Source organism: Nicotiana tabacum, chromosome 22, assembly GCF_000715075.1.
Source record: "Nicotiana tabacum cultivar K326 chromosome 22, ASM71507v2, whole genome shotgun sequence".
Classification (NCBI taxonomy): domain Eukaryota; kingdom Viridiplantae; phylum Streptophyta; class Magnoliopsida; order Solanales; family Solanaceae; genus Nicotiana; species Nicotiana tabacum.
This window is the reverse complement of record NC_134101.1, coordinates 99549843-99694021: the sequence shown is the minus strand read 5'-3', so window position 1 is coordinate 99694021 and position 144179 is coordinate 99549843.

Here is a 144179-nt window from a genome sequence, read left to right as displayed (position 1 = left end):
GGATGTATAAAGTGTATTTAAAATAAGTACTATTAAGTAATTAGAGACAATTCCTAATTATGCGGGTCATTAGTTAATTACTGAGTAGCGGGATATTACCTAATTAAATTAATTGATTGTTAGATAAGATCTAAATTCCACATGTCAACAAGCCACTACACCAACTGTATGACTCTTAGTCATAATTCATGACTAAGAGTCAATTTTAAATAGGTGGCAACCTCAATTGTTACACACAAGATGTGAACTTTGGTAAGTCTTAAGAATGTTTGTAGTCTATATTTGTAATCTATAGCTATAGTGTGGTATGCTATTTGTTAAGGTTTGTCGATATTCTTGCAATCAGATAAAGACGAGAATATGAGAATTGAGAATCACACCTTCATTCTTAAGAAACGTCAATAGCTCAAGATTTTCAATAGTAACGTGAGGCTTCTATGACAAATTAAGGATGGTTGTATGCAGCAAGTAACGGATATTAAGCACAATATCCAACGAAATTATACTGTGTAATAGCAACGAGATTTTGTGATTCTAAGGGAGTACGGTTCAATCCTTCTTAAGAATATCATACAGATTGTTCCCTATTTCGATCTCGCCGTTACATGTTTTGTCACAATCAATGTGTGTTGGAGGCATTGTCAAGGGAATCTGTTCGGGTATGTTAAGGTTATCCCTTCTTTCTCTTTAGCATGATCTATGCAACACGAACGAAACAAGCAAATACACAGTTTCCATAAATGACTCCATTCATAGAAATACTAGAGATACTTATGTTCTTGATTCCCCATGTCTCATATGACCCTATCATCTGTTCATGGGTCTCAAAAATATGTAAGTTGGTAAAGTTTATTTCATGATATTAATCAGAGGCATAATGGTCTTATGATGTACCGAGAGATTTTATTAATGTATTTCATATGCATTTCATGTATTAATACATGCACATTGACCCATGACCAGATGGCGTTATATACGCGTATGTATATGTGTATATAGGTATATGGGATATGGGAATGGTTATGGTGTTATACATGCACCACCACCTGATCAGTTGGTATACGTTGATAATTTTGCCCACAGTAGTCGAGATGATATGATGTGATGCCCTCAGAGGCCTGATAAGGTTATGAAATATGTACCTATGCACGATATGACATTCATATGCATATGCATGACATTATAATTATTTCATGAATTATATAGTTATCCAGACTTACAGGTTGAGTCATTTATTCTATATTTCTTCCATGTTCGTTATGTACTTATTTATGTGCCTTACATACTCGGTACATTATTCGTACTGACGTCCCTTTTGCTTGGGGATGCTGCGTTTCATGCCCGCGGGTCCTGATAGACATATCGAGAGCCCTCCAAGTTGGCTATCAGCTCAGCAGAAGATGTTGGTGCGCTCCATTTGCTTCGAAGTTGCTTGTTTGGTTAGTATTGTTTAGATGTGTATTGTTTGGTATGGACGGACTCTGTCCCAACCTTTATGAAAACTATGTATTCTTAGAGGCTTGTAGACAAATGTCATGTACGTAAAAAAATGTATGGCCTTGTCGGCCTATGTTCAGTGTACGAGTGGTTATTTTGGTCTTATAGGCCCGTATGTCTTATGTATAAGTTGGTATCATATGTTGTATTCTACTTATCTTATGGCAACCTTTTGGCTCAGTTATCTATGATAGTATGACATGAAAAGATACATTATGTTGGTACTCGATTGAGTAAGGTACCGAGTGCCCATCACGGCCCATCAGTTTGGGTCGTGACAGTTGACCAATTTTGACTATGTAGTATTAGACCTCATATTTAAGTTTTGATGGTACCGTTAGGTTCGTATGGTGATTTTGGACTCACGCGTATGCCCGGATTTGCACTTCGATATTTCTAGAAGATTTCGGCGCTAAATGGCGAAAGTTGGAAATTTGAAGGTTTGGAAAGTTCATAAGTTTTACCAGGAGATGAGTTTGATGAAATCGGGTTCGAATTGTTGTTATAGGAATTGGAGTAGTTTTGTTATGTCATTTGGTACTTGCATTCTGGGTTGATTTGATATGTTTCGGCACGAGTTTTGGAAGTTGAAAGATTTAAAGTTCATTATGTTCGATTTGAGGTGCGATTCATCGCTTTGATGTTGTTATGCGTAATTTGAGGCCTCGAGTAGGTCTGTTCTATGTTACGGGACTTGTTGGTATATTTTAACGGGGTCGCGAGGGACTCGGGTGAGTTTCGGATTGCTTTCGGACTATTTTCTCTCATTTTTGGATTGCTGATTTTTGCTGATATCTGCAGTGAATCGCGTTCGCGTGGGAGCCATCGCAATCATGAATAAGGATTTTGGAACTGGGCTTTTTATCTCTTCACGTTCGTGAGTTTTAAGTCAGGTTCGCGGTTCTTGTATGGTTTGAGAAACGTGTTCGCATTGGTCAGCCCGCATTCGCATAGAGTTGAGGTATGAAGCTGGGGATGAGGATCTTCTTCTTCACGTTCGCATTGATCTTGTCATGATCACGTAGTGTAGGTGCACATGATCATCACGTTCGAATGTGATGTTTCGCGAATGCGTAGGCTATTTTTGGAGGTTGCTAAGTTTGTTCTTCGCGAGTGCGAAGAATGTCCCGCAATCGCGTAGGGTATTTCTGTCCAGTGATCATAAGTACTCCATTTTTGGGGGGTTTCGACCATTTTTTCATATTTGGAGATATGGAGCTCGGATTAAGACGATTTTTGAAGAGATTTTTGCCATATGGATTGGGGTAAGTATTCTCTACTTGGTTTTGGTTGTATTTCGTGAATCCATCTTCGTTTTTGGTAATTGGATTATGAATTTTAAAGAGAAAATTGAGGGGTTTTGTCTAAAGTTTCATAGATTGAATTCTTGAGTTTTGAACATGAATTCAAAGTCGGATTTGAGTGAAACTAGCATGGTAGGACTCGTAATTGAATGGATTTTCAAATTTTTTTATTTTTGTTAGGTACCGAGGTGCGGGCCCCGATTTGACTTTTTGGTTGATTTTGTCTTTTGATTAAATATTAGACCTTTATCGATTGGGTTTGTTTCCTTTGTCATTATTTGATATTCTTGAGTTGCTTTGGGCTAGTTTTAAGCCGTTCAGAGGTCGGTATGTGCGGGATGGCATTTCTAGAGTATTGTGTGGCTTGCGCGGTATTGAATTAGGCTTGTTCAAGGTAAGTAACACTTCTAAAATTGGTGATGAGGGTATGAACCCCTAAATATACGTGTTATGTATTGGTATTGAGGTGACAAACATGCTAGGTGAGAGGCGTGCGGGCATGCACCGTGTGAATTATGACTCGATTGATTTTGTGGTACTATGTAGTGACTTAAACGTGTTCCTATTCATGAAATTTCTACGTGTTAGAGTAATTGAGCTGTGATCCATATTAGAAATCATGTTTAGGCAATATGCTTATTCTGTTGGGATCCACTGAGGTTATTTCTGTTGTTGAGTTATTTGCTTACTTTGCAATTACATATTCAGTCATACTCATTCATTTGCATATCATTTCTGAGTCTTTGTTGCTATTTATTTATACATCATATCATCATTTTTAGACTGAGTTTTATGACATTATGAGCCCGAGAAACTGGAGAGATTGATGATAGAGTTGGGGCCTGAGGGACGGATTGTAAGTGATATTGATGTGATTGGGTTGCACGCCATAGTAGTTATTATTGATTCATGATGGGATCGGGCTGCATGCTGCAATAGGCTTTATTGGTTCATGCCATGATGGGATTATTGTAACGCTTGGGCTGGATCTACCCCTCCGGAGTCTGCACACTCACAGTAAGCACAGTTGCTATTGATTTTTGGGTTGGATTGGCCCTGTACAGTGCTGAGTACGAGTGCCGAGTGATTGTGAGGGCTGAGTGACCAGGAGGATTGAGTGAATTGATACTTTGAGAGTATCCATATGGTTTATCATTGAGTTGCATTGCATTCAACATGCACACTTGACATACATGCATATAGATGCATTTTTATCATATTGAATGGAATTGCATCATTAATGACTTCATATACACATTAACATGTAGGCATAAAGATGTATTTACCTTATGCCTTTTGTAAAAGATTAGGGTTTTTACTGATATACTTGACAAGCTTGCCTATTTTTCGGAACTGTGAACGAGCCGAGCATTATATCTTTGAGTAACTTCTATGTTATTATGATTTGGTTTTGGCTATTGGTGTTGGACTGTGACCTTTGTTCTAGCTCGTCACAACTTTCAACCTAAGGTTAGGTTTGTTACTTATTGAGTACATGCAGTCGGTTGTACTCATACTACACTTCTGCACCTTGCGTGCTGATGTTTGATGTTGATATTGCTGTGTAAGGCGGGAGCTGGATTTGAAGATGTACCTGCATTCCGATCATAGCTGCCTCTTGACCTTGGTAATTATAGAATTTTAATCTGTTCATGTATATTCCAAACAGATGATGTACTTTATTTTATTCCAACTTTGTAAATTCTAAATCATAGAAGCTCATAATTTATACTATCAGTCCTTGGGAAATATATAAAGGTCCAGTTAATTTATAATTTATTTGTCTCAATAAATCTCATTAAATTAGATCGTTGTTAATTGGATTACTTAGCGGGTTGGGTTAGGTGCCATCACGACTAGTTAGATTTTGGGTTGTGACAAGTTGGTATCATAGCTCTAGGTTCATAGGTTTTACAAGTCATGAGCAAGTGTCTAGTAGATTCTTGCTGGACAAAGAAGAAAGGGCAAGGAAGATCTGTACAAGATAGAAAGTAGATTAGAAAGCGTTAACAAGACTATCAGACCAAGAACAAAACTCTCTCCTTTTGTTTGTTCTCCACCCGGGATTTTCATTCTAATTTATAGACACCCAAGGTTTCTTCTATTGACTTCAGGATTGCTTGGTTTCAGGGGTCTAGATCGTTTGTACAGAAAGACTTTTTGGGTTCTAAGATCCAAAGTCGAGAGAGCACTTGGTGTATAACCTCAGTAGTATCTTCCATGAGAACCCCAACACCTGTTCGGCTTTTTTCCTTTTCCTTCCCTAACTCTTCTAAGAAGAAAGGGATCAGTATGATGATGTACATACCTATCTTCGAGAGACTACATGGAATGTAGGATTTCTTTCTTTATTGTGCGGCATTGATTCATCTTGAAGAGTGTCTCTTTGAATTGTTTCTACTCACGTGTATGTGTATGTGAGCGCTCAGTATCAGCTGTACATTGATGACTTATGGAATTCCATGGATGAGGTACGAGATTTGTTTTTTGTGTTTTGCTGATGAGCCAGTCTGGAGGACTTGAGGCCAAGTTTAGACCGCAACTTAGGCTTTGTAGTTTCAGTTGTGTGAGTATATACTCTTGGACTTCCATGTCTGGTAGTGCCCCTATGAGTGGAATTTGTGGCTCGATGAGTGGTTGAATGGCTATATAATGAATATGATATGACTGCGGGATGTGTTCGGATGGTTTATATGTAACGGAAGAGCTTGCTTGAGATGTAAAAAGGATTATTGGGTGCTTGATTTCTGCCTTGATGTGATATATAGTCTCGAGTGATAAGTGTATTAAAGGATCTTTCGTGTTGTGTAATTGTGGAACGAATTAGAATATCAGGGCTTGTTGATGAGTTCAAACACAGGAAGATTAGGTGATTGCATAGAGTTGTGGCTGTGAAAGGGTATAGAGCGATGTAAGTTTGAGGTTAAACATGTGGGTTATCACATGCGGGGTAATCTACGGATGTGTGAACCTTATGATGTTGTGTGGATGCATTCTTTTCTACCAGTAGGTTATATTTTTGCGATTTGAGTTTGGATAGGTTGTAATAGTTGACCTGGCTATTACGAGGATGACCGCGAGGTTAGCAGATGAATTGAGGCATTATATGGTTGGTGTTACCTGAGCTTAGGAAGGATTTAGTTGAAATTCACGACGGGATTATGGCAGTAATGGGGTATGGTTATTGTGAATCATCATATGTTTTATTCCATAGCTTTGAGCCAAGTAAGGGAGTCTGCTATTGACAAGTTGATTGCATGGTTATGTGTTGTATTTGTTTTGGTCTGAGGCATACTTGTAGATCGGTTATGATTGTAGAGGATAGTTTTGAGGATGACTTAAGCAAGGAAATTTCTGAATGAATGATGTATTACACTTTATGAGTATATGGGAATCATGAAATGACTGAGTTGTTATTCGTGAAGGATGTAGTGCGCTTGGAGTAGGAATTTGGTTGGTTGCATAAAGGCGGGTTTACTTCTTTGGGTATTGTCATGCTAATGGGAACATATCGTACAACCCGTTTAGGCGGTGCAACTGAGATGTGAGCAGATTAGATGACTCTCGAGAAGGTCCTAATGGGTTCAAGATTTAAATGTAGCAATTGAGAATTTTCTAGATTTGTATATGGCTAGAACCTGAGATTTACATTGGATAGTGTCAAGCCTCGCGGTATTTCTATATCATTATGGATTATACATTTCAATATTAGGAAGGTGAAGAAAATGACTTTTGGTTCACAGAAGGTCTTTTTAGAGTGGGTGTCCCGGTTGTGGTACGTTTGAGGTGCTTAAGGGGAACTACATCGGCTTATGGGCCTTAGGGCGGTGTGATTTTATTCTAGGATCTCATGGGGTGAGTTTTGGTTAAGGATCATGGTTTTATGGAAAGAGAAGTGTCACCTTGAGGGTAATTCAGATGGAACTCGGAGAAATGGGACAGCTTGGTACTGGGTTGGATCTATACGGTAATGGATACGATCGGTTCTTCGGGTACTCATGATGTGGTGAGTTTCAATAGGTGTTTTGTGGCAATAATCTTGGGTTTGGCGACCTGTGTGGCTTGGTTGAGTTAGAGATATTCAGTTCAGATGGCTTGGTTATGTTCAAATGGGTTTCGAATAGTTCTTGATGGTTTTTACCATAGTTTGAGATGGATATTTCCTATCGGCATGAGGAGCATGTTGTGTATTGTGATCTTCTCGTGGATGTATTCTTCTTGTGACTCAGAGTTGATTATGAGATTCTCGTACTTTTCATATGATGACATAATAGATGCGGTGTGTTATGTGGGATTGAGATTTGTGTGTGCAAGGTCACGGTTTAGTTTTGAAGGGAAGGTTATAAATTCTTAGGCAACATGGACAGCTTCAGATGACTAGATAAATGATATTACTCTTTAGTGCTTCCTGAGAAAGGTGCGCATTTCAGAAGATGCATTGTGTTTTGACTTACGGATGCTTCGTTGATATTGCGGTACTCGCCTGGTTGATCTACTGCTGGTATTCAAATTCTTTCTATGTACGGAAGAATTATAGAAGCATTCCTCATGGGGTGATCCTGTATGAGAGATGTGTTAGACATTCGAGTGTTGGACTTGGGATCAGCTATGGTGATTCATGTGTTCTATGAATTTGGAGATCGGGAGTTCTTAGAAACATATTGTTTCATGGTTGTGGACCGTGGAGATGTGGCCAGAGCTAGCCAGATGATAGTATTATGGTTATGTCATTATGGACTTTCGGAGGGTTAATTATTTTTTTGTAGATGACCAGGGTTATTTTTTAGGCTCATTGGTAGGTCTAATGAGAATGTATTCTCACCGGGTCAAATTTGTTGACTTAGCACGGTTAGTGTTGAGGGATGAATCAATTGGTTAGAGTGAGCTTGTTCATGTTTTGATATGTTCTACGTGTTCCTCTTCTATACTATGAGGAGTTGTGATTTGTAGGTTATGTGTACACATGGTGCGGTTCTGTTTGTGCCTTATAGAGGACTTCGTGTGATTTGGTGATTTGAGGTGTCGAATGGGTGATTGCGCCTTGCTTATGGTCTTCCCGGGCTGTGGTATATTGTTATGTTTGCTTCTCTGTGGTTATGGTCATGCACTTGCGTACTTGGCATCGAATTGCTTATGGTTGTTGATTTTGAGCATTAGGGACTTGAGGTATTTCATATGGATTGGTGTTTGGATGGGTCACATATTGCAGCTGGGCTATGATAGTATGATCATTTGTGTTAGATTTGTGTGTTTTGGTTCTACGGTGTGATGGGTTCTTTGCATTCCGTTGTGGTGGTACTTGTTGAGCTTGTGGACGGTTCTCTCATTTGGGTCATTTTTCATTTTTGGGTACATTTGAGTTGTTGCTTATTGGTGCACGGATTGCACATTTTGTGATTCTAGGTAGTATTAGGTGGCATGTCAATAGAATAGTTGTTCTTGATGAGCTAAGGTCATTGGACCTAGAATAGATACAATCGAATTGATTACAATGTGTATGGAGGAATAATATCGGAAGTTGGCTTAGGATTTTGCTTTGGTTATGATTGGACGAGAGAAGGCTCCATGACTTGTTTATTTGATAAGTGGTTATGATTTTTTGCATTTTTCCTTCATCATTGGCAATGTACAAAGTTTCAGAACAAGATTTTTGTTGATATGAGGCTTGTTGCCAGTTTCTGGTTGGTTATCGAGTAGCTATTGTGGTCGGAAGTTATTGTTATAAGTGTTTGAGTTATATGGTATATCATGTGATTGTATCTTCGGTTATTGTTATGGATTGGTGCAGCTTGTTCAGTCTTCTACAGTGTGTAGATGCGAAATTCAGGTCTTGTAGGAAATTTTGGGTGTTGTAAGTTGGATTCTAATGTTATGGGCTAAGACTAAAGTAAAATACTTTAATTATGTTGGGTTGTTAGGCTTATATGGATTAGGGTGACATGGGATCACCCTCAGGTATGTGCATGGTAAGGTTACACGGCAGTTTGATGGCTTCAGAACGACTCCAGGTACGTTCAAAGATGAACTTCGAGGACGAACGTATGTTGAAGTGGAGGAGAATGTAATGACTCAACCAGACATTTTGAGCAATCTGCACTTAGCGCAGTAGTTTGATGGCATGACTAGCTCTTTATCATGTATTATGACTTGTGTGAATCGTTGGTTTTGGTTTATAGGTTATTCAGAATCGATTTGGAAGAATGAATTTCATGATTGAAGCTTAAAGTTGGAAGAGTTGACCAAGTTTGACTTTTTAGTATTTAATACGGATTGGAGTTTTGAGAGTTTTGTTAGGTTCGGATGGTGATTTTGGACCCAGGAGTATGCCCAAATTTGCATTTGGATATTTCTAGAAGGTTTTAACACTAATTGGCGAAAGTTGAAAATTTGAAGGTTCGGAAAGTTCATAAGTTTGACTGAGAGTTGACTTTGCTGAACTCAGGTTCAGATTGTAGTTCCAGGAACTGGAGTAGCTTCGTTATATCATTTGGGACTTGCGTGCAAAATTTGAGCTCATTCCGGTTGATTTGATTTTTTTCGACGTGAATTTTTGAAGTTGAAATATTTAAAGTTCATTATGTTCGTTTTGAAGTGTGATTTGTCGTTTCAATGTTGTTACGCATGATTTGAGGCCTCGAGTAGGTCCGTGTTATGTTATGGGACTTATTGGTATATTTGGATGGGGTCCCGAGGGGCTCAGGTGAGTTTCAGATCGCTTTCGGACCATTTCATCTCATTTTCGGATTGTTAATTCTTGTAGATGTCTGCAGTGAACCGTGTTCGTGTGGGAGCCATCGCGATCGCGTATGAGGATTTGGAACTAGGCTTTTTTATTCTTCGTGTTTGCAAGTTTTGAGTCGCGTTCGCGGGGCATGTGGGTCTTGAGAAATGCATTCCCGTTGGTCAGCTCGCGTTCGCGTAGAGTTGAGTTGAGAAGCTGGGGTTGGGGATCTTCTTCTTCGCATTTGCATTGATCTTGTCATGATTGTGTAGTGCAAGTGCATGTGGTCATTGTGTACGCATGTGATGTTTCGTGAACGCGTAAGGTATTTTTGGAGGTTGATGAGTTTATTCTTCGTGGTCCCGAAGAATGTCCTACGATCGCGTAGGGTATTTCCGTCCAGTGATTATAAGTACTCTATTTTGGGGGTTTTGGGACATTTTTGCATATTTGGAGCTATGGAGCTCGGATTGAGACGATTTTTGAAGCGATTTTCACCGTATGAATTGGTGTAAGTATTCTCTACCCGGTTTTTGTTGCATTTCATGAATCTATCTTTGTTTTTGATAGCTGGATTGTGAATTTTAAAGAGAAAATTGAGGGTTTTTGTCAAAAGTTTCAAAGAGTGAATTATCGAGTTTTGAATATCGAATCAGAGTCGGATTTGAGTGAAACTAGACTGGAGATATTGATGACTAATTTGGGGGCTGAGGGACGGATTGTGAGTGATATTGATGGGATTGGGTTGCACGCTACATTAGGCTTTATTGATCCATGCCATGATTGGCTTATTATAGTTCTTGGGCTGGATCTGCCCTTCTAGAGTCTGCACACCCACAGTGAGCGCAGTTGCTATTGATTTTTGGGTTGGATCTGCACCGTACAGTGCTAAGTGAGAGTGTCAAGCACAAGTGTCGAGTGACAGTGAGGGCTGAGTGACGGTGAGGACTGAGTGATTGGTAGGACTGAGTGAATTGATACCCTGAGAGTACGCATATGATTTTATCACTGAGTTGCATTGCATTTGACATGAACACTTGACATACAAGCATAGAGTTGCATTTCCCTCATGCTGTACGGTATTGCGTCATTCATGACTTCACATACACATTAACATGTAGGCATAGAGAGATATTTTCCTCATGCCATTTGAAAATGAAACATTTACCTGTTGAAAGTTTTTGGAAAAATTACAGTTTTACAAACTTACTCATATTTTGGTGATTTCGATAAAAGATTTGGGTTTTCACTGATATACTTGAAAAGCATGCCTATTTTCCGAAAATGTGAACGAGTTGAGCATTATATCTCTGAGTTACTTCTTTTATCACTTTTATTATGTTGTTATGAACTATTGTTGGCTATTGGTGTTGGACCCTGACCTTTGTTCCAGCTCATCACTACTTTCAACCTAAGGTTAGGTTTGTTACTTATTGAGTGCATGGGTCAGTTGTACTCATACAACACTTCTGCACCTTGTGTGCAGATGTTGGATGTTGATGTTGTTGTGTACGGCAAAAGATGGACTTGAACATGTACCTGCATTCTGGTCATAGCTACCTCTTGACCTTGGTAGCTTTATAATTTTAATCTGTTCATGTATATTCCCAATAGATGATGTACTTTATTTCATACCAGCCTTTTAAATTCTAAATCTTAGAAGCTCATGATTTGTACTACAAGTCCTTGGGAAATGTATAAAGGTCCAGTTAGTTTATAATTTATTGTCTCAATAAATCTCATTAAATTCTATAGTTGTTAATTGGCTTACCTAGCGAGTTGGGTTAGGTTCCATCACGACTAGTTGGATTTTGGGTCGTGAGAACTTCTGATTATGACTCAATCCCAAACTTCGATCAAGATTTATTAATTTCCTTAAAGCTAACATTGATTATTTTGCATGGTCGCACTCGGATATGACAGGTATCCCACTAGAGGTGGTCGTGCTTAAGTTACGCTTGGACTAGAGCGTACCTCTGGTAAGGCAATAAAAACACTCGATAGTCGAGGTCAGAAAACAAGTTTGTTAAGGAAGAGGTAACTCGACTATTTGACATTTGTTCAATTCGGGAGGTAAAGTATCCAAAATGGTTAGCTAATGTAGTTGTGGTTCCGAAAACAGATAACAAGTTTCGAATGTGCATAGATTATAAAGACGTGATTAAGGCATGCCCGCAACAACCGAGCACAAATTAATGTGTTTCCTCGATGCCTATTCCAGGTACAATCAAATCAAGATGAACCCAGAGGATCAGTAATAAAATTTGTTCATAACAAACTTCGGCACATGTTATTATAATGTGATCCCCTTCAGGCTTAAAAATGTCGAAGCCACTTATCAGAGGCTCATGAACAAGATGTTCGAAAAACAATATGGTAAAAAAATGGAAGTGTATATAGATGATATTTTGGTAATGTCTTTGAATACATGTGATCATTTAAAGCACCTCCAAGAAACTTTTGATATCTTGAGGAAGCACAACATGAAGCTCAACTCGAAAAAATGCTCGTTCGTGGTTGGCTCCGCTATGTTCTTATGTTTCTTGCTTTCACAAAGGGGGATCGAGGTAAATCCTGATAAGATCAATGCCATAGAGGACATTCTGGACCAACTAACAATTGTAAAACAAATATAGAGGCTAACCGAAAGATTGGCCATTTTAAGCAGGTTAATCTCCCCATCCTCAGAAAAATGTCATCACTTCTTCTCACTTCTGAAGAAGAAGAACAATTTCGAATGGACCCAAGAATGTCACTAGGCCTTGAAAGACCGGAAACGTTATTTATCGAGCCCTCACTGCTATCAAAGTTAGGGGAAGGTGAACAATTGCTAATATACTTAGCGGTCTCGGAGGTAGCGGTAAGTGTTGTTCTAGTCCGGGAGGACGAAGGTACGCAATTTACTCTCTATTATGTTAGCAAAATTTTGTTAGCACCGGAGACTCATTATACGCAACTCGAAAAACTGGTCTCAGCTATCGTAGTCGCCTCTCAAAAGCATGGGCCTTATTTTCAGTGTTAGTCAATAGCGGTTGAAACAACCTTCACTTTGCGAAATATGCTTCACAAACCTGAGTTATAAGTCGGTTGGCCAAGTGGGAAGTCAAAATTAGTGAGCTCGATATTGAATACAACCTTAGGACTGCTATCAAATCACAAGTTTTGGAGCTTCCAATGTAAAAGGTCCAGTTCGGGGTGGTCCTAATCACACTTTCAGGGGAAACCCTAAGGCAGGCCACAAAAACTATTTTGTTAACTAACAATGAAGCCAAGTATGAGGCTTTGGTTGTAGGACTCGATGTGGTAGTAAACCAAGTGTATGAGATTTTTGACACGAAGGAGGAACGCATGCAATAGTACGTTATTAGTTAAAAGATTGCTTGCATGATTCAGAGAGTGGTCGATCATGCACATCCCGAGAGAAGAGAACGTAGAAGCAGATGCATTGGCCAATTTGGGGTCGTACACAAAAATGAAAGAATCTGACTCTGGTACTATCGTTCAACTTATGCATTCGGTACTAGATGTGGACGACTATCGTGAAGTAAAGACAACCAACTTGGCTTGGGACTAGAGGAATGAGTTCATCGATTATCTTCGGCATGGCAAGCTATGCGAAGATCCGAAGGCGTCCCAGGAACTATGTACCAAAGCAGCTTGCTATAGGCTCTTGGGTTGACAATTATATAGGCGGTCATTCCAAAGCTCATTAGACCAATTTTTAGGAGCCTCGAAAGCGGACTACATGATGAGAAAAGTCCATAATAGAATTTGCGAGAACCATTCATGTGCAAATTTGTTGGTGCTAAAGCTTGTTAGGGCAGTATACTACTGGTGCCGAAATGAACACGACGCAAAGATGTTCGTTTCGAAATGCGACAAATGTCTGCGCCATGCAAAATTGGTGTACCAACCGACGGAACTCTTGCATTCGGTACTATCCCCATGTCCATTCATGAAATGGAGGATGGATATAGTTGGGTTGTTGCCACCGGGCCACGAAAAGGTAAGATTCCTTTTAATTTAACCGATTACTTCATGAATTAGCCTGAAGCATGGCCTTACCAAAATTTTGGTGAGCGTGAAGTGATTGAATTCCTATGGGAATACATAATTTGCTAGTTCAGACTGTCGAAGGAGATGGTATGTGATAACAGACCACAGTTCATAGGCTCTAAAGTCACAAAATTTCTTGAACACCTAAAAATCAAAAGGATTACATCCTCACCCTACTATCTGAGTGCTAATGGGCAGGCGGAATCGACCAATAAGTTGACTATTTAAAACCTCAAAAAGAGGTTAGAAGTGGCTAAAGGCAAGTGGCCCGAAGAGTTATCGAGCATGCTATGGGCATACCGTATGATGGTTAAATCAAGCACGTGAGAGACACATTTCTCTCTCGTATACGGCAAAAAAGCTCTGATCCTGGTGGAAGTAGGAGAACCAACCTTACGATTCTCCTTAATATATGAAGAAGCATATAATGAGACATTGTTGGTAAAGCTCAAAATGTTCACTGAATGCAAGGACTTGGAGCACGTGAGGATGGCAGCTAAGAAGCAAAGGATGGAAATATACTATAATCGGAGGGCCAATCTCTGCTACTTTAAAGTAGGAGACTTGGTTTTGAGGAAAGTAACTCAAAACACTCATAAAATCAACGCTGAGAAGCTGGGTCCGAAGTTGGAAGGACCCTACCGGATTTCAGCTGTCACTGGTAAAGGATCATATGAGCTAGAAAATCAAGATGGAGTCAAATTACCCAGCAATTGGAATGTGGCTCACTCAAAAGGTATTACTGTCGATGGATCCTACCTATACTGAAAGTATGTGCTGCAGTTCTTTTCCCTTCACCAGTTTTTGTCCCAATCAAGTATTTTCTGGCAAGGTTGTTAACAAGGCAGCAACGAAAAACGTACTACAGAGGAAATGTCATCAGTAAAGTTAAGACCTTTAAACGACAAAGAATTGAAATATTATACCACTACGGGATGGTTAACTATTATTTGGCTCGTTGGCAAGTTCCTATTGGGAAGTAAAGCTTACCATCGAACCAAAGGTTATTCAACCATTCATAACCAAGAAAACAAGACCTCCAATGTTACAATTCGCATACTTCGCATTCGAACACTAGGGGGATAGCATTGGATACGACAGCAAGGATGCCATGAAAATAGAGACTACGAGACCCAAAAACAACAATGTCTCATCGGGACAGGGGACTGCATGTCCAGCCCCATAGAAACAAGTTGTACAAGCTAGCCACATGTATTGGTAATTTCTTTTCTTCAAAAATCGAATGCTTATGTACTTTTAAATATGCAAAGAATAAAATAAAGTCCTTTTGTTTATATTTTGTTTCTTGTCCAAATAATCATTTCATTTTATCATTTGAAAGCAAGTAGAAAACATCAAATGCTTGTGCCGACACGAGACGTCCTCTTCAAGAGCACCATAAACATAAGAAGGCCCTCTCTTATGAAACCCTCATAGTAAAGGGTTGGTTCAAGAAGAGTTTATGCCTGAAACCCAAAAGCTATCGGACAAAAATACACCCGAAGTCTTATCTAATTCGATGCAAAAAGAATAAACTTTGCGCAATACATAAACGAAAGTCTTCTTTATTTATCAACATACCAAATGGCATAAGTACAAAAGTACAAAGGGAAAACAACAAAAGAAAAAAAGGAAAAATCTAAACATTATCGCCAGAAGAACTTGGGAAGGAGATAGGTCTCTACAACTACCCCCTCCTCTAGGAGAAGTGGGAGGATCAGCCGCTGGTGTGGGACCTGGGACTTCATCATCATTCTCTTCAGGTTTGTCCTTAGTTCCCGAATACTCAGAATCGGTACTCGATGAATCAGTTGTGTAAGGCTTAGCTGGGAGACGTTCTCGAGCTATTAACTCCAGTACTCAGGCCTTGGCGATTTCATCATCAATATCAACGATGCCCGCTTTGGCCTCTTCCAAGGTTTTTCTCCTCATATGATACATAGAATATGTCATTTCAAATACAAGGGAATCTTCTTAGAACTGAAGTTTTGACTTAAGCTTGTCAAGCTCGGCCTGGACCCCATTCTGCTCGGATCTTGTGGCGTCAAGGCTAAGATCAAGATCACAGATTGTAGATATGTGAAGCCAGTTTTTCTCCCTGATCTTCTTAAACCTATATTCCATCTGGGCCCGCTTCTCCTCGGTGGCAGCAGCCTCTTTGGTTTTAGAGCTCAATGCTGACTCCAAGTTATTTACTTGCTGAACGGAGGAAGACTCGCACTTGGCAGCTACAAGAGCAGCATCTTGAAGCTCATCCCATCTAGCCTTAGAATCTTGAAGTTGGGAATGTAGCTTAATAACTTCTTGGTTGTGGGACATCACTTCCTTCTCACTTTGCTGCAACCGGGCCTCAAGCTCGACCGCTTCAGTAGCCTTTGCCTTCAACACTGGAAGGCGCGCAGCTGATCCCATTCGAACATAAGTCCTTATTTATCAAGGATCAATCTCTGAAGGCCCTCAGATGCAAGGAAGGTGGACTACAAAATGTATATCAATGTCAGAAAACTCGTTAAACCTGATAAACAAAGAACAAACAGTAATAGAACAAGGAAGTTACCATTGCCGCATTGCGTATGGAGTTGTTCAACATGCACTTCCCAGAAAGGGAGTGTATCTTCTTCTTATCTTTCTCTGAAGCTAGTGGCTTTAGGTAGTTGGTAAGCTCCACCACCCTGGTCAGCAAATGGCGCCCCTTCGAAACTAAGAGTGACACTCCTCCTTCCTCGAGGATCTAGAGAAGGGGGTGAGTAATTGTGCCCCAAATTCCCATAGTCAAGGAACTAGGGAGGAGAAAGACCCTCCTCTCAGACAGTTGTGGCTGGCAGAGAAGATGCAACGGCTGCTGGTGGCGTAGGAGCAGCTGGTGTAGAGGGGCGTGAGGTTGTTGGTGTCGCGGGTTGAGAAGCGCATGCAACAGGAGCAATGCTAATTATTTGTTGCTCATTAACTGAAGGAGGAAGAGGCCTAGGTCCCAAACTCCATGGACAAGGAATAGCAATAGGGACAGGACAACAGGATTTGGCATTATCTACCAGATCTATCTCACCCCATAGTGCTTGGGACTCTTCATCACTCAGTTCTAAAAACTCTCCTAGTTGAGCATTCAGTTGAGCTGATGAAGATCGTTGTCTCCGTTGAAGGGACTCTTCATCGCTAGCTTCTCATCATCTTCAATGACCACTGCAGCCAAGGTCAGCTCAGGTGTGGCCTTTTTTAGTTTATTAGTTTATCCCAAGTCGAGGAAGAGTGCCACCTTTTTGGTCGCTTGCTCTTTGGCTGGGGACTCCGAGAGGAATTTCCCCCACCGGAAGCAACCCCGAGGGCACCACTCCGAGTAAGAGAATCATGCAACAATCTCGCAGCCTCGACATAATTGGCCTAAACCACGACATCGAGGTAGGTAACAAAGCCTTGCGAGAGTTCTGAATCAAACAAAAAGATTTGGTTAGCAAGTTTACTTATGTACATACTGAGGCGAAAAGTAGAAGGACTCAGTTTACCGTGATTATTGGCCTTCTATCCATATTTTGGGGCCATCTCCTTCTACCGGCGGGTTTCTAGCATAGTAATATCTACAATCTTCAGAACCCATTATTCGAGGTCTTCAACCCTTGGTGGTGTCCACCGAACAGCTAAAACAACGAAAACAAAGAGGTCAATAATGACAAGAAGCAGTATTTTCACGAGTGAAAGAGATTAATAAATCACAAACTTATGTGAACAACTCCATGATTTAGGAGTTGATAGAGTTATGGTCAGGATGATGACCGTAGTAGCAATGATGACAAACCGCTCCATCCATCCATGGTCGTTATCATCATCCACGCTAGTAAGAATGGCGTGGTGGTCATGTTTACTGAAATTTATTACTCCCCCAAGGAAACATTTGGGGTAGTAGCGGTTCATCATATGTGCCATGTTTAGGGTTTTTCCCGTCTCCATACGCAACTGGCATAGACAAGCCACTATTTGCCACATATAAGAGCCTACTTGTGCCAAACAGACCTAGTACTGGTGGCATAACTCCAAGATCACGGAGTCAAGTTTCCCACTCAAAGAAATCGTCCCAAAAGTGAAGGGGTACGTATAGACATACGTAAAATCCTTCTTGGTGAAGGTGACCCGATCTACCAGGTCAGGAGTAATGATGTTAAGGATTGGGCAATTGCATTCCTCCTTCACAGTAGGAATATTGGAAGTGAAAATAGAAGGATACTTGCTAATAGCCCAGTTCGAGGATGCACTTAAGGAAACTTTTCTTGAAAGTCATTAACGGTGCTCAAGTGTTTAGGTATGAGGGTGCTTACCGTGGGAGGATCAACATCGACATCAACCTCTTTATCTTTGCTTCTCTTCAATTTCTTCTGGCTTCCACCGAAGAGTAGACCAGAGTTCTCAAAAAACTCAGTAAAAGAAGTCATAATAATAAGAAGGTGGTTGAGGTTTTGAAGAAAATCGGAAAGAGATGAAAGCAGAAGAAGGTTAAGTGTAGAGAAGATAATGAACTTATGAAAATTTTTGAAGTGAAAGAGGTAAAATGATGAGTATAAGTAATGATATATACGACAAAAATTATGTTCATGATTACCTCGAGAACCGACGAAAATATTGATAAATCGTGGGACAACACGTGTTCTGAGTATTAAATGCGAGGAGGCGTGCATCCTATCCAGTGTCAGAGATTTTTCATAAGGTTTTAGATGATTTTACGCCAAGAAAGATATCTTCACAAACATCCCAGTGGCATAAAGATATGCCATCGGAATGTAGGGGAACTATCTGTATAGGGTAAAATTAGTTTACATTAAATAATTAAATGATAACGTGACACGTGGACCCGAAGGCAAGAAAAAGGCAAGTCAGGCAACAACCAATATCAGACACAACGAATATAATCGACATCAGATGAATTTTGAAAGGAGCACAATTAAAGGGTGGAAATCAAGGGTTTGCCATCGAATAGCATTCAATGAAGAAATATTCTCTAACATTAAATGATCGACTGTTGTAGAGAATATTTGTATTCATGGCCTGTCGTTACATATTCATCAATGACTCTTTTATTATCATTTAAGAGGAGCTTCATCCTAGGATCTTGTTTCCCTGGGTTAGGATATAAATAGCAGGCTTAATAACCATTGTAGGACACGAGATGCTTGGGAAAACTTATGCTACATTTAATTCTCAAGCTAAATAAAATAACTATACTTTCTGTTTTACATCGATCTTATTTCTGTCCTTGGAGGCATTGCTCCCAGTGTCAGGCTTGTCATTTCTTTCGATTCTAATCCATAAGTCTTACTATGAATCTAGTTTATTTACCATTTTGGATCAAATTAGTTTCTTTGTATATAAACCACATAACAAATTTAACTGTACCGTTTTATGGATAAAAATAATACTATCTTTAATCAACAAAAAAAGGAATGAATCCAAAAGAAAACCGCTTATTATAGCATGGACATCCTCAAACGGTGCCAATGAATCTAGACCTATTCAATTCATTCCTAGCCATTTTCGTCTTGTTCATACTTCATTCACTATATTTTTTGCTGATCCATCCATCGCCATCATAAATCATACATCCCAACTAGGAATTTTCTGTTCATTAAACTGTAGCCGCATTCCAGTTACTTCCATATTTTTCGTTTTTTTGCCACAGACACTGTCATCTTTGTACTTATCGGCTAGCGCTTTCACTTCCACGGCTGCTTATTAAATTCTTTAGTTTTTTTGACCTAGAACTTTTAATTGCCTATAATGTTTGAACTGTTATAAAATAAAAGCAATATAGTAAAATGTAAATAAGAAGAGATAGAAAGAAGGGAGAAGTGTTTTCTTCTTTCACTTTGATGTATCTTTCCATTGCAATTACATGGCCTTTTATAGGCATAAAAAGTAAAGATGATGGACATAAAGTAGGAGATTTAATCTTTAAGTTATTCACAACATGGGCATCCAATGTAGCATCCAATGTACAAACTATTCATAACACTCTCCTTAGATGTCCATGTAAGATAATGTGCCTCATTAAGAACTTACAAAAAAAATATTGGGATGTACATAGTTATTTATAATATGCATTGCTTGTTGCCTCATTAAAAACCTTACCAGGAAAACCCAGTGGGACAAAACCTTGGTTAAGGAAAAGAGTGCAGCGTGTAGTTACTCCCCCTGATGAAAAATCACTTAATGTCTCGAAGACGATGCATTCCAATCTTATATATCAGCTTTTCAAATATTGAGATTGGTAATGCCTTAGTGAACAGATCAGCCAAATTATCACTTGAACGAACTTGTTGTACATCTATTTCACCATTCTTCTGAAGATCATGAGTGAAAAAGAATTTCGGTGAAAGGTGTTTTGTTCTATCTCCTTTGATATATCCTCCTTTCAATTGAGCTATGCATGCAGCATTGTCTTCATACAATATTGTTGGAATATTCTCTTTCGAAGAAAGACCACATGTTTGCTGAATGTGGTGAGTTATAGATCTCAACCAAATGCATTCTCGACTTGCTTCGTGAATAGCTATTATCTCTGCATGATTTGAAGAAGTAGCAACCATAGTTAGTTTTGTCGAACGCCATGATATGGTTGTACCTCCACTTGTAAATAAATAGCCTGTATGAGATCGACCTTTGTGTGGATCAGACAAATATCTTGCATCTGCATAACCAATCAATGATGGCTTGGATTCATTTGAATAAAATAAACCCATATCAATGGTCCCTTGGAGGTATCTGAATATATGTTTAATACCATTCCAGTGTCTTTGTGTTGGCGAAGTACTAAATCTTGCCAATAAACTTACTGAGAAAGCTATATCTGGTCGGGAATTATTGGCAAGATACATTAATGCCCCAATTGCATTAAGATATGGTACTTCGGCACCAAGAAGCTCTTCATCATTTTCATGAGGTCGGAATGGATCTTTCTTTATATCAAGTGATCTCACAACCATCGGGGTACTCAATGGATGTGCTTTATCCATATAGAATCGCTTTAAAATCTTTTCGGTGTATGTTGATTGATGGACAAATATTCCATCTTTCATATACTCAATTTGTAGACCAAGACAAAATTTTGTCTTTCCAAGATCTTTCATTTCAAATTCTTTCTTCAAACAGTCTACTATTTTTGGAAGCTCCCCAGGAGTTCCAATGATATTTAAATCATCAACATACACGGCGATTATAACAAATTCAGATCCAGACCTTTTTATAAAGACACAAGGACAAATTGGATCATTCTTGTACCCTTCTTTCAACAGGTATTCACTCAGGCGATTGTACCACATATGACCTGATTGTTTTAATCCGTATAAAGATTTCTGAAGCTTTATTGAACAAGTTTTTCGAAAACTTTTATATGCTTCTGGCACATTAAATCCCTCAGGTACTTTCATAAAAATTTCGTTGTTTAATGATCCATACAAATAGGTTGTAACAACATCCATTAGATGCATATCAAGTTTTTCTTACACTGCCATATTTATGAGATACCTGAAGGTGATAGCATCCACTACAGGAGAATATGTCTCCATATAATCAATTCCAGGCCTTTGGGAAAACCCTTGTGCCACAAGTCGCGCTTTATATCTAACGACTTCATTTTTATCATTTCGTTTTCGCACAAAAACCCATTTATACCCTACTGGCTTTATGCCTTCAGGTGTTCGAACTATGGGTCCGAAGACTTCACGTTTTCCAAGTGAAGTTAACTCTGCCTGGATAGCGTCTTTCCATTTTAGCCAATCATTTCTCTGTCTACATTCATTGATAGATTTTGGTTCAAGATTCTCATCTTGTTGCATTATTTCAACAGCAACATTATAAGCAAAAATGTTATCGATGACAATATTATTTCGGTTCTATCTTTTCCCGGTTGAGACGTAACTTATTGATATCTCTTCATTCTCATTATTTTCAGGTACCTGGACCTCCCCTAAGGTCTTATCATTTGTTATGTCTTGGGGATTTTCTTGAGCCACTACCTCTGTGTTATGTTCACTTTGATCACTTGCTCCTTTTATTCTTCGAGGATTTTTATCTTTAGAACCGATTGGTCTACCACGTTTCAAGCATGTCTTAGACTCATTTGCTTTAATTAATTGTCTTGCCGAGATATCAACTCGAATTGGAGCATTAGCAGCTGGAATATATGACTTAGTCACCCTTGGTAGGTCAGTGAATGCATCTGGAAATTGATTTGCAATATTTTGTAAATGAATAATCTTTTGAACCTCTTGTTCTCATTTATTTGTTCGAGGATCTAAATGAGACAGTGATAATGCATTCCAATCTATCTTCTTTTTCAGCTGCTTATTTTCTCCCCCTAATGTTGGATATACTGATTCATCAAAATGGCAATCAGAAAATCTTGCCGTAAATAAATCTCCAGTCATCGGCTCTAGATATTTTATAATAGAAGGAGATTCATATCCAACATATATCCCTAACCTTCTTTGAGGACCCATCTTTGTGCGTTGTGGTGGAGCAATTGGAACATATATCGCACAACCAAAGATCCTAAGATGGGATATATTTGGCTCCTGACCAAAAGCCAATTGCAATGAGGAGACTTTATGATAACTTGTGGGACTTATCCACACAAGTGTTGTTGCGTGCAAAATAGCATGACCCCATACTGAAATGGGAAGTTTTGTTCTCATAAGCATTGGTCTAGCAATTAATTGGAGGCGTTTGATCAATGATTCTGCTAGACCATTTTGTGTATGAACATGAGCAACCGGATGCTCAATTGTTATCCCAGTTGAAATACAATAATCATTAAAGGCTTGGAATGTAAACTCACCAGCATTATCAAGACGAATTGTCTTAATTGCATAATCTGGAAATTGTGCTCTTAGCTTTATTATTTGAGCCAACAATCTCGCAAATGCCATATTGCGAGTTGATAGTAAGCACACATGTGACCATCTTGTAGATGCATCTACCAAAATCATATAATATTTGAATGGTCCACATAGAGGGTGAATGGGACCACATATATCACCCTGTATACGTTCCAGAAATTCAGGGGATTCCATCCTAACTTTAATAGTTGATGGTCTAATAATTAATTTTCATTCGGAACATGCAACACAAGAGAATTCCTTAAATGGAAGAATCTTCTGATTCTTCATTGCATGTCCATGTGAATTCTCAATTATTTTATGCATCATATTAGAACCAAGATGGCCCAACCGGTCATACCAAATAATAAAATTATCTTGATTAGTAAACTTCTCGTTTACTATGGCATGTGTTTCAATCCTGCTAATACTTGTGTAGTATAAGCCAGAGGAAAGAGCAGGTAACATTTCTAGCACATATTTCTTACCGGACATTATTGTAGTAATATAAAGATATTCAATCTTTTCATCATTTGTAGTCTCAATATGATAGTCGTTTTGGCGAATATATTTGAAACTTAATAAGTTTCTTTGAGATTTACTACAATATAGTGTTTCATCAATAGCCAAATTTGTTCCTCTTGGTAGTAATAAATTGGCTCTTCCAGAACCTTCAATTAATCTTGTACTACCGGATATTGTATTAACATTCGCTTTTTTCATTACCAAATAAGAGAAATATCTCTTATCTTTTAAAATAGTGTGTGTTGTAGCACTATCCAGAAGACATATATCATCTTTATTAATCTTGAGTCCAACTGAAGACTGGGGAATTTTCATATTCTTCATAAAAAAAGACAAATAATACATCATAAGAAATATGAAAGACAAGCAGGAAAAAAAAACATTAAGAAATACATTAAAAATGTAGAAACTAGCAATACATGATGCATTAGGAAAATACACTCAAGAAAAATAAACTAGTTGCAAACATAAAAATAACAACTTTTATGGCTTCATTCCCCAGTAAGATGATTAGTTCTTCAGTCAATATCCTCAAAGAATTCTCCAGCTTTTAAATGAGTAATATTTGTTAGGCCTTCAAAATCATCATCTTTATATGCAAGATATGCCTTAGAATCATATTTGTTTGAGGGACTGCTTCATCATCATTATTTTGAAAGGTCAAGTGTGCCTCCACATTATTTTCTTTTTTTCTGAGGGAGGCTTGATAAAGTTTGACAAAATGTTCTGGCGTACGACAAATGCGTGCCCAGTGACCTCTCATACCACATCGGTGGCACATACTAGTTTTAGCTTTTGAATGATTAATTTGAGAACCCTTATTGTTCTCCAATTTATTTCCACCATAATGACGATAATTGTTTCACCCCCTGCCACGTCCATGTTTACGACCATGTCCACGACCACGGTAATTATTTTATTTTCTTTCAAACTTATCATATGCTGCTACAGCATTCACTTCCGGAAATGGAGTTGACCCAGTGGGATGGGCTTCACAATTTTTCATTAATAGAGTATTATTCTGCTCTGCCACAAGTAGGCATGTGATTAACTCAGAATATTTCTTAAAATCTTTTTCACGATATTGTTGTTGTAGCACCACATTTGAAGCGTGAAAAGTAGAAAATATTTTTTTCAATAAGTCCTCATCTATGATAGTGTCTCCACATAATTTTAATAGAGAACTTGCTTTAAAGATAGTAGAATTATACTCACTTACGGTTTTAAAGTCTTGCAACCTTAAATGTATCCACTCATACCGAGCTTTCGGTAATACCGTAAGTTTTAGGTGGTCATACCGATCCTTCAAATTAATCCATAAGTAAAGTGGATCTTTTACGATTAAATATTCAGTTTTTAACCTTTCATGTAGATGATGACGAAGGAAAATCATAGCCTTCGTTTTATCCTGATTTGATGCTTATTTCCTTGCATAATAGTATTTCCAAGACCTTTAGCGTCAAGGTGAATTTTAGCATCAAGGACCCATGATAAATAGTTCCTTCCGGTGATGTCAAGTGCCACAAATTCAAGTTTTGATAAATTTGACATAATGAAAACTATCATAAAAGATGAATAAGTTAGAGAAATAATTATAATAAGAAACAATTAATGAAAACAAAACGATTAAGGTAAAAGAAATGAAAATAGAGCTATATCATATTAATAATCTACTATTTCATTTTATTCTTGCCATAAAGTAGAAATTACATACTTGTTTCATTTCACTTTATATTATTGATATATATGTGTTAATAGAATCGAACGTGACTAACATTATTTATATGTTCCAATAAATATAAAGTAATTAAACTATAAAATTATTGCTTGTCAATTCATTTCTCACCGTTCTTCAAAATGCCTTAAAGATATGTTTTGATCCAAGGAGTCCATGAATACTATAAGTATGACATTAGTGCATAGCTAGTTTGATGACTTTGAGGTCCTCTAAGAGTTGAGCACGGAAGGAAATAGTTATTTTATCACTGCAATGTACTTAAACTATTTAAGATGCCCAAGCGCACAAGTAATCTGCAAACAGTGAGCATATGATATGTACTGCCATAAATAAAATGATTATAATGATACATACCTTAATAAAATATGGTTCAACTTAGCGGGAGTTAAGAATAAAATTAGAGCTTCGTGCTGATAACGTGTTATAAAACAAATGCAATGCAGTAAAATGTAAATAAGAAGAGATAGAAAGAAGGGAGAAGTGTTTTCTTCTTTCACTTTGGTGTATCTTTTCATAGAAATGACATGGTCTTTTATAGGCATAAAAATTAAAGACGATGGACATAAAGTAGGAGATTTAATCTTTAAGTTATTCACAACATGAACATCCAATGTAACATCCAATATAATATCCAATGTACAAACTATTCATAACATGAACCAATATGCATTTCCATTTTGAATATCAAGAAGTGGATTACTGGTCCCCTCCTTTGCATATGTCTTTGCAAGATTGATTTAACAACAAATAGAAAGAGTAACACACTTTAGCAGCATAAGAACGTGACTTCATCGCTGATTAACTAAGGTATCATCGTATCTCACTGTTGAGATATTCCTTCCTAACCCCAAAAACATCAGTTGCAATATTTTTTTAGGCATGTTACGACAAAAACACGTGTCTATGGTTAAACTCGACTAAACCATGTTAACCATCATAAAAAAGAAGATTTAGTTGTGCACACTTGGCAATTCATTAGTTAGTACTGTAGAGGTCAATAAATTAAATTCCTTGGTCCGTCTTGTTCAAGGGACCGAAACTTTTTTAATGCCTTTTTAGGCAAAAAATACATTTCTACTTCTACAAAAAAAGTTACATAAATAACTAAAATGCAGTATAATACTGTGTTTTACTTTAACGGAAAGTTAGCCGTTAAAGTAAAACGCAGTACTATACTGTGTATTATTAAAAATTATTTTTTTTAAGGAAAACACAGTATAATAATGTGTTTTCCTTAAACGCAGTATTGTACTGTGTTTCCCTATTAATATTGGGTCCACCTATATTTAATTAAAGGGAAACGCAGTACAATACTGCATTTAAGGAAAACGCAGTATTATACTGTGTTTTCCTTTAATAAAATAAAGCCCTTCTTCTTCCCCAAGACAACGACAGGACGTTATCTCCATTAAAAAACACCCCTGCTCCACTGCTGGTCCCCCCCCCCCTCAAATTAAAAAAAAAATTGGGCCCCATCCTCATCCAAAAAGCAAAGAGTGTAGGTCCCGCATACAAGACAAGCTTTGGATTCCTTCTTTCGGGTGCAAAAATTCGATTTGAATCAATTTCAAAAAACTTAAATCGAGGTATTTCGATTTTGTTTATGTCGAAACTCGTATAGTACATGCATATTTGTATTGTTGAATATGTTTCCATGTTAATTTGTGTTATGTTTGTGTTTAAATTTGTATCTTATTTATACCCGGATTGATTTATTAGCTTTGGGACAAAAAATTGTTAAAACTTGATAAATAATTTTTATTGTTAATGTTATATTTTTATTTGCTTAAATAATAAATAAATATTATTTATTTAGTTTGTTGTTCATATTTGTATGTTATGTTTGTTGTTTTTATATGTAATAGTGACCTTTTAGCGTAGTAAAATATAGAGCTTTTTAGCGTAGTAAATTATAGAGTCTTTTAGCGTAGTAAAATATATACCCTTTTAGCATAGTAAAATGTAGAGCCTTTTAGCGTAGAGTCTCTGTAGTTTAAGTATGTAGCAACTGCAAACTCTATCCAATTACACTTTACAAAATTAATTATTTAATTTATAAAAATAATCTTACAAAAGTAAAAAATTAATATATGTTGTCAAATTAACTCAAATATCGAGCTTGGAACTCATAGATAATTACTCAGTCCAATTCAATAATTAATTATTTAATTTATTAAATTAACAAAATTATAAAAATGCTGAAATTGACACGCATAATAATTAAGGATAACTTGGTGCTACCGGGCATCAAATATCGAGCCTGGAACCCATACATAATTATTCAGTCCAATTCAATAATTTTTAATTTAATTCCTTAAACTAACAAAATTCCATCGGTAACTGAAATTGACACGCATAATAATTAAGGATAACTTGGTGCTACTCAAATATCGAGCCTGGAACCCATACATAATTATTCAGTCCAATATTAAAAATAATTAATTATTTAATTTATTAAGCTAACAAAATTCTAAAAATGTTGAAATTGACACACATAATAATTAAGAATAGCTTGGTGCTATCGGGCCTCAAATATCGAGCATGGAACCCATAGATAATTACTCAGTCCAATTTGAAAAATAATTATTTAATTTATTAAACTACCAAAATTCTAAAAATGCTGAAATTGACACGCATAATAATTAAGGATAACTTGGTGCTACCGGGCCTCAGATATCGAGCCTGGAACCCATACATAATTACTCAATCCAATTTTAAAAATAATTATTTAATTCCTTAAACTAACAAAATTCTAAAAATGTTGAAATTGACACGCATAATAATTAAGGATAACTTAGTGCCCTCAAATATCGAGTCTGGAACCCATACATAATTACTCATTCTAATTTTAAAAATAATTATTTAATTTATTAAACTAACACACACAATTAATTTTCTTTAAATTATAGTAGACGACATGACTTTTCGCTTGCGCTTCCTGAACCAGCCGAGGATCAGCTATTAGTGTTGCAGGGCGACCATAGGTCCTCCTTTGTATGGGAGGGACATCTATCGGATCAACCTCTCCACGCTAGGAGACCTGACGATTTGTGGGACTTCATGGTGCAGCATCATTTCCATGCCCGCGTAGTCGCGCGCCTACAGGCTCCGAGCTTCTATACGATTTTTCGGATTGGGCGGATGCAGCTTGATTGGTCTCTCATCACGGCCTTGGTAGAGCGGTGAAGACCGGAGACGCACACTTTTCACTTGCCCACTGGAGAGGCCACCATCATGCTGGAGGATATTAAGGTTTTGTACGGGCTGCGCGTAGATGGACGGGCCGTTGCACTGCCCCAGTACATTAGATCCATGACGCATGGACAGTATTTGGATATGATGGGGCAGTATACTGGTTTCAGACCTCAGGGTGACGTTGTACAGAGAGGGGGCAGTCGCGTTGCTTTGTCAGCCATCAGAGATCATATGGCGTTTTAGCACCACAGACATTACCGGCGAGACGGAGGATCTCCATATTGAGCGGTACACGAGGTTGGCGCTGCTCCGGCTTTTCGAGGATGTCTTGTTCCCGAACACTTCGGGAAGTCTAGTGAGTATGCGCTTTCTCTATCATCTACAACAACTAGATGATTTACCCCTGTACAGCTGGGGTGCTGTTGTTCTCGCATACCTGTATAGAAGCATGTGCCGGACGAGCATGCTTTGCCAAGTGGACATATGTGGTTTTCTACCCCTTCTACAGGTGACAACATTTTCGAATACTCTGTTCATTACTACCAATTCTATATGGTCGAAATGACTCATAAATTTTACGTCACCTTTTATCTTAGGTTTGGGCCTGACAGCAGATCATGCCATTGCAGCCACCTCTACCACCACTTGCACCCGATGAGGCTTATCCGTTTCTCCCTCTAGCTTCTAGGTGGGTTCTCCGGTGTGGGAACTACCGAAGGACCGATGCTCGTCATAATCTCCCCCTTGTCAGGGATGTGTTAGATATGCTGGTGGCCGGACAGGTAAATATGTACCTACACTTACTTGTTATAAATTGAGTTATGTTGCGCATCCTCACTTTTATGTTATTATTTGGTAGTTCATCTGGACGCCATACAACGACGAGTTGCTAGCTCATCTACCCGATTATTGCTCAGTCGATCGACTGCTTTGGAGCACCTCCGTCCCGATGATCTTCTTCGATATGGTTGAGTATCATGCCACAGAGTGTGTGCTTCGCCAGTTTCACCGTCCCCAGCCTATACCGGGGGAGCCTGCATGGGTCTCTACACACTATCAGCGGGATGACCGTGTCAGGGTGGACGATATATTTATGGGATGGCTAGAGCAGCAGGTCCATATTTGGGAGCAGCGAGAGTAACCGTATTCCGCCACCACCTTCATTTACCTAGGAGGCCACTATTCATCTGTATACGTCATGGTACCACCGTCATACCCGACTAATGATCGGAAACCCCATTCATGTACTTGGCAAGCGCTACAGACCATACGTCGAGAGGCACGAGTCACTGGTATGTTTTTGTGGCTTATTAATATCTTATATTTGTGATATAGCATTATTTTTTTAATATCTTAAGTGTTTCACAGGCTATTGGGCATCACCTGGTCTACCAGTTGAGACAGGAGATGCAGCAGCATGCCGACAGTGCTGCACTCGTTGAGTATGGCCGGCGGGTGGCAGATTTGGCTCGTCGGACCCTATTTCAAGCGAGAGATGGCGCAAGATTGGATCACGAGGCTCAGTATGCGGCGCTAGAGGACTACCATCGGGGTAGGACTGTCCCACTAGGCAGGGGTAGGGCACGAGGGAGGGGTGCCCTACGAGGTAGGGGTGCCCCACGGGGTCGCGGGGGACGGCGAGGAGGTGGTCCCTAGCAAGGGGGCGTTGAGGCACCTGTCGACCCACCTGTTGAGGGACATGATGAGTTCTTTGGAGTTTTGGCGCTTGGAGATAATCAACCGGGTTATATACCTCAGGTAGATGAGCCTTCCAGCAGCATGCCGTTGTACAACCTTCAGCTATCTCTGCCAGCATCGCAGGTCACCCCGTCAAGAGCATTGTCGATCACGGGTACATTCAACAGGGATGTAAACTAGTAATTTGCATGCCCATCTACCGCAGCTGAGGATCGGCCGACCCGGGACGTGGATAGCAGGCGTAGGTTGAGTTATGCCTCATCCTCGGCGGTTGATGCGGATCTACCACAGGCGCAGGTATGTTTGTATTACTTTAAAATTTCAATTTGTTTTCTTTTCCTTAATGAGTTGCCATTAATTAATTTTTAACTTTCTTATGAAGGCTTCATCCCAGCCTATCTTTGAGGCCACTACATGCTTTGATGAGGACATCACGGATGCATATACTCAGGAGGCCGACGAGACCACGGTGAGAAAATGTTTTTTGACTTAACACGTACAATACAAATATACTTTTTCACATGCTAAGATTAGTAGTTGTTTTGTAGGTTGCTGACGGCCCGACAGCCTATTCTTCCGATCCTGCCAACTGTGGTGTCGATGCTGCTGCACATCCTCACATAAAGAGGCGGCTTGATGATGATGATCCAGATAGTGTACCCGGGCGACAGGGGATGCGACTCAGGCCACTAGCAGCACTGAAGCACACAGGCTGCGGGACTCATTGATTTACTTATGTTTTTAATTTGTGTAAATAGTGCATTATGTAAATAATGGTAACAATTATCTTTTAACAACAATTTTATTTTAATTGCGTTTGAACAATAATTTTACTTTAACAGTACAACACAAACACAAACCTTGCAAACCTAACACAAAAACAAATAGTACAACTAATGAAAACACTGGACAAAGGAAACATAAAGATACACTACAATGCTCAACACGTACATGCCATTGTTTAGTCACTACCGCCTAGTATTCTCTGCTTCATCCACTCGAGCTTGTTTTCCAACTTTTCTTTGTCTTCTGCCACCTTGAGTTTTGCCTTCAACTCTGCAATTTCTTGCTTGGATTGGCGCTCTCTGTCCCACTGCCCCGTACACATATCATGAAGATGATACAACTTGTCTTTGTAATATTCCTGCTCACATGGTTCATCAATCCATACCTTAAAATTACATGTAGGTACGTCGGGTTGCCTATAAAATATGTTCATACACGCCCAGTAGCGGCGTCCAGCTTCTTCCCAACAATCGTACATCATGCTTTTGATTTCACAGTCTCACTTTGGGCAATAAAGGGGTTGTCGAGACATTTCTTAAAGAGAAACTTTGGTTTTATGGAAATATTTGCTATAGGTTGTTGTTAAGCGCAGAAAATAACTAGAATGCGCTCGTTATTTATAAGCAAGATTTTACATATAACGTAGTATTATACCACGCTTTACATACACGTAAAACGTAGTATTATACCACGCTTTGCATATTAAATTTCTCTGAAACAATATTGTTTTATCACATGGTTTTCAGCTTTTTCAGAACGACATGACAACTCAACAAAGCGTAGTATTATACTGCGCTTTACATATTACATTTTTCTGCAAGGAAACAACTTTTTCACATGCGTTTCTAGCTTTATCCGAATGACAAAATAACTCCATAAAAGGTAGTACATACCACACTTTAAGTATTAAATTTTTCTGCAAGGAAACAACTTTTTTCACATGGTTTTAATCTTTTTCAGAACGACAAGACAACTCCATAAAATGTAGTACTATACAAACGTAGTCTTATACCACGCTTTGCACATAATTTTTTTTAAAATTTTTAGATTGGTGTTCTTTAGTAACACCAATACGTTGAATATTTGAATAATTCTATGAAGAAAATAATACATTATGTAGATAATGGCAACAATTTTAGTTTAACGACACAAGTTATTGTGACAGAATTTGAACATCAATTTTATTTAAACATGACAACACAAACACAAACATGCCAAATCTAACGATACACATAACAAAAACAAACAGTAGAACTAATGAAAATACTTGACAAGGGAAACATAAAGAAACACTAGCTACGCTCAACACGTACAAGCCACTATTTAGTCACGACCGTGTACTACTATTTGCTCCACCCACTGGAGTTGGTCTTCCAGCTTTTTTTTCTCTTCTTCTACCTCATTGATTTTCGCCTTCAACTCATCAATTTCTTGGTTGGTTTGGCGCTCGCATATCGCTTGCCTCGTACAGGTAATATGAAGATCATAAATTCTTTCTTTGTAGTACTCCCGGTTACATGGTTCATCCATCCATACCTCAAATTCACATGTAGGCTTGTCGGGTTGCTCGTCCTCCTTGCCCAGTAGCGGCATCCACCATCTGGCCACGATTTGTACAAACTGCATTTTTCTCCGCAATAGCACCTTGGGACATAAACGGGTTGTTCAGACATTTCTTAAAGAGAAACTTTGGTTATTGTTAAGCGCAGAACATAAGTAGCATGTGCCCGTTATTTATAGTCAATATTTCACACAAAATGTAGTATTATACTGCATTTTAGTTATTGAAGTTAAACGACATGACAACTCAACAAAACGTAGTATTATACCACGCTTTACATATTAAAGTTATTCTGCAACAAAACAGGTTTTTCACATGGTTTTCAGCTTTTTCAGAACAACATGACAACTCAACAAAACGTAGTATTATACCACATTTTACATATTAAAGTTATTCTGCAATTAAACAGCTTTTTCTTCAGTCATTCCAACTTTTTGAGAACGACAATACAATAGATAAAACGTATTATTGTACCACGCTTTACATATTAGATTTATTTTTTAATACGTAATTTTTTTTATTCCACATTCTTGTTCTTCTATACTAACACAAATAAGTTTAATATATGAACAACCATATCAAAACGTCACATTAAAAAATAAGATGTAACAAGATTGTGGAACATAATTTTATTTGATATATATTACAACATAAACAAGTACAAACACATATTAAAAAAAAACAAAACCAAAACAAAAGACTAGGGGTATCCTTGATAGTTGGGTACATTCGATGAACTTGCACCAGGAGCTGGATTACCACCGCCACGCACACCACTTGAAGGACATTTACGACGGTCGTGTCCTGGCTGCGAGCATATGCCACATTTACGTGCATAAACGGTGTTACCAACATCCATTTGGTTCCGTATACGCATTCTCTTTTTCATTTGCAGCTTGCGCAAATAGTCCTTGTTACATACCATCTTAAAAGGTTCTGGCAGCCAATAATGCTTAGCACCTAATGGCTGCAACTGCCTGCTATACGTGTCTACGTATTCAGCAACACTGTATTGCCTATCAATATAGTTGGTTGCCCCATATCCAACTTGTTGAAAGCACTTCAACGCATGTGCGCACGACATGTGGTAGATGGTCCATTTTCCACATGAACAAAACCTCCTGGCTTCATTCACCGTCTGTAGATTATTCCCACGGTGTCCGCGGATAGCGGTCTTAACTTCAAAAACACCCCAGTCATCATCGTACTGTAGAAACGAATGCCACTGTGCTCGCCTTCTGTACCTTTCAAATCTTCTCATGGGTATTGGAATAAATTGAACACCCCTGTCCATCAATGTCGATGCAGCTCCATGCCTTTCAACTAACCTCTCCGCACTATGTTTGAATGTCATGCGGACCATGGCAGTGACAGGCAGTCCACGGGCAGACTTCAACAAGCCGTTGAATGACTCCGACATGTTTGTAGTGAGGGCTCCCCATTGTCTACCGCCATCAGCATGCAACGTCCACATGTGAAGCTCATGTCCCATCAACCTAGTGTAGGCTCGTGGATCTATCTGCCAGATCGCTTGCATGCGCCTGGTGAATTTGCATTGCTGGTGCTCAGTTGCAGCCATCCACATTAAGTCATGCAAGGCCTTGTCAGGATATTTCTTCTGGAAATTGGCCTTCAGATGTCTCACACAGTAACGGTGGTATGCATATGGTTCCTGCCATTCAGGCAAGTGTCGTACAGAACTTAAAATACCACCATGTCGATCGGATATTAGACAAATACCTGAACGCTGTTTGTCAACGTGCTGCTTCAAGTGGTTCAAAAAAAATGTCCACGTCGCTTCGCTTTCGTTGGCACAAATGGCAAAAGCTAGTGGAAATATTTGGTCGTTGGCATCAACTGCAACTGCAATCAAAAGCTTAATATCATACTTTCCATAGACATGAGTACCGTCTATGGAAATAACAAGATGACAATGCACAAAACCATCAATTGCTACTTTAAATGACCAGAACACATAGTTGAAAATATATTCGGGTCTGTCCGGACTACGCTCACGCCTCCATTAAATAACAGTTCTGGGGTTAAAGTGTTGCAGTGCGGCTATGTACCTGGGCAGATTTGAAAAAGACTTATCCCAGTCGCCATAAATAAGTTCAAAGGCACGTTGCGACCGAGATATGCCTTTCTTTTGGTTATAGTACAACCATACTCTTGGTGGACGGCTGTAATACACTCTTTAATCTTGAACACAATGGACACTTCCAAATATGGAATCAAGACAAGAGAAATCAAGTCCACATCTAAGTTGAAGTGATTCTCATTGAATATGTCCATTTCACATCTGTGGGTGCTAATAAATTTACCCACTTTCCACAAACCTGATTTCTTCTTGCTGGCACGCAACATCCAGTGACAACCCATAAAGTCTTTACGACATACAACCTTGTATACCTTCGTAGTTGACTCGCTTACTATCATCTCACGGCACTCTCTTATACTGTAGATTTTTACAGCCCTAATTAGGCGAGCTTTGTCGGGGAAATACATGTCTTTTGTCAGAACAGCTGGTCTAGACTCATCCCACATCGCTGATCGAATTTCATCATCATCCCTTGTGAGGGCATCCACGTTCGACATACTTGGAAAATTATCGAGGTAGGGAATATTACGCTCATGAAATGGCACGTGGGACTCGTACACTCTTGGTCTAGCGGGAGGTGGAGGAACATGCTCCCTCGTCAACTCAGGTTCAACATTCACTTCCTCCTCCTCATCACCCTCATCATGGAAGGGTGTGTCATCTCCAGACTCATCCGCATTGTTGTCATAATCACTATCATCTTCCTGACTCTACGCATCTGCCAACTCACGAGTGAATACATCGTCTATGGGAAACTGTGTGAGGTCAGGAACATCAAGAAGCTCGTTTTCACTTCACAAAAAGAACAAAATGATAAGTTACCCAACCAGATAAATACTTTAGAAATAGATATATCACTTTACTTACAAGTCGTACTGTCTTAACGTTTCATGATGGATATTTTCTTGTTGGTGATAACTCCCGGATGGACCACCGTGGTCCAATACTCCAGAACTACGCATATTCCAACTAGGGGCTGGGTCATAACTTGTAAAATTCATATCCGGACGATACCCCCTATGAAAAATATGAGTGTTAATACAAATCCAATTCAAACATAAAATAAACATCGCTAAAGCATAGAAAAATTGAAGTTTACCAGTCGTCTTGTGGATTATATAAAGTCAAAAAATTATTTTGTGGCAGCTCATTCGCCGGTGGTGACAAGTTTAAATCAAGGCAAACTCTTTCATCGGCAATCTGTCCGGCAAAAACTGCTCCAGAATAACCACCCGATGATTGGGGGGTATCCCTACTATGCACGCCCTCATTATTGGGAACGTCTTCCACCTTGACATACATTTCCAATAATTTTATTACAATAAATTCCTTGTATTCATCCGGAATTCGCAAAAAATCTCTAAGAGTTTCATCATCTTCGATGTTAAACTCATAGTAATAAGCAAACCCCTGCGGAGTCACTAAATATGGAAATCTACCGGCTACTTTAAGGTTAACCGAACGCTTCCTCTGACTCATTTTTTTTACGTAATAACGATACCAATTTATCGTACTCCATTGTAAGCGGCAATTTAACATGACACTGTGGAGGTGAGCTATACCTCAGAGTTATTTTCCAGCACAACCTCACCTCTCCCCCAAATATAATAAAACCCTTATTTTTGGCTCTTCAGATATTGTAAAAAATTATTGATAAGAAGAAGAGAGAAGTATGAACGGAAGTTTGAAGGAAAGTATTGAATAGATTTTCATAAAATTCAAACGCCTTTAAATAAGCTTGAAGTGCAGAATTTTTTTATGTAAAACGCAGTACAATACCACATTTTATGTATTTGAATTATTGGTATGTCAGTTATCCGCAGAACACTTATTGGTGGGCTCAAATTTTTAAGGAAAACATAGTATAATACTGCGTTTTCCTTAAACGCAGTATTGTACTGCGTTTTGCATTAAAAAAAATATTCCCAGCAGGTTCTGCAGAAGTGGGCCCAATATTAATAGGGAAACGCAGTACAATACCGCGTTTAAGAAAAAAACGCAATATTATACTGCGTTTTTCTTAAAAAATTAATTTTTTATTAATACGCAGTATAGTACTGCGTTTTACTTTAACGGCTAACTTTCCATTAAAGTAAAACGCAGTATTATACTGTGTTTTAGTTATTTATGTAACTTTTTTTTAACAGTAGAAATATATTTTTTGCCCAAAAAAAACATTAGAAAAGTTTCGGACTCTCTTTGTTCAAGCTATCTTTTCCCCGAAAAGGTCACCTACTCGAACAATGGCGGTCTCCATCAAGACAGTCAATCAGAACTTGTCAAGACACCAGCCGCAGCCAATGTTTCAACACGTGGAAATGCATCTCATCTTCAATTTCCAAAACTCTCATCTCCATCTCGTTTGAGTCTTTGTCGAATGAATTGAATCATGAACTAGTAGAAAATCTTACTTTGTTGAACTGATAAAGTAGGGTTTTAATTCTTATACTGTACTGATTAATAATGTAAAAAAAAAATTACATTATAAAAAAAAACAACTATTGCTATTATCTCGTTCTTCATTAATTCGTGCGTACTAGCTATATCTAATAAAGAAAAAAAGATAATGATAAAGGGTCCCAAAAAGTTTATTGAACAATCGAATCAAAATTATTCAACTAAGAGATCAAATCCATATGATAAGGCCCTAGCGTAGTGCCAAATCAACACGCTTGAAAATTGTACTACATATTGTATAAATAGTAGAATAAAAATAACTTCCAGTAGTGAGCCCCGCATAAAAATAGAGTAAATATAGATTTGGTTGTGCACCATCATAGTTACGTATGCTCAATCCCTATAATGGCAAAGATTAGAGGGAACATTAGTGTTCAGAGGAATGATAACGTGGCATAGTTAGTTAGGTGTCAGTTACTTGTACAGATTTATTAGTAGTTAATTATCTGTTTGTTATGTGTTAGTTAGAAGTCACTCTGTATAACTAGTAATGTACAGCTCATATGAACAATTTAGTGGAATTACGAATTACGAATTATGGAGGAGAAAGATGAGAATCGCGCTTCAAGCCAAACGACTTCGAAGTCTAGATATCGGGTACTGCGATCAGCTCCAATCTATTCCAGAATCAGCAATTCCTGATGATGTCCATCTCATTGAAGAAGTATTAGGCATGTGCCTAATAAGAGTTTTCTTTGGTTTGGTAGCCAACCTTGTTGACTTGGTTTGGTTGGTAGCCAACCTTGTTGAATTTCTTTGATTTGGTAGCCAACTTTGTTGAATTGTGAAAAGTGTGTGTAAATTGTCAAATATTGTAGGCTTTAGAGGGTGAAGCTTTGGCTATAAAAGGAGAGCTTCAACTCTCATTTCTTCACACCAACAAAGAGAGAAAGAAAGAGTGAGGTTTCACAGACAAGGTATAAGAAAATAGTCTGTGAGGAAAATAGAGAGTGAACGATATTGTAGTGAAGTGGGAATATCAAAAGAGGGTTATTTCTTTTGAGTGTTGTAGTGGTCTTTGGAGTATTTATCTCCGACCTACAAAGTGTAAAATTCCTTACTATAGTGATATCAGTTGCTCCTCTCGGGGTCGTGGTTTTTTCCCTTATTCAGAAGGGTTTTCCACGTAAAAATCTTGGTGTCATTGTTACTCTTTTATTCTTGTTAATTACCGTATCTCGGTGCTACATTATTATTCCGCTTTATTACCGTGAATATTATTTTGGTAAGGGGTTTATTCCCAACAACTGGTATCAGAGCACAGGTTCTGCTCGTTCACTGAAATACTATTCACTGTCGGTAGTACTATACTTGGTGAAAAATAAAAATGTCCGGAGTAAAGTACGAGGTAGCAAAATTCAACGGAGATAACGGTTTCTCAACATGGCAAAGAAGGATGAGAGATCTGCTCATCCAACAAGGATTACACAAGGTTCTAGATGTTGATTCCAAAAAGCCTGATACCATGAAAACTGAGGATTGGGCTGACTTAGATGAAAGAGCTGCTAGTGCAATTAGGTTGCACTTATCAGATGATGTGGTAAATAACATCATTGATGAAGACACTGCACGTGGAATTTGGACAAGGTTGGAAAGCCTATACATGTCCAAAACGCTGACAAATAAATTGTACCTGAAGAAGCAGTTATACGCCCTACACATGAGTGAAGGTACGAATTTTTTGTCACATTTAAATGTGTTTAACGGACTAATCACACAGCTTGCCAACCTCGGAGTGAAAATCGAGGAAGAAGATAAAGCCATCTTGCTATTGAACTCGTTGCCATCTTCGTACGATAATTTGGCAACAACCATCCTGCACGGTAAGACTACTATTGAGTTGAAAGATGTCACATAGGCTCTTCTACTCAATGATAAGATGAGAAAGAAGCCTGAAAATCAAGGACATGCTCTCATCACAGAAGGTAGAGGCAGGAGTTATCAAAGGAGTTCGAACAACTATGGTAGATCCGGAGCTCGTGGGAAGTCAAAGAACCGATCCAAATCAAGAGTCAGAAATTGCTACAACTATAATCAACCAGGTCACTTCAAAATAGATTGCCCAAATCCAAGGAAGGGCAAAGGTGAAACTAGTGGCCAGAAGAATGACGACAACACAGCCGCCATGGTGCAAAATAATGATAATGTTGTCCTCTTTATAAATAAGGAAGAGGAATGCATGCACCTATCAGGTCCAGAGTCGGAATGGGTGGTTGACACAGCGACATCTCACCATGCCACACCGGTAAGAGATCTTTTTTGCAGATATGTAGCAGGTGATTTCGGCACAGTGAGAATGGGTAACACAAGTTACTCAAAGATTGTGGGGATTGGTGACATTTGTATCAAGACAAATGTCGGATGCACATTGGTTCTAAAGGATGTGCGGCATGTACCTGATTTGCGGATGAACTTGATCTCGGGAATTGCTTTAGACCGAGATGGATACGAGAGTTATTTTGCAAATCAAAAGTGGAGACTCACTAAGGGATCGTTTGTGATTGCAAAGGGAGTTGCTCGTGGCACATTGTACAGGACAAATGCAGAAATATGCCAAGGTGAATTGAACGCGGCACAAGATGAGATTTCTGTAGATTTATGGCACAAAAGAATGGGTCATATGAGCGAGAAGGGATTGCAGATTCTTGCCAAGAAATCACTTATTTCTTATGCCAAAGGTACAACTGTAAAACCTTGTGACTACTGTTTATTTGGTAAGCAGCATAGAGTCTCATTTCAGACATCGTCTGAAAGAAAATTGAATATACTTGATTTAGTATATTCTGATGTTTGCGGCCCAATGGAAATTGAATCAATGGGCGGTAACAAATATTTTGTTACTTTTATTGATGATGCTTCACGAAAATTATGGGTTTATATTTTGAAAACCAAAGATCAGGTGTTTTAAGTTTTCCAGAAATTTCATGCTCTAGTAGAAAGGGAGACGGGTCGAAAGCTAAAGCACCTCCGAAGTGACAATGGAGGTGAGTACACTTCAAGGGAATTTGAAGAGTATTGTTCAAGTCATGGGATCATACATGAAAAGACAGTTCCTAGAACCACACAGCACAATGGCGTAGTCGAGAGGATGAACCGCACCATTGTGGAGAAGGTGAGAAGCATGCTCAGAATGGCTAAACTGCCTAAGTCATTCTGGGGTGAAGCAGTTCAGACAGCCTGTTACCTGATCAATAGGAGTCCATCAGTTCCGTTGGCGTTTGAAATCCCAGAGAGAGTTTGGACCAACAAGGAGGTGTCCTACTCGCATCTGAAGGTGTTCGGTTGCAGAGCTTTTGCACATGTACCAAAAGAGAAGAGAACAAAGCTGGATGATAAATTTGTTCCCTGCATATTTATCGGATATGGAGATGAAGAGTTCGGGTACAGACTGTGGGATCCTGTAAAGAAGAAGGTCATCAAAAGCAGAGATGTAGTCTTCCGAGAAAGTGAAGTTGGAACTGCTGCTGATATGTTAGAAAAGGCGAAGAATGGTATAATTCCTAACTTTGTTACTATTCCTTCTACTTCTAACAATCCCACAAGTGCAGAAAGTACAACCGACGAGGTTGCCGAGCAGGTGGAGCAACCTGGTGAGGTTATTGAGTAGGGGGAGCAACTTGATGAATGTGTCGAGGAAGTGGAGCACCCCACTCAGGGAGAAGAACAACCTCAACCTCTGAGGAGATCAGAGAGGCCAAGGGTAGAGTCATGCAGGTACCCTTCCACAGAGTATGTCTTCATCAGTAATGAGGGGGAGCCAGAAAGTCTTAAGGAGGTGTTGTCCCATCCAGAAAAGATCCAGTGGATGAAAGCTATGCAAGAAGAGATGGAATCTCTACAGAAAAATGGCACATACAAGCTGGTTGAACTTCCAAAGGGTAAAAGACCACTCAAATGCAAATGGGTCTTTAAACTCAAGAAAGATGGAAATGGCAAGCTGGTCAGATACAAAGCTCGATTGGTGGTTAAAGGCTTCGAACAAAAGAAAGGTATTGATTTTGATGAAATTTTCTCACCTGTTGTTAAAATGACTTCTATTCGAACAATTTTGAGCTTAGCAGCTAGCCTAGATCTTGAAGTGGAGTAGTTGGATGTGAAAACTGCATTTCTTCATGGAGATTTGGAAGAGGAGATTTATATGGAGCAGCCAGAAGGATTTGAAGTAGCTGGAAAGAAACACATGGTGTGCAAATTGAATAAGAGTCTTTATGGATTGAAGCAGGCACCAAGGCAGTGGTACATGAAGTTTGACTCATTCATGAAAAGTCAAACATACCTAAAGACCTATTCTGATCCATGTGTATACTTCAAAAGATTTTCTGAGAATAACTTTATTATATTGTTGTTGTATGTGGATGACATGTTAATTGTAGGAAAAGACAAGGGGTTGATAGAAAAGTTGAAAGGAGATCTGTCCAAGTCATTTGATATGAAGGACTTGGGCCCAGCACAACAAATTCTAGGGATGAAGATAGTTCGAGAGAGAACAAGTAGAAAGTTGTGGCTATCTCAGGAGAAGTACATTGAACGTGTACTAGAACGCTTCAACATGAAGAATGCTAAGCCAGTCAGCACACCTCTTGCTGGTCATCTAAAGTTGAGTAAGAAGATGTGTCCTACAACAGTGGAGGAGAAAGGGAACATGGCTAAAGTTCCTTATTCTTCAGCAGTCGGAAGCTTGATGTATGCAATGGTATGTACTAGACCTGATATTGCTCACGCAGTTGGTGTTGTCAGCAGGTTTCTTGAAAATCCTGGAAAGGAACATTGGGAAGCAGTCAAGTGGATACTCAGGTACCTGAGAGGTACCACGGGAGATTGTTTGTGCTTTGGAGGATCTGATCCAATCTTGAAAGGCTATACAGATGCTGATATGGCGGGTGACATTGACAACAGAAAATCCATTACTGGATATTTGTTTACATTTTCAGGGGGAGCTATATCATGGCAGTCTAAGTTGCAGAAGTGCGTTGCACTTTCAACAACTGAAGGAGAGTACATTGCCACTATAGAAACTGGCAAGGAGATGATATGGCTCAAGCGATTCCTTCAAGAGCTTGGATTGAATCAGAAGGAGTATGTCGTCTATTGTGACAGTCAAAGTGCAATAGACCTTAGCAAGAACTCTATGTACCATACAAGGACCAAACACATTGATGTGAGATATCATTGGATTCGAGAAATGGTAGATGATGAATCTCTAAAAGTCTTGAAGATTTCTACAAATAAGAATCCCGCAGATATGCTGACCAAGGTGGTACCAAGGAACAAGTTCGAGCTATGCAAAGAACTTGTCGGCATGCACTCAAACTAGAAGACAGTGCTACCTCCTCTGGATGAATGAGATTGGAGGGGGAGATTGATGATGTCCATCTCATTGAAGAAGTATTAGGCATGTTCCTAATAAGAGTTTTCTTTGGTTTGGTAGCCAACCTTGTTGACTTGGTTTGGTTGGTAGCCAACCTTGTTGAATTTCTTTGGTTTGGTAGCCAACTTTGTTGAATTGTGAAAAGTGTGTGTAAATTGTCAAATATTGTAGGCTTTAGAGGGTGAAGATTTGGCTATAAAAGGAGAGCTTCAACTCTCATTTCTTCACACCAACAAAGAGAGAAAGAAAGAGTGAGGTTTCACAGACAAGGTATAAGAAAATAGTCTGTGAGGAAAATAGAGAGTGAGTGATATTGTAGTGAGGTGGGAATATCAAAAGAGGGTTATTTCTTTTGAGTGTTGTAGTGGTCTTTGGAGTATTTATCTCCGACCTACAAAGTGTAAAATTCCTTACTATAGTGATATCAGTTGCTCCTCTCGGAGTCGTAGTTTTTTCCCTTATTCAGAAGGGTTTTCCACGTAAAAATCTTGGTGTCATTGTTACTCTTTTATTCTTGTTAATTACCGTATCTCGGTGCTACATTATTATTCCGCTTTATTACCGTGAATATTATTTTGGTAAGGGGTTTATTCCCAACAGTCCTCTCTTGGATTATGAATATTATATCACCATATTTGTCTAGTGTAATTATTCATGCTTCGAATACACACTTAGTTTGGAAGGATCTTGTCACACCCCAACCTTGGAAGGTGCGACCAATACATGATGCCTAAATGCCCGTACAAACCGACACGTGCTCTTATATCTTTTATTTATAGAATCTGGGCCATTGAGGCCTCCAAGTATTAATCATCAAAATTTAAAATGAGTACAATTGATTATTAAAAAAAACATGGGCGATTTATACATGATTATCACTACCACCACCATAGTCATACCCAACCTTCACATGCAACCGTACACTAACTCTAGCCTTCAAGCCTCTAAGAGTGTCAAAAGAGATATACATACTACAGGACCTAGTCGGGACAGAGGCTTACCATAACCAAAACATTTATGACATCTGCTTTAGTACCTATTGACTTCTGAATAGCAACTTAAAAGGAGTGGAGAGCAACAACCAAATTAGCTGGAAAAATATACCCTCCTGGGGAGGAACGTCACCAAGTCTATCTACACCTGTGAGCATGATCACATTGTCCAAAAGAAAAGGGCATCAGTAAGAATAATGTATTGAGTATGAAAGACTAAGAAAGCATATTAAATTAGGATATAGCATAAGAGATCTTGATTTCAACCTAAATACCAAAGACAAGCCACAGGGGGCAAATAGTGCTATATCCGTGAGTCAAGAAATGTATGCAAGCATTTGTAAACAAAATATAAAACCACTCTTTGAGATCATAAGTTAATTACCATATATATACACACACACACGCGCACACATGTACATCCAACTACTATTTAGGGCATATCATCGCATTTCACTTCATACCCGGCCTTATAGAGGACTCGATCATACTCGGCCTTAGGAGGTCTCGACCATACTCAGCCTCAATAAAAAGCAATGTAGCCTGCCTCAAGAGGACTGGGTAACCTCACCTCACATATCCTCTTACCCGGTTACACAAGGGCTCAGTAATATTTCGTATCTTGCTTCATCGTACCCAACTTATTAGTGGTTGCAAAATAGATATTGTACCTGGCCGACTATAGCGTGACTTGTAAAGTAAAATAGATACTTATATAAATATAAGTACAATGCAGTACCAGCTTCAAGAGATAACAAGTTTAAACTCAGAATAAATCATATTCTCTGACCACAGGATACCACTGGAAACAAATGTGAATTCTGAAAGAAATTGTACCATCGAGATCACACAAAAACATGATAACATCATTGAGAGAACTTAGAACTTAATAGACCCTATAGTACAGGAATTATTTAGAAAGAAGGGGTGACTTACTCTAATTCATGCCAAGAAAGAAGGTTGTCCTACATATCTTGTTGAAGAGCTAACTTTACTTCTGTGGTAGTTATTTGCCTTTAGCGATTTTTCAGAATCAAAGTCATCAGACGATAGTTGTTACAATAACGATTCCATATTTCTTCAAGCTAAATCCACTTTGCCTTAAGTTTGCTTGGAAAATCTAAAGGGATGTTGAGAGTGTTTTGAGAGGGCTTATTTTGATGATATCTTCTCGGATGAAAGAGAAAGAGCCTCATGGCTATTTTATACTGTTACCAGGCATAGGACTTTCCGCCTCTTCCACATGCAAAATGGGCCGCCCTGCCCCGGTTGCAATACCTAGTGAGACACTTTGCACAAGCTCGCTGAAACATGTGACTACCTTCTCGCCTCAACATGTCGCCAACTGATTGGCCGCACAAGAAGCGACACTTACCATGATTTATTTAGGTGTGGGATGTAACATTATCCCCCATTTGGAACATTCATCCTCGAATATTGAATCGCGTCCCATCAGGATAGCCTTATTGTTGTCTCATATAGTGTGGAATAGATGAGGGTACCTAGATTTCATATCTTTTTCAGCTTCCCATGTCATTTATTCCTTATTCTTGTTCCCCCAAAGTCCTTTAACTGAAACCACTTGTCTGGTTCGCATCATATAGACTTGTCGGTCTAAGATGGCCACCGAAATTTCTTTGTAAGATAGGTATTCTGTAACATGGAGATCTTCAATAGGGGGAACACGTGATGGATCACTCAAGCACTTTCGGAGCATAGACACATGGAATACCTGATGCACTACTTCCAATTCCTGAGGTAACTCAAGCTTATAAGCCATTTGACTGACCTTCTATATGATTTGATATGGTCTGATATACCGGGAGGTGAGTTTTCCTCTTTTACCAAATCTCATTATGCCTTTCATCGATGACATCTTCAACAACACCCAGTCTCCCACAACGAATTCCAAATATTATTGTCGGCCATTCGAATAAGATTTCTGCTTGCTTTGGGCGGCCAACAATTAGTTTCGAATTAGCTTAACCTTTTCTATAGCTTGTTGTATCAGCTCTGGCCCCAATTACATTGTTTCACCCACTTTGAACCAGCCAATAGGATATTTGCACTTCCGTCCATGTAGGGCCTCGTCTGGTGCCTTTTGAATACCAACGTGATAGTTGTTGTTAAAAGCAAATTTGATGGGTGGTAGGTAATCTTCCCAATTTCCCTTGAAGTCTAAAATACTGGCTTGTAACATATCCTCGAGTGTTTGAATGGTGCGCTTATCATGGCCATCTGTTTGTGGATGGAATGTTGTGCTAAGATTGATCCTTATGCCCAATCCTTCTTGGAATGATCTCTAAAGGTTAACTGTAAACTGGGCACCTCGGTCTAATATGATGAAATCTGGAACCCCATAAGCTAAATTGGTGAATCGATCCACGATGACCCATATGGAATAAGATCTTTTGTGTGATCGTTGTAATCCGGCAATGAAATCCATATTGATTACTTCCCATTCCAGGTTGGAATTTAAATGTTTTTCTGTAACCCTCCCAGTTTCTTGTGTTCAACCTTAACTTGTTGGCAATTTGGACATCGAGTGACATACCCAACAATGTCCCTCTTCATGACGTTCCACCAGTATGGCTGTTGAACATCATGGTACATCTTGGTTGACCCCGAATGAACAGAACACCGTGATTGGAGAATCTCGACCATGATTGTAAGACCCCATAAAATTTTGTTTAAAAACCCAGAATTTTGTGGTGCTGAATAAGGCCTTTATACGGCCCACTATTTGGTCGCAAAATCACTATGCAGGCCGCCGAATGGCCATAGAGTGGGGTAGTCATTTGGGCCATTTTATGTCACTTTTGTGGCCCATTATGCAACCGTAGAACAATTTCGCGGGCCGCACTTTGATCGCATATCCAACCTCAAGATTTCTCAAATGGTAGTTCTGTGGTGCATTATGCAACTGCAGAACAGGTCTATGTACCGCAGACTGGTCGCAAACCGAAGTAGAAAATTCCAATTCGGAGGGCCATTGGGCGGCACATTTTGCGGACCGTAGATGCATTATGCGGTCGCATATGCGACTACAGATCTATGTCGGGGCTCCTAATGTCTAATTATTAAACTCGATCCTATATCGATAAAACATATGCCATAGTCTATTTTGAGCTCATTTTCTGATACTATAGAGTGAGAGAAAGAGCCCTAGAGTGAGAAAGTGTACTTTATCAACTACACTTCAATATTTGCTTAAAACTTTAAAGATTATCAAGGAAAGTAACCTAGGTTTTCATCCTAAAGGTAAGAATCTATACCTTAGCCCTAAATTTCGAAATTTAAACTGAAAATGAGCAATTAATAAGATCGTTCATGGGCATGAGAGTTGTTTATCTTGCATGCATGTGTGATGAAAGAGTGTAGGGAGTATGTGAGCTAAAAATGGTGATAAATGGGTTGTGGGATGATGAAACCTTCCATAAAAAGGACCTTGAAACCTTAATACACACTTAGTGTTTGAGAAAATGCTCGAGTGAGCTAGAACCATGAACATTTTCCTTATTTTTGGTTCAATTTGTTATATTTCTAAAATAGATTGAGGTTGCTAAGAGTTACAGATAATTGTAGAGTTTAAAGAAGCTCAATTGAGGTATGTATGGCTGAAACCCTCTCTTATAGAATTGAACCCCTTGGTGTACAGGAAATCGGTGTAAGTCCCAAATAGATCGTTATAGAAATTACTATTCCGAAATGTACTTCCGTTGAGATATATGTGCAATATATGTGTCCCAATGCATTCATCATGTTATCTTATCATTTGAAGATGTATTAAATATATGGAATATGTGCTACAAATGCCTAGACTTCAAGTCAAATTTGAATAAAGGTTGTTATAACAAATGGTGTGAAAAGCCTCTATGTGCCTTAGTCTTTAATATGCTCACGTGTGTAATCAAGTCTTGAATGAAAAGCATTGTTGCTATTGACATGATAATAATGTGGAAATATGGAAAATAACTTGAATAATGAAATGCGGCCAAGGGTTAACTATGAGATAACAATTATGGCCACCAGTGTCGATGAACTGAAAAATGTAAAAGAAGTATGAAATGAGATGATTGACAGAAAATAGTAATGCCTTGGGCGAGATGGCCTAGCCAATCGGGCCGTAATCGGACACCATGCCGCACACATGGTTGTAATTGTGCTGGAATTGAAACAGGAATTTGAGAATGAAATTGTGATTATGGTTGATGTCTCTAATGAGACGACCTAGCCGATCCGGTCATGATCGGACTCCGCGTAAGAATGTGGTGGTATTGTGGATGATGGTGTATCAGTATTGAATATGTCACAACCTAAAGCTATGGAAATTTACTTGAAAACTCATGTGATTCTTAATGTGATGTTATGGAGTTGTTTAAGGATTTTATGATTACTTCTTTCCTGTATTATTGTTCATTCTAATGAGATGGTATTTAGTTATGCATACTAGTGCTATTCGATGACACTAACGTTCCTTTTGTTAGGGGAGCTACGTCTTAAATGAATGCAGGTGGTTCCATAGCAGACTATATTGATCTACGTTAGCGGTACATTCTCCTTCCAGCAGTCTTGGTAGCCCTATTTCATTTCGAGGTCATACATCTTTTGCTCCTTATATATTGTACTTGAGGTATAGTCGGGGCCTTATTGCCGGTACTTTTGTAGTACTCTTTTGTATTTATTTAGATGCTTCGTAGACATAGTGTGGGTTATATGTATATGGGTGTTGGGGAAGTCAACGAATCATGTTAGATTTGAATTATGTATTCCACCTTATACTATGAAATGTGTGTATTTTGAGACATTGACTAATAAAGTAACTAAGGAAATGACTTGGAATTGTATTCATGATCTCCTTAATATCTAATCAATGAAAGTGTGTTTTCTCTTAATACATAAACGAGTTGGGTAGAAAGAATCTAATAGGCTTGCTTAGCCGGGTTCAATTGGTTGAGTGCCGGTCGCGCTCCCCGAGTTTGGGGGTGACAATGATATGCTCTCGGGGTCCCCCAATATCAGGCACGCATAGCCGAGCATGGTATCTAAGGACTTCGTCCTCGGATAGCTCAAACGCTTGCTCCTTTTGAAGGGGAACGCTTTTTCTTATTTTCACCAAGGCTGGATCATCAAATTTTGGTGCTCTCACTTCAACTAATAGCAAGGATTCAACAACATTTCAAACTATGACTCCTCTGCTACCGGTATCGAGCAACCGTACACTTAAGTTAGCCAATCAGTATAAGTCTTTAGTCATTTCCAACTTACGCTTTTCCACGTGTCGTAGGATGCCCATGGATTTCCAACATAATGCATCGGCCACAAAGTTTACTTTCCTGGGGTGGTACAAAATATCAACATTGTAATCTTTTAACAATTTCAGCCACCTTTGTTGCCTCAAATTCAACTCTTTTTGCTTAAATATGTACGGTAAGCTCTGGTAATCGGTGAATATGTCAACACGAACTCTATACAGGTAGTGATGTCATATCCTTAAGGCGAATATAATAGTTGCTAGCTCTAGATCATGGGTTAGATAATTTTTCTCATGTTTTCTCAACTACCTTGAAGAGACAGAGTGCGAACAATAAACATATAAAGGCGGGGGGTCCTAAGTTTTTTAGCCTAAATGATCACTCTGTGCAACATAAATAATACTTCACAACTCCTTAGGGTAAGGGTTGCTCATATTATCCAGTGGGTACAGACTATTATCTCTTGCTACCCAATTATTATGTTAAAGTTGTTTACTTAAGCGATCTAATTCAATTCTAAATCGTATCCTATGTGTGCACTACCCGTCCCATGCCTATGGTCCATGAGCCTTTTTACCTAAAATTTGGGTGGTTCTAGACATTACTTAGGGTGCTCAAAATGATAAAACTAAGCGCATATTCAAAACATATAGGACTACACATAAAGACAATAAATGGCCGAAGTTAGCCTACAGACGTAAGCAGCAAATGCATGCGGGCAGATTTTTATATTAGGTAGTCAACACTTTCAGAATTAAGACGCATTAGAATCGTCAAGTCCTATAGGCATGGCTTCTATGTGATTCTGATTTCTAGTATCGAACAGGCAATACTGCAGCTTTACATTGTCCAATTTGCAAATTAAAGGTATTATAAACCCTATAGGTATGATATCTATATTATTTGCGTAACGAGACAGTAAAAAAATTTGAGAGTTCAGAATTACAGGCGGTTGATTTGTAAACATGCTTCTTAAGCGAGTAATAGTATCTCTTAGGTAGGATTTCTAATAGTTGGTGTTTGAACTTTATTTTATCACGTTTCTCCCGATAGGCATGTCATCTTGGTGGGGCAGTATAATAAAAGTAACAAAAGTAGTTGGCTAATTAATTAAAATCCTATAGTCATGATATCTAGATGAGCATTAGCGAAGGCACGTATTATTGCATCCTATAGGCATGTTGTCTAGTAATTAAACAAGTATTTATTGGCGTTTGATCCTATAGACAAGCTATCTAATAGTGCACAACAGTAGGTATGGAAACGAGTATAGCAATTACTTAAACCAACATGATTTGAATAGTGTACAAGTATTTAGACAAGTTAAGTGAGGTGTGTGATTGCTATAGGCATGACTTCTACTAGTGTATAGAAATGGAGCATGTCAAACAAATAGCAAACAAAATATGTGGACCATATATGCATGTTTTCTACCCCTTTATAGAAAAAATAGAATATACCCATCCCCCCGATTTCACTAACTCCTCAATTTTTTGTTTAAAAATTATTACAGGCCTAGATAATAAGTACAAGTACAAATATTACACAAAGAGCAACTACAAGCCTTAGAAGAGGCCCAAACAAATGTAACTCAGCACTGACTGGGCCTTCAACAATCTCACTCTTCACACAACCAATAAACCCCAAATCCCAGGCTTAGCAGAACAATAGAATATGCCTGAATCCAGCACCCAGGTCCAAAAACATATATGGCCCAATACCAGAACCAAGATGCATGACTTACCTAAACGAATTGATGCCAGACTTAACCATGCAAGTGAGAACTACTCAGGAAATTAATTAAATAACTTTTCGCACTTAACTCTTAAAGTTGTAACTAACAGTAGTCTTAACCAAGGTATATAGATAGGATCACATGAAGCTTTGGAAAGTACTCAAGGCATACATAAGGTGGGCTCATGATAGGTTTTAAAGTGACGGGATTGAACATCATAAGGTAGCAAACTACTTCAAATAGAGTTTCAAAGCAAAGTATAGCCTAGACCTAGCCTAAAGGACTTCAGAAAAATTAACATGAGAATCTAGCAAAGTCATAGACAGGAACAAGTGGATGGCAGTTCTCACAGGAAAGTATTTAACACGAGAGTCTAATGGGTATGTGGTCACAAACAACATAGCAACAGGCTAGTGGCATATTTTACAACAGTTGGCAAACATGTCACTTAGTTGAATTATAGTACAAAGGTTCAAAAACAATACCAAAACTCATGATAAGTGAAAATATATCGATAGGACATGCAGGCACTAGGTCTTAATAACATATAGAATAAGAGGCTAGATATTGAATCTCATCCTAGACGCCTTAGGCAATATTAAAGAGCACATGAGTGAACAAATTAAGGAGCACGCATTAAGTAGCAGGAAAATATGTTTGGCTAACAACATGATCAAGAATTAACTCTAGGAAAGCATTAAGTTATACATGAATGATACAACAGGAATTAGAACACATTCTGGGCATGAACTGGTCTATCTCAAGAATCCAGAACGAGGCAGAAGATAAACTCAGGACAAGCAACATATATAAGCATTTAGACACACACAAACACACTAGGCTAGACATGCTTAAGAAATCCAGAATTTGGATTAGAACTTAGGCAAGTTCAGATGCTAGAAACGTTACAGGGCCACGAGAATAACTTCAAAGAAAATAGGGATATAAACAGAGATGACATAGTAGCATGGTGATACACGAAGGTTTCAGTGACATTGATATATAGAGCATGAACACACACGAATATAGAATAAAACTACAAGGATAGAGGCACTTACCAGTTACAAATTAATGGACAAGTAACTAAAAAGAAGAATTTCCAGTAGTACCTTAATCGTCAATTGCAAAAGAGCAGCAGAACCCCAAAATCCCAGTGTGTCAGAATTCCCAAGGGATTCTAGTGAACCTCGGGCAGTGCTCGCACTGAGAAAAGAGCAACAATCGAATTCTGGTGACCATGGATTTTCGCCTGCCAAGGTCTCAAGTTTAGAATAGTAGAATGAGTGAGAGTGAGAGAGTAATAGCAGTAGTTCAGTGATAATCATTAAGCGTTAGTGGGAAATGGGAAAGGGGGTTTATATAGTAGTAGAAATTGAACTAACAAACATGGAAAAATATCAATTAAGCACAAATAAGGAAAGAAAATATCACATGCAATCAATAATAGAGCCTATAAAGGGAGAAATCAAAATCCAAACCCTAATTGGGGTTTAATGTTTTAAATTTAGTCTGCTTATGTGAGAAATTAACCCTTTTTCCATGTATATGAACGAAATATTGTCCATACCTTAGAGATTGAACTTGAACGGGCCCGATTCTGAGAGATGGTACTTGCCAAGTTTAGGCAAGTTTGCGTAGATACTAATGCGGTAACACAAACAAGGAAGGTGAATCACAAGGAGATTCCATTGTGTTGCTGAAATGGGAGAATAATTAGAATGAGGCGGCTAGGGTTTCTTAGGTGGAATAAGGATTGGGAGTGTCTTAGGGTGACAAAGACGAGAATTGTCTCTAGGGTTTAATGAGGAGGGATATAAGGATACGGTTAGGGTAGTTGTGGGCCGTTGATCATTAAGAGTCCGTACATAGTTAAATTCATGGTATGTCCAAGTCGAATTAGGACCTTTCCACACAATAATTTTACTACTTGAACTCTACTTGTTGGTTCAATTACTTAAATTACAACTGAAAATTGATAGAGATTTTATTGAGTCGCGCTCCATTGCCTTGGGCGTTTTGCTGAATACTTTAGTGTTAGTAGACAAAATGCCTCTTTTATGTGCCTATCTCTCTGTTATAACAATATGTCCTGTATTTCGGAGAATTTCTCTATTCTTGTGGATTGGGCGGTACGCCTCGGCAAGTGCTATAAAATAGCATTATGGATCGGGCCGAACAGCCTCGGCAACAAAATTGATATTCATCTATGATTCGTGTCGGTCAACCCTCGGCGGTGTACACGATTATTATGGATTGATCCGTACGACCTCGTCATAACTCGTGTTTTATATCACTAGGAGTCCGAATATACCTGATATTTCCTTCATGACTAGAGAACTGATACTTACTTGATGGTTCTTATTTGTTAAAATGGCATATAATAATTGGGGACTTCAATTTGATATTTGTTAAAGAATCACGTTATTTATTGTTTCTTATTCCATTGTTACTATTGTGTTTCATGCCTATTTATAACTCTTGAACTTTATTTATTGACCACTAGTAAGTGTCGATGTTGACCCATCGTTACTAATTCAGCAATGTTAGACTAGGTACTTACTGGGTACGCATTAATTTTTGTACTCACAATACACTTCTGCACTAATTGTTCAGGTTCTAAGGCAGGTACATCTAGCGGCCATTCGGGCACACATCCCCGTTATTCGAAGACCTAGTGGTGAGCTGCTTTCCATACTCTGATCTGTAGCACCTGATGTCTCCTCCTTTTTGTATTTACTATTTATTTATTTCAGACTATAGTTATAGTGGCTATGTATATTCTACTAGATTGCCCGTGCACTTGCGACACCGGGTTTTGAAAATTACTAGTAGACATTTATGGTTTTACCTAACGTTGTAGCCATTTCATTTTTATGTCATATTTATGCATTATATCACCATCATATTTTATACTTAGTTTCTTTATTAATTAAAGATTCATGCTTTCAAAAGAAATCAAATGAGTAATCAATTTGATAGTTCACTGTTGGCTTGCCTAACGACAACGTTGGGCGCCATCACGTCATATAAGGCATTTAGGATCATGACAATACCCCACCCCTAACATAGAATCATGCATTATCCCTAACGCATTGAAAAGGCAAGACAATGTTTAGGGGCTTCCTGGAGCGCACTAGGTGCTTGAGGGATTGGACTGTCTGTCGTGGCTGTGGGGTCAGGAGCTGAAACTAGAGGGTCGATGGGCTGAACCTCAGACTGGACAGTAGGGTTCGTGACCATAGTAGTTGACTCCTCTATCTGTGAAATCAGGACCTAGACATATGAGTTGGTTGCCTCATGTGGTCTTAGCTCTGTGGGAGTGGTGGCAGTCATGTCCTCAAGTAAATGTGCTATTGCCCTCTATATATCTGCCTCCTCTTTATCTCTGTCTTCTGTAGATGCAACGTGTTTTCCCTTGTCTGGCAGATGGTCATTTACCTGTTCACCATCTTGCTCTTCATCTATCTGCTCACGAGACTCTGTTATTTCCTCATTCGAGTATCCATTATTATGTGCAGCAGGTTTCGGAGCTTGTGAGATGCTCCTCCTCTACTAAGAGAAGGTTTTTGAAGTCCAAAGCAAGTTTTGGATCCTATTATGTGCCAATGCAATTTCCATATTCCTCCTCGGGAGAAGGTTGGTGAGGTCCAACTCCAAGGACTGTATTTTATGCATCTCTAGCTTATGCTCAGCAACATCTTTTTTTAGCTGATGCATGTCAGCATCTCCATCTAGCTCAACCTTCTCATAGAGAGCTTCAAAGATCTAGAATCGATCTTCATAAGATTGATGTTTCTTCTAAAGATCACTCACTGATTCCTGGAGTGGTGCTAGAGCTTGCCGGATGAAAACTAGAAGATCTTTCACAAACTTGTTCATTTTGCCATGCATTGAAATGGTAGGTAATGAGGTAGTGGCCGGTCTGGGTGTTGATGTTGTTTCTGACCTAGGGGTAGAGGTAGAGGTAGAAGGTCTAGTTCGAGTAGATGAAGCCGGAGGGAGGACGACCAGTTGCTCAGTGAGCACACTCTCTGAAGTAGTGGAGGGTATTTGAGACCTAGTAATATCAATGTCTTGGGTATCCTCCACCCTACGACCGTACCAAGAAATTGATGGAACCCTCGCTTTATCGCAAAAGGCAGTGATAAGGCAAGGAAAGGGAGAAAAGTTTGATCTTCATTTGCCCGGATACAAATCTCAAGGAATATGATTTTACCCACATTAACCTTGAATCCTAACATGATAAGCAAATAAGATAGCCTTGTGTAGATTGATGTCGGTTTCATTTTTAGATGGCCGCAAGCAAGTAGAAACAAACTTAGCCAGTACCGCCCTTCAAAAGTGAGATCTTTATTCTAAATTTTCTTATCTATCTCAATCCAAGATGGAGTTCCTTGTGATATGACGGATGCTACCCAACCACCCTCATCTTCCTTTCGCGCGATCTTGGCATCAAATTATGTCGTGCCTCTGTCACAATCCTCAAAGTAGAAATCATTGATCGTTGTAGGGCTACATGATACATCATCCTCTCTTACTTTATTATTAAAGATAACTAAGCATAGCGCCATGCTTGCTGCTTAGAAAATGAGGTAGCATAGGCAATATATAACTCATATACAACTACCTGGTTTATTCCCCCCGAGGATCAATAAAGAACTCCCATTCCCGCTTCTTGATGTTATCTAATATATGAGGGTAGTTATCCTTAGTTCCATTCAAGCTCAACACTTCTTTCCGAGGATGTTTCTTTTCTCCAATGTGGCTATGTATTTATTCCATGATACGGCGACAGTAAACCTGAGTTTATCCTCGGAATTCTTCTTTTGTATTTCAGTGCGAGGATGGAATGGTGGTAATAGGTCGAGTGGTACCCTCTCCTATTTAGACTAGGAGGGGGATTCAGATGATGTAAACAACGTGCAAGGGTATATAGGTTGGGGCTGACGTGATTTTGGATCTATAACTCCAGCATTTCTTTCCTCTAGTTGTGGATGGTTGTGTTTTCTTCGGAGCCATTCCTACCAATTAAACTCAAGTTAACATATATAATAGAACCAATGATTGAGAATAAGTGAGATACAAGGGAAAACATTCTGCGGACCACATATCAGGTCGCAGAATAGATTTATGTAGCGTGAAATGCACTGCAAAATGAACTATGAAGTGGATAATAGATATGTAGATTGCACAAGAGGCTGCAGAACGAATATGCAGCTCGCGAAATCATCGCAGACTTAACCCCATGCTTGGCTACTAGAACAATGTGTGATGGATTTTGTGGTATGCGTACCATTTTCACTATCGTATAATCCATAGAAAAATTATCAAACTAGAGGCACAAAACATACCTCAGAGTTGCAATCATTCTACGACAATGAATCTATTGTGCGGTACCGCAGAAGTCATCGTCTTCCCCATATCACATGCCACCTTCAGAGATGCATGAAATCAACACATAAAGACCCTCATCTAAGCAATTGCAATAGAAACACACAAGTACCTAACGGGCATTATGAAAAATCATAACAACCAATAATCCTTGCCCTAACCACACAATATCACATAGAAGACGCACCCAATGACCACCCATCACATAGCAAAATTGAGAAAAAATTTCGGCAAGGGATTCTCAAATAACACAGAGATAGGGTAGAAAGAGAATGGGTATTATGGAAGAGGGGAGAGACTTTGCAAATCAATTTAAAAGCAAAGAACAAGGGGGGGGGGATTTTTTACCAGATGCATTGAGATGAGTTAAAGATTTAATGATTAAGCATTGGTTAGATCAAAATCTCTTGTTGGACTGTGTTTTGTCTGCAATCTTTGGGTTCAAAATCGGAATAGGGGAAGTATGAAGTGGGAAATTTGTAGTGGAACGGGGTTTTAATACCTATGCATTTTGCGGTGAGTTTGCTATCGCGAAAAAATTTATGCGGTCAAATAAATGTTTCACTATGGACTTTTACTTGGTTGGCGCTTGACCAATATGAAATTGCATTTCTGGTCGTAGAAACATTATGAGATCCGTGAAATTGACTTTCCACCGCAATTTTGAGCGATTTATTTTCAGGAGCTTATGGCTACATCAGCGACCACTATGTTGTTCGCAAAACCATTATGCGACCCTATTTGTGGCCGCAGAAAACTTCTAAAGCTCAGCTCATTTTAATCCACTTTCCATGTACTTTTTCATCCAACTTATCTACATTTTGGGTACTCTACACTCTAAAACACACATATCAAAATGTTCAACAAAAAAACATAAACCTACAAAAACAAAATCTAAAAATATTTTAACATATGGGTTGCCTCCCAAAAAGCGCTTGATTTAACATCGCGGCACGACGATGTTACCACTTCATTGTTAATCAGTCGTGGAGACCGGTATGTGACCATCTTTCTATTAGAATTGTTCCACTAGTTGCCTTCCTCCAATAGTCCCAAGGTAGTGCTTCAGTCTTTGGCCATTTACTTTGAAGGTTCGAGTCACATCTTTGGACTCTAACTCAATGGCTCCATAAGGAGATACGCTAACAACTTTGAACGGGCTGGACCATTTGGATTTAGTTTTTCCGGAAAAAACTTCAAACTTAATTTGAAGAGTGTGACCAAGTCAATGGATTGGAATTCCCGCTTCAAGATCTTCTTATCATGAACTGATTTTACCCTCTCTTTATACATTGATGCACTCTCATAGGTTTGGAAACGGAACTCTTCCATCTCGTTGAGTTGATTTATCCTTAGATTAACAGCTTTAGCCAGTCAGGATTCAACTTTTTCAATGCTCACATGGCTTTGTATTCTAGTTCCACCAGCAAGTGACATACCTTACCAAAAACCCACATGTAAGGAAAAGTTCCAATGGATGTTTTAAATGTCGTCCAATATGTCCAAAGAGCGTCATCTCGCTTCATTGACCAGTCTATCCTATTTGTGTTAACAATTTTTGCTAGAATGTTCTTGAGTTATACGTTAGAGACTTCAACTTGACCACTCGATTGAGGATGGTATGGTGTGACCACCATGTTCTTAACTCCATATTTCACAAGCAACCCTGCAAATGCGTTGTTGCAAAAGTGAGATCCACCATCACTAAGAATGGCCCTTGTGTTCCAAATCGAGTGAATATGTTCTTCTTCAAGAAGGCAGTTACTCTCTTTGCCTTCTTGTTTGGAAATACAACCATTTGATCCACTTTGAGACATAATCCACTACCACTAAGATATACGTCATTCCATATGAGCTCACAAAGGGATCCATGAAATCGATCCCCCATACATCAAATATTTCTACTTCCATCACAAAATTTATAGGCATCTCGTACCTTCTAGAAATTGATTCTTGTCTTGGACATTGATCACATGATTTGACCATCAGATTTGTGTTTTTGTATATTAATGGACAACAGTATCCACATTGAAGCACTTTCGCTCACGTACAATTTCCACCTTGGTGACCCTCAACTGGAGAGTCATGACACGCTTTGAGAATCGACGGCATCTCATCTTATAGAATACAATGCCTAATAATATTGTTGGTGGATATCCAAAAAGAAGGGCTTCTCCTAATATTATTGCCTACAATCCCTCAAGACCTTCTTCTTTTGACAAGCTTCCAATGCGTCGGGAATAAGGCAACTAACTAAGAAGCTAGCAATATTGGCATACCAAGGAGATAGAGTGCTAGATATTGCCAAAAGTTGTTCATCTGGAAAGCATCATTGATTTCAAGATCTCCCTTTGGTCTTCCCGCCTCTTCAAGCCTAGATAGGTGATACCTGACTTGATTATCCCTTCATTTCCGATGTTGACCTCAAAGACAAATTCTTGCAACAAAAAGACCCGCCCATTCAACCTCGGTTTGGCATCTTTCTTTTCCGTAAGATAGCATAGAGCAGCATGATCGGTAAAAACTATCACCTTGGATCCCATCAATTAAGCCCAAAACTTTTCAAAAGCATAGGCAATGGCAAGAAATTCTTTCTTAGTCACTATGTAATTCATTTGCACATCATTTAGTGTCTTTCTTGCATAATAGACAAGGTGTAAAATCTTGTTATGTCTTTGACTAAGCACCACCCCAACAACCACACTAATAACATCACACATTAGCTCAAATGGAAGAGATCAATCGGGAGTGACAATTAGGGGTGTTATAGTGAGCTTTGATTTGCATTCCTCAAAAGATTTGAGGCACTTCTCACCCAACACAAATTTAGAATCCATTTCAAGAAGTTTGCACATGGGAATCGCAATATTTGAGAAGTCTTTAATAAATCACCAATAGAAACTGGCATGACCCGAACAACTTCGAACACCCTTGACCGAAGTGGGAGGAGGAAGCTTGGAAATAACTTCAATTTTTGCTTGATCAACCTCAATGCCTTACTTGGAGATTTCGTGTCCAATAACTATACCTTCGACCACTATGAAGTGACATTTCTCTTAATTGAGCACAGGGTTGGTCTCTTCGCATCTTTTGAGCATTTTCCAAAGATTGTCAAGGCAATTTTAAAATGCGTCACCAACCATTGAGAAGTCATCCATGAAAACCTCCAGGAAATCCTCCACCATGTCCGAGAAAACGACATCATACATCGTTGAAAAGTGGTTGAGACATTGCATAACCCAAATGACATTCGATTAAAAGCAAAGGTCCATAAGGACAAGTGAATGTCATCTTCCCTTAGTCCTCCAAGGCTATGTTGATTTGATTATAATGGAGTAACCATCCAAGAAGCAATAAAATGACCTTCCCGCTAGCTGATCAAGCATTTTATCAATAAAAGGCATTGGGAAATGGTCTTTGCAAGCGGCACTATTAAGCTTTCGGTTGTCCATGAAAAAACTCCATTCGGTCACTATCCTCATCAAAATGAGTTCATTTTTGTCATTTTGAATCACGATCATGCCTCCCTTCTTTGGCACACATTGCATCGAACGCACCCAAGGACTATCCGTGATGGGTTAAACAATCCCGACATCCAACCATTTTATAGTTTCTTTGTTCACCCCTTCTTGCATGGAGGAATTCAATCTCCTTTGATGCTCAACACTAGGTTTTCTATCTTTTTAAAGTTGGATTTTGTGCTCACAAGTACCAGTGGGAATCCCCCAAATATCTGCTATTGTCAAACCAATGACTCGTTTATGCTCTGTCAAGGCCTCCAATAATTTCTCAAACTACACATCATTTAACGAAGATAAAACAATTACAAGTAGAATGTCATTAGAGACAAGAAATTTATACCTTAAGTGTGGTGGTAGTGTCTTAAGCTCAAGTTGTGGTGGCTCAACGATAGAAGGGTTGGCGGGAGGAGTGACTCTATTCTCCAAGTCAAGAGAAAGATTCTTTTGGTTCATAGGTATATGGACCGAACCCTTCCAATGTGCTCACCGTCTCCACATATCCCTCTATGTCCTCACCATCAAAACTCATCAAGATCACCGCTGAAGCCTCACCAAGGCATTCTTCTTCCATCTTCACCTTAACGGCATCTTCTATCACATCAACAACATCAAGTACCGAGATATTCTCGTACGCATTTGGTAGGTTCATACCCTTACTTGCTTGAAAAGTAACTCCATCGGCATTCACCTGGAATTTAATCTCATTTCTTTTAGAGTCATAAATGCTCTTCTAGTTGCAAGGAATTCTCTCCCTAAGATGATAGGGATTTCTTTATCACCGAATAGTCAGCGATTTGCAATCTCACACTCGTAGGCCTAGGCATCTCCAGCCTTGTTTACATGTGATAGAAAAAGGCATTAAGTTTACGCTAGACCTATTGTCACAAAGAGATCTTGCAAAGTCATGAAATTCAATGGTTCATGGAATGGTGAAGGCCCCCGGATCCTCTTTCTTTTGGACGATAGTTGTTGAGACAATGGAGCTAATCTGGTGGATGAAACTCTCCGTTTCATCTTGTCTTCTTCTTAGTGATCAAATTCTTCAAGTATTTATAAAAGCTGGGCTTCTCTTGAAAAGCTTCCACAAATGGTGAATGTTCACCGATAATATCCTTAAGATGTCATAAAACTTCTCGAACTTGCTATCACCAACTCTTTTGGCTAGTCTTTGAGGAAATGGAGGGGGAGGTCTAGGAATTGGTGCTAGAGGTTTTGGAGCTCTATCATGTTTTCCTTAACCTTTTCATGGCTCACATCTTGAACCTTCACCTTTTTCGAAATTCTCTCAACTTTACCAACATTAGGCATTTCAACTTGTGCCTCATCCTCTTGTTCAATATCTTCCACGTTGACCACCCGTTCACTCTCACTTTGAAGTAATTTCCCACTTCGAGTTGTAATGGTCATGCAATGAGAGCTTTGGCTACCCCCACTACCCTTTGGCTTTGCAATTGTATCACTTGGGAGTGTGCCTTTTTTTGTTTTGAGCTTTGTTCTCTTGAAAGATCTCTCATTTGCAACTCCAACTTTTGAGATGCGGTGTGAGAACCCACAAGCTCAGTCATATTTTTCATTGAAGTGTCGGACCTCTCTTGATTTTGCAATACCCTTTCAAGCATGTTCTCCAATTTGAAATTACTTTGGTCGCTTGAAGAACTCTTTTGCCAATGTTGAGAGTTAGAGTATTGGCTCTTTGGCGGAACATAGGTGTTTGGACTCTAATTTGCGAATTGTTGTTGTTCTTTCAATTTTCTTGATTTGGTCGTTTCTCTATTGTTGGTTACCTTGATCTTGCGGGTTAGGACTCCATTGATGTTGTTGTCCTGACCCTTGTTAGTTTTGTCTTTGATATCTTCCTTGTGAATCGTTAACATAGTTTACTTCTTCAAATTGCATTGGAGGATATTCTTGATGTTAGCCTTCTTGATATTGATAGTTAATAGTTGTACTTCTTCCACGACATTCACTTTCTTTCTTTGGCTTTCCGCAAATATTTTTGTCAAAACATATGCATTGGTGGAAAGCCCAACACTCAATTGATCACTTTCTTGATTGTCCCTGACGATTTTGGTTAGAGAAGAGGTACTATATGAGACACCACCCACTGTGTCGCGCGAATTCTAAGCTTGATTGTGTTCGTCCACCTTGTCGATGATTTGGGTGACTATTGCAAATGTTTTATCCATGAACTATTAATTAGCTGCATTATTGACTACGGATTGGTTCAGGGGATCCATGTCGCGCCCCCTTTTTCCTTTGCCAGAGTCCGGGTTTCGACATTTATGGGGGAACAACTCGTTTCCTTTTGGGAATTGGGTATTTGAAGAGTTGCCACCTAACGGATTAAGGTGCATTAGGACACCAAGAGGAATTAACTCAATTAACCAGTTTGCATTACCAGAGATTAGGATAAGGACTCGAAATAACCTTGAGAAGAAGGTGTTAGGCACCCCTCGCGGTCCACAATGGTAAGTCCCGGCCGAACTTAAACTATGTGAATTAGTCATTTAACAAGTAAGCACTATCAACACATATTTGCAAATAAAGGTAGTCTAAACACATATACAATCAAGAAAGATAAGCATAAATTAAGGAGGTTTGAATAGTCCAAGCATACATAAACCAAAGACGTTTAGGAGGTATGAGTACACATATGTGATTTGGGGGAAGGGAAGTCCTAAGTGATTAGCCTATAGGATCAATCTGTGCAATGACTGGTAATCCTCCTCAACTAGAGGGGAAACACATGATATTGTCGTACAGGTCATCATATCCTTTTACTACCCATTACCCTCCCTTAGTGGTTATATAAGGGAATTTGATTAACGAACTCTAAGCATGATATTACCCGTCCCTTCCTTGTGGTCCCGAAGGAGTTTATGACCTCTAGACCTAGGCAGTTCTAGACAATCCTAAGGTGTTTAAAAGGCAAAAATCTAGGTGACAACAAATAACACATAGGACTACCAAATAGGGGAGCAGTTAAGGGGCTCATGTTTACCTCCACATATATAGGCGAATAAGCAGCACGTCTCAAACACCAATTTTAGGTAATTTCAGAGAAATCCTAGAACACGGTATCTAGGTGAGCATAACAAACACAGAATATGAAGCATTATTTTTAAAGCAAAGTGACAGAATCCTAATCAGTTTGCCTAATGATTTTAAAAACCTGTTAAACTTGAGCAGTGTATAAATAATCAGAGCACAATTTCTCAGTTTTTTATAAGAACATTAATTACCTAAAGCTTGCCTAGGTGTGGGACTATATGTAATCATAATTTTGGGAGCTATTTAAATAATTTGAAGTTATTTCATCCTATAGGCATCCTCATCCAAGTGATGAATATTATAATAGTCGATTTTATACATATTTATACTAGAACATGATACCTATGTGTGGGGTTGTTTTAACATATTTATTTAAGCGGCATATTTCAAGGCAAATGCACATGCAGTCCTAAACAGGATCTCTAATGCATATGGATAAGGTCATTCTATTAGGTAGCATTAGTAATAACCTAATAATATGATTGCTAGGTGATTAGGCAGAAATCAGAAATGGCAAACTATAGCAGGTTTTCCAATATGCAAAGAATGCAGTAAACATGATTGTCCTAAGGCAGGATTTCTAATACACAGAGATAGGTGGTCATTTGACTAGGCATAATTATAGTAGTGATTTTATCAACAAGTTTCTAGGTGATTATGACTTGACCAGAATCAGAGATAAGGTAATGAACTAAAACATGATTTCTAATAGGCGAAAGCAATAAACGTGAATATCCTAAGACATGATACCTAATGCACAAATTTAGCATGGTTTAATGCAAATAAGCATAGCAATCCTGAAGCATGATATCTAGTGCACCACACAAACCTATAATATTTTCTATAGCAGATTAACGTAATGTAAAACTTAAAGCATGATTTCTACCTAGTTTACCCCACAGAATCATATAGAAACCCTCCCTTTTTACTAGTTACCTCAATATCTATTTACAAAGGATTATTATAGACCATGATTGAATAAATTACATAGATGAAATGTAAACTTATACTATATGGAGCCTGAAGCAAGCCCAAAGTAAACCTGGGAGTACCGGGCCTTCAATGTAGTCTCAAAATGCCAAGAATTTCATAGCCAATGAGTGTCCAAGTGTGTTTGAGTTCCCTAAAGACCTCAAGGATCCCGGACAGTGCTCACACCAAGACCTTTCTCAAATAGGGACTAGTTATATGTAGTGTGGAAGAGCCAACCCCAATATGCCAGAGTTTAGAGAGATCTCAAGGATCCCTAAGCAGTACACATACCAGAGAGGCAGAACTTAATAATCTAAGAGTAAAGTGAGAGTGCTTGACATAGTTTTGAAAGACTTAGTGAAAAACAGTGTGGAGATAACTTTTAGGACCGGAAACGATTTTCTGAAATAGACCAGTTTTAAGAAGATGCTAAGAATGAAAACCAGTTTTTAGAAGAATACTAAGAACATTTTAAAATCAGTTCTGAAGAGGGCAAATTCAGCAAACAAGCAATTAGTTATAGAATACCCAAATTTAGAGACAAGCAGATCTCACACAAGTGTGAAGGGGGTTGGGAACATATAAAAATCACATTAAGGAGGCACATGAACAGGGTATAGGGAAGACATATAAACAACAAATGCACAGGACACTTAGGAGTCTTAGAGACTTAATAGGCTAGCCATGATAATAGGAAATTAAGACATAGAGCAAAGATGTAGTAAAATTATGTGGAAAACAAGGGTGTCTTAGACAGGATTAGACCTACAGTTAAGTTCATTAGGGGATTAAGCTACTAATGATGATCACACCAATCTAATGGAGTAACAGATTCATGCTTAACCAGTATCAAACCATCAAATGAAGCCAGGACATACTGATTACATTCTTGAGCAAAAGGAGACAGAATCTAGACATGCAGGATAAAGCAGTAAACAAAAGGACAACTTGAATGCATAACCAATCGAAGTAGTGCAAGAGTAAACATAGAACAAACAGAGTTGAGTTTCAAAATTGAACTAGAGACATACTAGTTGAAGAAAAGAGTACAAAATGTAAAGCATATGCAGTTCCAATGTTTAGCCTTGGCTTTCAACCGGCTAGACCAGTAATTATCACAAGTAATAGAGAAAGAAAAGAGAGTTTGAGTGTGAGTGTGTGTTCTTTAAACTTGTGTTCGTGTGTTAAGAAGTTAAATAAGAGAGTTTATATAGTAGTTCAAGAGTAGAGAAAATAAGGTAAAGGAATCAATAATCAGCAATTAAGGGATCTCAGAATCCAATCATACAAAGAGTTCAGCATAGTCTTCCCTAACTTAAGGGCAATTAACCAATGGTAATAACAAGATTAATTAAGGCAAGAGGTTCAAATCAGACCAAATAAAGGAGTAAATATTCAGGGGTCTAATTAAGGAAAGAATCATGTAAAGAATTAGTAAATATACATCAATCGAATAAGGCAAGAACGACTAATTAAGGTCGTAATCATAGAAACAGGCAAGACTTAGGAGTACAGATTCTTAACAAAGCAAATCAATCAACCAGATTAACAACAATTCTGCAAAGAATATATCGATTCCCATAAAAAAAGTAGACTAAGTAAAACTTTATAAACACATAAAAGTTAACAGGAAAATTGATTCAAAAACCTTAATAGAGATTAATTAGCGCAAAAATCATAGAGCAATGCATTTGACAAATAAAATCGTGTAGGTCAAAGATACAGAGTGAATCAATACAACTACTAACATTGAAAAGCTCAGAACCAAAGCAAAAAATCAGAAAATCAGTGTTTCACATAAATCGATTAGGGTTTAAGCAACTTTTGCGTAAATCAATCAAGAACAATAAAGGATAATCGATTAAACATTTAAAAATCAAAAAGACCTTGAGAAAATGACTTATAATGAACCCTAGTTTAGGAAAAATCGGGAAACCGGTAGAAACCGAAAATTTTTAAAGGAAAATATGTAAGAGTTGCCCGATTCATCTCAGATCTATACAGTTCTGAGAAGATCAGAGATAATAAATTAGGGTTTTTTTTAGAAAGTATAACAGAGAAGAGAACATAGGCCTAGAAAACCATGGATTCATAGTAAAATAAGAAAGGTTTCTTACTCATGGTCGAGAAAAGGGCCTGAAACAGGCAAAGAAATCAAAGGGGCAAACCAGACCGCCTAGGTCCCTTGAGATCTTCTCAAGGATCTAGGAAACTGATGAACCATAGCAAGTAGGAGGCCAGTATAGGCCTGAGACGACAAAGAAATATCATAGAACGCAGGGCTAAGCCAGTGATGGTGCTTGAGGATTAGGGTTTAGGTAGAGAGCGTTTGAGAGAGAAGAGAGAGGGTGACGGCGGGGGGAAAGGGTGGAAATGAGAGGGTGTAAGGGGGTCATTAGTGTTTAATTATGGTAGGGAAAATCTGGACCGTTGATCAAAAATGATCAACGACCAGGATTGGCCATGGTATTGGGTTGGGTAGGCTAAGTTTTGGGCTTAAGGAGTTGGGCCAAATTATAAGGGGTTTTGGGCTGGTCTCTTGGGTTAAAATTGAAAACAAAAAGGGGCTATTTATTAAATATCCAAACAATTGAATAAAATTAATTTGTGAAATAATTAACTAATTATAAAAAAAAAAATTTTATGCATAAAAATGTTTTAAAATAATTATTTAGTATTTTAAAAATACAATGGATCAATTTCTGGTAAAATAATGCAATAATGTATGCATGAGCTACAATTGTAAAGTTATTGCAATTATAACCAAAAAGTGCCAATCTGGTTATTTATGAAATAATTTGAACTTAATAGGACCATAAATGGTAATATTAAAACAAGAAATATTTTAAAATCATCTGTAATGCAATTTTGTAATTACTTATATGAATGAAATACTGAGATAAATTAATTTAAAAATGTAGAAATTATGAAAAAATACCAATTGATGCTAATGCATAGTTTTAAAGGTATATATGCATTTAAAAATATTGAAGGAAAAAATTGGGTATCAACGGCTGCCCCTTTTTTACCTTGAAAGGATGAAAGAGTTGTCGGGTAAAGATATGATAGCTAATTTTGAGGTCGTGTGTAGTTCTGGATCCATCGGCGGAATATACCGATGAAGTCATTACAAAAACGGACACGAGATTTCGGGATGGGTGAAAGAATGGTTATGGTGAACGGTCAATTTTAGATAGTTGAAGGAACTGGAGCGAGGTCACTCCTTCTGGGATAGCGGTTTCTTACCGGTTACATGTAGATAAAGAGATGCTACGAACATGTATTTGTCTAGAAATTTAAAAATGATGCAGATTCCCTTCGGACCATGAAAGTTGTCTTCGGGCGGTTAAGGATGACGTCCTTAGACCATGATGTTCTGGGCCATGAATTGTTTAATGAGGGATTCATAGGCCATGAAATGATATTCTCGGACCATGAAGATGGTGCCTCCGAACCATGACGCCTTTGAATAATGATATGCAAATTTGAGAGATCCTCAGATAATGACATGGTGTGTTCTGGCTATGAGGATGATGCCTTTAGACTATGGTGCCTTTGGACAAGTTAGCGATATTTGAGCCCATGAGATGCAACAATACAATGTTAACAAGAAAAGGCTTAGTCTTGTGAAATGAAGGGCAAAGCTTAGCCCGAAAGAAAAGCAAATAGGTAGTACTGGAGAGACAACGCTTAATCTCGGTGAAAGAATGTAAATTGGAGGCAGAGCTTAGCCTCATGCGGGATAGGGTTTAGTCCCATGCAAGATGAAGGCAGAGCTCAGCCTTATGCAAGATGTGGAGGAAGGGCTTAGCCTCATGCTAATATGGAGGTAGATCTTAACCTCATGCAAGATGCGGGACAGGGCATGCAGATGAAGGCAGAGATTAGCCTTATGCAAATGTAGAGGAAGGGCTTAGCCTCATGCAAGTGTGGAGGCAGGGCTTAGCCTCATGCAGATGTGGGGCAAGGCTTAGCCTCATGCAAATGTGGAGGAAGGGCTTAGCCTCATGCAGATGGAGACAAAGCTTAGTCTTATATAGGATGCGGGACAGGGCTTAGTCCCATTCAAATAGAAGCTAGAGCTTAGCCTTGTGCAAATATAGAGGCAGGGATTAGCCTCATGCAAGATGGAGACAGAGCTTAGTCTCATGCAGGATGCGGGACAGGGCTTAGTCCCATGCAAATGGAAGGTAGAGCTTAGCCTTATGCAAATATAGAGGCAGGGCTTAGCCTCATGCAAGATGGAGACAAAGCTTAGTCTCATGCGGGACAAGGCTTAGTCCTATGCAAATGGAAGGCAGAGCTTAGCCTTAAGGCTTAGCCTCATGCAAGGTTCAGGACAGGGCTTAGTCCCATGCAAAGAACGAATAGCAAATAGGAGTAGAATATTTCTTAGCTGGAGATACTTTCAGTGTTTGGTGGCCCGTTTGATAGTGATTTTGCTTCGTGTATATATATATATATATTTGTGAATGCTACTGCTACATTAGATGTGCCTGCTCTCAAAGAAAAATTGTAAGTTTCGTAAGGGGAGGTTGGTTCGTGCCTTTGTCTGCTGGCCTTGCTTCTCCCTGGTGGATGCCTTGTTTGAGTTTCCTTGGGTAACACCTGGCTGTTACGGAAATAGAGTTTTCAAAAATATGCAATTATTGATAAAAATAGAGTTATTTTAGAAACATGGTGAAATATCAAATAATTTTAGATGAACTAGATACTGTAACACATTTCAGAGACATCGCAGCTTTCTTGTGTTAGAATTTAGAGGGTCCTCCTTAAAATTCTGCCCCAGTTTGGTAGATGCTCCTTCAGCCGTTTGCGAGCAACGAACTCGTTGAACCTTCTTTGAAATTTTGAGAACCCTTCTCAAAATTCTGCCCCAGTTTCTTAACCAATTTCTGATTTTCTGGCATGCAATGGCATTGGCTGGACTCGCTCTGGAATTTTGAGGGTCCTCCTCAAAATTCTGCCCCAGTTTCTGATTTTGGGAAAATGGAAATTTTATTATGATATGACTGAACCCATAGGGCTACCTACATATCCCCTCTTAAACGGGAATCAGGTCAAACGTAGTTCAATTACATCAGATGAGGAAATGTAAATAGTCTAAACATAGTATCTCTTGACTACTTCTGAATTGATCAGTTTTGGCCAGACTTCTCCATCCATTTTTGCAAGTATGAGTGCTCCTCCTGCTAGCACCCTGCGAACCATGTAAGGACCTTGCCAGTTGGGAGAGAATTTCCCTTTGGCTTCATCTTGATATGGGAAGATCTTCTTCAGCACCAGCTGTCCTAGTGCAAACTATCTTGGTTTGACCCTTTTGTTGAAAGCTCTGGACATTCTGTTATGATAAAGCTGACCGTGACATACCGCATTCATTCTTTTTCCATTTATAAGGGACAATTGCTCATAGCAGATCCTTATCCATTCTACATCGCTGAGTTCGACTTCCTGTATGATCCTTAAAGTAGGAACCTCTACCTCAGCTGGGATGACAGCTTCGGTACCATAAACCAGCATGTAAGGAGTTGCCCCGGTTGAAGTGTGAACTGTAGTTTGGTATCCCAACAGGGAAAAGGGTAACTTCTCGTGCCATTGTTTGTGGGTTTCTACCATCTTCCTTAGTATCTTCTTGATGTTTTTATTGGCGGCTTCTACGGCTCCATTCATCTGAGGTTTGTATGTTGTGGAGTTCTTCTCCTTGATTTTGAAAGTTTCACACATGGCTTTCATCAGATCACTATTGAGATTGGCGGCATTATCAATGATGATTGATTCTGGAACTCCAAACCGGCAAACAATCCGGTAGCGAACAAAATCTGCCATGACTTTCTTAATTACTGCCTTGTAGGATGCAACCTCTACCCATTTTGTGAAGTAGTCGATGGCTACTAGAATAAACATGTGCCCGTTTGAAGCAGTGGGCTCGATCGGACCGATAACATCCATTTCCTAAGCGGTGAATGGCCAAGGTGAGCTTGTTGCATTGAGCTTATTTGGTGGCATTTTTATCATATCGGCATGCACTTGACACTGGTAGCATTTGTGGACATACTGGATGCAATCTATCTCCATAGTCATCCAAAAGTAACCGGCCCTAAGTATCTTCTTGGCCAAGACGAAACCATTCATATGCGAGTCGCAGGTCCCAGCATGTATCTCCTCAAGTGGTTTGGAAGCCTCTTTTGCGTCGACACATCTTAGCAATCCCAAATAGAGAGTTCTTCTGTACAAGTTTCCGCCGCTATGGAAGAAGTGATTGGACAATCTCCGGAGTGTGCAATTTTGAGTATGGTTCGCATGCTCCAGGTATTCTCCTTTCGCCAAATATTCCTTGATGTCATGGAATCAAGGTTTCCCATCCATCTCCTCCTCGACATGAGCAAAGTAAGCCGGTTGATTATGGATTCTCACTAGGATGGGATCAATGAAATTCTTATATGGATCTTGTATCATGGATGACAAGGTGGCCAAAGCATCGGCAAACTCGTTCTGAATTCTGGGAACATGCCGAAACTTTATCTTCGTGAACCTCTTTCTCAATTCCTATACACGGTGCAGATATGGCAATATCTTGGAATTCTTGGTGGCCCACTCTCCTTGTACCCGGTGCATAAGAAAATCTAAATCGCTGATTACCAGCAGCTCTTGAATATTCATATGGATTGTCATGTTGAGTCCTAGTATGCAGGCTTTATATTCTTCCATGTTGTTCGTGTAGGGAAATCTTTGTTTAGCAGATACCGGATAATGTTGACCTATTTCTGATACCAAAACCGCTACAATGCCCACTCCTTTGAAATTTGCAGCTCCATCAAAGAACATCCTCCAACCATTGTATGCTTTAGTAATGTCCTCTCTTATGAATGACACTTCTTCATCAGGAAAATACGTTTTCAATGGTTCGTATTCTCCTCCTATAGGATTTTCAGCAAGATAGTCTGCCAATGCTTGTCCTTTGACCGCTTTTTGAGTTACATAGGTGATATAGAACTCACTTAATAGTATCTGCCACTTGGCTAACTTCCCAATCGGCATGGGTTTCTGAAATATGTACTTCAGAGGGTCCATCCTGGATATGAGGTATGTGGTATAGGTACAGAAGTAATGCCTCAATTTCTGGGTCGTCCAGGTCAAAGCACAACAAGTGCGTTCCAGTAGAGAGTATCATGCTTCATAAGGTGTGAATTTCTTACTTAGATAGTATATGGCTTGCTCCTTTCTCCCTGTCTCGTCATGTTGTTCCATAACACATCCAAAGGTTCCATCTAATACGGACAGATAGTAAAGCAAAGGTCGACTTGGCTCTGGCGAGACCAAGACGGTGGTGTGGACAGGTACTCCTTGATTTTGTCGAAAGCTTTCTGACAATCTATGGTCCAACTTGTTTCGGCATCTTTCCTCAGCATTTTGAAAGAGGGTTCACATATAACTGTGGACTGTGCTATGAAGCGACTGATATAGTTAAGACGTCCTAGGAATCTCATCACGTCCTTTTTGCTCCGAGGTGGCGGTAACTCCTGAATAGCCTTAACTTTAGATGGGTCCAGCTCGATCCCTTGACAACTGACAATGAATCCCAGTAACTTTCCTGTGGGAACCCCGAATGCACACTTTGCGGGGTTTAGATTTAAGTTGTACCTCCTTAACCTTTCAAAGAACTTTCTCAAGTCCATTATGTGATCTGCGGCCCTCTTGGATTTAATAATGACATCGTCCACATACACCTCTATTTCTTTGTGTCTCATATCATGGAAAATGGTTATCATGGCTCTTATCTAAGTAGCCCCAGCATTCTTTAGACCAAATGGCATCATCTTGTAGCAATATACCCCCATGGTGTAATAAAAGCCTTTTTCTCTACGTCTTCTTCATCCATCCAAATCCGGTGATAACCCACGAAGCAATCTACAAAGGATTGGAGTTCATGCTTGGCGCAATTGTCGATCAAGATGTATATATTTGGCAGTGGAAAGTCGTCCTTGGGACTTGCTCTATTTAAATCTCGATAGTCAACACATACACTGACCTTCCCATCTTTCTTCGGAACTGGTACAATATTGGCCAACCAGGTTGGGTATTCAACTACCTTGAGGACTTTGGCTTTGATCTGCTTCGTAACTTCCTTCTTGATATTCAGGCTTATATCTGGTTTGAATATTCTGAGTTTCTGCTTTAGCGGTGGACACATGGGATTGGTAGAAAATTTGTGAGCCACTATGGACGTGCTCAAACCGGTCATATCATCATATGACCATGCAAAGATATCCTTATACTCCTTCAAGAAACTCATGTACTCCTCCTTCTCTGTTAGTGATAAGTGAACGCTGATGCGAGTTTCCTTTACGGTTTCGGCGTCTCTCAAATTTACTGCTTTGGTTTCGTCCAGGTTGGACTTAGGCTTATTCTCAAAGTTCTCAACCTCCCTGACAATCTCCTCAGGTATTTCATATTCTTCATCTGAATCACCATCCTTATATTGTGTTGCCTCATTACATGTCATAGTCACCGGTTCATCAGAAAAAGTAATAATAACATTGTAGAAAGAAAAGTGTGAAAGATAATAATGAATGATAAATAGCAATGCATTGATTAGAACTGAAAACATCCAAAAACAAGTACAGCTCGATGAATGCAGCATTTATTTGAAACAAGTAAGTCTTTAAAAACAAAATTACTGAAAATCTTAGATGCCTAGCATGGCTATAGAAATAAAATTAAGTTAATTTCCAAGCTACCCAAGGACTCGGCGGGCCCGGGATGGTGTGGCAGTCCAGTTCCTGAGAATAGCTCCCTTCTCCATAGTCTGAATAATGAGGCCTTCTTTATCCTCCTCCTCAATTATCGCACTGTAATCCATGTCTTCGTCCTCTATGAACAGATTCCTCAACCCAGCTAACGCTTCTTCTTCTACAGTTCCCCATATTGTATCAGCTTGGTGGAAAGTCTGACCCAGATGTGGAACTGCTTGCTCGAGAGGGTAATAAGGTCCACGCCATAAAGGCAACCAATCATCATACTCCTACCATGTATATTGGTATCTGAGCCCTAAAGTAGTACCATGACGTTTCAGCTGTATTGGTTTGGTGATGCCTTGGAGATTCTTCCCAAGCCCTTTGTCGGGTTCATACCCAGACCATGTTAGTATGCTTTCTATTTTGTTACTTCACAATTTGTCTTTCTCAACGGCATTGACACGTTCGATGTGATGATAGGTTTCTCTACTAGCCTTCTTCTGTTCCCAATAAACATGATGGTTTGATTAGTGTAAATGGGGTTACTCCCGTCCCCGTGAATGATCACTTCCTGATGGTTCCATTCGAACTTCACGGCATGGTGTAGTGTGGAAGACACAGCCCCAGCGGCATGTATCCACGGTCTCCCCAACAGAAGATTGTATGAAGCTGATATGTCAAGCACTTGGAATTCGACGTCGAACCAAGTTGGCCCCATTTGCAGACAAAGATTAATCTCCCCAATTGTGGCCCTTTGATACCTATCAAAGGCTTTCTTGTCATGCTTCCTGCCCATATTTCATGGAAACCTTTGCCCAATCTTTTTAGAGTATCCAACGGACAAATTTGGAGGCTTAAACCTCCATCGATCAGAACCTGGCAATGAATTTGTCTTCAAATTGTACTGTGATATGTAATGCTCGGTTATGATTCAAACCTTCAGGCGGTAGTTCATCCTCGTGGAAGATTATCTTATGACTTTCCAGCACCTGCCCTACCATGTTGGCCATCTTTCCAAAGGTGATATTGTTGGGTACATAAGCTTCACTCAACACCTTCATCAAAGCATTCTTGTGCGCCTCTAAATTTTGCAACAGTGATAGGATGGATATCTGAGCTGGGGTTTTGTTTAAATGATCGATGACGGAGTATTCCCATGCTTGTACTTTCCTCCAAAGGTCATTTGGTCCTATTTCAATGACAGGCTTCTTGGTAGTGGTATCCTTACTTGGTCCTCCCAAGTGTTCAGGTGTATAAATTCTTCCGGTCCTAGTCATTCCTTGTGCAACATCGGATTCCTCCATATTTGCCTTTCATTTTTGCCTAGCTTCGGCAACGTCATCCCAGGGTACTGCTTTTGAATCAAAAGGAGGTGTGGTTGATATTTTCACTGTGAAAGGTGTGGGCACTTCTACTTCAAATGGAACAGGGGTGGCCATAGGTGGAGCTACTTCTACCTCAAATGGAACCGATGCAGCTACCTCAATCTCGATTGGTGACTGAGTCTGTACTATAATAGGAGTAAGTGTGACTGTGGGTTTAAAGTCATCGCCTTCTCGAATAAGCCCTATTGACCCCTTAGGATCCCATTCTTCATCCATCTCTATCACATGTATCCCACCACCCCTATAATCCGGGAGAGGATTGTTGCAGACATTGGGTGCAGCTTCTTTCGCCTGTATGACCTTGTTGTCAATCAAACAACATCAACAACAACAACCCAGTAAAATACCATAAGTGGGGTCTGGGGAGGGTAGTGTGTACACAAACCTTACCCTACCCCGAAGGGATAGAGAGGCTGTTTCCGAAAGACCCTCGGCTCAAGACAATAAAAAGACAAAAGGAGAGAATATTAGATTGTGAGGCCCCATGAAAATTTCCACTCTAAGCCCAAAAGCTCACAGTGGCAAAGAATAATGTTTTCAAGAAAAGTGCCCATTTTGCAGTCCATTATGAGATCGCATAATAGGAATGCGGACCGCATAGTCGCAGCAGAGTGAAGCATTGTGTTGGCCAAATAGATGACAACTATGCGGCCAATTATGCGATTGCATAATCGATATGTGGGCCGAAAATTCGTCGCATAATTCCCTTGGGATTTTGTAAGGGGCATTTCTGCGGTGCATTATGCGACCGCAGAACGGGTATGCGGACCACATTTCTGCCGCATACCCAGGCAGTGTGTTCAGGTCTTGGGAGCATTTTTGCGGTCCATTATATGGGCCACATGTCCACTTTGCAATCGCAAATGCAATCGCAGATCTGAGTCGGAGCTCTAGTTTTCTAAATTTTAAACCAGCCTCCCTGTCGTTATATCCTGTGCAATAGCTCATTTTGAGCCCATTTCCTGACACTTTTGGAGAGAGAGAGAGAAAGGGGTCTAAGAGAGGGGAAGTGCTTCCCCTCAATATTACTCCATGAATCCTTGGTAAATCATTGAAGATAATCAAGTGAGGGACCTAAACCCTCATCCCAAGAGGTAAGGCTTCATCACCTCAGCTCTCATTTTTACACATAGCTACAAAGGGTCATTGGTGAGGTAAGTCATGGGGATAAGGGGGTTTGCATTGCATGCATGTGTTCCTGAATTGTATGAGGAATTATAAAAGAGGAGGCATGGGTAATGGGCTAGTGTAATCTTCAATAAAAGAACCATAAGGCCTTAATGAACACTAAATGCTCGGTAAAATGCCCAAGAGAGCTTAGATTATGATCTTTTCTTGATTATGAGTTAAATTTTGCTATATTTCGTAAATAGATTGAAGTGCGAACATTCCAGAATGTTATAGGATTAAGGAAAGTTTGGTTGAGATATGTATGGCTAAAACCCCGTCTTTAGAAATTGAGCTTCATCGGTGTTTGTGTGAATATGGTAAGGTTAAATTTGAATTGTTGCATTGATTGTTATTTTACATAAATTGGTGTTGTAACCTTATATGCGCGAAAGATGTGTCTCAACATGATCAATGTGCTATCTTGATAACTTGAAAGAGGCAAAAGATATGAATTTTGTAATGAAATGCTTAGACCTTAAATTTAGATCGAAGTTGCACTGTTGTGCCATCTACGTGAAGTCTTATCTATGCTTACAATTTAAATTGCTCTTGTGTGCACCTACTGTCCTAAATAGCAAAGCTAATAATGAAATTGGGAACGATGTAAAATGCGGCCTAGTGCAAAGAATGATATGATAAGTTGTGGCCCAAAGTTCCTATGAAATGATATATGTGAAACGAATTGATTAATGAGAAGGGAACAATGCCTTGGTAAGGCGGACTAGCCGATCGGGCCGAGATCGGACTCCGCTCAAGATAGCGGTGGTATTGTGATTGAATTCCGGAAAAGAAAATGATATTGTGATTGAAATATATGTCTCAAATGAGGTGACCTAGCTGATCGGGTCGAGATCGGACTCCGCTCAAGATAGCGGTGGTATTGTGAACAAATGATGAATAGTGTGAAATGCCCCAAACTAAAAGCTATGTAAGAATGATGTGGAAGTTGTATGATTCTTTTATTTGATAATGTGGTGATCGTTTAAAGCTTGAGTTATACTTGTGATTTCTTATTCTTTTATGAAAGTTCTTTCTAACTAGATGGTGTTTAGATATACATACTAGCACTATTCCATGGTACTAATGTCTTTTTTGTCGGGGGCACTACATTTTTAAATGAATGTAGGTGGCTCCATTGCAGATAGTGTGGATCGCGCGTAGCGGAGTACCTTCTTCTTGAAGTCTTGGTGAGCCCCTTTCTCCTTCAAAAGGTTATGTTGTACATCTTTTATTGTAGAATTCTACTTTTGAGGTATAGCCGGGGCATTGTTGCCGGCATTGTCATAACTTGTCTTTTCATCCTTAGAGGCTCTGTAGACAAATGTGTGGGTTATGTACGGGCGTTGGATGGGTCTGCGAACTATGATGTAATTCAAATTCTCGCTTTTGCTAAAGTGTATTTGCATGGAATCTTGGAAATTATCGACGGTTTAATGTTGTGATTTAAAATGATCTAACATTGTAAAGTGCACCCTCTTTCCTCGTCTAAATAAATGAATGAAATCATGTTTTCCTTATTCATATTGAGTTGGGTAGGAAGTGCTTGATAAGGCTTGCTCTATTGGGGGCTGCCCGCTTGAGCGCCGGTCGCGCCTCCCGAGGTTGGGGAGTGAAAAACTTGGTATCAGAGCCTAAGGTTTTAAAGTGTCCTAGGATGTCTTGGAGCCGTGTCTAGTAGAGTCCTTCCTATCGGTGTGTAGTCGACCACATCTATAAGTTGGAGGCTACTTGGGCATTTATGAATAACACCCTTCTTTGATATTCTGGATCATGCGGTGACACTGTTCCCTCTCTAATTAGTGCATTGTTCTATCTTTCAGTAAATGAAACTTAAGAAGAAAGCAAGAATTGGACAGGAAGCTAATGCTAATGCCACTTCCAGAGTGGTTGATGATTCACTGCTTGATACTGTGGGTGAGGGTAGCCGCCCTGCTATCACTCTACCTGATTCTTCTATTCCAGAGTAGACTACCCCAGTCCCTACACCCGTGGAGGATACCACTATCCCTCCCGTTGATACCACTGTCCCGCCTCCAGCCTCAGTTTCTGGTTCTGGTATTTCTGATGGAGATCTTAGGGGAGCTATTAAGATGTTGACCCAGCTAGTGGCCTCTCAGGCCCAGAGGTCAAATGTTATGCCCAGTTCATCCAGCCAGCAAGGGGATTCTACTAGTTCAAGGGTGAACAGATTTCTTCAGTTAGACCCTCCAGTGTTTTCCGGTGCCAATCTAGAAGAAGACCCACAAGATTTCATTGATGAGATGCACAAGACCCTCAGGGTTATGCTTGCAACTGAGACGGAGGGAGTAGAGTTGGCTGCCTACCATTTGAAAAGGGATGGCCTATTCGTGGTTTGAGTTCTGGGAAGATTCCCGAGAGGAGGGGTGCCCTTCTGCGAGGTGGAGCGAGTTTGCTGATGCCTTTATAGATCATTTCCTGCCCGCTGAGACAAGGGCAGCTCGTGAAGCAGAGTTTGAAAATTTGAAGCAGGGTAACAAAATTATGTGGGAGTACCATATGGAGTTTGCTCGCTTGTTCAAGTATGCCATTCATATGTTTCCCACAATGGAGGCCAGGGTGCGCTGGTTTGTTCAGGGCCTTAATTCTTTGACTATTCATGAGGCTTCTACAGCTGCATTGAATTATGACATAAATTATGGGAAGATGGTGGCATTTGCTCAGGCCACAGAGAACCGTAAATTGAAGAACAAAATGGAGAAAGAGGGTAATAGCAAGGCCCGGTCTACGGGCAACATGGGAGAGTCACTAGGTGGGGAAAGATCAGCTTTCAGGGGAGGATCATCAGGGCCTTCCTAGTCTGTTGCATAGTCTTCAGCCAGTGTACCGCCATCAGGGCCCATCCAGCAACAGTGGAGTCGTTTCAGTCTCGGTCAGGGCAACAGGGGATCCCATCAGTGGGGTCAGTTAGGAGAGAGGTTCCAGAAACAGCAGCGGTCCCCGTGCTCTAGGTGCGGGAATATGCACTCGGGGATTTGCTACATGGAGTTGCCCATATGTTATGGATGTGGGATGAGGGGTCATATTCAGAGGCATTGTCGTGTGTCCCGCCAGGGACCAGGTAGGGGCACAGCACAGCCAGCCAGCCCAGCAGTTGCTACTTCTTCATCCCCCTCTCCATCTCGAGGTACCCCAGCACCTGCAGGGCGTGGTGCAGCTAGGGGTGGTGCGCAGAGTTCAGGAGGACCCAGCCGGTTCTATGCTATGAGTGGACGCCAGACTGCAGAGGCTTCCCCAGATGTTGTTACAGGTATTCTGACTGTCCAATCTCATGATGTGTATACACTTATTGACCCCGGTTCCACCCTGTCCTATGTTACCCCTTTTGTTGCTATGGAATTCGGGAAAGAACCAGAGCAGCTTCATGAACCATTTTTGGTGTCTACTCCAGTTGGTGAGTCAATTTTGGCTACTCGAGTTTATAGAAGTTGTGTTGTGACGGTGTGTGGTAGGGATACCAGGGCCGATCTTATTGAATTGGTAATGGTGGATTTTGATGCAATAATGGTAATGGATTGGCTTTATTAATGTTTTGCCAAGCTTGATTGTCGGACTAGAACTATGAGGCTTGAATTTCCTAATGATCCCGCGATTGAATGGGAGGGAGATAATCTAGTGCCTATAGGCCGGTTTATTTCCTACCTTAAGGCCGCGAAGAAGATCAAGAAGGGGTATATCTATCATTCAGTTCGGGTTACAGACACCAATGACGAGGCGCTTAGCCTTAAGTCTGTACCAGTTGTGAATGAATTTTTGAATGTCTTTCCAGATGAGCTCCCTGGGATTCCACCAGACAGGGAGATTGATTTTGGGATCGATGTGATGCCAGGCACGCAGCCTATATCAATTCCACCCTACAGAATGGCACCCGCAGAACTGAAAGGGCTAAAGGAACAATTAAAGGATTTGCTAGAAAAGGGTTTCATCTGGCCGAGCGTATCACCGTGGGGTGCATCGGTCCTGTTTGTAAGGAAGAAGGATGGATCTCTGCGGATGTGTATTGACTACCGGCAACTCAACAAAGTCACAATCAAAAATAAATACTCTCTACCAAGAATAGATGACTTGTTTGATCAACTGCAAGGTGCTATGTGTTTCTCAAAGATTGACTTGCGGTTCGGGTATCATCAATTAAAGATAAGGAAGCAGGATATTCCAAAGACGGCTTTCAGAACTCGGTGTGGGCACTTTGAATTTGTGGTGATGTCCTTTGGGCTAACAAATGCCCTGACAGCTTACATGGATCTTATGAATCGAGTCTTCAAGCCTTTTCAAGACTCTTTTGTGATAGTATTCATTGACGATATTCTGGTGTATTCCTGAAGTCGGGAGGACCATGCTGACCATCTCAGGGCAGTTTTGCAGACTCTTCAGCAATATCAATTGTATGCAAAATTTTCAAAATGTGAATTTTGGCTTGAATTTGTAGCGTTCTTGGGTCATGTTATTTCTGAGGAAGGAATTATGGTTGATCCTCAAAAGATTGTAACAGTGAAGAATTGCCCTAGACCTACCACTCCAATGGAGATTCGTAGTTTCTTGGGTTTGGCTGGGTACTACAGGAAATTTGTGGAGGGGTTTTCTACTCTTGCCTCTCTATTGACTAAATTGACCCAGAAAGCAGTTAAGTTCCAATGGTCAGACACTTGTAAGAAGAGCTTCCAAGAATTGAAATCAAGATTGACTACAGCACCGGTACTAACACTGCCGAAGGGTACAGAGGGATTTGTGGTGTATTGCGATGCTTCCAGGATCAGGCTCGGGTGCGTTTTAATGCAGCATGGCAAGGTAATAGCCTACGCTTCTAGGCAACTCAAGAATCAAGAAAAGAACTATCCAACTCATGACTTAGAGCTTGAGGCAGCGGTGTTTGCGCTAAAGATTTGGCGACATTATCTATATAGGGTCCATGTAGATGTATTCACAGACCACAAGAGCCTTCAATTTATTTTCAAGTAGAAGGAGTTGAATTTGAGGCAAAGAAGATGGATAGAGTTACTCAAGGACTATGACATTGATATTCTCTATCACCCGGGAAAGGCTAATGTTGTGGCAGATGCTCTTAGTCAAAAATCTATGGGAAGTTTGGCTCATTTGGAGGCATGTCAGAGACCGTTAGCCAGGGAAGTTTACCAGTTGGCTAGTTTAGGAGTTCTCCTTACGGACTTTAATGAAGGAGGGGTAATTGTGCAGAATAGGGCTGAATCATCGCTTGTGGCGGAGGTGAAAGAAAAACAATTCAATGATCCATTATTAGCACAACTGAAAGAGCGGATTCACAAAAACAAGACCACAGCTTTTTCCCTTGGCATGGATGATGGTACCCTACGATACCAAGACCGCCTATGTGTTCCTGATATTGATGATCTTCGGGGAAGGATCATGGCAGAAGCTCACACTTCCAGGTATTCCGTGCACCCAGGTTCTACGAAAATGTACCATGATCTCAAGGAAATTTATTGGTGGAACAACATGAAGAAGTATGTGGCGGACTTTGTGGCAAAATGTCCGAATTATCAGCAAGTGAAGGCCGAACATCAAAGGCCATGTGGATTTGCTCAAAGCATAGAAATTCTAATGTGGAAGTGGGAGATGATTAACATGGATTTTGTTAGGGTTGTCGCGCACTCCGCACAAGTTCGACCCAATTTGGGTAATCATGGATCGGCTCACGAAATCAGCGCACTTCTTGCCAGTTAAAGCTACCGGCGCAGCAGAACAGTATGCCCAGTTGTATATCAAGGAAATAGTCAGGTTGCATGGTACTCCAGTCTCAATCATTTCCGATCAATGGGCTCAGTTCACCGCCAACTTTTGGAAGAAATTTCATCAAGGTTTGGGCACGCAGATAAATCTTAGCACAGCTTTTCACCCTCAAATCGACGGGCAAGCAGAGCAGACCATTCAGACGCTTGAGGACATGTTGCGTGCTTGTACTCTTGATTTCAAGGGTAGTTGGGATGACCATTTTCCACTCTTAGAATTTTCTTACAACAACAACTTCCATGCTAGTATCCAAATGGCACCATTTAAGGCATTGTATGGTAGGAGATTTAGGTCTCCCATTGGGTGGTTCGAGGTTGGAGAAGCGGAATTGATATGGCCGGACCTCGTGCATCAGGCCATGGAGAAAGTCAAGATTATTAAGGAGAGGTTGAAAACTGCTCAGAGTCGCCAAAAGTCCTACTCGGATGTTTGTTGCAGGGATTTAGAATTTAAGGAAGATGATTGGGTATTTTTGAAGGTTTTCCCTATGAAGGGAATCATGCGGTTTGGGAAGAAGGGAAAATTGAGTCCGAGGTATGTTGGACCATACAAAGTCATTCAGAGGATTGGTCAGGTGGCATACAAGCTCGAGCTACCACCCGAGTTGTCATTAGTACATCCGGTCTTCTATGTGTCTATGTTGAGAAAGGTAGTAGGAGATCTGTCCACTATTGTGCCGGTTGAAACTACTGAGGTTAATGAAGAGCTTTCGTATGAAGAAGTTCCAGTTGTCGTTCTTGATAGGCAAGTTCGAAAATTAAGAAATAAGGAAATTACATCCGTGAAAGTGTTATGGCAGAACCAGCAAGTTGAGGAAGCCAATTGGGAAGCCGAGGATGAAATGAAAAAGTACCCATATTTGCTTGAATAGTCATGAAATAGCTTTTATGCACTTAGCTCCTGTGAACTATTATCATTTGAATTAATCTATGTAAAACTGTCTTGTTTTGGTTATATATATGTGTTGCCTATGCGGCCATGGTTAGTATTGTACGAGTTATGTTATGCCTATGGAATGTGTACCTGCTGTTAGGATGTGTTTCTAGGACTCTGTGACTAGTGGATAAGGCCCAGATACAAAGGAAACTCTAGCGAAATTTTCGGCAATTCAGGGAGTTAGCCAAATTTTGAGACAAATAGTATGTTTAGGTTGAGAAAAAAATCAGAAGGTTGCATAAGAGATTGCTAATAAGCGAACCTTGATCCTCATTCGAGGACGAATGATCTTAAGTGGGGGAGGATGTGAGGCCCCATGAAAATTTCCACTCTAAACCCGAAAGCTCGTAGTGGCAATTAGGAATATGTGTTAGAGATACGTAAAATTCTTAGCGGCAAGCTTGCTCACCGCGGTTCGGACCCTTTATAACTGGTCTATGCATTAAAAAGTCAAAGAATAATATTTTCAAGAAAAGTGCCTTTTTTGCGGTCCACTATGCGGTCGCATAATAGGAATGCGGACCGCATAGTCGTCGTAGAGTGAAGCAGTGTGTTGGCCAAATTGATGACAACTATGCGGCCAATTATGCGATCATAATCGATATGCGGGCCACAAAGTCGTCGCATGATTCCCTTGGGATATTGTAAGGGGCAGTTCTTCGGTACATTATGCGACCGCAGAACGGGTATGCGGACCGCATTTCTGCTGCATACCCAGGCAGTGTGTTCAGGTCTTGGGGAGCATTTTTGCGGTCCATTATGTGGGCCGCATGTCAACTTTGTGATCGCATATCCGAGTCGGGGCTCCAGTTTTCTAAATTTTAAACCCGACCTCCTGTCGTTATATCCTGTGCAATAGCTCATTTTGATCCCATTTCCTGACACTTTTGGAGAGAGAGAGAGGGGGGGGTCTAAGAGAGGGGAAGTGCTTCCCATCAAAATTACTCCATAAATCCTTGGTAAATCATTGAAGATAATCAAGTGAGGTACCTAAACCCTCATCCCAAGAGGTAAGGCTTCATCACCTCAGCTCTCATTTTTACACATAGCTACAAAGGGTCGTTGGTGAAGTAATTCATGGGGATAAGGGGGTTTGCATTGCATGCATGTGTTCTTGAATTGTATGAGGAATTATAAAAGATGAGGCATGGGTAATGGGCTAGTGTAGTCTTGCATAAAAGAACCATAAGGCCTTAATGAACACTAAATGCTCGGTAAAATGCCCAAGAGAGCTTAGATTATGATCTTTTCTTGATTATGAGTTAAATTGTGCTATATTCCTTAAATAGATTGAAGTGCGAACATTTCGGAATGTTATAGGATTAAGGAAAGTTTGGTTGAGATATGTATGGCTAAAACCCCGTCTTTAGAAATTGAGCTTCATCGGTGTTTGTGTAAATATGGTAAGGTTAAATTTGAATTGTTACATTGATTGTTATTTTACATAAATTGGTGTTGTAACCTTATATGCGCGAAAGATGTGTCTCAACATGATCAATGTGCTATCTTGATAACTTGAAAGAGGCAAAAGATATGAATTTTGTAATGAAATGCTTAGACCTTAAATTTAGATCGAAGTTGCACTGTTGTGCCATCTACGTGAAGTCTTATCTATGCTTACAATTTAAATTGCTCTTGTGTGCACCTACTGTCCTAAATAGCAAAGCTAATAATGAAATTGGGAACGATGTAAAATGCGGCCTAGTGCAAAGAATGATATGATAAGTTGTGGCCCAAAGTTCCTATGAAATGATATATGTGAAACGAATTGATTAATGAGAAGGGAACAATGCCTTGGTAAGGCGGACTAGCCGATCGGGCCGAGATCGGACTCCGCTCAAGATAGCGGTGGTATTGTGATTGAATTCCGGAAAAGAAAATGATATTGTGATTGAAATATATGTCTCAAATGAGGTGACCTAGCTGATCGGGTCGAGATCGGACTCCGCTCAAGATAGCGGTGGTATTGTGAACAAATGATGAATAGTGTGAAATGCCCCAAACTAAAAGCTATGTAAGAATGATGTGGAAGTTGTATGATTCTTTTATTTGATAATGTGGTGATCGTTTAAAGCTTGAGTTATACTTGTGATTTCTTATTCTTTTATGAAAGTTCTTTCTAACTAGATGGTTTTTAGATATACATACTAGCACTATTCCATGGTACTAACGTCCCTTTTGCCGCGGGCGCTACATTTTTAAATAAATGTAGATGGCTCCATTGCAGATAGTGCGGATCGCGCGTAGAGGAGTACCTTCTTCTTGAAGTCCTTGTGAGCCCCTTTCTCCTTCAAGGGGTTACGTTGCACATCTTTTGTTGTAGACTTCTACTTTTGAGGTATAGCCGGGGCTTTGTTGCCGGCATTGTCATAACTTATCTTTTCATCCTTAGAGGCTCCGTAGACATATGTGTGGGTTATATACGGGCGTTGGATGGGTCTGCGAACTATGATGTAATTCGAATTCTCGCTTTTGCTAAAGTGTATTTGCATGGAATCTTGGAACTTATCGACGGTTTAATGTTGTGATTTAAAATGATCTAACATTGTAGAGTGCACCCTCTTTCCTCGTCTAAATAAATGAATGAAAGTATGGTTTCTTTATTAGTATCGAGTTAGGTAGGAAGTGTTTGATAAGGCTTGCTCAGTTGGGGGATGCCCGATTGAGCATCGGTCGCGCCTCCCGAGGTTGGGGCGTGACATATCTTTGCACGAAATCTCTTCGAATTTTTGACTGAATTTGAATTTTTTCCCACTTATCTCTCCAATACCTCACTTCTCACCCATCTTTCCCACTTTCCCTTGTCCCCTATGTTGGTCGCCCTCCCCCCCCCCTCTCTTTTATTTCCTCACATCCATCCCCTTTGTTCCCCACTTCTTGTCCCTTTTCCTCCACTCAAAACCCACGTTCTCCACTCCAAATGGGAGGAATAAAAAATTACCAATTTTCTTCTCTATAAAGAGACAACAAAGGCTTAGTGAAAGGGGGGAGGAGAAAAAGAAAAACAATAATTCAAGTAAGAAGAAACAATAGGAGAAGTTCAAAATACAGAGACGAAAAAAAAGGGATGGCTTCTTCTTAACGGAGACAGAGGTTATACACTCGATATACGGTTAGTATACATCCTATATACATTAGAGATACTCTCGATATACACTGGATATACAGAGGCAGCCAACGAAAAGAGGGTCTTATTCCTCCTAAAAATTCTACATCTAGAGCTTAACATCCACCATGAAAGAGCCATGAGAGCTCATATTTTCCACCTGAAAAACACCCCATAAAACACCCCAAACAAAACCCAACTAAAATACAATGAAATTCCAGCGTGTAATCATAGTCGAAAACCCCATGTGAAACGTTACCGCTTCAGCCGCATACCCGCCAGATCTCTCACCAGCTTCGTCCGCACTGTCGTCGTCTCCCATCTCTTGTCTATTGCTGCTTCAACCTGTAGCTAGCTCCTAAACCACCCTTTAACGCCACGAAACAGCCCCAAGGTCTTTGAAAATCCAAGCCGTCGTTGAGGTGGTCGTCGTCTGAGGCTCCGTCGATGAGATCGACGATGTTTGGTTATAGTTCTAATGATTTGCTGTATAAGTTGGAGGAGGATTGTTATCATCATATCAAATAAGTACTTTGCTTTGCAATACTACAGGTTTTCTTCCTTGTGTTTATTTTATCTCATATTCATTTTACTTGTTTGGTGAAAGATCTTGATTATATTTTGCTTCTCTGTATTGGTTTTGTTCATGTAATTTGCATGGTATGGGTGTTTCATCTTTTATTCTGTGTGTATGGTAGCTTTTAGGAGTGGACGAAATACTCCTAGCTAGGTTGAACAAACATAAAAGGGACTATCTCATGACTGTCATTCATTTTCGTACAGTTTTAGCACTAGTCAATAATTTTTACACTATAAGACCTCCTCGTTGAATGGATTTAACTATTTGTGTTAAGTTAGGAAATAAGTTCTTCTTTTTGGTTGAGTAATAGTAAGTACTACTGTTAGTGAATTATCTTTTTTCTAGTTTTAATCCTTTGTCCATTGTAGTAAATAAATCATCTTTGAAGGAAGTGTATAATTCATTTTACAAGGGTCAATTTTCACAGAGCTGTAGTACAAAGTTGGCTCGAGAATAAAAAGTATATTTTGCAGCCTTGTTTTGTGATTTAATCACTCTTTAATTTACCGTTGTTCTTGATATGTGTATATAAGTAATATAGGGTAAATAATGTTTTTTAGTTTGCTTTAGGAACGTTAATTATATAATTATCATGGCTACTAAAATTCGGGAGTACATTTCATGTGGCCCGGCTCTAATTTCTAACAATGTTATATAAAATGTGTCGTGAACCACATGTGCATTTTATGTAGCGTGGTTTACGATGTGTTTTAAATAACTTTGAATTTTTTCCGAAAATATTAAAAGCGGCTAAAATATTAGTAGTATTTTTTGCTTTTTGCTTTTTTGCTTTTTGCTTTTTGCTTTTAGTACCAATTATGGGTCTGTATGATCCATTTTCACGTTAGGACCATTTTGAAAGATCACTAAATGAAAAAAAGTGTTAGAATAAGATTTTAATTTAATCCCAACAATTCATCTCATATATTTTGTTTTAGTAGCCTCTTTGTTAATTAATTTCACATTGAGACTTTGGTACAAAAGCATATGCACTATGTTGATCCGTACTTGTTTATTATATTGTAGTAATTCATATGTGGGGATGTATATTTGTATGATCTCAAGAAAAAGAAAAGGAAAATAGTCATACTTAATTACTTACCTAATTGATACCACTACTACTGCTGCTTGTAATTCAAAATAAGAAAAAGAAGATTAACGCAATAGATGGTTGATTAGTCATGAATATCGTTGGTTGATTTGTCCATGTAGTTATCTAATTTAGGAATAATAATAATTCAAAAACATCGTAGTTTGCTTTAGGCTCGATTTGGACTAGTATTGTGATTATGTATACGTTCCCGTAACATAATTGCAATTTTAATTCCAAAAAGTAACTCGAGGGATGCGTTCACGCAACTTCAACCAAACCTTTCTTAATATAAATAAACCAAGCGTTATTAATTATGGACATGTTTGCGTGACATGATTTTTTGACGCGCCAAAAGAAAAGAGTATACGTACGCGTAACTCAATTCTTTAATTACAAATAAATCAAGTGATTAAAAGCGGTAAAAGATAAATGCACATAGGTTTTAAAATAAGTAATTAGGCAAATATAGCCAAGTATAAATCACTAAGCGATCGTGCTAGAACCACGAAACTCGGGAATGCCTAATACCTTCTCTCGGGTTAACAGAATTTCTTACCTGGATTTCTGTGTTCGTAGACCATTAAATAAGAGTCAACTTCCTCGATTCGGTATTTTAACCGGTGACTTGGGACACCATAAATTATCCCAAGTGGCGACTCTGAAATAATTAAATAATCTCATTTCGAATATTGTCACTTTAATTGGAAAAACTCCCTTATATACCTTCGGGTGTAGGAAAAAGGAGGTGTGACAGCTCTGGCGACTCTGCTGGGGATGGTTTTCTCTTTTCCATGCTTTACTTCAACAGACTGCCTTGAACTGGTCGAAAGGACTGTTTTGACCTTATGACTGATCCTTAACTGCAGGATCCCCAACTGTTGTTTTTTACTTCTGACCCTTTTATTCGTAACCATACATCTCTCATGACATTACTGAACCATTCTATCGATTTAACCTTTGCTTACACCCTAGGTCCCACTTTTCATCATACTATCTCCAGCATGTCCTAGCCGTATTTTGCTTTGTGCAATTTTGAATCCGGTAGTACACTTTGACATTCCTTCTTATTTGTTGGAACAAGGCTAACCTTGGAAGAGCTTTAGAGGAGTAAAAGTTAACAGCAATGAAATGCGACGATTTTGAGAATTAAGAATAAAGAAGAAAAATTCAAATTTGGATGACTGTTGGAGATAGGAAAAAGGAACTTATCTGAGTAAAGTCACTGGCACCAATGATCATGGTATGCATTTTGGATTAATCAGCCCAGTCTATTTAACCAATCTCCTTTCCAATTGTTTTACTTTGTTCTCCAAGATTTCCACAACCCAATTTTACTTTCCGCCAACTTACGGACCTTGTTCGACTTGCAGTGCCCTGAAGGGTTTTCACCGACAAACCTCTCTCATTCGTTTGTTCCTCAATTCCTTGTCGCCTTATGGTGCCCGCGAAGGTTTTCAACGATAAGACTCTCTTATTTTTACTTTCTCTCAGCTTTCGTCGCCTCATGGTGCCCGTGAAGGTTTTCACCGATAAGACTCTCTCATTTTTGGATTTCTCTCAGCTTTTGTCGCCTCATGGTGCCCATGAGGGTTTTCACCAATAAGACTTTCTCATTATTTAATTATTTCAGAGTCGCCACCTGGGATAATTTATGGTGTCCCAAGTCACCGGTTAAAATCCCGAATCGAGGAAGTTGACTCTTATTTAATGGTGTACGAACACAGAAATCCGGGTAAGGAATTATGTTAACCCGAGAGAAGGTGTTAGGCATTCCCGAGTTCCGTGGTTCTAGCACGGTATCTTAGTAATTTATACTTGGCTAAAATTGCCTAATTACTTATTTTAAAACCTATGTGCATTTACCTTTTACCGCTTTTAATCACTTGATTTGTTTGTAATTAAAGAATTGAGTTACGCGTACGTATACTCTTTTATTTTGGCGCGTCAAAAAATCAAGTCACACAAACGTGTCCACAATTAATAACGCTTGGTTTATTTATATTAAGAAAGGTTTGGTTGAAGTTGTGCGAACGCATCCCTCGAGTTACTTTTTGGAATTAAAATCGCAATTATGTTATGGGAACGTATACATAATCACAATACTAGTCTAAATCGAGCCTAAAGCAAACTACGATGTTCTTGAATTATTATTATTCCTAAATTAGATAACCACATGGACAAATCAACCAACGATATTCATGACTAATCAACCATCTATTGCGTTAATCTTCTTTTTCTTATTTTGAATTACAAGCAACAGTAGTAGTGGTATCAATTAGGTAAGTAATTAAGTATGACTATTTTCCTTTTCTTTTTCTTGAGATCATACAAATATACATCCCCATATATGAATTACTACAATATAATGAATAAGTACGGATCAACATAGTGCAGATGCTTTTGTACCAAAGTCTCAATGTGAAATTAATTAACAAAGAGGCTACTAAAACAAAATATATGAGATGAATTGTTGGGATTAAATTAAAATCTTATTCTAACACTTTTTTTCATTTAGTGATCTTTCAAAATTGTCCTAACCTGAAAATGGATCATACAGACCCATAATTGGTACTAAAAGCAAAAAGCAAAAAGCAAAAGCAAAAAAGCAAAAAAGCAAAAAGTAAAAAGCAAAAAGCAAAAAGCAAAAAAAAAAAGCAAAAAGCAAAAAATACTACTAATATTTTAGCCGCTTTTAATATTTCCGAAAAAAATTCAAAGTTATTTAAAATACATCGTAAACCACGCTACATAAAATGCACCTGTGGTTCACGACACATTTTATATAACATTGTTGGAAATTAGAACCAGGCCACATGAAATGTACTCCCGAATTTTAGTAGCCATGATAATTATATAATTAACGTGCCTAAAGCAAACTAATAACAGTATTTACTCTATATTACTTATATACACATATCAAGAATAACAATAAATTAAAGAGTGATTAAATCACAAAACAAGGCTGCAAAATATACTTTTTATTCTCGAGCCAACTTTGTACTACAGCTCTGTGAAAATTGCCCCTTGTAAAATGAATTATACACTTCCTTCAAAGATGATTTATTTACCACAATGGACAAAGGATTAAAACTAGAAAAAAGATAATTCACTAACAGTAGTACTTACTATTACTCAACCAAAAAGAAGAACTCATTTCCTAACTTAACACAAATAATTAAATCCATTCAACGAGGAGGTCTTATAGTGTAAATATTATTGACTAGTGCTAAAACTGTACGAAAATGAATGGCAGTCATGAGATAGTCCCTTTTATGTTTTTTCAACGTAGCTAGGAGTATTTCGTCCACTCCTAAAAGCTACCATACACACAGAATAAAAGATGAAACACCCATACCATGCAAATTACATGAACAAAACCAATACAGAGAAGCAAAATATAATCAAGATCTTTCACCAAACAAGTAAAATGAATATGAGATAAAATAAACACAAGGAAGAGAACCTGTAGTATTGCAAAGCAAAGTACTTATTTGATATGATGATAACAACCCTCCTCCAACCTATACATCAAATCATTAGAACTATAACCAAACATCGTCGATCTCATCGACGGAGCCTCAGACGACGACCACCTCAACGACAGCTTGGATTTTCAAAGACCTTGGGGTTGTTTCGTGGTGTTAAAGGGTGGTTTAGGAGCTGCTTCAGGTTGAAGCAGCAATGGACGAGAGATGGGAGATGACAACAGTGCGGACGAAGCTGGTGAGAGGATTGGCGGGTATGCGGCTAAAGCAGTGACGTTTTACATGGGTTTTTCGACTGTGATTACACGCTGGAATTTCATTGTATTTTAGTTGGGTTTTGGCTAGGACTTTGGGGTGTTTTATGGGGTGTTTTTTAGGTGGAAAATATGAGCTCTCATGGCTCTTTCATGGTGGATGTTAAGCTCTAGATGTAGAATTTTTAGGAGAAAGAAGACCCTCTTTTCGTTGGCTGCCTCTGTATATCCAGTGTATATCGAGAGTATCTCTAGTGTATATAGAATGTATACTGACCGTATATCGAGTGTATACCCTCTGTCACCGATAAGAAGAAGCCATCCCTTTTTTTTCGTCTCTGTATTTTGAACTTCTCCTCTTATTTCTTCTTACTTGAATTATTGTTTTTTTTTCCTCCCCCCTTTCACTAAGTCTTTGTTGTCTCTTTATAGAGAAGAAAATTGGTAATTTTTTGTTCCTCCCATTTAGAGTGGAGAACGTAGGTTTTGAGTGGAGAACGTGGGTTTTGAGTGGAGGAAAATGGGAATTGGCTTAGTGGAATTATGAGTGGAATGGAGTGGGGATGTGGGATTGTAAGTGGAGAACAAAGTGGGGGACAAGAAGTGGGGAATAAAGGGGATGGATGTGAGGAAATAAAAGAGAGTGGGAGGGACCAGCGTAGGGGACAAGGGAAAGTGAGAAAGATGGGTGAGAAGTGAGGTATTGGAGAGATAAGTGGAAAAAAATTCAAATATGGTCAAAATTAGGTGTTCACAGCTGCCCCTCTTTGCTCGGAAACACGAAGAGTTTTCGGGCAAAGATAAAGTGAACCATGTGCCTAATTTTTGACCATATCGTTATTCAAAAGTGGAATAAAATAAAAATAAAAGGTGCAACCGAGTCCTGATTTTGGACAGCCTACATATCCCGGGTTATAAGGGAATCAGGTCGCGTGTAGTTCAGAAGTGGATGAAGTGATGGAGTGATGAGTTTGAGAGCCGATTGAGGTGCCGTCGAGATTCTGGTCCGCGGTTCCTGTTATTATATCAAAATCAAATGAAAAAGACTAAATAAGCCTTTCAACTACGAGTTACAAGATTCCTATCTATATGTCTTCTGAAGCTTGATCTTGAGTCTTGAATGGTTCTTCATGCAGACTTTAGATTTGAACCTTGGATCTCGTTAGCTGCAGGTGCTAGCTCGTTCTTCTTCAGCTTTTCGGATCAAACTGGGCATGCAGTACTTGTGACCTCAGCCATGTCTTGAGCAGCCCACATCTTTCATCAACTTCTGCATTTGGATTAACTTCTTGCCTTTCTCTCTTTTTTCTTTACTGTGACTAACTTCAGGTGGATGCCTGATTACCAAAACTTGGATTGTATTCCCTTGCTCTCCAGGCGGGCTCCTGACTGCTAAACTTGAATGTATTCCCATGCTCTCCAGGCGGGCTCCTGACTGCTAAACTTGAAATGTATTCTCATGCTCTCCAGGCGGGCTCCTGACTTCAAAATAGACAAAACAAAGAAAATTTTCTGCCCCAGTTTGGGTATCTGGGCACATATGTAACTGTAAAACGAACCACATTACCAAATATCAATAAGCATTTGAAAGCTAAAACTTGAATTGTACTCCCTTGTTCTCCAGGCGGGCTCTTGACTGTTGTGCTTGAAAGTATTCCCATGCTCTCCAGGCGGGCTCCTAACTTCAAAATAGACAAACCAAGAATTTGAAAGCTAAAACTTAAATTGTACTCCCTTGTTCTCCAGGCGGTCTCCTAACTGCTGTGCTTGAATGTGTTCCCATGCTCTCCAGGCGGGCGCCTGATTGCTGAACTTGAATGTATTCCCTTGCTCTCCAGGTGGGCGCCTAATTGCTGAATTTGAATGTATTCCCTTTCTCTCCAGGTGGGCGCCTGATTGCTGAACTTGAATGTATTTCCTTGCTCTCCAGGTGGGCGCCTGATTTCAACAAAATAGACAAAAACAAAGAAAAATTTCTGCCCCAATTTAGTAGTTGGGCACATATGTGAGTGTAAACTGAATCATGTTACCAAATATCAATAAGAACTTGAAAGCTGAAACTTGAACTGTACTCCCTTGCTCTCCAGGTGGGGGCCTGATTGCTGAAACTTAGGTGGGCGCCTGATTGCTGAAACTTGAATTGTATTCCCTTGCTCTCCAGGTGGGCACCTGATTGCTGAACTTGAATGTATTCCCTTGCTCTCCAGGTGGGCGCCTGATTGCTAAAACTTGAATTGTATTCCCTTGCTCTCCAGGTGGGCGCCTGATTGCTGAACTTGAATTGTATTCCCTTGCTCTCCAGGTGGGCGCCTGATTGCTGAACATGAACTGCTTTTCCCTGTTCTCCAAGTGGGTACCTGATATCAACAAAAATAGACAAAATGAAGAAAATTTCTACCCAGTTTGGTAGCTGGGCAAATCTGTGAGTGTTAAACGGAATAATGTTACCAAATATTCTAAGAATTTGAAAGCTAGATCCCATTATCCAGGAGGGTCCTGACAACTCTTAATTAAACGACAGTTTTAAATCTAAGCTATATGTTTTAAAGGTATGACTTCTGCTAAATCTTGTTATCTAAGAGGGTCTTAAACTATTCCCCATTATCCAGGATGGTCCTGAAAATCAAAAGTCAAGTTTTATCCTAAGAGTGACATTTCTTTACGGCTGAATTATATTACCCTATAACAGAACTTACGCTAAATCTCGTTATCTAATGGCAATATTAAAACTAGGTCCCATTATTCAGGAGGGTCCTGACTACTCTTAATTAAACGATAATTTTTTATCTAAATTATATCTTCTAAAGGTATTACTTCCGCTACATCTTGTTATCTAACATCAATCTTAAAGCTAGGTCCCATTATTCAGGAGGGTCCTGAAAACTCCTAATTGAATCCTATCTCCCACATGCGAACTTTAAAATTATCTTATATTTCTTGGGGTACATTTATGCTAGATTTTACTACTCATGACTGTTTTAAATTTTAAACTAGGTCCCATTTTCCAGGAGGGTCCTGACAACTCCTAACTGAATTCTATCTCCAGAATGAAAATTTTGAAACCAACTTATATTCTTTTGTAATACATTTATGCCAGATCTTGCTACTGATGATTGTTTTGAATTTTAAACTAAGTCCCATTTTCCAGGAGGGTCCTGAGCACTTAAAACTAAATCCTGTCTCCTGAACGAAAATTTTGAAACCAATTTATATTCTTTTGGGGTACATTTATGCCATATCTTACTACTCATGATTGTTTTGAATTTTAAACTAAGTCCCATTTTTTAGGAGGGTCCTAAACACTTAAAACTAAATCCCATTATCCAGGAGGGTCCTGAAGAGCCAAGAATGAACTTACCTGAGCCATGCTTTCTTTCTGGAGGATCTCTGCAGAACGGATAAAATTCCTTGCCTCTTAACCATGCTTTTCCTCATTGAGGGTTCCTACAGATCGAACAAATTTTCCTTTCCCCTTCTCCAACCACCTTTGTGCTGACAAAATTTGGGCATGACACTTGAAAAAAAAATTCAAACTTCCAAGCTTTGATTTGGACACAATTTTCGTCCCTGTTTCAAACAAAGAAAACATGTGAGTTAATAAATATGGTGGTTGGTTTGTGGCCATGACTTTGAGGACGATTGCTCCTTCACTTCCTATGATAACTTTGGTTTCAACTTGAAAGACCTTGCCTGTGTATTGACTCACCACTTTCTCTGTCACCCTTATCACAGAAAATACCTCTGATCCATTCAGACCCAATACCTTCTATCCGTTGCATTGCTCATGAACCGACATCTACCAAACCTTTGTGTTTCACATGATCCCCACTGTATATTGATTATTACCAACTTCAATGCGCACGTTGTTTTTTCGTGATTTAAATCACTAGCCTTGGTCTTGAGGTCTATTGCTCCATCACTTGCCATGATAGCTTTGATTTCTGCATGGAAGATCTTGCTTGTCACTGGTTTACCACCTTTTTTGTCCCTTGTATTTCACATGGATCCCAACGCATGTTGATTGTTACCAACTCAGTGTGTATGTTGTTCTTCATTGAATTAAACCACTGGCCCTGGCCTTGAGGTCTACTGCTCCTCATTTGCCATGATAACTTTGATTTCTGCTTGGAAGACCTTGCTTGCCACTGGTTAACCACTTTTGTGAATCTTACCACAGAAGATACCTTTGATTTGTTCACCTAACACCCTCCATTTGTTGCATTGTCCAGGGATTGATATGTACCAAAGCTTTGTATTTCACAAGGATCCCAAAGCATGTTGATTGTTACTAGCTCAGTGCACTTGTTGTTCTTTCCTGACTTATAATGCTTTGATGTGCTAGCCAGATCTATTTTTTGCACTTGGAAAGCTGGTAGCAAATTTTGAAGTCATTTCTCACTTGTTTTGACCAAATAGACTCAGAAAAAGGAAGTAAACACGACAAAAGAAACAGAGTAAAGGACAAGGGAAAGAGATGATTCCTAACAAGAAAACTACAAAGGAGAAACCTATAAGATTGGATACCAACACTAACGACCATGACATACACCTGTGGCCTATTCTGTCAAGCAAGTCTGATGTTCAACTATTATTGTACCCTCTAAGTCGTGAAACTGGACTTCAATGCTCCGATTATCCAATCTGATTCACAATCCTTATTCGACTTGTAGTGCCCGAAGGGTTTTCACCATCAAGCCTCCCTCATTTTGTTCCTTCTCTCAACTTATCATCGCCTTACGGTGCCCGCGAGGGTTTTCACCAATAAGACTCTCTCATTTTTGAATTTCTCTCAGCTCCCGTCGCCCTATGGTACCCATGAGGGTTTTCACCAATAAGACTCTCATTTTCATTATTTTCTGTTTGGACCAGAGTGTTGCCCCTGATATGAATTACCTCTCCTTGCTTGACTTGGCATTCCTCGAAGACTGATCGGAAGGTCTTTCTTTGGACCGTAACGTGGGCTTTTGGATAGGGTTAAAAAAAAGGATATCAAAGGCTCAAAACAATTCACATGGGTTCAACATTACAACTTTCGGAATCAGATTTCTTACAACAGCCACAACTTCTGCCCCAGTTTCTTGCTTGGGGACTTTTGGATTTTTATTTTGATGAGACCGAACCGTGAGGCTGCCTACGTATCCTTAAAAGGAATCAGGTCGAAAGTAGTTCATGACATAGGAATTACTTTGTTGTTGTGATTTTCTCTTTTCTCTTTCTTTTCTTTCTCTTTCTTCATTTTTCTCTTTTTGTTGTTTTGTTGTTTTTTCTTTCTTCTTTTTCCTCTTTTTTTTATTTTTCTTCTTTTCTCTTCTTTTTTTTTGTTCAATTTTTATTTTTCTTCTCTCCCTTTTCGTTCTATTCTTTTCTCTTTTTCCTTTACTTATCTTTCACGCTTGTGTTTCTGATCTTTGCTACTGATCCCGAAAGAGGGGTATGAAAGAAAATAAACAAGGCTCAAAGGGGTAATGAAGGATAAGGTGTTTAGATAGAAGAACAAAATGCTTTCGTCATTCCAATCTTCAAAACATGCCAAGTACAAACAACCCAATTAAACAAACCAAAGAAAACATTCGTAACATCTTTTGATTGCGCCAGACTTGATGACCATATCCACACATTCGCCTTCTACATCTATTACATATAAAGCACCATTGGACAACACTCTAACTCTCATTACCACGAACGACTCCTGTCAATTTGGGCAAACTTGCTTTTAGCTTCAATCCGATGAGGTATGATACATTTCAATAATGTTTCTTTATGCTCTATCTGCCCCAGTTTCACACAATTCGGGCTTGAAGTGATCTCAAAATGCCTTTACTTATTTCCCTCAAATGTCCCTACATCTTCAACATTGTTTCATTGCTTCGTGATTAAACTAACTTTTAAAACCAGGCCGAGAATTATGCGTGCATGTCATGTCACTAGAGTCAATCATGAAAAGAACTATAAAAGAAAAGAGAACTAAATGAAAATGACTAGAAATTACATAAAATAGAAAATTGACAGATGGTGAAAGGGTTTGAACGAAACAAACAAACTAAATTGGGGTCACAAACCTAGAACAAACCTAGACAACACTAGATGGGCTACCATGACTAAACAAACTAGGCAAAATAAAAGGATAGAAGAGTTTGAGCCACGAGACAATGTCTGGATTACAACCCTGAAATAACCCGGACAACAGAAATGACAATAAAATAAACCACCAAAACTCCTCCCTAGCTAACCAAGACAGGAGCATCTTTCCAATTGCCAAGCTCGGCATCTTAGCCACTGAATTTCGCATCAACATTACTAGGATCTTCACACACTTCCATCACATTGTCATTAACAAATTGCTTTTGGGTTCCCTTTGCTGGCTCGTTCTTAAGATCAACCTCTGATAGCACTGAAAACTTTGCAGCGCGTGGGCCTTCGAGGATCTCAGAAGAATTTTCATATTCCTTTTCAAAACAAATCATACTCACCAGATGCGTCTCATTATGCACAGGTGATGGACTTTGGCTAGTGTTTGCTGCATCTGGATTTTGTACGACAATGTCGCCTACATTAATAAGCTTCTGAATTGCTTTCTTCAGATTCCAACACTTCTCTATGTCATTCCCCGGGGCATCTGAGCAATATGCGCACCTTTGAGAAAAATCAAACTTCTTTGGAAGAGGATTTGGCATTTTTATCTGGATCGACTTCAAAATGTCCAATTGCTTCAACTTTTGGAACAAACTGGCGTATGACACTCCCAATTGGGTGAAATCCTTTTCTTTTTTCAGCAACCTCTCATTCTTAAATGCTTGATTGGGCCGGAAACCTGATCCAGGGGGTTTTTGGTAGGCTCGTGGGGGTGGATAGGCATTTCGTGGAGCTGGGGACTGAGAGAGCGATGTACGATTTTGGGAGTTCCGTGGAGAGAAGTGGCATTGGGGAGGATCATCTGGTGCGTCAGGATATCCCCGGGGACGATGTTGAGGCTAGAAGTGTTGATCAAGAAAGCCCATCGGATCATCTTTTTTGTTTCTTTTTCTTCCACCCAAGCTTACTAGGATGTTTTGAATGTCTTTCGAACAACTCATGATTTTGCCTGACTTGATTCCCTCTTCTACTCGCTCCTCCATTTTTAACACATCTTTGAAAGGCTTTCCCAAGGCCGGGATCAAATGACTGAAGTAGGTGGGCCCCTGGGCTTGTAGGAAAAGCTCAACCATTTCTTCTTTACCAATCGGGGTATTGACTCGAGCAGCCTGCTCCCTCCATCTGAGTCCAAATTCTCTAAAGCTTTCCTCCGGCTTCTTTTCCATTCTGGATAGGGAGGAGCGATCTGGGGTAACGCCCGATCTGTATTGAAAGTATCGAACAACTTGAGCCATGTCACCCAATGTAGGCCACTTTCCAACATCTTGACGAATATGACAGTCCAAAGCTGCCACAGTCAGGCTCTTACTGAAATATGCCATCAATAGGTCATCTTTATCTCCAACGCTTCTCATTTCACTGCAATAGAACCTCATGTGGGCTACCGGATCTCCATATCCATCATACAAGTTAAATTTTGGCACTTTGAACCCCGCAGGCAGGCGAACGTCAGGGGACACAGACAGTTCTATGTAAGCCATGCTACCCTGGTCTTCCCTTCCTTGTTTGTTCTTCAAGGATTGTTCTATGCCTTTCAGCCTCCTGGGTATCCCATCTTTCGCTTCTCTTCCTGTGAACCTTTCATTTTCAACATGAACCTTATCCCGAGGGCTCTTCTTGTATGAGTCAGGAACCTTGTAGGCAACCTCTACGGGGTAGTTTTGGTCATGAGCTTTGAGTGGATATTCATTGTTGGGAATAGTGGATATGATAGGAGGGCACTTTTGGGAAAAGATAGTTGGAGGACGAGTGATGGAGCTACTAGGGTGGTTGGGGAAGCTGTGATAAGCGGGTAGATCTGGAGAGTATGGATGATCATCTGGCATTGTGTCCGGAGCTTGGGTAAGGGCAACATCTAGGAAGCTAGGTAGTGGCGGGGGTGGTGCCTTCCCAGTCATCCAAGCATGATACATGTCTGTCATGTGTTGCCTTAACATCTTTACCTCTTCAATCAACCCATTGTCCTATTCAACCAACTGCTTTCGGGCACCGGTATCAACCAACTCAGTTTTGTTGTTGTCTGCCATTGCCTTTTGACTTTGTGTTGTAGATAAGAGTTACCGCTTTAAAAACCACAAACCAACCACCCTTATGCTATGAATATAACAAAATGAGGCCATCACGTTAGTGTTAGGGCATTTAACAACAAAAATATCACATTACGTGCAATGCACCTAGACACAATTAATGGTTCTAGAATGACTTCGAGGGTCATAAGGTCACTTGGCATCATCCCAATTTGTTCATTTCAACCTCCCTTTTCTTTGCTTTTTTAGCACTTGCTTGATCATCACTCCTTTCTTTCCTCTCATTTCTCACGTCCCATAATTTCACCCTTTTTTTTAATAGTAAAAATAAAATGATTTGATCAAACCCTATGTAGGTTGTGTACTTATCATGGCGTCGCATGAATCAGATCTTTGCGTAGTTCTGGAAGAACGGGAATAAAGTAAACAAACTGACATTCTCCTTTTTTCTTTTTTCTTTTTACCTCCACAACTACTCTGATGAGAAAAGATAAATAAAACTAGCAAATCCATTTATTTATTTTTTGAATTCTAGACTTAACGTTCTATGACCTATTCTAAACTCAAGCTTAACGGGCATGTTTTTTTTTATCCTTTTGAAACAAACACTCCATGGGAAATTATTAAGGAAAACCCTTAGAAGAGAAAACAAATATTTTTTGATTCGTTTTTTTTAAGGAGGAAATCTAAACAATAAACCACAGAAACATATTTTGAATTTTTCATTTGATATCCTAACGCGATATTTAAAAATGAGCAATGAAAAAGATAAAACAAAATGCTTTTGGATTTCAATTTTGATTACCTAAAAAAAATTCTAATGATAAACAAAAGATAAAGTATTTTTTCTATGTACAATATCCTAAAGTTCTAATGAAAATAAAAGAATATTTTTTCTCATTTTTCACTAATTTTCCAAAGAGACACCTCAAAAGAAAATCTTTTTGGATTTTGGAATTAACACCCTAAAGAAAGCTTTTAAAGAAGTACTAAAAGAAAATTCTCTTTTTTTTTTGAATTTTGGTCCTAATATACTAAAGGAAACTTAAAAACAATTCATTTTAACTCCTAGATATTAATTGCCTAAAGGAAAAACAATCTCAAAATTTTCTCATTTCTAGAATTAGCATTCTAAAGAAAATTTATAACGAAATATAAAAGGCAACATCTCTTTTTTTGGATTTTTGAGTTACCGCACATTTTTTCAAACATAAAACAGAAAATAACAATAATAAAAAGATTTGACATTACTGTACAAAAGTAGAAAGTAAAAGACGACATAAAATGAGGAACAGACTCAAAACATAAAAATAAAACAAATCTCCTTAAACAACTCCTGACTGAGCGATCCTGACCGGATGGTCACGGGGTGTCTGCCATGCTCAAACTTTGGTAAATAAATCCACACCTATATGAGAAAACTTTAACCAACACTATGTGAGATAATAACACTCCCTATTAGACATATGCAAAACATAATTGGGACTATTTTTGCAAAATGACTTATTTGGCCAAAAGGTGGCTAGAAGTGCAAAATTTGGCTAAGACCCCGCAAAGCAAAGAACTTAAGATTTACTAGGAAGACCGGACCCTATGTGGGTTGCCTACGTATCCCGCCCCGAGAGACGAGAATCAGGTTCGCGTAGTTCGGGCAGATTGGATATGGGCGATAATTAAAAAAACAACTAATTTAGAGATAGCATATTTATTTTTTGCTTTTTCTTGAAAAATGATGAAACATGCAAAATATTTTTGGATTTTCTTTTTGTCTCTTTTTTTTTTGATTTTCTGATTTTCAGAAAATGATGAAAAAGTGCAAAATCTTTTTTTTTTCCTGAAATTTCAAGTTCTTTTTTTAACAACATAATTGGGCCCAACTCGCTTTATCCCCACACTTCACTCTCTCTTTTCTTTCTTTTTTTTCATTTTTCATTTGCCCTCAACTATCATTGGTCCGCCAAATGACCCTTTTAACCTTGAATAAATGCAACATGTAGCACATAGGATGCATCAAGATGGTCTGTTATTTTGGGTGCACCTGTCCTAGACGGACCCAACCCATGTGTTGAGTCCTCAAAGTCAAATGCACGTGATGCAAACAAGCGTTCCTACTAGGGATCTGGCATAAGGATTTGTTATACTAGGTTTAAAACCTGGGTTTATTGTTCTAGACCTGGCTTACCCAAGCGGACAGCTCAAGCCGAAGCGGGGGCAACGTACCGGGAGCACGAAAATCTACCCGGTCTAGTTACTTGACCCAACCTCGTTCTACTTGGTATGACTTCTAACGGAAAAGTGGGCCACGCGCACGTGTGCACCATAAATTCAGAAGACTCAGAAAGAAGAAGGGTTTCGTAACAATTTATATATACAGGTCAGATAATATCAAAGCGGTAAAAAGCAACATTTAGCACATTAAGCCCAAACATGTGAATAAACCAGATAATAAATAAAGCCAAATATAACAATTATTCTAAGCTCAAATTCTTGAACCCTGAACCAGAGATTTTGGGTTCGTTCCCCAGCAGAGTCGTCAAAGCTGTCACACCTCCTTTTTCCTACACTTGGGAAGGAGTGTATAAGGGAGTTTTTCCAATTAAAGGACAATCGAAACGGGATTCGTTTATTTAAAGATTCAGAGTCGCCACTTGGGATAATTTATAGTGTCCCAAGTCACCGGTTCGAATCCCAAATCGAGGAAAAGATTGACTCTGTATTGTAGCCTGCGAACCTGAAATCCGGGTAAGGAATTATGTTAACCCGGGAGAAGGTGTTAGGCACTCCCGAATTCCGTGGTTCTATCACGGTCGCTTAACAATTTATACTTGGCCTAATTATCTGACTTATTACACGTTTTAAACTTATTGTGTATTTTTAGCTTTTATAACCGCTTTTAGCTTGATTATTTGTAATTATAGAATTGTCTTGAAACGAATCACGCGTACGTATATTCGTTTTATTTTGCATGTAAGGAATCATGTCACGCATACGTGTACATAATTAATAACACTTTTGGCACGTCAAAATCATGTCACGCGAACGTGTCCACGATTAATAATGCTTTTGTCGATTTATTAAGAAATATTTGGTTGAAGTTGCGCGAACGCATCCCTCAAGTCACTTTTTAGAATCAAATTCGCAATTATGTTACGCGAAACGTATACGTAATCACAACACTAGTCTAAATCAAGCCTAAAGCAAACTACGAGTGTTCATTTTTTTTAGAAATTGTAATCATGTCACGCAAACGTGTACACAATTGAATTAATAACATTTTATTATTACTAAAATTGTGTCGCCCAAAGTTGCGCGAACGCATACTTTGACTTATATTTGGAAATCATAATTACGTCACGCGAACATCGAAAATCCTAAAGATTGCCTATCTGGGTGTTGGCGGCCTAAGCATGTCCCTAGCAATAAGCAACAAAGTATAGTAATAAAACGTTTCAAATCCAAATTGTCACTCACGCTTAAATCTAATCCTTCTGTCGAAGCCTATTGTTTATAAAATACTAAAAATTGCAACTAATGGTTAATAAAGGAAAGCAAAAAGAACATTTTTACACTCGATATGCTTCTGCTAGGATGAGAATTGCTAACTAGTATTCAAATAGTCCTTTTAGCATTTAAAGTTGAAGAAAGAAATTAAATGTATCATTTGCTTGATTTAACAAAAATGGCATACGAACAAAAATAAAAAAAATAAAAAAATACATGTACTAGTATTTTGTCTACAGACAAATTAACTCTAGAAAGGGGAAAACCTGTGTATGCTGGTTTTATCTAAAGCCGCAATTCTTTTCATTTTTGAGTTTACCAACAAAGACTAACTCTTAACCCAACAAAATCAAAATCTATATAAACACTCACAGACCATTTAAATGCAAAATTATTGGATCAATTCTGTCCATGAGTTTTTTAACCAAGATAAAAGTTCAACCACAAATCTATATAGCTCAATATTCACTATTGTTGACATTGCTAATTTTTCTTCAATATAAGATCTCATTTGAGATTTCATACAACTAAAATAAGATTAACTTCAACCATAGACTCAATTAACAATTAACAACAACAAAAAAACAATCAAATTAGATGAACAACATCAACCAAACAACTAAAATTTCATTCATAACAGTCCCAACACACAAGTATTTGAGAAGGAGTTCATCTAATCTAGAATTAAAATAACAAAAACCAAAGTTCAAGCATCTTCCTAAAATATACGGCATAAGTCATGACTGAATACAATAATGTCCAGGTAATCAAACTAATTTAGACAATAAAACACATGAACAAATCATTCAAAACAGAGGCCATTTATTCATTATCTAAATCAACTACATAGCTTCCCTTTACATCTCATATGCTACTCAAATGCTGAAGCATACCTGGAAAATGAGAGGAAGTAAGAAATGTGAGATCAGTAGCCAAGCAGCAGCAGTCACAGCTATGAAACAGTGCCCAAAACCAATCAAACAGTAACCAAACAGCAGAATTTAGAATAGAGCTTTCAGAACCCCCAAATTTAGACCATTTCTCAACTCAAGTGCAGAATGTAAGCTTTTAGATATTTTAGCTCATTAAAAAGATCAAAAATACCCACTTAATACAGAATTTGATAAATTTTTATCAAGCAAAAGTGCTGAAAATCAGTGCAGTTTCAGAACTTCAGCTGTTTTTGGTTTTCTGGATTTTTCTATCTCTTAAAGTCTCTGAGCTCTCCTTTATATATCTTTGTACTCTATCCCTCTGTATTCTTAAGCTCTCTTTTTTTTCTTAGAATCCCTCTATCAATCCCCTTAAATGGGCATTCAATTAGTGCATTTTCCACTACCAATTCAACTTTTCATTTCTTTAATCCTCCACTCCATTGTCCACTCAATTATCCTACTCAATTATTTAATCCATTAGTGCAATCCTAACCCTACTATCCATTAGAAACTTCTTAAGTAGGTAAACACTTGAATTATTTATATTAATAGGTTCTCATTGACATAATTAGACAAGAGGTTAATACCAAACTTATTGAACTAATCCTAACTATTCTGACTAAGTGACTAAGAGAAATACGATTTCAAGGTCTACTTATATCCTAACTATACGAAACAAATCAACGAAACCAATCCTAAAGAAACAAACAGTGAACAGAATAATTTACCAGAGTACTGATCGAATTTGAAATTGACCAGAAAAGAAAAAGAGATGAGGAAGACGAACATCATAATAACACTAATGTAAATAAACGAAGACTAAGAAAGAACTCACCGGACAGGCTTGAACTTGGGTTTGGCTTTGATACTGTGACTCACCCCAAACTGATGCTAATCATTTGTTCTTTATCAAGAACAAATAAACAGCATCGGTTTTGTAGTAAGTTGACCTTCTAATCACAAAAACTAGAGGCTTGGATCGATGCATGTCATCAGGCTCAACGGAAACTGATTTTGAACTTTTAGGTTCGAATCTTATATTTAAAATTAAATTTTTCCGGTCAGATTCGAAGGAAACCATTGATGGATTTGGTATGAGTGAGTCATGGGGGTTATGTGGTGTTAATTTGGGGTCGATTGGGTAGGCTAGGGTTTGGAGATTTAGGGACCGGACAGCTTCGATTGAAGATTCGAGAAGTACTAGGGTAATTCGAGGGAAATGAGTCATGGATTTGGAAAGAGGGGCTCAGGGTGGTTCTGGGGTTTAAATTTGGGAGTGATTGGAGCCGGCGCCGCCACCGGAAGGCGGTGGGGAATGGTGGCGGCTGGTCTCTAGGGTTTGGGTGAGGAAGATGAGCGATGAGCTGGGGGGAGGGTTTATGAGGGGGTGGGGTCTGTTTGGAAAAATATATACTGGGGTGAAATTGGATCCAGGCCGTTCGATCAAACGAGATCAATGACTTGGATCATCTGATTAATTGGAACAACGTCGTTTGAGTGAGTTAAAGACCGGATCGGTCTTAAATGAAATGGGTCGGGGTCGGGAATGGGTAAAGCTTTGGGTCGTTTGATCAAATGAAATTGACGGCCCTGATCAAAACGTGTCCAAACGACGTCGTTTGGTTCTGGTAGGGTGGACCGGGTAGGGAATGGGTTGGGCTGGACTGGGGATCAGGTCTGGCTGGGTAATTGTTTGGGCTTGGGGATCTTTTGGCCCAGATTTGATCTCCTCTATTTTATTAACTCTTTTTTCTTTTCTTTCTTCTTTTTTTTTCAAAAATTTAAAACTAAAATCCTAATTAAATTATAAAACACCAAATTAACTTAAAAATACTAATTAACTCTAACTAATAATTATCACAAATAATTAAATGCCAAATTAAAAAAATCACACAATTTGACTAAAATTACAAAAATATGTTATTATTTTTTGAATTTTCATTTTTGTAAAACACCTAATTTTTAATTAATTCCAAGAAATGTAAAAATCAAATATTAAATGCCAATGCTATATTTTTGTAATTTTAATGCATTAATAAAATTAAATATGCCCACAAATATATGCAAACAATCAGGAAAATCACACAATAATTCCTAAAATAACACATAATTAAAGACAAGACCTAATTTTGGGAATTATTTTGGAGTAATTCGTATGAGGCAAAAATCACGTGCTCACAACATAGATTCACCATGGAGATCATAGATAAAATGACCTTGTTGTCAATCAGTGTCTGGATTTTATCTTTCAATGTTCGGCACTCGTCATTGGTGTGCCCCTTCATATCGGAATGGTATACACATGTTTTGTTCGGGTTAACCCATTGGGATGGGTTCTCTACTGCCACAACGGGAATGGGAGTAACGTAACCAGCGGCTTTCAACCTTTCATACAGTTGGTCGATGGGTTCAACAATAGTGGTGTATTCTTTGGGTAGTTTGCGGTCAAAATTGGGTTGTGGTCTTGGATAATTCTGGCGAGTTGGAGGTGACTGGAAATGAGATGGGTAGGAATTATAGGTGTGATAGACAGTGGCTGGTTGGGGATATCTGGGAGATGAGGGTTGATATGTAGGTGGAGGTGCTTGGTATGTGGGTAGAGGTGCTTGGTATGTGAGTGGAGATTTTGGGCCCTGAGTCACCATTGCTGCCCCAACGTCTTTCTTTTTCGATATGTCACCTGATTGTAGTGCCTTGTTTATGGCCTGTAGTGCCTCAAAGTTTGTTACCATCCTGCTTTTGATGCCTTCTTCGATCCTTTCACCAAGTTTGATGATATCAGAGAACTTATGGTTTTCAATAACCATCAACCTTTCATAGTATTGCGGATCTTGTGCTCTAACTAAGAATTTGTTCATTTGCTCTTCATCCAATGTTGGCCTGACCTTGGACACTTCTGACCTCCATCGAGTAGCATACTCGCAAAAAGTCTCGGTGGGCTTCTTCTTGAGGTTCTGAATGTAGAAAACATCCGGTGCATTTTCTATGTTGAACCTGAATTGGTCCATGAAATCAGACACCATATTCACCCAGTTGGACCATTTCTTAGGATCCTGGCTTATGTACCAGGACAAAGTATCTCCAGTAACACTCCTCATGAAAAGCTTCATCCTGATCTTTTCATCCTTTCTGACCCCGACGAGTTTGTCACAATAGGTCCTTAGATGAACCCTGGGATCACATATACCGTCAAACATCTCGAACTTGGGAGGTTTGTAACCCTCTGGCAGTTCCACATCCGATTGTATGCATAGGTCTTCATAATTCAGACCTTCTATCCCTTTGCCTCCTTCGACACCCTAAACCCGACTTGTCAATTTCTTGAGTTCCTCAGCCATGTTCTTGATGAGCAGGTCCTTCTCAGCAAATTCTGGTGTATAGGAGGTTGGTTGGGTAGAGTGAGGTATGGTTTCCACGTATATAGGGTTGTTTTGGTGAGTGCTAGGAACCTGTGTGTAGTGGTGGTCATTGGTTGAGTTTTGAGGGTCGAGAATGGGTTGTGGTGTGTTCTGGGGAGTGTGATAAGTAGCGGTTGGTAGGTACTGGATTGGTTGATGATGGTGTTGTGGTGGAGTTGGTATCGGTAAGGGATTGAGATTTTGAGGTGGAGTTGCATATTGATGCGGTGTGGGAGGGTTTTGTGGATGCTGGTTTGGTGTGTTTTGGGGAGGCGCTGGGTTTTTGGTGTTTTGTTGGTTGATATCATGGACATTCAGGGTGAGGGATAGGTTTGCCAAGTTGCGTACCTACTCAAGCTCTCTCTGTAGCTCCAGTATCTTTTGTTCTAACCTTAAAACTAATCATTTGGTGCCGGAGTACTCCGACCATCTGAATGTCCACATTCTCAGCATTTTCCTTTCGAATACCACTTAAGTCGTCCATTTTAGCCTTCCCTTTGCTTCTTGTATTACTTGGAGGAGGAGGAGATGGAGGGCCTCTAGATCTGGTGTGATATACCGATGATGCCAGTATGTGTGAACCAACCTTAGGGGAAGGGAATAAAGAATAAAGAAAAACAAAAGGTAAACAAATCAGTAAGGGTTCTGAAATGTTTGCAGTATTTAAACATATATTGCGGGAATGTAAATTCACGTCCTAATTTGGGAGCCTCGTTGAGCCCGAGGTAGGCCTAGCGACAGATAGATTTGGAGAAATTTAGTACCAATAATTGCCTCATTTCATTAATGTTAAAATAAACGACCCAAAATGACGCTAGATAAGATAATGTTGCTAATGGCACTTGGCCTTATTACATTTAAAAGAAAGGCAAGTAAATTTAATCTACTTGGTCCCAGAAAGACCCTCTCCAGACCGGATGATGTTGTTACTCAACTCTCCCAGCTCGCACAGGTTTAGCAGTAAGAATGCCATTGCCGAATGCCCTCCTTCGTTTCCCTTAGCATTCTGGTAGTCAGTGACTCACTTTCTTATCTTTCCCTCCAATTCCATCAAATTGTACTCCAAATATTCCAGCCTTTCGCTGGATTTAACAGACCCATCCTTCCACTCATTAATCATTTCCATGTCGGCCTTATGTTGCACCTCAGCTCCAGACTCTCGAACTCTTTTGCACAGCTTGTTATACTTCATCTCTACTTCGGCAAACTCATCTATGACCCTGTTTCCTGGACCAACCCTTGCCTCAAAGACTCCTGATAGATTATCATCCAACCATTAGGGGTAAAAGTATGAATGGCCCGCATGATATTGGTCTGGCTCAATAGTATACTTCTCCACAATAATCTTCAATGTCCACATATGTTGTGCTTCATTCTTATATGGGATGGCGTCTCCTTGGAAGTCAGCTATGAAGTGACTCATTTTAGCGACCCGTGGTATGACCTGTCTCCTGCTTTCCTGGCTCATAAGGGTATATCCTCCTTAACCCAATCAACAACAAATGTGGGACGTCTCTAGATCTGATGATGAACTCATCGGTAGGGAACCACTCGAACATCCATTAAACCTGGTCCTCAGTCAACTTGTTGAAAAACTGCACCCATCCTATAGCATCCTTAGATTGAGCAAACATGTCCAGAATGTAAGTCATTCTCTTAGGGTGATAGAAGGCGATATGGTCATTCCACGGCCTTCGTGGAAACTCTTGCCGGTATTGACCCCTTTGGAGATGTTCTAACAGCCAAACTTGTAACAACAAATTGCAACTCTCAAATAATCTGGACCCCTTTTGACAGCATTCCAAGGCTCAGTACATATCTACAATGATCATAGGGACAATAGTATATGTCTGCCCCTCGATCCCATCCATCAAAGTTTTGGCCACCATGGCCAGCCTAGTATGGATTATATCCCCTTGGATTAGGAATACCAGCATGCCCAAGAAGCACACAATGAACACGAAAACCCTACGATGAACTCAGCCCAAGGAGCAGATTGAGAATTCATCATCAAAAATGCGGTAAGAGCTACTATAACTGTATCTTTCATAGAGGAAGTCAAAAGGTATGAAGGAGTTCTTTAGGCACTCCAAATCATCATTTTTTTCATCCCCATTATCTTAAGGAACCCTCTAGTGGTGCGATTTTCAGATGCTAACAAACCCGGGCTATCCCAAGGCAACCCAGTAAATCCTCTTATTTCTTCTAGGAGGAGAGTCATTTCTATATCCCCAAAGCTGAACACAACCCTTTCCTTATCCCAAAACAGAGTGGCAGCCTCGATCAACATTTTGTTTTCTTGAAGATCCAATAGTGCTGACAAATTCCCTAAGACTCTTTTCACATGATTTTGGTCACTTGAGGGAAGAACCCTCCACCAATCTAGCAAAAGTGGAGGTATGCTACTGACCATACCGAATCTGGGGACTTTGTGCCTCATTTTCTGCAAAACAAAATATCCATTTCCCCCTCCAGGTTCGTCTATTTATACAATAATGATTGGCACATTGGGACTTATTTCTCCAAAAGTAATGCACACAATCGTGGTTTCGTCCGTTGGAATTATGGAAAACCCGATGGACTTTTGGATGAGGATTGTCTTAAAGGGTTATTATGCGGACAACATATTAACCCGGCTAGGTTTGACCATGATGCATGCACAATTAATCAGAGTAAGGTTGCTATAGAAGTCTAGACTAGACCCTCAAAAGGACAACTTGAGGGGGAAAGGCACGAAACCATTGAACGCACCGCTGATCGACTAATTTTACTGCAATTACGCCTTTCCGAATTTAAAAGGGTGATATATGGGAAGAGCGCAAACACTCATCAAGTGTTGCTATAGTATTGATTACGCACGAGTGGAAAATGATGTTGAGCATGATTTATGCAACAATAAATAGCATGTTGTCAAGTATTTGCACATACAAAAATGATAAATGTAGCATCTAAATAATTGAAAGACAGTTACGGAAAAAGAAAACAAAGAGACAAGTCAGTTTCAGGAAATAAAGAAAATCATAAATGCTTAAAAATAAGTAGTTAAATACAAATAAAGGGGAAGGATGAACGGGATAAGGCATGCTTAAGATTAATTCACAAAAATAAGTTCGTTATGGTAAGAGCCTAAAAATATCCCCAACAAAGTCTCCATGTTGTCGCGCTCCCTTTTTCCTTTGCGGGAGTCCGGGTTTCGACATTTATGAGGGAACAACTTGTTTCCTTTTGGGAATTAGGTATTTGAAGAGTCACCATCTAATGGATTAATGTGCGTTAGGTCACCAAGAGAAATTAACTCAATGAACCAGTTTGCATTACCAGAGGTTAGGGTAAGGGCTCGAAATAACCTTGAGGGGAAGGTGTTAGGCACCCCTCGCGGTCCACAACAGTGGGTTCCCAATAGTGGGGAAGGTGAGAAATTAGTACAAGTGCATTAATTACAAAGATATGGGGATGGGATAGCTAGTTGACACCATGATTCGGGTCTGAACATAGCTTACTAGACTTCATCAGCCCTAGTTGTGCGCCTTGGGAACTCCCCGCCTTTCCATAATAGTCGTTGGTCTGTGTTGCCCCGAGGTTAAGCATCGGTAACCTTCGAGGATGAGCATCGACCCTAGTCTCGAACCTTGTGAAATATGCTTACGAGCCATCATAATGACGAAAAATTTGACCCTCCGATTTTATCGTATACAGATAGTTCCGGCGTTTCTTAGAGTGAAAGTGATAAGAAACGATCTTGAGCTCCTGCCCTTCGGGTATTCCCATAATGATGGCAATCATAAGGTGCCAAAAGATGACGTACATACAGCCCCTGAAGCCTTCGCATTGATTACGGCGGTCGGCTGTCCCTTGGCATCCTTCAGCGCGTGTGCAAGGCCTCTATAAATACTTCTCTTCTCGTTCCTTACAACTTACCGTACAACCAAGCTCCCAAAAAAGGTTCTTTCTTAGAAACGCAACTCCCCTTTGTGTTCTGGAATCTTTTAGGAATGGCGAAAACTTTCGCCTCTACTTCTCATGAGAGCATGACCTCCTCCTCTTCACTTCTATCTAAAGGCAAAACGTCAATGCCTCCTCATGCTGAGGAATGTGTTCCGGAATTTTTTGCAATGGCTTTTGATTTCAAGGTCGAGAGACCTTTTTCAAAACCTGGGCATCATGAGCCCGTGTCTCAATATATTAGCTTGGTATCAGACGTCGAAAAGGTGAGGACTGATTCCCGTTGAGGGGATGCGGTGCTTGTGGAAATCCCTACTCAGGAGGAGGACATAACGACATACAAGGCCGGCTTTCTCAGTGTGTATACTTACCCATTTACCCTTGGGCCGGTGGGGCCATCCATGCCTCTGATAGACCCCGTGATTCTTGACTTCTGCCAACGGTATCAGGTGACCCTCAGCCAAATTCACCCTTCATTCTGGCGCACTGTCTACATAATCAGGTACTATGTGAACATGATTGAGGAGATGCCTTTCACCCTCGATCACCTGATCAGGATGTAGAGCCCCCGTCTCTTCCGTGGGGGCCTGATTAAGCTCTATTGCCGAGCTCTGAGGGCCCTCTTTGCTTGTATCAAAAAATATGGGAACGGAGGTCGAATTGGCCGCTTTGTCCGAGTAAGGACTTCAGACCTGATCCCGGCGAAAAGGATGTCGTTCCCCGACAGGTGGAATATGGAACGTAAGTAGACACACTATCTAGCATTTCCTCGCTTCTTTTTAGGTACATCTTTTCATGCGCTTAATTCTTTCGGTTGATGCAATCGTGGCAATTTAATCTGGCGCGGTCACGGACCTCTTGGGTTGGGTTGATCGGCTGGACTCAATTCGCCCACACACCGAGCGAGTGTGGCGTGACCTATCTCGAGCTTGGTGGGAAGCTAAGGACCACAGTGAGCTTTCGCCCCTGTTGCAGCCATACTTTTCGACCTGAATCGCTACTTATAGCACCCTCATTCCCCTGTGCATACTTTTCTCATTTGTGTAGGTCTAGGGGAGATCCCTTTGATGAAGGGAACATTGCTTGGTGAAGAGAGTACTTTGGGGCCCGATGAAGGGAAAAAAAGGTAAAGGGAGCCACCGAATGAGCCTTCTGAATCCAAGAAGATCAAACTGGAAGAAACTAAGGCCAACCTGATAGCCCCGACTCTGGGAGCAGCTAGAAGTCCCCGAGTTGAAGGCGAGAAGGAAAATAATTTCTCGACAGTGCTAGAGGGAGGGGAAAACCTGACTGATCCTCAGGCCATAGAGACATTGGCTCTTGAGTTGGAGCTTGATGTCATCATAGTCTGACTTCGGAATGAGGAGGCTACTGAGGAGGCATAGGGTAATATTCCCGAGATGGCCGATGGCCAAGATACCCCTAGAGATGGAACGTATTTGGTAGGCGATTCGGAGGGGCCCAGTTCTGGAGCCCTTCATGGCAAGAGATGGCCCTTATTGACTCTGCTGGTGCCGTTGTCGTGAGTGTTTCCCCTCAAGGAATGACCTTGCTCCCTAAGGGAATGTAAGATGTACCGATTGAAGAATCTTCCGATGGGGGGTGCCTATCGGAGACAGAGAGGCGCTTGAAAGGCCTTCAGCCACTCCCGAGGGAATTCCCGGGCTCGATGCTTCACTCGTTTTTGGCGAGATGAGCAGGGTTTGCGAGTAGGTAGCTTTAGTAAATCCTGCCTTCCGTTCTGATTTTTGTCGCTATGACCTTTGTCTTTCTAACTTGTCTTTTTTATGGCTTCAGGCCAATGCGCTTTACAACCATACTTTCACCCGATTTCGGGATGAGGTGACACATTATGAGCGTGAGAAGGCTCACCTCATTGAACAAGTTACGTAGCTTCTATTTTGCTATTGTCTGAATGTTTGTCGGATACTAATGTTTTAATGTCTCGAATTTGATCCATACAGTTTGAGAAGGAAGGTGCCCTGCTGAGGGAGAGGCTCCGAGCCAGAGATTCTGAAGTCCTCGAACTCAAACGGCATGTGAGAGAGATAACCTCTAAGAGGGATACTCTTCAGAAAAGGATGACCTCAGTCGATCGTCAGCTTCAAGATGCGAGGGCAGACAGTGATAAATACAGAGGTCTTCACTACGAGTTAGTAGCTGCACTATCAGGGATCAAAACTAAAGCTGAAGCTCTTATATCTGCGCACAAAGAAGATGTCGTTATAATAAACGCCCACATCGTGAGAGTGTCTGAGGGGGCCAAGAGGATGAAGACCTTAGAGGAGAGAGTTGCTGCCTTGTTTGCTTTTAGAGATGTGTCGGGTAGCGGATTAGAAGATGATGAGAATGGAAGCGAGACTGCCCGAGGGGAAGAGGTCGTTGAAGGTCCTGGGGTTGTAGCCGGAGACGTCAGGGCGCAACCTCCAGCAGAGCTGTTGAAGATGCAGGCTCGATGATGGGTCGGGGTTCTGTTTGGCCCCTTTTTTAGGAATTTTTCAAAAACCTTGTAAACGTACCTCCGCGAGCCATATGTATGATATGATTTTCACTTTTTATCATTTCTTTTCCCCTTTGCTTTTGAGAATAATAAGCGATACTTTTGACAATTGATTCAAGATCTTAGCCCTTGGTTTATGACCTCAGGTTCTTTGCTATTGTTGAGCAGCCCGTGATGGTCGAAAGTCGATCCTGAGTGTTCTCGAGTTAGACCTATCTTTTATGCGTTGGGTCACTATGACCTACGATTTTAGCGCTAGCGACAGTGGCTCTTACGCGTTTGGTCGGTGCGACCTTTAATTTTTAGTGCTGGCGACAATGGCTCTTATGTGTTTGCTCTTGGGCATATTTAATACACTATTTTGGGTTCAGTCTCCGAATCGGGTTACGACTCGAGCTAATTTGACCCTCAAGTTTTTGAATTGCAAGCTGGCCCTTAGGCTCTTACGCGTTGGGTCGGTGCGACCTTTTGTGTGGGCTGGCAACAATGGCTCTTATGCCTTGGGTCGATGCGACATTTTATGTGGGTTGGCAACAGTGGCTCTTAAGCCTTGGATCGATGCGACCTTTTATGTGGGCTAGCAATAATGGCTCTTACGCCTTAGGTCGATGCGACCTTTAATGTGGGCTGGCGATAATGGCTCTTACGCCTTGGGTCGATGCGACCTTTTATATAGGCTTTGATTTTCCCTCCTTAAGGGCTTTTTGAAATAATGTTTGCCTTAGTCTTCGACGGCTTAATAAAAACCTCGATTGTGAGTCATTATCTGGCGATGATCGAGCACCTCGGAAGGTTTGGCTCAGAGGCTGAGTATCTTGAAGCTAGTTATTTAGGAGCTGACGTGGTTGAAGCTCTTTTGCCTATGTCGAGGGTAGCCTATTTAACCGGTTCTTTCTGAAGTATATTCGAAGTAATTGAAGGTATGTTATTTGTAGTGACAGGTCCCTAAGTCGCGTTAGTTTGGCTGGTACAGCCTTGTGACTGGAGTCATTGTGTTTGGGAGCCTTTAAGTCCCGAGTGAACTAGTTTCGGCGTCTATATCGAGGGTATGCCTTTTTAGGGGTCTTATAAGTTCGATATATAGCCGAAACTTTGAGATCGGATTTATGCCTTCAGTAAGGTCTTACAAGTTTATATGCCTTTGAGGTCTTATAGTTTTGGATACTTGGTACAAGTATGGTTCATGCCTTGCTTGAGGTCTTACATATATTGTTGTTGCCTTATGCAGGTCTTACGAGATCGAGGCTGCCCGCATGTGGTCTTATGGCCTCGAGTTTTGATAAGTCGATAGAGATGGCGATTGATGGCAGTCCCCGAGTGGCCGAGGGTTTCTTGGCTCGGGAGGCATTGCTTGTGAACTTGGTATTGCCTCATCGAGGGCTTATGATTTTGGAGTTTTCGACCCGGAGGTTGTGTAGCCTTTGAGTTTTCGATGCCAGTCCCCAAGTGTTCAGAATGTTTTTGGCTCTGGCGCCACTTTGTGATCTTGATGTTGCTTCATTGAGGGATTATGAGTTAGGAGCTTCGACACGGGGGTCACATTATTTTAAGTTGTTGACGCTAGTCCCTGAGTGTTCGGGACATTTTTTTGCTCTGAGGCCGTTTATTTTTTTTGCAAAAATGTCGAGCTTTCTTGAAATGCAAAATGTTTTTGGGAAGTATTTTTTGATTACTTTGAGCAAGTATACATGTTTTTACTGTTGTGGGCTCGTTGTTCTATGCGGACACGGTTAGTTCGACCATTTATCCTGGTATATTACTTTCCTATTGAGCCCCCGTTTGGCGTATCTTGGCTTCTCTGAGTAGGCGACCTTCTGGGGGGATGGCCCCCAGTATTTGAGGTTGGTTGCAAAAGAAGCCTTGAATACTTGTTGGATTTTCCTTAGGTAGCATATAGATGTTGCCTCGTTAAAAACCTTGCCGGTAAAAACCCTTTTTGGGATAAAATCGAGTTGAAGGAAAAGAGTGCAACGCATGCCTTAGTAGTAGTATTGTTTCAGCATCGATATGTTCCAATTTCTTGGAAGCTTCTCGCCTTCCATGGTGTCGATATTGTAGGACCCTTTGGTGCCAAGCTTACTCCGAGGACGCGGTACGGTCCTTCCCAATTCTGGCATAGCTTTCCTTCGTTAGGGTTTTGGATGTTGATGGTGACTTTCCTTAGGACCAAGTCCCCAATTCCGAGATGTCGAAGGTTTGTTCTCCTATTGTAATACATTTCGATCCTTTGCTTTTGGGCGGCATTCGGACTAGCGAGGCTTCTCAGTTTTCATCTAATAGTTCGAGGGTCGTGGTCATAGCCTCGTTGTTCGAGCTCTCATGGTGTGTCGGAATCTGGCGCTTGGCTCCCCGACCTCCACTGGTACCAAGGCCTCAGCACCATATACTAGAGAGAAAGGCGTTTCCCCTGTACTTGTCTTTGAAGTTGTTTGATATGCCCACAGCACTTCGGGCAATATTTCTCTCCATTTTCCTTTAGCGCTTTCCAACTTTATTTATGTTTTGGATGATGGTTTTGTTTGTGGATCCGGCCTGGACGTTTGCACACGGGTGGTAGGGCGTTGACAGGATTCTCTTGATTTTGTGATCCTCAAGGAACTGTATTACTTTACTTCCAACGAACTGCCTCCCATTATGGCATGTTATCTCAAAAGGAATCTTGAATCGTCACATAATGTGATCCTAGATGAAGTCAATCACTTCTTTTTCTCTTATCTTCTCGAAGGCCTGCGCTTCCACCCATTTTGAGAAATAGTCAGTCATAAATAAAGTGAATTTAGCTTTACCTGGCGCTGTTGGTAGGGGTCCGACGATGTCCATTCCCCATTTCATGAATGGCCATGGCGATAAGACTGAATGTAGTTGTTCACCGGGTTGGTGAATCATAGGGAAAATATTTGGCACTTGTCGCACTTTTGAACGAATTCCTTAGTGTCCCTTTCCATGTTGTCCCAGTAGTAGCCTTCCCTGATCACCTTTCGGACCAAGGAATCGGTGCCGGAGTGATTTCCACAAAAACCCTCATGGATTTCTCGGAGTACATAGTCTGTGTCCCCCGGCCCCAGACATACTTCTAGGGGGCCATCGAAGGTTCTTTTGTATAGAGTCCCATTTTCATCGAGAAAGAATTAGGATGCTTTGGTTCGCAGGGCCCTTGATTCCTTTGGGCCCGCGGGTAATTTTCCATCATTCAGATAGTTAATGTATTTATTTCTCCAATCCCATGTTAGGCTAGTAGAATTAATCTCGACATGACCTTCCTCGACCACTGATTTGGAGAGCTAGATAACAGCCCCAGGGAGTAGATCATCTTCTTCAACAGATGATCCCAAATTTGCGAGGGCATCAGCCTCGCTGTTCTGCTCACGAGGTATGTGGACCAGGGTCCATTCTTTTAAACGGCGTAATGTGATTTGGATTTTGTCCAAATACCTTTGCATCCTATCTTCTTGGACCTCGTAGCTCCTATTTACCTGGTCTACTACCAGGAGTGAATCGCATTTTGCTTCGACGGACTCAGCTCCCAGGATTTTGGCCAATTCCAGACCTGCAATCGTAGCCTTATACTCGGCTTCATTATTAGTCAATTTTGCAGTTTTTATAGATTGCCTGATTGTGCCGCCCTTGGTAGGCTTCAGGACTATACCGAGCTGGAATCCTCTTAAGATGCGCCTGATTTTAGCAAGAGTTCCTTTTCTACCTCGGGCACAAGGGAGGGTGAGAAGTCGGCTATGAAGTCCGCTAGAATCTAGGACTTGATGACCGTTCGGGGTTGATATTCGATATCGTACCCCCCGAGTTTGATGGCCCATTTGGCCAATCGGCCTGATAGTTCGGGCATATGCAATATGCTTCGGAAAGGGTACGTTGTTAAAATGTAGATACGATGGCATTGAAAATAGGGTTTTAGCTTTTTTGATGCGCTTATCAATGCAAGAGCTAATTTTTCTAGGTGCGGATACTTGGTTTTGGCATTCCCTAGGGTCCGAATTACATAAGAAATAGGAAATTGCGTACCTTGCTCTTCTCGAACTAGCACACCACTTACCGCTATTTCGGATACGGTTAGGTATAGATACAACATTTCATCCTCTTTTGGCGTATGGAGCAAAGGCGGACTAGTCAGATACCTCTTCAGTTCCTCTAAGGCATGTTGGCATTTCAGAGTCCACTCGAAGTTGTTTTTCTTTTTGAGTAAGGAGAAGAAATGGTGACTCCTGTCCGATGACCTTGATATGAATCTCCCTAGAGCCGCTATTTGCCCCGTCAGCCGTTGCACGACTTTTACATTATTTTTCACCGTGATTTCTTTGATGGTATTTATTTTGTCGGGGTTGATCTCGATCCCCCCTGTTCGATACCATGAAGCCTAAAAATTTACCCGAACCTACTCCAAAGGCACATTTCTCAGTGTTAAGCTTCATGTTGTAACTTCTGAGGATGTCGAATGTTTCCTGCAAATGAGTCAAATGGTCCTCTGCGCGCAGGGATTTAACTAGCATGTTATCGATATAAACTTCCATGGATTTGCCTATTTGATACTCGAACATTTTATTAACTAGATGTTGGTATGTGGCCCCTGCGTTTTTTAGCCAGAAGGGCATTCCATTGTAATAGTAGGTACCATACTTCATGATGAACAAAGTTTTTTCCCTATCCTCGGGTTCATCTGAATTTGGTTACACCCCGAGTAGGCATCGAGAAAGGTAAGGGTCTCATGGCCAGCCATAGCATCAATCAGATGGTCGATGTTAGGCAATGGAAAATTATCCTTGGGGCACGCCTTATTTAAATATTTATTATCTATGCACATTCTTAACTTATTTCCCTTTTTGGGCACTACCACTACGTTGGACAGCCATTGGGGATACTTTACCTCTCTGATAGACCCTATTTTAAGGAGTTTCGATACCTCGTCTTTGATGAATGCGTGTTTTTACCTCGGACTGGGGTCTTCTTTTTTACTTCACCGGTTTAAACCTAGGGTCGACACTTAATCGGTGGGTTGTTATTTCTGGCGAGATTCCAACCATAGCTAAATGGGACCAAGAAAAACAGTCGATGTTGTTAATAAGGAATTGAGTGAGTTTTTTCCTGAGTTCGGGGGTTAATCCCATTCCCAGGTATACCTTCCGATCCGGGAGATGCTCAATCAAAACAGCTTGCTCCAGTTCTTCAATTGTCGATTTTGTTGCATCCGCCTCTTCGGGGGCGACAAAAGTTCAAGGGGCAAGGAAATCTTCTTCATCGTCCTCGGGGGTCTGTATGCTCCTAGATTCATCCAAGGTGGAGTGTATGGGGCTTGGTGCCTCCTGGTAAACTGTGAACATTTCTTTTGCCATATATCGTTCACCATATATGGTTGTTATGCCATCTTTCATTGGAAATTTTATCATCTGGTGCAGAGTTGACGGCACCGCCCTCATATTGTGTATCCATGGCCTACCAAGCAATGCGTTGTACCTCGTGTCACAAATGATGACGTGGAACTTGGTATTCTGAATTGTACCAGACACATCAACCGGGAGGATGATCTCTCCCTTCGTTATTTTGCCGGCCATGTTGAAGACATTGAGGACCCGAGAGGCAGGTACGACTTGGTTGAGCAACCCAAGTTGTTCCACTACCTTTGACCTGATTACATTGGCCGAGCTGCCTGGATCCATGAGTACACGTTTAATTTGAATGTTGATTAAAAGGAATGAAATTACTAGTGCGTCATTGTATGGTTCTACCAAGGTCTCGAGGTCCTCCTTGCTGAACGCGAGGGTGTCTTCGGTCATGCGGTCTCGGATCGGCCCCTCAATTGCAGTGGACATTTTTGTCCGTTTGATCAGGGGTCCTTGGGGAATGTCGGTCCTCCCAATAATCACATGAACGACATGTCGAGAAATATTTCTTTTGGCCCAGGTTGGGTGTTTCCAAGTTTCCCGCTGAGTTTCTCGGCGTGCTTCCTAGTTAATGTGAGGATCGGCATTAACGCCTCGGGCATCGCACGAGGTCGTATCCTTGGGAATCGGCTCCGGTGTGTTCTCAGGGTTTCATGGTGGCACACCAGCACCTGGAACATCTACATCATTTTCTCCATGGTTCTCAAGATTGTTGTTTACTGAGTCAGACATTTTGACCTGAAATCAAAGGTCTTGGGCAAGAAAAAGTGTCAAAGATAACATGCGTTATGTAGTTAAACCAGCAAGAAAATAATTACTATTATGTTTAGCCTTACGGTGGGTGCCAAACTGTTTACCGTGAAAATGGTAATAACAATTAAATTTGATTTAGTGGTTCTAAAAATATGTGATCTATTTTTATGCTAGTTGTTATGCAGTTGACGCTATGTGAAAGACTTAGAAACGAAATGAGAGCTTAAGAACGAGGTGTTAATCAAACCGAATCACTGCCAATCGGGGACTCGAGCTTGCCTATTCGAGGGCCTCGGGGTCGAGTTTGAAGCTCAGCTGGGAGCTATCGAAGGCGGTCGATGGTGAATAATAGTTATGAATAGATCAAAGGATGCTCCTTATGGCCAATAATAAGCAATAAATGATGAATAATAAATAGAACACAATAAATACGAGCAATAAATAAGATAACGAAACAAAGAGAATGTGTTAAAGAGAAGAGAGAATGTTCTAATATATTTAATATGGAGCAATAGACCCCTCCAAAATAAAAAGGATCCCCTTTATATAAGAAGGGGAATCCCAACATAGTACAAGTGCATTAATTACAAAGATATAGGGATGGGACAGCTAGTTGACACCACGATCCGGGTCTGAACTTAGCTTATTAGACTTCATCAGCCCTAGTTGTGCACCTTGGGAACTCCCAACCTTTCCATAATGGTCGTTGGTCTGTGTTTCCCCAAGGTCGAGCGTCGGTAGCCTTCGAGGGCGAGCCTCGACCCTAGTCTTGAACCTTGTGAAATATGCTTACGAGCCATCATAACGACGGAAAATTTGACCCTCCGATTTTACCGTATACACTCATGTTTACCTCCATATATATAGGCAAATAAACATTACATCTCAAACACAGATTTTAGGTAATTTCAGAGAAATTCTAGAACTGGGTATCTAGGTGAGCATCACAAACGCAGAATATGCAGCATTATTTTTAAAGCAAAGTGACAGAATCCTAATCAGTATCAGGTTGCCAACTGATTTTAAAAACCTGTTAAACTTGAGCAGTTTATAAATAATCAAAGCACAATTTCTCAGTTTTTTATCAGAACATTAATTACCTAAAGTTTTCCTAGGCGTGGGACTATATGCAATCATAATTCTGGGAGCTATTTAAACAATTTGAAGTTATTTCATCCTATAGGAATTCTGATCCAAGTGATGAATATTATAACAGTCGATTTTATACATATTTATACTAGAACATGATACCTATGTGTGGGGCTGTTTTTAACCTATTTATTTAAGCGGCATATTTCAAGGCAAATGCATATGCAGTCCTAAACAAGATCTCTAATGCATATGGAGAAGGTCATTCTATTAGGCAGCATTAGTAATAACCTAATAATATGATTGCTTGGTGATTAGGCAGAAATCAGAAATGGCAAACTATAGCAGGTTTTCCAATATGCAATGAATGTAGTAAACATGATTACCTAAGGCAGGATTTCTAATGCACAGAGATAGGTGGTCATTTGACTAAGAATAATTATAGCAGTGATTTTATCAATAAGTTTCTAGGTGATTATGACTTGAGCAGAATCAGAGATAAGGTGATGAACTACAGCATGATTTCTAATAGGCGAAAGCAATAAATGTGAATATCCTAAGACATGATATCTAATGAACAAATTTAGCATGGTTTAATGCAAATAAGCATAGCAATCCTGAAGCATGATATATATTGCACCACACAAACCTAGAACATGATTTCTACAGCAGCTCAACATAATATAAAACCTAACGCATGATTTCTACCCAGTTTACCCCCACAGAATCATATAGCAACCCTCCCTTTTTACTAGTTACCCCAATATCTGTTTACAAAGGATTATTACAGACCAGGATTGAATAAATTACATAGATGAAATGTAAACTTATACTATAGGGAGCCTGAAGCAAGCCCAAAGTAAACCTGGGAGTACCAGGCCTTCAATATAGTCTCAAAATGCCAAGAATTTCATAGCCATTGAGTGTCCAAGTGTGTCAAAGTTCCCTAAGGACCTCAAGGATCCCGGGCAGTGCTCACACCAAGACCTTTCTCAAATAGGGACCGGTTATGTGCAGTGTGGAAGAGCCAGCCCCAGTATGCCAGAGTTCAGAGAGATCTCAAGGATCCCTAAGCAGTACACATACCAGGGGCAGAACTTAATAATCTAAGAGTAAAATGAGAGTGCTTGACATAGTTTTGAAAGACTTAGTGCAAAATAGTGTGGAGATAACTTTTAGGAGCGAAAAATATTTTCTAAAATAGACCAGTTTTAAGAAGGTGCGAAGAATGAAAACCAGCTTTTAGAAGAATACTAAGAACATTTTGAAATTAGTTCTGAAGAGAGAAAATTCAGCAAACAAGCAATCAGTCATAGAATACCCAGATTCAGAGACAGGCAGATCTCACACAAGGGTAAAGGGGGTTGGGAACATATAAAAATCACGTTAAGGGGGCACATGAACAGGGTACAGGGAAGACATATAGACAACAAATGCACAGGACACTTAGGAGTCTTAGAGACTTAATAGGCTAGACATGATAATAGACAATTAAGACATATAGCGAAAATGTAGTAAAATCATGTGGAAAACAAGGGTGTCTTAGACAGGATTAGACATACAGTTAAGTTCATTAGGGGATTAAGCTACTAATTATGATCACACCAATCTAAGGGAGTAACAAAAACATGCTTAGCCAGTATCAAACCATCAATGAAGTCAGGACATACTGATTACGTGCTTGAGCAAAAGGAGACAGAATCTAGACATGCAGGGTAAAACAGTAAACAAAAGGACAACTTGAATTCATAACCAATCAAACTAGTGCAAGAGTAAACATAGAACAAATAGAGTTGAGTTTCAAAACTGAACTAGAGACATACCAGTTGAAGAAAAGAGTACAAAATGTAAAGTAGGTGCAGTTCCAATGTTTAGCCTTGACTTTCAGCCGGCTAGACCAGTAAGTATCACAAGTAACAGAGAAAGAAAAGAGAGTTTGAGTGTGTGTGTATATGTGTGTGTTCTTTGAACTTGTGTTCGTGTGTTAAGAAGTTAAATAAGAGAGTTTATATAGTAGTTCAAGAGTAGAGCAAATAAGGTAAAGGAATCAATAATCAGCAATTAAGGGATCTCAGAATCCAATCATACAAAAAGTTCAGCATAGTCTTCCCTTAATTAATAGCAATTAGCCAATGGTAATAATAGGATTAATTAAGAAAAGAGGTTCAAATCAGACCAAATAAAGGAGTAAATAATTAGAGGTCTAATTAAGGAAAGAATCAGTAAATATACAGCAATCGAATAAGGCAAGAACGACTAATTAAGGTCGTAATCATAGAAATGGGCAAGACTTAGGAGTACAGATTCTAAACAGAGCAAATCAATCAACCAGATTAACAATAATTCTGGAAAGAATACATTGATTCCCACAAATAAAGTAGACTAAGTAAAACTTTATAAACATAGAGAAGTTAACCAGAAAATTGATTCAAAAATCCTAATAGAGATTAGTTAGGGCAAAAATCATAGAGCAATGCATTTGACAAAGGAAAATCATGTAGGTGAAAGATACAGAGTGAATCAATACAACTGGTAACACTGAAAAACTCAAAATCGAAGCAAAAAATAAAAAAAATAGAGTTTCACATAAATCGACTAGGGTTTAAGCAACTTTTGCATAAATCAATCAAGAACATAAAAGGATAATCGATTAAACATTTAAAAATCATAACGACCTTGAGAAAATGACTTATAATGAAACCTAAATTAGGAAAAATTGGGAAATCAGTTGAAACCGAAAAATTTTCAAGGACAATATGTAAGAGTTGCCCGATTCGTCTCAGATCTATACAAATCTGAGAAGATCAGGGATAATAAATTAGGGTTTTTGTTAGAAAGAATAACAGAGACGAGAACATAGGCCTAGAAAACCATGGATTCATAGCAAATAAGAAAGGTTTCTTACTCATGGTCGAGCAAACGGCCTGAAACAAGCAAAGAAATCAAAGGTGCAAGCCAGACCGCCTAGGTCCCTTGAGATCTTCTCAAGGATCTAGGAAACTAATGAACCATAGCAAGTAGAAGGTCAGTATAGGTCTGAGACGACAAAGAAATATCATAGAACGGAGGGCTAAGCCGGTGACGACGCCTGAGGATTAGGGTTTAGGTAGAGTGCGTTTGAGAGAGAAGAGAGAGGGTGACCGGGGGGAGGGTGGAAATGAGAGGGTGTAAGGGGGATCATTAGGGTTTAATTATGGTAGGGGAAATTTGGACCGTTGATCATTTGCCAGGATTGGTCATGGTATTGGGTCGGGCATGCTAAGTTTTGGGCTTAAGGAGTTGGGCCAAATTATAAGAGGTCTTGGGTTGGTCTCTTGGGTTAAAATTTAAAACAAAAAGGGGCTATTTATTAAATACCCAAACAATTGAATAAAATTAATTTGAGAAATAATTAACTAATTATAAAAAATTATTTTTATGCATATAAATATTTTAAAATAATTATTTAGTATTTTAAAAATACAATGGACCAATTTCTGGTAAAATAATGCAATAATGTATGCATGGGCTACAATTGCAAAGTTATTGCAATTATAACCAAAAAGTGCCAATCTGGCCATTTATGAAATAATTTGGACTTAATAGGACCATAAATGGTAATATTAAATCAAGAAATATTTTAAAATCATATGTAATGAAATTTTGTAATTATTTATATGAATGAAATACTGAGATAAATTAATTTAAAAATGTAGAAATTATGGAAAAATACCAATTGATGCTAATGCATAGTTTTAAAGGTATATATGCATTTCAAAATATTGAAGGAAAAAATTGGGTATCAACAATCCAAACCCGTGTAAAAGATCTCCAACAAAATAGTTTCTCGAAACTCATTATCGGAGATCTCAATAAGTATTGCTTGAATCCCACTCAAGCATCATGTAGTTATTCCCCCAGTAGTTGCTTGAAGAAGAAAACTTTGTCCCGAAGTTCTCACTTTTTGCTCTGTGGAAACCATTTCCCTAGGAAGACATGCACAAGTTCGGTCCAAGTGTGGATGGAGTTTTGAGGTAGACTATGAATCCATTGCCTTGCCTCTCTGGCTAGAGAGTATTTGAACACCCTCAGCCTTAAGGAATAATCCAAAATATGATTATGCTTATGCATTGCACACACCCATAAAATCTTTGAGGTGCTGTGTTGGGTCATCGTTGATGGAATCTCAGAAAACCCTTCGTCTTTAGAATTAGGTAGCGACTATGGTCCACTTTGAAGGTAGCCGCATCAACTCTAAAGGACAATGGCATTTGAATCATCAATGAATTCATCCATATCCACAAATGCATTCTTTGACTCGCCCATGCTTGCCTAGTTACACCAAATAAGACAAGCAATGTGTGATGGAATAAAAAAAGACTTAAGTAAAGCACACACTAGTTAGTAATTTCAAAACTGTAATCCCTGTCAACATCGCCAAAATTTGATACTCACAAATTACGCGTATATAAATGGTGTAAAGAGGTCGATGTCAAATATAATAACTCACCTTGAATGGGGTCGAATCCCCCGGGGAATAGGCATGAAAGAATTACTTGAATAGTATGTCACTTGACTAAGGCCAAAATTGTACTCCATTAGTTTGGAAAGAGTTTGATAAGTGTAAATTATAAAGAGAAGCTATTTTGTTAAGAGATTTGATTAATTTGACTAAATAACTTAGGTTGTGTCCGATTGTATGGAATATAATGCTATCGGTGTTAACAAGATATATTTCTAATGGGAAGTCCTTTGATATGCAAATGGTTTTTAAATGACTGCCCAATATTTCCCAATAGTTAGGTAATATTTCCTCTTTATGATTTTCTCAAATATAAAAGAGTTACAATTAAGAGCAACCAATATATTCCAAGTATAACTCACTTATTCCTAAACGATTCTATTAAACAAGGTTTAAAGTCTCGAGATTTTGCTATTAATTTCTACCAAACCCCAACCCATATTTCCAAGTGAAAGATAAAGTAGAATGGCAATAGTTAAAGTTCGCAACCACCAACCATAAATGAAGCATAAGAAATGAATAGAAATCAACAATCCATTATATATATATATATATATATATATATATATATATATATATATATATATATTGAATGCAAAACACCCATTAATATTACACCCACTTTGGGTCCACAAACTTAGTACTTAAAGTTAACTACTCATGCTAAAATAAAAGAACAAAGCATTAAAGAAAGATATAAAGCTTACAATGAAGACAAAGTGTATGAATCTATCCAAAGTTCCAAATAAATGAAGTATTCAACCTCTTAATGTAGAACCTTTTTCAGAACAAGATGTCCCATAATAACCCTAGCTCTTCTACTTATAATGTCCAAAAACACGGATAAATTTGTGAAAAAAATAACCTTCAAAAAAGTTTTGCGATCGCAGAATGGACTACGGATACGATCCACAGTCTGCACGTTCGTTATATCGCTGTAAATTTGATCTTCAACACTTCCAGAATTCCATCGGATATCGGTTATGTGGCCTGTATGATCACTCCAAGGTCCGCATAACGGATCAAAGACTTGTCACTTCTGATCACTGGAAGTTTCCCTTGCATTTGTGCGATAATCCTACAATCCGCATATTTGAATCTTGAAACTGGGCAGGCCTGGTTGCATTTGAGATTGAAATGTGGTTCACACATTGTTCTACAATCGCATATCTAACCGTGAATTTGACTTCTTTAGGTTTTTTGACATCTTTTTCATGTTCTTGGCTCTTCAAGTCCAATTTCCTATAAAACAACATAAGAAACGACTTAAAATCCTTTTAAAGGTAAGTTAAAGCCTATGATATTAGTATAAAAAGTGTCGTATTTCTAAGGCACATCAGCGAGGTTGGTAAAAAATATCATACGCGCTTAATTTGATCGCCTATTTAGCAAGTCATCCTGAGAGTTTCGGCTTGTGTAGGATAATTTTCAACAGGAAAGTAGTAACTACAATAATAGGATTACACAGAAAATAGGGTTTCAATTTTTCAGCAGCCACATGAGTGCCAGAGCTAATTTCTCTAAACGTGGATACCTAGTTTTAGTGTCAAGTAATGTAATACTAATATAATAAATTGGAGATTACGTACCTTTATCTTCTTGCACCAATACCGCACTTATCGGGACTTCATAAACTATAAGGTAAATCAATAATTTTCTTCTTCCCGGGGTTTGGACAGTCAGCTTTGATAAATAATTTTCAAGTCCCTTAATGTTTGTTGGCATTCCAGAGTCCACTTGAAATTCTTCTACTTTATTAATGACGAGAAAAGCTTGTGGCACCTTTCCAATAACCGAGATTTGGTATCTCTTTAATGGTTTTGATCTAGGTCAAGTTTACTTCTATCCCTCTGTTAGAAACAAGAAACCCAATAACTCACCCGAGGCCACTCAGAAGGCATACTTTTTCGTATTTAGTTTCATATGTACCTTCGAAGAGTAAAAAATGCTTCCGTTAGATGATCTAGGTGGTCCTCTGCGCTTCCAGCAATCTGCATGGAGCCAACAGCTGGAGGGGACAATGACAAATCCTCAATTTCATCTTATCTAAGATGCTCCATTGTGTCATGAACTGCAAGTTAAGCGTTGCCTACGCCGACTTGACTATCATATTGTCGATATAAACTTCCATGGATTTCCCGATATAGTTTTTGAACACCATGTTGACCAATCCCTGATTTGTTGCCCATGCATTCTATAAACCGAAAAGCATCACATTATAACAGTAAGTCCCCTTGTTAGTAGTAAAGGATGTTTTTCCTTGATCCTCTGTGACAGAAATAAGCATTTAAAAAACTTAGTAACTCATGACCAGCGGTTAAACCAATTAATACGAAACTAAAAGATATTAGTATACTATTTACATACCATAGAGAATTCTTGTTACACCATGTGTGTCTCAAGGTGACGTATAATGAATATGATACTTTTTAATAATGATTTAAATGATTTTAAAGTCATAATATGACTATATATGATTTTTGGATAGAAAATATAAAGTTTGGAAAAAATCGGATTTACTTTGTGGAAAAACCGACTAAGGATTTGCCTTGTACAGAGCTTTTTGAGAAATAAATTTTGTGTGCTATATGACGTCTTTTTGGGACATATTATATACTAAATTGAAGGTCTTGGAATTTATTTTCAAACGTACTTTATCGTTCATTCATATGACATCCGAATAAAAAGATATAAGCATTGGAAGATGGGCCAATGCGAGGGTGCCAAGCTAGCACCTCTTTGACTTTTCAAAAGTTTATATATAGGATTTAGCTCGTCTCTCTCTTCACTTTTACATAGAGCCCAACTACAGAACACCATAAAACCCTATACTTAAGCTATCCAAAGGGTTTCAAAGAATACTAGCATCCAGGGTATGAAATCGAGAAGCGATAACATCAGAACGATCCTTACGACGTAAGTATCATTCTATCATCTCTCTTTTTTCTTTATAGTTCTATTTTTGCAAGATACTTCATCGTTAAGAAATGTGTAACTTCTGTAATTAAGTGTTAAAATATCAATGAAGGTTGATAAATTGGTTTCCTAATAGTTAGAACTCACGGGACGGTGATTGGAAGCCGTGAGTTTGATTTTTTTCCACTTTTAGTGGACTGTTTTGTAATCCATTTGTGCTAGCCTATTTTGCTACTTATTTATGGATTTTGGAAGGATAAAAAGGTGAGGATAAATTCCACATGCGGTAGGGTAGTAGGTTGGTCTCTCATCGTTGCATTTTCAGGCTAATTGACAAGTTGTTGATTGAGTGTGTTATGGTATATTTGGGGTTTTTGATGTATTGAAGGATCCGAATTGTAATTAAGTTGGTTTTGAGTTGTTGATTGTATTGTATTTGTATCTTACCTATATTAGGCTTGAGGGAGCAGTAAAATCAGGGGAGATGTTGCCTGTTATATTTTAGAATTGAGTTATCGTTTGAGATACTTAATACACTAACGCCATCTAAGTCGTACATGTATTTATTTGTCATAGGGTTGGCGCGCTAGTTATCATAAGCTTGTTGTGGAGTTGCATTCATGACTTGAGGTATGTTAAGACTATCCCTCCTTTCCTTTTGGCAGGATCCATATGATACAACGAAACGAGCAAACACGCAACTTTCACAAATGCCTATGTTCTGGATTCCCCATATGTCCTACTATCATATCGTCTGTTCATGAGTCTCATGACGTTCCGAGAGATCTTATTGACTTACTTTACTATGCATTGCATCCATTTATATTGACCCATGATCAAATGGCATTATATACGTGTATAGTATATGTATATGGGGTATGGGAAAAGGTTATGGCGTTATATATGCACCACCACCTGATCAGCTGGTATACGTTTATGATTTCGCCCATAGAGGCTGAGATGATACGATGGGATGCCCTCAGAGGCTTGATGATGTTATCTATGCATATACCTATGCATGGCATGACATTTATACGCATATGCATGACATTATAAATGTTTCATGATTCACAGAGTTATTCAGACTTACAGGTTGAGTCTTTTACTCCATGTTTCTTTCATGTTTTTTATATACTGATTTTTATGTCTTACATACTCGGTACATTATTCGTATTGATAACCCTATTGCCTGAGGGGCTAAATTTTATGCCTGCAGGTACAGGTAGATAGGCTGACAGTCCCCCTTCATAGGATCCTTGCTCAGTAAGAGTTAGTGTGCTCCATTTGATCCAAAGTTGCTATTGAGTTTTGGTATGACACTTTTGTACACATATGGGTATGACGGAGCCAGTCCCGTCCTTTATATAGTGTATACTTTATTAGAGGCCTGTAGACAGTCATGTATAGTTAGATAGTATGTGGCCTTGTTAGCTCGCCCTACCGTATTTTGTATATATATGTATATATGTCTTTTGGGCATGTTTTTCTGCGTATGTTATTCACATAAATCAGTATTTTATTTCCATGCGTTATGCATGACCTACACTTATTTCATATTTATATCATAGACGTATGCTTATGGATGTTTGATAGGTAGAACTCGGGAACTCGTCATGCCCCATCGGTTTGGGTCGGGACAATCCCCCACCCCACACTTAAAGCATACAATGTCCTCAGTGGATATAAAAAAATTAAAATCAAGAAGGGTGGTAAGATAACTCCCTAGTCATTATTCATTATCTCCCTCAACATAGCTCCATCAATCATAGCAAGAAGTGGTTGTAACGACCCCACACTTAAAATCTCAGCATATGGTTCTTCAATTAAATCAAGGTTACTCGGAATTCACCTTGCACAATTTAAGAACGTTAGTGTCATCCAATCAACTAGTTCACATCTAAGCACAATGTATGCACCATACTATAAAAATAATATATCCTGGCTCCGGTGAGCCACCCCACACTTAAAAGTTCAATTTGATTAATCTCACAAGATACTAGTATATCTATTCCAGAGACTCGGACTCCTATTGGGAAAAAATTGCCTTTGAGGCAATTTAGTGACACTTGGCGTGCACTAGTTAGGTGCAAGCTCTTGTGTGGTGAGGGATTGCCTCACCCTCCCAAAGCGGCTTGGGATTTTAGTTTAAACACTCATGTAATCAACAATCGTATTCCTATGGGGTTCAAGGGGTTGGGATAATAATAACGAATTTTACCATTGACAACTTCGCAAAACTCACATGCTCAATTCAACATTCAATAACCCAATAAAAGAGAGATGGAATAGACTCATACCTTGAGTGCTGAAGATTTCAATGATGAGTGAAGTAGTCGATGTGTGTGTACTTGTATGGGAGGGGGTGAAATAAAAATGAAAGAAGGATGGAAAAAAGTACTCACCTGGGTGTTATGTTCTTGGGGCGAAGCTGCTCACATGATTGGTAGCTGACACCAGGGGTGGGGCGAGGAGAAGGGGAGAGGTGCAAGGTGTGCATCCAGTTGAAGCTCGCATCTAGCTACGTGACGCTAGGCTGGGGGCGAGGTCTAGGGCGTGCACATGTGATTTTTCATCCTATTTTTGAATTCTTTATGCGTTTTGACCTCCCGATTTCACTCCCGATCACATCTTTCAATTGGATGAGGCCCGTATCTATTCAAACAATAAAAATCAACCCATTAGTATACCACAATCAAAAAATAAAAATATCAAACTAAGCTAAACTATTATATGAATTAGGTTATCACCCAACAAGCGCCTTAGTTAACTTCATGGCATGGCGTTTACAATATCACTATTGGCTGCCTCCCACGTAGCGCCTGATTTAACGTCAAGGTATGAGGAAAATGTTTCTTAAAGCTTCTCCCAACCCCAACTGTATTTAACTCTTTGACCATTGACTAAGAACGTGCCACCATGTATGGGATCCCAAAGTTCCACATCTCCATTCCTCATATCACTCACTACCTCATGGACTAGACCATCGAGGCTTGAGCTTCCCAGGGAAGAGCTTCAACCTCAACTTAAGCAAAAGAATGAATTGACCCGGCTTAAACTCATGATGCACAATATTCTTTTCACACAACTTCTTTGTCTTGCCCTTACATACCTTTGCATTATTAAGAAATTGAAACTCCTCTGGCTCCATTTTCCTTTCAACATCACTAAAATTCACATCACGACCCGAATCCATTAACTTTGATTCAACTATAGAAATTATGCACAAGTTCTCATAATGATTGGGTAGGTTGTGCGCCTTGTACACAGTAAGCGCGTCTATTTCATCATTCACTCTCATCTTTTTGCTTACCTTCCCCCACACCGATAAGTTACCCCACTAGTATCCAACAATGGTCGCCCCAAAATAAAAAGATCTTCCTTATCGGTCATGTAGTCGAGTGTTACACCTTGTGCGTCCCAAGGCGACATATAATGAATATTAGACTTGTTAACCATGATTTAAATTATTTTAAAGTCATAATATGACTATATATGATGTTTGGATAGAAAATATAACGTTTGAAAAAAATCGAATTTAAGTTGCGGAAAAACCGACTAAGGATTTGCTTTGTAATGGAGTTTTTTGAGAAATATATTTCGTGTGCTACATGAGGTCTTTTTTGGGACATATTATATACCAAATTAAAGGTCTTGGAATTTAATTTCCAATGCACTTAATCATTTATTTATACAATGTCCGGATAAAAAGATATAAGCATCGGAAGATGAGCCAATGCGAGGGTGCCAAGCTAGCACCTCTTTGACTTTTCAAAAGTTTATATCAAGGTTTTAGCTCATCTCTCTCTTCACTTTTACATAGAGTCCAACCAGAACACACCATAAAAAACCTTTTCTTAAGCTCTCCAGAGGGTTTCAAAGAATACTAACATCCAGGGTACGAAATCGAGAAGCGATAACATCAGAACGATCCCCACGACGTAGGTATCATTATACCGCCTCTCTTTTCTATTTGTAGTTCGATATTTGCAAGGTACTTCATAGGTTAAAAACATCTAATTTCTATAATTAAGTGTTTAAATATTAGGGAAGGTAGATAAAGTTGTTTCCTAATAGTTAGAACTCACTAAACGGTGATTGGAAGTCCTGAGTTCGATTTTTTTCCACTTTTAGTGGACTGTTTTGTAGTCCATTTGTATTGGCCTATTTTGCTTCTGATTTATCGAGATTCAAAGGATAAAAAGGCGTGGAGAAACACCACATGTGGTAGGGTATTAGGTTGGCCACTCGTCGTTGCAGTTTCAGGCTAATTGATAACTTGTTGATTGGGTGTGTTATGGTATATTTGGGGTTTTTCTTGTATTGAAGGTCCCGAATTGTAATTAGGTTGGTTTTGAGTTGTTGATTGTATTGTGTTTTTATCTCGCTTATAGTAGGCTTGAGGGAGCAGTAAAATCAGGGGAAATGTTGTCCGTTTTATTTTAGAATCTTGGAGATACGTAATATACTAGCGCCATCTAAGTCGTGCATGTATTTCTTTGTTATAGGGTTGGCGCGCTTGTTATCATAAGCTTGTTGTGGAATTGCATTGACAACTTAAGGTATGTTAAGGCTATCCGTCCTTTCATTTTGGCATGATCTGTATGATACAACAAAATGAGCAAGCAAACAACTTTTACAAATGATTCTATTTTTGGAAGTACTAGGGTTGCCTATGTTCTGAATTCCCCATATGTCCTACTATCATATCATCTTTTCATGGGTTTCATGACGTTCCGAGAGATCTTATTGACTTACTTCATTATGCATTGCATCCATTTATACATGTATATTGACCTATGACCAGATGGCGTTATATACGCATATAGTATATGTATATGGGGTATGGGGAAAGGTTATGGTATTATATACGCACCACCACCTAATTAACTGGTATACGTTTATGATTTCGCCCATAGAGGATGAGATGATATGATGGGATGCTCTCAGAAGCTTGATGATGTTATCTATGCATATACCTATGCATGACATGACATTTATACACATATGCATGACATTACAAATGTTTCATGATTCATAGAGCTATTAAGACTTGCAGGTCGAGTCCTTTACTCCATGTTTCTTTCATGTCTTTTATATACTAGTTTTTATACCTTACATACTCGGTACATTATTCGTACTGACGCCCCTATTGCCTAGCTGAAGGTCCCCTTCTTATGATACTTGCTCAGCGAGAGTTGGTGTGCTCCATTTGAACCGGAGTTGCTATTGAGTTTTGGTACGATACTTTTGTATTCATATGGGTATGACGGGGCCCAGTCCCGTCCTTTATATAGTGTACACTCTGTTAGAGGTATGTAGATAGTCATGTGGAGTTAGATAGTATGTGTTCTTGTCGGCTCACCCTGCCGTATTCCGTATATATATATATATATATATATGTGTGTCTTTTGGGCATGTTTTTCTGTGTATGTTATTCATATGATTCAGTATTTTATTGCCAGACATTATACATGACTTACACTTATTTCATGTTTATATCTTAGATGTATGCTTAGGGGTGTTCGATAGGTAGAACTCGGGCACTCGTCACGCCCCATCGGTTTGGGTCGTGACAAAAGTGATATCAGAATAGTTCCATCCTAGGGTTGTCTACAGACCGTGTCTAGTAGAGTCTTGTTTATGAGTGTGTTGTGTACCACACTTACAAACAAGAGGCTACATGACATATAGGATGTTATCCTCCCTTCTTATCTTAAATCGTGCGATGTGAGGATTTATTTTCCTAATAGTATGTTATGTTTCAGCGATGCCCAAGAAGGCTACAGTCGCCTAGAAGGGCAAGTTCGTGGCTGATGAGACTACAAACCGAGCGCCACGATTTACCAAGGCTTAGGGAGAGTCGCATAGTGAGACTCCATATCAGACTTCACATACCCTACCCTCTCTAGAGGAGATCCGAGGGGTACCAGCTCTAGCACCCACTCCAGTACCCCCAGCTCCTCAGCCAGATGCACCGGGTCAGGAGATAAGAGATGTTATTCAGCTATTGACTCAATTAGTGGTTGCACTGGCTCGGCGCCAAGAGGTAGGTATTGGTCATGTAGATAGGTCCATCAGTGCGAGGGTTCATGATTTCATTAATTTGGACCATCTGATATTTACTAGAGCAGATCCAAATAAGGACCCTCAAGTATTTATCGATAGGATGTAGAGGACTTTGAGGGTAATGAAGGCCATTGTGACTAAGTTAGTTGAGCTAGCTTCCAATAGACTTCGGGAGGTTTCAATTAATTGGTACGAGTCTTGGGATTTGTCCAGAGGTGAGGATACCCTTCCAGGAGTATGGAAGGAGTTTACGGAGGCTTTTCTTCGTCATTATTTTCCACCAGAGCTTAGACGGTCTAGAGTTGATAGGTTCTTGACTCTTCGACAAGGTAATATGAGTGTTCGGGAGTACAGCCTTCAGTTTGATTCTTTGGATAGGTATGCTCCCACATTGTAGCTAAGATGGAGGATTGAGTTCATCCGTTCGTGATAGGGTTGGAGCCGCACCTGGTTAATGATTTTATGTCGGTCTCACTTCATCCAAGCATTGATATTTCTCGTATTCAGGCATACGCTCTAGGTGTAGAGAAGCATAAGTAGAAGCAGAGGGCCGATCGTGAGCATGATAAAGGCCAGAGTAAGAGAGCAAGATCTTCAGGTCCTTATGGTGAGTTTCTTGGCGGTCAGAGACATCAATACCCAAGATATCCAACCCAGCCATCGCCTAGTACACCTCCTCCATTTGCTGGTAAGAGATTTGATCGTCACACCTATCCAGCGCCTAGTCAAAGTTCCAGGGCCTCTAGTTCTCAGTATAGGGGTGAGTCAAGTCAAATAAGGCCACCCTTGCCACGATATGCTCAGTGTGGTAAACAGCACACCGGGCAGTTCCTCATGGGGTTGGGTGTTTGTTATACTTGTGGTTATCCATGCCACGTTATGAGAGATTGTCCAATGAAAGGTGGTGCAGGTATAGTTCAGCCATCAGGATCTGCAGCTAGTTCATCATCATCAGTACGCCCCCTGGGCAAGGTTCATAGGCACCAGCCGATCGTGGTAGAGGCAGAAGTGGAGCATCTAGCTCGAGCGGTCCTCAGAATCGCATTTATGCATTAGCGGGTTGACAGGATCAAGAGTCACCACCTCATGTTGTTATAGGTATATTATCAGTCTCCTCATATGATGTATATGCATTGATTGATCCAGGTTCTACCTTATCTTATGTCACTCAGTTGGCTGCTAGCAAGTTTGGGATAGAACCTAAGTTGATTAAACCTTTTGAGGTGTCTACATATGCTCTGGATCCAGTGATATCTAGACAAGTATATAGAGATTGTATAGTAGTAGTTCTTAGTCGTTCTATAGTAGCAGACCTGATTAAGCTAGATATGGTAGAATTTGATATCATAATGGGTATGGATTGGTTGGCTTCTTGTTATGCTAATGTTGATTTTAGATCAAAGATGGTTCGGTTCAAGCTTCTAGGGGAGCCAATTCTAGAGTGGAAAGGCAATACGACATCGCCGAGAGGTAGGTTTATTTCCTATCTCAAGGCAAGGAAGATAATCATAAAGGGCTATATTTATCACTTAGTTCGGGTATAGGATGTTAAAGTAGAGTCACCGACCCTTCAGTCTATCTCGGTGGTTAGTGAGTTTTCCGATGTTTTTCCCGATGAGCTTCCAGGCCTTCTGTCCCAGCAGGAGATTGAGTTTGCTATTGACACATTACCAGATACTCAGCTGATATCTATTCCTTCTTATAGAATGGCACCTGCAGAGTTGAGACAGTTGAAAGAACAACTAAGGGATTTGCTTGAAAAAGGCTTTATCAGACACAGTATATCATTGTGGGGAGCACCTGCGTTATTTGTGAGAAAGAAAGATGGTTCCTTGCGGACGTGTATTGATTACAGACAATTGAATAAGGTGACAAACAAGAATAAGTACCCGCTCACGAGGATTGATGATATACTTGATCAGTTGCAAGGTGCCAGGTGTTTCTCAAAGATAGACTTGAGGCCTGGGTACCATCAGGTTAGGGTTAGAGAGAAAGAAATTCCGAAGACAGCATTCAGGACCAGATACGGGGACTTTGAGTTTCGTGTTATGTCGTTCGGTTTAACCAATGCCCCAGCAGTATTCATGGATTTGATGAACCGTGTGTTCAGACCCTTTCTAGATTTGTTCGTGATTGTATTTATAGATGATAATTTGGTTGATTCTCATTCAAAGGTTGAGCATGCAGATCATTTGCGTATTGTGCTCAGAGTTCTACAAGAAAGGAAGTTGTACACAAAATTCTCTAAATGTGAATTCTAGTTGAATTCTGTAGCTTTTCTTGGACATATTATTTCAGATGAGGGTATCTGTGTTGATACATAGAAGATTGAGGCAGTGAAGACTTGGCCTAGACCCACGACACCAATGGAGGTTCGTAGCTTCCTGTGTTTGGTAGGTTATTATAGGAGATTTGTAGAGGGCTTTTCTTCTCTTTCAGCACCATTGACGAAGTTAACTCAGAAGGCAACTAAGTTTTAGTGGACTGATGCTTGTGAGTGGAGTTTCCAGGCATTGAAGGACAGATTGACTTCAGCACTAGTTTTGACACTCCTAGAGGGTACCGATTGTTATGTTATCTATTATGACGCTTCAGGCATTAGATTGGGTTGTGTACTGATGCAACATGGTAAGGTTGTAGCTTATGCTTCTAGACAACTAAGAAAGCACGAGAAGAAATACTCGACCCATGATTTAGAGTTAGTCGCGATAATTCATGCACTAAAGATGTGGAGGCACTATTTGCATGGCATCCATGTTGATATTTGTACGGATCAAAAGAGCCTTCAGTATGTATTCAAGCAAAATGAATTGAATTTACATCAGAGGCGATGGTTGGAGCTACTAAAAGACTATGATGTTGATATTTTATACCATCCAGGGAAGGCGAATGTAGTAGCCGACGCCCTCAGCAGTAGATCTATGGGTAACCTATCATATTTACAGCCATAGAAGAGTGAGATAGCCTGTGAGATTCATCAGCTAGCTAATCTTGGAGTTCAATTACTAGATTCAGGTGATACTAGAGTTAGTATTCAGGACACGACAGTATCCTCTTTTGTAACTGAAGTGAACGAATGCCAGTATGAGGATCATGTTCTAGCTCATTATAGAGATACAGACCTTCAAAAGAAGAAGACACCATTTGAGATTATAGGAGACGTAGTCCTCAGATATCGAGGTCGATTATGTGTTCCTAATGTGGCAGGGTTGCGCTAGCAGGTTATGAGAGAAACTCACTATTCTCGTTATTCTGTTCATCTAGGAGCGACAAAAATGTATCATGATATCAGGGAAGTATACTAGTGGGACAAAATGAAGAAAGATATAGCAAAGTTTGTTGCTTAGTGCCCTAATTGTCAGTAGGTTATAATTGAGCATTAGAAACCCGGTGGATTATTGCAGGCTGTAGAGATTCCAACTTGGAAATGGGAAGTAATCAATATGGATTTCATAATAGGCTTACCTCGTACCCAGCGTAAGTTCGATTCTATATGGGTGATTGTTGATTAACTTACAAAATCAGCCCATTTTCTGCCTGTCAAGACTACGTATTTAGCAGAGGATTATGCAAGGCTTTACATTAAGGAGATAGTAAGACTTCATGGTGTCCATGTATCTATTATCTCAAATAGAGGTGCTCAATTTACAGCTAATTTCTGGAGGTTTTTCCAAAAAGGATTGGGAACTCAAGTAAGTCTTAGTATAGCATTTCATCCCTAGGCAGACGGTCAGGCTGAGAGTGCAATTCAGACACTAGAGGATATGCTACGGGCTTGTGTGATAGACTTCAGAGGTAGTTTGGATAATCATCTTCCACTTATTGAGTTTGCATATAATAATAGCTACCATTCTAGCATTCAGATGGCTTCATACGAATCTCTTTACGGACGGAAGTGTAGGTCACCTATCAGATGGTTCGATATTGGGGAAACTAAGTTAGTAGGACCAAATTTGGTATAACAGGCAGTTGAGAAGATTAAGCTTATACGGGAAAGGCTATTAACAGCTCAGAGTCGTCACAAGTCCTATGTAGATAATCGATGACAAGACTTGGAGTTTTGGGTAGATGACTAGGTATTCCTAAAGGTATAGCCGATGAAAGGCGTTATGAGATTCAACTAGAAAGGAAAGCTTATCCATCAGTACATTGGACCTTATAAGATCATACGCAGAGTAGGCCAGGTAGCATATGAGTTACTCTTGCCTTCCAACTTGGAGTTAGTACATCCAGTTTTTCATGTGCCTATGCTCCGTAAGTGTATCGGAGATCCTTCTAGAGTCATTCCAATTGACGATGTTTAGGTCACCGAGCAGCTATCATATGAGGAAGCTCCTATTGCGATACTAGATAGACGGGTTCGGAGATTGAGAACTAAAGATATCTTCGGTTAAAGTACTTTGGAGGAACAATAATATGGAGGAGGTGACTTGGGAAGGTGAAGAAGACATGAAGTCTAGGTATCCTCACTTGTTTCCGCTTCCTGGGGAGGATCGGACTGAGATATCACAGCCTTAGGTATGTATATGGTACTTGATTCTTATGTTAGTTATTGTCATTGGTTGTGTGAGGCCATTAGTATTATTGATGATTGTGGCCCTATGTGGCTTTGTGTTTTTCGGTTTTCTGTCTGACAGGTTGGTAATGGTACCATTACAGAGGAGACTCTGCCAAAATTTCTATAGATCTTTGGGATTTTAACATTCGAGGACGAATGTTTACAGGGGGAGAAGATTGTTACACCCTGTGCGTCCCAAGGCGACGTATAATGAATATGAGACTTGTTAACCATGATTTAAATGATTTTAAAGTCATAATATGACTATATATGATGTTTGGATAGAAAATATAAAGTTTGGGAAAATCGGATTTAAGTTGCGGAAGAACCGACTAAGGATTTGCCTTGTAGTGGAGTTTTTAAGAAATAAATTTCGTGTTCTATATGAGGTATTTTTGGGACATATTATATACCAAATTAAATGTCTTGGAATTTAGTTTCCAACGTACTTAACCATTCATTTATACGACATATAGATAAAACGATATAAGCGTCGGAAGATGGGCTAATGCGAGAATACCAAGCTAGTACCTCTTTGACTTTTCAAAAGTTTATATCTAGGTTTTATCTCATCTCTCTCTTCACTTATACATAGATACAGACCAGAGAACACCATAAAAACCTTTCCTTAAGCTCTCCAAAGGGTTTCAAAGAATATTAAAATCCAGGATACGAAATCGAGAAGCGATAACATCAGAACAATCCCTACAACGTAAGTATCATTATACCGCCTCTCTTTTCTCTTTGTAGTTCGATTTTTGCAAGGTACTTCATAGTTAAGAAACATCTAATTTCTGTAATTAAGTGTTTAAATATCAGGGAAGGTTAATAAAGTGGTTTCCTAATAGTTAGGACTCACGGGACGATGATTAAAAACCGTGGGTTCGATTTTTTTCCACTTTTAGTGGATTGTTTTGTAGTCCATTTATGTTGGACAATTTTGATGCTGATTTATGGAGTTTGGAAGGATAAAAATGCATGGAGAAACACAACATATGGTAGGGTAGTAGGTTGGTCACTCGTCCTTGCAGTTTCAGGCTAATTGATAACTTATTGATTGGGTGTGTTACGGTATATTTGGGATTTTTGTTGTATTGAAGGTCCTAAATTGTAATTAGGTTGGTTTTGAGTTGTTGATTGTATTGTGTTTGTATCTCGCCTATAGTAGGCTTGAGGGAGCAGTAAAATCAGGGGAAGTGCGGTCCGTTTTATTTTAAAATCTTGGAGATACGTAATATACTAGCGCCATCTAAGTCGTGCATTCATTTCTTTGTTATAGGGTTGGTGCGCTAGTTATCATAAGCTTGTTATGGAATTGCATTGACAACTTGAGGTATGTGAAGTCTATCCCTCATTTCCTTTTGGAATGATCCGTATGATACAACGAAATGAGAAAGCACGCAACTTTCACAAATGATTCTATTCTTAGAAGTACTAGGGTTGCCTATGTTCTGGATTCCCTATATGTCCTACTATCATATCGTCTGTTCATGGGTCTCATGATGTTCCGAGAGATCTTATTGACTTACTTCATTATGCATTTCATCCATTTATACATGTATATTGACCCATTACCAGATGACATTATATAAACATATAGTATATGTATATAGGGTATGAGGAAAGGTTATGGCATTATACACGCACCACCACCTGATCAGCTGGTATACGTTTATGATTTCACCCACATAGGATGAGATGATATGATGGGATACTCTCAGAAGCTTGATTATGTTATCTATGCATATACCTATATATGACGTGACATTTATACGCATATGCATGACATTATAAATGCTTCATGATTCACAGAGCTATTCAGACTTACAGTTCGAGTCCTTTACTCCATGTTTCTTTCATATCTTTTATATACTGATTTTTATGCCTTAAATACTCGGTACATTATTCGTACTGACGCTCTTATTGCTTGTGGGCCTACATTTCATGCCCGCAGTTGTCGGTAGACAGGCTGACGGTCCCCCTTCTTAGGATCCTTGCCCAGCGAGAGTTGGTGTGCTCCATTTGATCCGGAGCTGCTATTGAGTTTTGGTACGATACTTTTGTATACATATGGGTATGACGGGGCCCAGTCCCATCCATTATACAGTGTACACTTTGTTAGAGGTTTGTAGACAGTCATGTGTAGTTAGATAGTATGTGTCCTTTTGGGCTCGCCCTGCCGTATTCCGTATATATATGTATTTATATCTTTTGGGCATGTTTTTCCGCGTATGTTATTCACATGATTCAGTATTTTATTGCCAGATGTTATGCATGACTTACATTTATTTCATGTTTATATCTTAGATGTATGCTTAGGGGTGTTCGACAGGTAGAACTTGAGCACTTGTCACGCCCCATCGGTTTGGGTCGTGACATCCAGAATAATGAAATTTGTCGAAAAAATGAACTTCCATGTTCATACTAGCACATCTTCAATAATTCCTTTAGGCACTGCTAATGATAGATCTGCTAGCTGTAGAATTATAGTAGTCAGCTTAGGTGCTCCCAAGTCGAGCTTCTTGAACATTAACAGTGGCATCAAATTAATACTCACCCCCATATCACATAAGGCTCTAACAACCTCGTGTTTTTCAATCTTCAAGAAAATTGTAAAATAATCGGGATCCTTCAACATAGGCGGGACTTACATTGTACTCTAGAAATTCACTCGCCAGTAAGTGCAACCATTTCAAACTCTGTCAATCTTCTTTTATTGGCCATAATGTCTCTAAGGTACTTGGCATATTTAGGCACTTCTTGCAGCACTTCAACCAAAGGTAGATTCACACACACCTGGCTCAAGATATCTAAAAATGTTTTGTACTTATCTTCAAATATCTGCAACCTTTGAGGAAAAGGAGGTGCTGGCCTTACTTCGATCCCTTGTATGTGCTCATCATCTTTCTTTTCATCTTCTCCCACGTTTTAGGAATCAATCTTTCAAAAACTACTTTAGGCATATACTTTTTAGGCGGCCCATTTTCCAATGCTCTCCCACTTCTCAGATTAATTGCTTGCACTTGTTCAATGATATTCTTCTCAGTATCACTTGGGATTGCTCCAGTAGGTCGAGTATTTTGTTGTGCATCCAACTTCCCAAACTGCCTCTCTAAATTTTGAAAATCAGTTCTAAGTTGTTGCTGGTTATTAACTAATAGCTTTTTCGGCAATTCATTTGTGCTTTTATCTACTTGTTGTGGTTGCTTTTGAAGTTGGTTGTAGTTTCTTTGGGGTCTGTATTGATTTTGAGTAGCCTGATTTCCACCCCATGAGAAGTTTGGATGATTCCTCTAATTGAGATTATAAGTGTTCCTATAATATTCATCAAAGTGATTATTTTTTTATAATTGAACAAAAGCGAGTATGAATGGGCTCTGCTTCAATGGCTCGATATGAAAGACGACTAGCTCTATAACTTTTAGTGCCATATCTTCTAAAGCCAAGTTGTGTACCGTCTGGTTTGCAACCCCTACTACATCTGCCTTTACGAGATTTACTATATTTCATATGTTTAGGATATAGCACGTCCCCTTTTTTTACTATATAAAATCCACACTTTGACACCTGAGATTCCATAACGACTAGATAGTTCAGATGGTTCCTCCAGTTAGGATTATAAGTGTTCCCATATTGTGAATTTTGGTTCGTTGGACCTCTACCCTACTGGCCCACATAATAAATAGATTCTGAATTCACCGAACAATGGTCACTCATGTGACCATCTCCACAAATTTCACAAACTATATTCATCTGTTGCACATGTTGCATATTATGTGTCTATTGCATTGTCATCTTATTCACCTGATTGGCTAACTTTGTTATATCTGCTCTCATGGTTGAGAAATCATCAAGCCAATAATGCATGTTGTGTTCTATTTAAATGTTCTTCATGGTTCCTCATTTCCTTGACAATTGTTATCATTAGCAGTGAAATTGTTTAGCATGATCTGGATTTCACTATATGACATTTCCATGCAACTACCTCCACAAGTCGAATCAAGACTCATCTTGGATGTGTCATCTAACCCATCAAAAAAAGTATGCCCCAAGACTTCATCAGTCTGACAGTGATGCAAACAATCTCTTAGTAGCTTGTTATATCTCTCCCTTGCTTGACATAGAGTCTCGCCTTCATTTTGTTGAAACCCCAGAATTTGACTTCTCAGAGACTTTGTTTTCTTTGTGGAAAAGAATTTGATTAGGAATTTTTGTGCTAAATCATCCCACGTGCAGATTGACTTTGTTGGCTCTATCTGTAACCATTTCTTTTCTTACCCAATAGAGAAAAGAGAAATGAGGTCAGTCTAACGTAATCCTTGGAGATGTTTGGATAATTTTATGTATCCGTAATCTCAAAAAAATTATGTATGTGCCGTTGTGGATCTTTATGTTTTATAAACCCACAAATTGCCCTATGGGCTAGATTAGCTGCACCATGTACTAATTCAACTCGTAGTAACTAGTTATGACATGTTTCACAATAGTATGAGTCATGTTTGCGAGATTAGGCCTTGTTGCAGCCTCTATCACCATTTTCTCGTCATTCTCTGCCATGTCTATTGGCTGTGGTTGGACTACGATGCCCAACTATGTAGTTCTTGCTCTTGTTTATGCATCCCTCCTTAACTTATGAAAAAGTCTTTGGGGTTCAGAATCAGGAGGAGGAATATTGTTCAAACTGTAACTTATTCTTAGTATTCAATGTGAACACCTAAAGAGTCAGAAACAGTAAATAAATTAAAACTCGAACAAACAACGAATAAAAGCTTATTCCAAAAAAGTAGCTAATTTCTAAATTTTCGGCAACTGTGCCAAAAACTTGTTGGGGCCAAATGCACACACAAGTATACGCGGTCAACAAGTAATAAAGTGTTAAGAAAGTGTCATCCCACAAGGGTTTATGATTAACTATCGTCCAATCTAAACTACTTTTTGATGTGTCGTAGAATTTCGGCACTTTCTATACTAATTAAATAGATTTCAACTCGTCTTTTGAAGTATTTTTAGTTGTTTCTTATGAAGTTTTGGTGTTTTGTAGTGTACGAGACTTGAAGAACTAAAAACATGGAAAAGAAGTCAAAAACCCATAGAAGGGCAGAAATGCGGTAAGTCTGCGACCACGGAAGTGATATAAAGACCGCAAACCTACCGCAGACTGAAGCAGGTTTTTTAGCTATTGAAGAGAAGAATATACAGTCTCATAACGCTTCTGTGGACCATATAATGACCGCATAATTGCAACAAGAGACTTTGCTTGAACACTTTATGATGAAGTCTACAGTCGCATAATCCTTATGCGGACCGCAGAATGGAAATGCGATGGAAAACTGGGCAACTGGGCGTGTGATTATGCGACGAACCTTGTAACTATGCGAACCGCATATTTGATCTGCGACCATTCTGCAGTCACAGATGGGTTCTGCGGGGGCATTTTTGTCCAACTTTGACCCTGACATTTGGTCCACTAAAAAATTTACTAGGATTTTTGTGGGACATTGAGTCTAAAAAAGAGACTACATAAGGGAAATGCGATGGAAAACTGGCAACTGGGCGTGTGATTATGCAATAACCCTTACAACTATGCGAACCGTATACTTGATCTGCGACCATTCTGCGATCGCAGATATGTTCTGCGGGGGCATTTTTGTCCAACTTTGACCCTGACTTTTGGTCCACTATAAAATTTACTAGGGTTTTTGTGGGACATTGAGTCTGAAAAAAAGACTACATTGAAGGCATTGAATACACCATTCTTTTGGAAGTTTTTGAAGAGAGAATCTTGTACCTTTGTAAGTTTATGACTTTATTTATTGCTTTGTTCTTGGATTCTAGTATGAGTAGCTAGTTTTAAATACCAATGTTGTGGACCCTAAATGGTTGTAATGTTAATGGGTGTTTAACATTGAATATATATATATAATGGTTGGTTGATATTTATTCATTTCTTATGCTTTATTTATTGTTGGTGGTTGTAAATATTGACTCATTCCATTTTACTCTATCTTTACTTGGAAAAGTGGGTTAGGGTTTGGTAGAAGTGAATATCAAGAACTCAAGTCTTTAAACCTTATTTAATAGATCGCTTAGAAATAAGCCGGTTCTACTTGGCATAAATTTGTTATTCTTAATTGTAACTCTTTTATATTTGAAAAAATCATAAAGAGAAAATACTACCCAACTATTGGAAAATATTGGGTGGTCATTTAGAAACCATTTGCATATCAAAGTACCTTCCATTAGAAATATATCATACTAACACCGATATCATTACACTTCATTGGAGGACACAACCTTGGTTTCCTTAATCAAATTAATTACATTCTCACAAAAAAATAGTTATCTTATTAATTTATAATTATATCATTCTCTTTTTAAGCTAAAGGAGTATAATTACAATTTAAGTCAAGTTTCACACTATTCAAATCATCTTTTCACACCGATTCCCTGTGGGATTCGACCCCGACCTTGTTGGGTTATTATATTTGACACTGACCGCCTTACACTATTAATTTAAGTGTAATTTGAGCGTATCACTTTTAAATTAATTGTCCAAGTGGTTATAAAAAAATGATTGTGATTTTTACTACTAATAATTACTATGAAACTACGAAAAAAGCAATAATTCAAGATGCAAAGCAAACAAGCAAAACTTAGGAAAAAATCAGTGAGATGGGAATATTTTGGGATTATGAAATTAATGTCTCTTCTATTGCGTTCTTCTGGTTGATTCAATTACTTGATTTATCTAAGTTGTTGGTTTACATTATTTATTAAACCTCGCAAAGTTCTTTCAACGATTTTCTCGCATATTCAAGCCAGTCTATTATTATACGTCTATAGAATTATAATTAACAAGAATGCATGTATATCTCCTGTGAAAATAACCAAGTAAGGCAACTAGAATATGCCTATACTAATCGGGAATCTATTCTCTAACGTTTGGATTCATAATCGTACTCTATTCAATCTTCTATGCAATCTATAGTTCTCACTTTTGAGTTTTACTATAAATTCGTAGATAGTATTCAAATGTTAGCTACACAGTAAAATAATTAAGTATAAGGTTGAATAAATAAATTAATATGATAACTCAAGAAAAATAATCAACCTTCAAACCGCAAAAGCCAATAACAACCCATAACTCCGGAATAATGAGGT